General features: G+C 40.4%; 3 protein-coding genes across 6 annotated transcripts; 2 read left to right on the forward strand and 1 right to left on the reverse strand.

Moving 5' to 3' along the window:
• The first annotated feature begins 21,841 nt into the window (after positions 1–21,841).
• Positions 21,842–28,207, forward strand: smim15 (small integral membrane protein 15). 3 transcript variants are annotated; one of them, XM_008102864.2, is made up of 3 exons: positions 21,842–21,967; positions 26,163–26,241; positions 27,624–28,207. In XM_008102864.2, exon 3 carries the CDS (start codon positions 27,672–27,674, stop codon positions 27,897–27,899), a length of 228 nt encoding a protein of 75 aa, XP_008101071.1. In that variant the 5' UTR covers positions 21,842–21,967; positions 26,163–26,241; positions 27,624–27,671; the 3' UTR covers positions 27,900–28,207. The 3 variants fall into 3 exon arrangements, with proteins under 3 accessions (XP_008101071.1, XP_008101070.1, XP_008101069.1); XM_008102863.2 differs by having other exon boundaries at positions 27,645–28,207; XM_008102862.2 differs by having other exon boundaries at positions 21,844–21,967; positions 27,660–28,207.
• A 1,431-nt stretch (positions 28,208–29,638) lies between these two features.
• ndufaf2 (NADH:ubiquinone oxidoreductase complex assembly factor 2) lies at positions 29,639–85,292 on the reverse strand. 2 transcript variants are annotated; one of them, XM_003216240.4, is made up of 4 exons: positions 85,101–85,287; positions 57,216–57,305; positions 49,903–49,943; positions 29,639–31,578 (listed from the first exon to the last, which is right to left on the reverse strand). In XM_003216240.4, exons 1-4 carry the CDS (start codon positions 85,225–85,227, stop codon positions 31,324–31,326), a joined length of 513 nt encoding a protein of 170 aa, XP_003216288.3. In that variant the 5' UTR covers positions 85,228–85,287; the 3' UTR covers positions 29,639–31,323. The 2 variants fall into 2 exon arrangements, with proteins under 2 accessions (XP_003216288.3, XP_008101072.2); XM_008102865.3 differs by lacking the exon at positions 57,216–57,305 and having other exon boundaries at positions 85,101–85,292.
• A 1,021-nt stretch (positions 85,293–86,313) lies between these two features.
• On the forward strand, positions 86,314–112,410 carry ercc8 (ERCC excision repair 8, CSA ubiquitin ligase complex subunit). Its single transcript, XM_062972392.1, has 12 exons — positions 86,314–86,468; positions 88,604–88,699; positions 89,333–89,434; positions 93,807–93,930; positions 94,537–94,618; positions 95,330–95,398; positions 97,032–97,098; positions 98,337–98,440; positions 100,965–101,089; positions 108,818–109,015; positions 110,105–110,191; positions 110,950–112,410. Exons 1-12 carry the CDS (start codon positions 86,392–86,394, stop codon positions 111,019–111,021), a joined length of 1,203 nt encoding a protein of 400 aa, XP_062828462.1. The 5' UTR covers positions 86,314–86,391; the 3' UTR covers positions 111,022–112,410.
• Positions 112,411–144,179: the final 31,769 nt, after the last annotated feature.

Raw genomic sequence — 144,179 nt, forward strand, 5'->3', positions numbered from 1 at the left:
GCTTATCTGCTTTAATGGGAGAGCAATAGTAGTTTGATCTTTTAATGGAATTTTATAGAAAGTAGAAAAGAAAATACCACACCGAGCCAAGAGATACACAGTTTAATACGTTATAGCAATTACAAGAGCTCAGGAAGTGTCACAAAAATGTTCTATAAGTGTGTCAGTTAATCAATAAGCCCGGAAAGCAGAGTTTTGTGGAGTGAAGTGGAGAAGGAGAAAGAGAAGTAGATTTGGATCTACTGGTAGATCTTCAGGTGATTTGCAGCAGATGAGCAAAGTTTTCACCACTCAGTGGAGTAAACAGTAACAAAAAAAAAATCTCCCTTCCTCCAGTTTAAGTGGATGAAATCAAGAAAGCTTGGCTGAAATCAGAAATTGCTCTCTGTGCAAACTCCTGTTCTGATACGGAAAAAAAGTTCTGAGGCGGAGACACTTTGTTCTGTAATTGTCTCAGCCACAATTTTCAGCCACTGTTTAGTACCTGTCAAAATAGAAGACACAGTACATGTATGTCATTTTAGAGAGTTAAAGGCTTGTGAGAGCAATGGATGATCTGCGACTTGCTTTCCCATTGCAAGCCCTGCATTAGCATGTGAACAGCAGTCAATAATATCTGTTGAGAAGTGTCACTAATCTGGGGGAAAAGCCAGCCAAAACTTTAGATAAGTAGTAGATATTTTGCTAGGTTCTGAATCAGAATTTGGAGCCACTACAAACTGCTTGTAATATTGCCAATACCATGTATTGCAAGCTTTTAATTGTCACTGAGACCACAGCATCCCTACAATGTATAGGTAAAGTTAAAGGTTTCCCCTTGATGTTAAGTCTAGTCGTGTCCGACTCTAGAGTGTGGTTCTCATCTTAATTTCTAAGCTGAAGAGCCAGTGTTGTCCGTAGATGCCTCCAAGGTCATGTGGCCAACATGTCTGCATGGAGTGCTGTTACCTTCTCGCCAGAGCGGTACCTATTCATCTACTCACATTTGCATGTTTCTGAACTGCTAGCTTGGCAGAAGCTGGAGCCAACAGTGGGAGCTCACTCCGCTCCCTGAATTCAAACTGCCAACCTTTCAGTCCGCAAGTTCAGCAGCTCAGCAGTTTAACCCACTGTGCCAGCAGGTATAATAGTCTTGAAATTATGTTGGAGCAAATTTGCCTGCATTATCCACATATACAACACATAACAGCTTCATGTAATATCTTCACCTTTTTCTTTTTATGCATTTTAAGATAAAGTACAACATTTTCAAGGTGCCAATAAGGAAAAAATATTGTTTCCCTGGTTCTCTATAAACCACACATCTCACTGTTTTTTTCCAAAATTATTCCCTGAAACAAGCACAATCATTATTCTCCATTGGCCTTTTTGCTGTTTGTCAGTAAACAACAGGAGCCAGCTGAGTATTAGCACCTAGCCCTGTCTCCAATCTTTATGGAAGCCTTCCTTCCATTTGTCTTTGATGAAATTCATTTTGTTAGTTTTTGCCCAGCTCTACAATTTGTTACGGTCAGTTTGAATCCTGATTTCGGCCCACAGGGCATAGGTTATCCCTTCTAACACTGTGTCATCTGCAAATTTGAGATGCATCTCTCTTCCATTATCCAAGTTATTTATAAACATGCTGAACAATATTGAGCCTAGGAAAGACCCCTGAGGCACCCCACGAGTCACTCCTCTCCAGGATGAAGAGGAACCATTGATGAGCATTCTCTGAAATCGTTCCTTCAGCTGACACCATCATATACAATGCAGTGAGAATAAATGTCCATTTTCTTTCCACAGATCATGGACACATGATCAAAACTTGGTTAAACCTAGTCCCTCAGATGAAAAAGGCTCCTGTGGCTTTATTAAGAAGCAGAAGGTAGATGAAAGTTTAAAGGAAGCCAGCAGATGTAAATTTTCCAGAATCCATCTAGATATGGATGGAGGCTTTTAAGCAAAGGCTGGATGGCCATCTGTCAGGGGTGCTTTGAATGCGATTTTCCTGCTTCTTGGCAGAGGGGTGGACTGGATGGCCCATGAGGTCTCTTCCAACTCTATGATTCTAAGTGAGCAAGGCAAATAACATGAAGCCAGAAGTTTAAAGTCTCTTAGGGAACTAGGAGATCAATCCTCCCGAACTTATCCAGATATATGTATGCAAATGGCAAATGAGAATCCCTACAATGTAGATAATATACAGATGTGTGTTGAAAACACCTGCAGTTAAATACGTTAGTATCTTCAGAATATCAGGAAAGACTGATGGGCATGGTTCATTCAAACCCTTCTGGTGGACATTTGGGGTTAATTCTAACCAACTACCAGGTGAATCAAAACTTCTCTTTGCAAAGGGTTGGTAACTTCTGTAGAACAGGTGTGCTTACCAGTGTATAGGAACTGATGGGGACAAATTTAAAGCAGAACTTCATCTTATGTTTGTATTGGAAGCACCTTTTAAAAGAGTAGACATTGATATTGTTATATCAATGTCTACTCTTGTAAATCCACCAAAATGATATTCTAACTTTGGTGGATTATGCTATGCAGTTCTCATAAGCAGTAGACTTGTTAAACATTAAAACCAGTGCTATAGTAGAGGCCTTGGTAACTTTTTCTTTTTTGCAAATTTCCAGTGAAATTGACTAGGGGCCCTTCCACACAGACCTATATCCCAGAATACCAAGGCAGAAAATCCCACATTATCTGAATGTGGACTCAGTTCAACCCAGTTCAAAGCAAATATTGTGGGATTTTCTGCCTTGATATTCAGGGATATAGGGCTGTGTGGAAGGGCTCTTGGATTTGGGAACATAATTTGATGAAGCGGTTGTTGGAACTATGAGGAATCAAACACCTTATTTCTGCACCCCACCATCCTGAAGGCACTATCCTATTAGAGAGATTTAGCAGGACTTTTACTAAAATGCTGAAGGTGTATGTGGGTATTTACCCGAATGTCTGGGATATGAAATTTGAACATCTCCTATTTGTGGATTGAGAAGTTCCATGGGAAAGTGTAGGATTTAATTATTTTGAATTAGTGCATGGACAGGAGCCCCCAGTGGCACAATGTGTTAAACCCTTGTGCTGGCAGGACTGCTGATCCAAAGGTTGGCAGTTCGAATCCAGAGAGCGGGGTGAGCTCCCATCTGTCAGCTCCAGCTTCCCATGTGGGAACATGAGAAAAGCCTCCCATAGGATGGTAAAACATCCAGGCGTTCCCTGGGCAATGCCCTTGCAGACAGCCAATTCTCTCACACCAGAAGCGACTTGCAGTTTCTCAAGTTGCTCCTGACACGAAAAAAAATGTATGGACAGAAATGTGTTGCGCTCTGGACCTAGTTAGAAAAGACTGGGAAGACAAGACAGATCAGCCACCAGAAGCAGTTCCAACTTAGGTGGAGGATTTACAAACCTTGTTGAGAAGGTGCAGGTGTATCGGAATGGGTTTAAATGAGTGGAAAGGGCAGGGTGAGTGACAGCAGCTAACAAGTTGGAACTGTGGGGCCAGACTGGAAAAAGGATTCGTCAAACCATCCTCTTAGCTTCAAAGTGAGTACATTTATTTTCAAGACTTATCACAAAATAATCCTGAGCATCCTTCCTATTCAGCTTGAATGCATCTTCCTAATTGTTATCAACCTTTAAAATTCATTTTTGAAGAAGAGTCCTGTAAAACTTTAATAGTTTTACTGTCCAACCAAGATCCTGAACAACTTTCAAGACATTCCTTTTGCCTGACAAAACAGCAGACCATTTGATTTGTGCAGTACCCTGTTTCCCTGAAAATAAGACATCCCCTAAAAATAAGACCTAGTAGAGGTTTTGCTGAATTGCTAAATATAAGGCCTCCCCCAAAAAGTAAGACCTAGCAAAGTTTGTGTTTGGAAGCATGCTCGCCAAACAGAACACCAGAGCATGCAGGATTGGTAAATGTACGTACCATAGATTGTTGTACATGGAAATAATGGTAGTAACAAGAAATTCTTGATAGGATTCACAGTTTGTCTGGTTATGCTGGTTTGTGATGATAACTACTGTACAATAGATAATAAATGTTCTTTTTTTTTTGTTCAACAATAAATCTGAATTCTTCTTCTTGGAAAAATAATACACCCCCTGAAAATAAGACCTAGCACATCTTTGGGAGCAAAAATTAATATAAGACACTGTCTTATTTTCGGGGAAACACGGTATGTACAAACATCGAATTAAGCATTACTTACTGACCAAATTTTCCTTTTCTTGCATTACAACAGATTTCTCCAAACATAGTGCTATCCAGATGTCTTTAGACTGCATAGTATTTCACCTTGGTATCCTTGATATTTCACCTTGAGTTCAATTGGCATTAATCAACACACCATGCAGGGAATGGAAAGATTCCACTGGATGGGATCTGTAGTTCATTTTGAAGCGGAAAATAGAAATCAAATAAATAGATCTTCTGGAAAATCATCTTGTGTCATCTAAAACATCTGGGAGACCAGGGAAAATTTCTCAGTCCTCCTTAAATAGCCCCACAATATATTGAAGCATAGTAGTTGTCTTAAGATAGTAGCTTACCGGTCTCTGTTAATCCAGATTCTGTGTCTGGATAGTAAGCCCAGAATCTTGTTGGGGCATTATGCTAGCACATGCTGTGGTGACAGGATTTAAAAGGCTGCAGGCTGGGCTCACCTGGCCAGGTCTATCCCAGCTCATGCAACTGCTGGGCCAGAACCTGAGATTTAGGAATGGCCTCTTGGGATGTCACGGGTGGGGAGGGTAAGAGGGTGGTGATATCATAAGAGTCATCTTGCAAGGTGATGCATATTATTTATTTATTTACAGTATTTATATTCCACCCTTCTCACCCTGAAGGGGACTCAGGGCGGATTACATTATGTACATATAGGGCAAACATTCAATGTCCATAAACACATCGAACTGAGACAGAGACAACAGACAGACAGACGCAGAGGCAATTTAACCTTCTCCTGAGGGGATGTTCAATTCTGGCCACAGGGGGGAGCAGCTGCTTCATCATCCACTCTGATGGCACTTCCTCACTTCCTCATTCCAACGTTGTAAATTAGTTAAACTTGCCTCCCCACTTTTATATGTGGTACCTTATTTCCTACTTGATAGATGCAACTATCTTTCGGGTTGCTAGGTCAGCAACGAGCAGGGGCTATATTTTATTTTTAATTGACGGGTGCTCACCCCGCCACAGGCTGGCCTCGAACTCATGACCTTATGGTCAGAGTGATTTATTGCAGCAGCTGTTTACCAGCCTGCGCCACAGCCCGGCCCCACAGAGTCAACCACAGACACTCAGAGTATGCCATTCAAATGGAAAATGTCTAACAAATAAGAAAAGATACATCCACATACATACTTTTCAAGGCACTGCTCTCACCTTGAGATTCCGTCTCCTCACTGAGAACTGGAGAACCATGCCCTGACATTTGGGAACAATAAGTCAGACACAGCAGCCATGAAGAAGTAAAATCTTTGGAAAAATAGCCTACTCAGATGCTGTGTGACTTGGAAAAGGTGCAACTGCTAGCATAGCCAGGCCACAGGGTTTGAATCCTGGAGGGTGTTATTTGTACAAGCCCTTATGATGTTTTGGAACTGAAGAAGAAGCAGAAGGAGAAGAAGCAAGCTTTACCCATGCTTTCTTTAACCTAAAGCCATGACTGGATTTCATTACAAAAGGGAAGATTTGCCACCTTCTTATCTATCTCCACTGTGTGAGTTCCCCATGTGTTCCTACTTGTTCTTTTCTATTTCTTTGTTTGCAATTATTTTTCTGTCACTCAAAAAAAAACCCAACATGAATGTATTCTTCACAATTAAGTAGAACCAGGAATTATTCCTCTGGCTATATTTTTGAAGAGCTAATTTTCTAATTTGAGGGCCATTTTCTCAGAGCTGCAAAATGCCATTCTTTGGACAAGTTAGAATGTGTTCCACATTAAATGTGTTTTGCTAGCAGCCATTCACAGTAAATATTAACAAGCTTTAGTGTTAAAGGCAGCAGAAATGCCAATTCATGCTGTATTTTTGGATTGTATGACTTTTGGAGTCGCAAACCAATCAACCAGGGGAAACAGTCTACATCCATTTTGCTTAATCAACTGCTGAAAATTGCTATCATGTAATCCTTTCTTGAATGTACATGTTCTGAAGCTAAAAGAAACGAGGGAAGTGGCACATTGTATATTCCTGATCTAAGCTCCGAGAAAAGATGCAAATTAAGCTTTGTTCAGCATCAGCAGGTCATGCCTTTTGTTCTCAACAGATCTGCCATAACTACATCTGTACAGTTTTGAATGTAAGCAAGGAGATGATATTAACCTTCAGAATAGAAAAACGAGTGCTGTAAATTGCATGAATCTATTGCTGTATTAAGCTACTGTGAAGTGTTCTTTGGATTTACAAGTAGCTGTGCTCAACATGTGTTCTTCATACCGAGGGCAAGTCTCTTGTAATATCCTGCTTGAGAGCGTCACTTCAATTGTTTGATGGAAAATCATGGCACAAATAAATCAAGAGATAAGATATACATCTCTCTCCAGTATTCCCCTATTTCTTGGTTCATATAGCTCCCTTGCTGGACTACATAACTTAGCCCAGCCTTTGCATGTTGGACTGCAATGCCCTTTATTACTCCATAACTAAACCTTCTGATTAAAGAGAGTTGGAACTTAATACATCTGAAGGGCACCAACTTGTGGAAGGCTGGCACCTGCTTACTGCATTTTACATACCCAGAGGTCCACAAACTCTTGATGCTGTTAAAGCTTGAAATGTCTAACCTGAAACTAAACATTTGTATATCAAATTGTTTATCATGTTGCTTTGATATTCCACACTTTTTCTAAAGAGCTTAGATGGGTATACAAAACATTATATCTCCACTGGGCAACTATTGTACTGGAGAAAAGTTCTGTGGATATATAGTATTTGCAGATACCATGGACTGCTAAAAATGGGTCTGAGAGGAATCAAGCCTGAACTTTCCCTAGAAGCCAAGTACAATCGATTGTTGTACTTGGGCCATATCATGTCAGTTGGAGGGCTCTTCCACACAGTCCTATATCCCGGAATATCAAGGCAGAAAATCCCACAATATCTGCTTTGAACTGGGTTTTCTGAGCCCACACTCTGATAATGTGGGATTTTCTGCCTTGATATTCTGGGATATAGGGCTGTGTGGAAGGGCCCCTGCTTGGCTTCTAGGCCAACAGTGAGGCGAATTAGGTAGTCGCCTGTGGCGCAAAACATACAGGGGCGCAGTCGAGACTGCTTTTTCTGTTGATTTGTTGTAAAACATGATGTTTTAGTGCTTAATTTATAAAATCTTAATGTAATTTGATGTTTAATAGGCTTTTCCTTAATCCCTCCTTATTACCCAACATTTTCGCTTATCCAATGCTTTTATTTTTCAGTGATTGGTTTGGGGGGTGGGGCGCCAAAATTCTGTTCGCTTACACTTGAAAATTACCTAGGGCCGGCTCTGCTTCTACGGAAGCTCCTTCTTCGGAGGCTTTTAAGCAGAGGCTGGATAGCCATCCATTGCAGGTAATTTGGCTGTGCTATTTCTTGCATAGCAGAGGGTTGGACTGGATGGGCCATGTGGTCTCTTCCAACACTATGATTCTATGAGATTACATGACTCGCTACCAAAAAATAATGCTTGGTAAGGTAGAAGGCAGTAGGAAAAGAGGAAGACCACATTCCAGATGAATTGATGCAACCAAGGAAGCCAGGACCCTGAATCATCAAGACCTGCAACTTTTCATGGACTACATTATACAGAATAGCTGTTCAAATGTTGTCTATCTTGGAAAGAACTGCAGAGGTGTGGACAAATGTTCAAGTGTTGTCACTGTGCTTAATCCTATTGCAAAAAGATTTTGAAGTGCGTTAGAAAATATGAACAAAAATGGCTGGGAAGAGCCAGGAATAATAGATTATGGGGCTTTCTGGGGGTCCCACTGGGGGCCCCTGCTCCCATTATCATCTCAAACATGCTACCATTTGGCTTAGGTTTCAAGGTAGCACATTTCCAGTGTGCATGGCAGTGTTCTTCCTTTTGGGACTTCAAAGGAGCAGTCACAGCAGTGTCAAAGATAACCTCTAAGACCTGGATAAAAATTTCCACAACTTGTTCCCTGGAGCCTTCATCAGCTACTTACGACTTTAAAATATTTAAATGACTATCATGTGTAAATCAATATAATGAAAAATTGGTGCCCAGATGTTTGCTTTTTCCTGTTTTTTCACCACCACCACTACCACCCATCCCTGTGTATTATGATTAACAGACTATAAATCTGTTTTTTTTAATTGAAATCTTTAGTTATTCTATAAATTTGAGATGGTAATCCTTCAGCCCTCCAGATGTCTCTGGACTATAAATCCTAGTAGTTTTAGCCAGCATAGCTAATAGTGAAGAATGTTGGGAGATAACAGTTGACTGACACATGTAAGGTTGCATAATTCCACTCCTGTTATAAATAGGAATTTTGTAAATATTAATATTATATGGGCAATATTATCCCCCTTCCCAAGGAAGTTGTGTTCATAATGTTGGCAGCTTTGCTTTGACCCAGTGTTTCAACTTTTTAACTTTATGGATTAGAGTTCTTTTAGGAGCTGTGTATGGCCAAAATCATGCATTTACTTTAGTACGGTTTTAATTGAACAGCTAATGCAGCAGGGAAATCCATCAGTTTTGAATTATTTGGTTAACAAGACATTCAGGATTATCACCCCTGGGTTGCCATGCTGCTAATTAGAAGACCCAGGCACACACGAAATAGGAATATGATTGCCCAGGGCAGGGAGCAACATCATCCATCATGTTTCCTGCTGGTACTAACTAAAACCTCCTGACAAGATTTGGAAAGGGTCAAGAGAGGACCACGAAGAGATATGGGAAAGGAAGCTGCAAAAAAGGCAGCTGCAGTTTGGGCAGAATCTTAGGGTGGACTGTGGCAAACCTTCGCCAGCTGCCTGTCGGATATGGAAGTGTACAACATAACAAGCTACCATTCAAAGAGCCAGCAAGAAGTTGCCGTCTTCCCTTCCTTCAAGTGGCAAATAGGCGGGGTCTCCTCCTTGACTTTACTTTGAATGCTTCTAAAGTGTTTTCATATTTCAAATGTATTCTGAAATAACATAACTCGTTTAAAAAGCACAATTGTGCTACCTAAAGTTAACAGAGAGAAATCTTACTACAGGTGAATTGATTTCATTAAGGAAGACATGGCCCCAAATTTGCACAATCTGAGCAGGGCTGTTAATAAACAGAATCTCCTGACAGTCTATCTTTTTTGGTAGAAGAGTTGCCATAAGTCAAAGTCGACTTGAAAGCAAGCAAAAACAACTTTGGTTTCATCAACACTGCCATATAACGCAATTCAACTGCACTGAACTTCATTATATGAGTCTACACTGACCATATACTGTAGTTTCAAATTTCATTATATGGCAGTGTAGATAGGGCCTTTGACATTAAACAGCACAAAACCCGAGTTCTTTTTTCAGGACATGGGATGAAGGTAGATGCAAATCTCAAAACATGAAAAGATTTGAGTCCCAGTGTTGTTGGTCGCAACCCCCCCCCCCCCCAAAGATTTATAGTTCACCAAGGACACAAAAACAAAAGAAATCTTTTTTCCCTTTTTCCTCTTGGAGACCTCCAGAACTGCACAACGAGCCTGTAACAGCCAATAGCTCAAAAGCTAACTTTCATTTTAATAAATTTTTATTAAAGACTCGTAGAAATGTGCTGATTCATACTAGTGGACATACAAACTGTGTCTGCAGTGGTGGATCTCTTGCACAGCAAAGTTTCCCCATTTGATTAAAATGTATCCTTTCCTCTTCCAATGTGTCAATCTTTGTATACTTTTATCCTCTACTTGGTCTCTTCCCGCATGTCTTCCCCCATATGCCTATACCTATATGCCTACCCATTGAGCATGAATGGAGCAGTAGTCAGAAAATAGAAGCAACGTGTTATTAAACTTTTCAATAAAATATATCTAATATGATCTGCTTTGACTGTCCCCTAACCCTCCCCATATCACTGTTTATGGAATGTATTAATTAAATATGATTTCTGCACAAAGCCAGCCACAGAGGTCATCATCCCTTGCTGAGGAATTTCCTGAGACATCTAGAATGGGCAAGACCAGAGACAAAGGTGACAACCAAGATCCATTGTGTGCGTATACTGGAGAACAGGAGCTTTCCTTTGCAAGATCTGATAACCGCCAGCTGGTACTCGCCCGGCTGATCGCCAATGGCTCATCAAAACAGTGGCCAATGGGGGCACAGATCCAAACCAGCCTTCCTTTTGACCAATCAGGAACAAAAGGTTTGAATAGCTGTCAAGTGTATGAAGTCTTGTGTCTCTTTATTCATGGTTACATGTGTATTTTTGGTACTAGCCTTACATGTATCCCTTTTGTTTGGATTACAAATAAGCCTCTGGTGCTGCTTTCAGCCTTGGTGAGTGTTATTTCAGTTGGGGAAAATTTTGTTTAGCATAATGCTCGCCAGGCAGGAACCTCCATAACTGTAGTTCTTACTCTAAATTCGACCTTGCCAGGAACAGCAAAAGTGATGCACATTTAAGTCAAACCAGCAATAGTCCTAAATGCAAACAGGTGCTGGGTCTGGTAGCAACTAAGATATGGGGAAAGTAACATTTTTGGAATACAGTTTTTAAATTATTTTCCAGGTTTTAGTCTTAAGCCTGTGCCTGTACTACAAACCAAAACAATGTGCTAAAAACAAAACAAAAAAAGCCTAACTTGTTTTCCCCTTAAACCAAAATATAAAGTTCTAATTAAAAAAAAACTAATCACTTTCTTCTCAAAAAAGGCACCATCTACCTCCCATCTCTATTTAAAAACTCCCTGTTGCTCTTTCCAAAGTGATTGCTTCAATATGGAAAATGCCGGATGATTATAAAGTTAATTTTATACACTGCTGTTAATGTAATTTTGTTTGCAATATAGATGGAGAAATTGAGGTGGCAATTCCAATCTTGTTTTCTCCCTATGAATGAATGAGAGTTGAGACATTAAAAGGAAAAGATCATTAGCTGGCAGGCATATTGCCTCATGCTGTGATCTCTTGCAGAGGTGGAAGGGAGGTCAGCGCAAGGCCAGGTGTATTCCGTGTCAGGTAGTCAATGCATAAAGACAGAGTTCAAAACGCCACACAAGAACTCATCTAGCCCTTAACTCCAGAGATAAGAGGAGATTACTGCTTGCAGCAATATGCCTGCAGGCTAATGATTTTTTGGTCTCCCACTTCTCTTTCATATGAATGTCAATGTAACCAGAGAAGGAATTAAAGACTAGCAGCACAATTAACCCATACATGTTGTATCTTAGCATTTCATGATTAAAGGCAATTTATGAAATGAATTTCAGTCACTGCCTCTGGGAAAAACAAAATGCTTAGAGCTCAGGAAGTCTAATGATCAGACCAGCTTACATTAATCTGGATGTACCAATGGGCTGTAAAGACCCTCGGTAATTCCCACTCTGTGTATGTCTCCCATCAAGCCTTTAAGGAGAAAATAGGTTAGTGTGGGGCTCCAGCAAACAAATACGTAACCAAGGTTCATTAAAGTGTGAAATACTAAAATGAACTAGCACTTTTACATACCCTGAATTACTTAGGTCAGTTTCTTCCCAACTTGGAGCAGTATAGGCAGTCCCCAAGTTATGAACAAGATGGTTTCTGTAGGATTGTTCTTCAGTTTGTAAATTGGAACAGGTACATTTTAAGTGTAACTCCAGCCATATATTGAGTTAAATATATATGCTATCTGTGCCCCTGTTCAGAAGATTTTACTTCACTTTTTGTCCCTGTGATAACTGAATTTTGAAAAATGTGGTTTGCCGTGGAAGCAAGGATTGGTGAGAAAGCTTCAATGGAGACACCTCCTCCCCCCCCCCCCCCTGAGAACTCTTTCGGGAGTTAATTTCTGTGAGTTGTTTGTAAGTTGGATGTTTGTAACTCGGGAACTGCCTGTATTACATACGGCTTCTGAAATTAGAAGCCAAAGGAATCTGTAGGGTTGTATTGAGTTTTGGTATATGAAGGAGCAGGGCTTCTTCAAGGCCCATATTTAAAAATATGCCAAATAGTATTAGTTCCAGACTCCATCAATGTAATCATTAAGAAGAGTCATGACATCTGTGATACCAAATTGCATTAGACATAGCTGCAGGCATACACAGAGTTTTTTCAACTCAATGTTAACTACAGAACTGCCATTCCTATAGGCATAGGACTCCAATACAGTCTTCACTCACAGCTATCTCAATGAAACGGATGGACTCCAAACATGGAGAACCATGACTACCATTGACCACAGTTAGCATGGCCATTGTCTTAAATGGCTAGAAATGATGGAGGCACCTGAATGGGTACCAGGCTGAAGAGCTCATCTTGAAAATGGACTTTGATGAAAATAGATAATATTTTTATCAGAAAAAAGAGATGAAAATAATAATAACCATAGTGGTGCATCTGAGGCACATTTCACTTTTCAAAATAGTCTGCTTTACAATGGTAATAAGTGCTAGATGTCATATAACTCATTGGTTTTATCACTGAATGGACATTATCAGACTAAATGCATAGACCAGCATGATGCTTCCTATGTTCTCAGGAAATGTCTATATTAGCAAAAGTCTTCAAATAATGGGAAGAAGGTATTTTCTTCTATTGAATGGAGAATTTCAAGTATACCATGTAAGAATAACAATTTACAGTATCTATATAGCATAGAAAGATGTGCTATATAGCATTAATGTTTGGGTTAGCCACAACACATGAGTTTTGCAGCATGTGTAACAGGTATCAAATGCAGACATCAAAGTAATGAAAAACAGTTATTGTTGTGACTGCGCCTTCGGGGATTATGGTTGATGGTGATGGGATCCGAAGAGGAAGAAAAAACCCTCGTGATGAGGGTTCACTGGAGGAGTTGCGCAGGAAGCGACTTAGAGAGCTATATGGGGGATCTTCTGAGGAAGATTCAGATGGGGAGTTTGGGGAAATGGATGCTGAGGAACAGGTGGTGGCTGGGGAAGTGGGCACTGAATGGGCACAGCCACCAGAGATGTCTGGGGATTTGGGGCCTATGGATACTACTGAACCTGGGGTTTCTGCAGGAGCTGATCCCACTTGGGATGCTTGGAGAAGGGAGGATGGTTCTTTAAGTGTTCATGGGGCTAAGTGTGGGTAGGATGATTGGGACTCCGATGAATTGCTAGGTACTCCGGATCCACGAGCTCTAGCTGTGTGGAGTTCGGACTCTGAGTAGATTTGAGACACCTGGTGTTTGGGTGTGAGTGTTTGGTCACCCAGGAGGAAGGGGAATAAAATGGGAATGTTTGGCCAATGCACTTTGCGTGTGGCAATGTGTTGCTGAGGCGCCATTGGGATCTCTGTGTTTCCATGAAGACTGGACTTGGACTGTGATTCGGATCTGCTGATACCATCTGGCTTGGCTCTCGCTGTGTCTTATCGTGGACCTGGTTTGGATGACTGCACCCTCTTCGGACTTTGGATTGAATTTGACCTGGCTTCTGTCTACGCTCCCTGACTGACGATTACTCCCGGCTTCTGACTTCTGGAATTTGCTACTGCCTCTCGACCTGATCTTGGATTCTCCTGACGACGGCTATTCATCATCCCTTTGAAGCTTCGGCTTTATTCTGCACCGTGGAAACAGTTTACTGCTCTTCTAGTTTGTTTGTTTTTAAGCCAGTTTGCTGTTTTTCTTTTGGGAACTGTCCCTTTAACTCCGCAGAGCCGGCTGTCTGTTTTCAGAAACGGTTTGAAGCTAAAAGAAGCTTTAGCACTTTCTGTTATACTCTGCAGCTTTTGGAAGGTTGCAAGCCTTCGTTTATTTTGCATGTTATCTTGCAGTCAATTCTTTCTCCAAAGCTGAATTGAAGCGTTCTTAGTTTTTATTGAATGCCAGCATGGGAAAATAGCATGGCTTGTTTTTGTGTTATTTTTGGCTTATCTTCAGAATAAACTCTGTTTTGTTTGTTAACTGGCGTCTGACTCTTGACAGTTATATTTTGCCTGTTTACCTCTCGTTATACGTACTAACAAGTAGATGTATAAGATGGGTAAGTGCAGTCCCATATGCACTGAAGAATGGAACCAGCAGTTTCTTGACCTTTGTGGTGGCAATAAAGGTGTTTGCTTGTCTTGGCTTCACATACAGAAGCCGGCTTCTACACACTGAGCGTTTGTTGGACGGGGGCAGATGCCATAAACCTTTTTGCCATCTTAGGCCCCTTCTACACTGCCGTATAATCCAGTTCAAAGCAGATAATCTGGATTTTATATGGCAGTGTAGTAGGGGCCTCAGTGGCTCCTCTGAGGCTGTGCAACGTCCACAGAAAACTAAGGATGAACCTACACTGTAGATTTAATCCATTTTGACACCACTAACTGCCATGGCTCAAAGCTATGGAATCCTGGAAATTGGTAGTTGTACAAGGCCTTTAATCTTCTCTGCCAAAGAGTGCTAATGCCTCACCAAACTACATCTTCTATAATTCCATAGCATTCAACCATGGCAGATAAAGTGGTGCCAAACTGCATTCATTCTACAGTATAGATTTTATTTATTTATTTATTTATTTATTTATTTACAGTATTTATATTCTGCCCTTCTCACCCCGAAGGGGACTCAGGGTGGATCACAATGTGCTTATACATGGCAAACATTCAATGCCATATATATATATAGAGAGAGAGACAGACAGACACATATAGACAGACACATACAGACAGACAGAGAAGCAATTTAATGTTCCAGCTTCTGGCTTCATGAGGGTATGCTTGATTCCGGCCACAGGGGGAGCTACCGCTTCACCATCCACTTGTATACCGAGTCCTTGATGGAATACTTCCTCATTCTTCCGCATGCTGCTGAAGAGTTTATGGCGTTGTAAATTAGTTAAATTTGCCTCCCTGCATAAGTGGTACCTAAATTCCTACTTGACAGATGTGACTGTCTTTGGCAGCATAGGCCAACAGCAAGTTAGACCATTAAATGGCCGGGAGCTTACGCCAACCCGGGCTGACTCGAACTCATGACCTCTCGGTCAGTAGTGATTTATTGCAGCTGGCTACTAACCAGCTGTGCCACAGCCCGGTGTAAGTTGGTCTTCTTCTTGTCCTTTTGCTAGCCAAGTAAGGTCTTTTTATTCAATTTTAGGAAATTGAATGGCTTTTGAGGAAGAGTCTTATAATGAAATGCTCCACGGTATTTTTCATTCCCCCCTTGATATTTAATTGTTTTAAATCCATTTGAGGGAGGTACATTTTCCTTATTTGCAGCGTTTTTAAAATTATTTTAACTCAGTTGGGTTTATATTGTAACTTGTTTGGTTGTATTTTAATATTATCACTTATTACAGCCATAGCAGACTAGGACGCGGAACAATGGCTTCAAACTACAGGAAAGGAGATTCCACCTGAACATCAGGAAGAACTTCCTCACTGTGAGAGCTGTTCGGCAGTGGAACTCTCTCCCCCGGACTGTGGTGGAGGCTCCTTCTTTGGAAGCTTTTAAACAGAGGCTGGATGGCCATCTGTCGGGGGTGCTATGAATGTGATTTCCTGCTTCTTGGCAGGGGGTTGGACTGGATGGCCCATGAGGTCTCTTTCAACTCTACTATTCTATGATTCTATGATTGTCTGCGACCCAATCTCCTCCCAACATAGCATTATGCAATGCTCAGGTAGCACAGCCACATTGTGCAATAGATGTCTATAGCTGTGTTCTCTTGTGTAATGCACAATACAATGCACAATGAGTAATCATAATGTGCAGTGTTGCTGTGTGTGCAACTTTGTTTCTGCTGCTGTCAGCATAATACTTCTGTGCTGCATGCATTGCTCAATTTAGGCATGCGCATCTCACTAACAGAATGCCAGCCACTGTGTTCTTATTTCAATACTGAGATTTTTCAATAAAGAGAGGGGGCATACGATGTGTATGTGTGTGTGTGTGTGTGTGTGTGTGTGTGTGTGTGTGTGTGTATATATATATATATATATATATATATCCATAAAGGTATTCCCAGACCTGCATGTTGTCTTTGCTGTGTGTATTTTGATATATGCATTTTAATGGTGGGGTTGTTGTATGTATTCCGGGCTGTATGGCTATGTTCTAGAAGTATTCTCTCCTGACGTTTTGCCCACATCTATGGCAGGCATCCTCAGAGGTTGTGAGGCATGGAGAAACTAGGCAAGGAAGGTTAATATATATCTGTGGAAAGTCCAGGGTGTGAGAAGAATTGTCAGTTGGAAACCTTCCTTGCCTAGTTTCTCCATGCCTCACAACCTCTGAGGATGCCTGCCATAGATGTGGGCGAAACGTCAGGAGATAATACTTCTAGAACATGGCCATACAGCCCGGAATACATACAACAACCCTGTAATCCCGGCCATGAAAGCCTTCGACAACACATTTTAATGGTGTTTATTTGTCAGCCTGTTTTAACCATTTGGTACTCTGACTCGAGCTGTAGGGAGAGGCAGGTAAATAACAACAACAACAACTATTTTCCATTTAGGTAGCACTTTGCCCTAATCTCCCTTCTTCCTGCAATCAGGACTCAGAGTTGTCTTGTGAGCTCCCTGACATGGCTATTTGGTGACTCATAATAGTAAAGAGGATTTTGATACCTGGAAACAGAATATTATAGCATTCTCCCAGCTGGATGTGTCTTATTTCCTCTGTTCACTAAACATCCATTACAGCAAAATAATGGTAAATTTGGTGTTTAGGGGATTACCGTGCAAGGGAGGTAGTGAATACTCCTTCCTTAAAAACACATATTCAGGCAGATTTGGAATTGAGTATATCACCAAGAGGATGCCAGCCCAACTGGTTTTTAAAAATCTTCGTGTTTTCATTCTGAATTTCAGTTCTGGGAGAAAGGTTGGATGCATATGTATATGTACACATTTGTATATGTGACAAAAGAGAAACTGGAAATCTTTTTCAGAATTAATTTATGCATATATGTTCATATTTTAGAATTATATGTAATGAGAGTGGAGATGTATTTGGGTAAGAAACACGCATGTCATGCAATTGTTTATGTATGCATAAATATATTTGCTTATATTTAGAGATTTAATTCCCAGCATCACAGACGGGCTTGGCTGGCTCTAAGGCGGCTCTAAGGAATGCTACCTAGCGATGTGCGGATGCTGCAGATATGTGACACATGGCTGACAAAGGGCTGATAAAGCACCTCTGCTTTACAAGCTGGAAGGGAGCAGGAGGAGAAATTCAATGCCTTTCAGGGCACGCCAATATGCAATCGGAGAGGAAGCTCACCCACCAAAAAGGGAAGAGATTATTTATCATATGCAATAGGCAGGATTCAGGAGAGGATACAAGCTAAACATAAGAAAGAGTAAAGAAATAAATCTAGCCCTCTATTCTGCCTTGGTCAGACCACACCTGGAATAATGTGTCCAATTTTGGGGACCACAATTTAATGGAGTTGTTGACAAGCAGGAATGTGTCCAGAGGAGGGCGACTAAAATGACCAGAGGTCTGGAGAACAAGCCCTATGAAGAGCGGCTAAAAGATCTGGACATGTTCAGCCTGCAGAAGAGAAGGCTGAGAGGAGACATGATAGCCATGTATAAATATGTGAGGGGAAGTCATAGGGAGGAGGGAGCAGGCTTGTTTTCTGCTGTCCTGGAGTCGAAGACGCGGAACAAGGGCTTTAAACTACAGGAAAGGAGATTCCACCTGAACATCAGGAAGAACTTCCTCACTGTGAGTGGAACTCTCTGCCCCGGAGTGTAGTGGAAGCTCCTTCTTTCGAGGCTTTTAAACAGAGGCTGGATGGTCATCTGCCTGGGGTGCTTTGAATGTGTTTTTCCTGCTTCTTAGCAGAGGGTTGGACTGGATGGCCCGTGAAGTCTCTTCCAACTCTATAATTCTATGAATCACATCAGGGGATGACACTTCATGGTGAAAATTCATTTCTAATCATGACAACCCATTCAAATTAAACTGGGCTACCACCACTAGTAATCTATAGCTAGTAATCAACAAGCTTTGATTTAGAGCTTGTCTGACATAATAAGTAGACTCTCAGATAACCAGAACTTTAAAGCAATCAGAATTCTCAAGCAACCAACAAAAAATTAAAGAAACAATTCTGTAAGTAAACTTTCAGTTAAACTGAACTCTCAAGCAACCAACCAAAAAAATCAAAATAATTTAAATAAAAAATTAAATACATGTATGATAGTACAATAAAACTGTGTTACAATACATTTATCTTTAATTTGCTTTCAATTATAATATTTAAAAGTTAATATCAAGTCAATACAGAGCTTATGGTATAATGATAGGTGTATTTTTAATAGTAACTCTCAAGTAACCAGAAACTACATTTATCTGCCTATCCCCATGAGTGCCGGTTAACTGAGAGTCTGCTGTATTAAGTTTGTCTTTCCTTTCAATTTCAAATTTGTTCTGACACTATGAGCCAGTTTCCTTATATAACACAGCAAATCCCTACTGGAGAATAGGGAAGTTACAGTTAATAATTATGATTATTTTTCTAGAATTTGGGTGATTTGTATTCTAGGCCTGTTCTTTATTATTTTTCTGGAATTTGAGTGATGTGTCTCCTGGGCCTGTTCTTTTCAAGGTCCGCTTCCATTGTGTGTTTACAATGCTTGATACAATGTTGTTGTTTTGAAGTTGTGCACTTTTAAATTTTATTGAATTTTCTCTTTAGATTTATTTTACTTTTTTAATTTTCAAAGGCTGGGATAAAAAAAACACATTCAGTAAAAAATAAATACATATAAGGCTGGAGTCCTGCAAATTCTCCTGGTCCCAGCCAGACCCCACAAACCTGATAGAAACATCATTCAATTGAAAGTGGGCGTGGCTCCAAAGCCCCGCCCACACCATAAAGCCCCGCCCGCCGCGCCTAAGCTCCGCCCACAGAGCGTCCGCTGCTAGCGCTTCCTTGCACTGCGCCTGTTACCCATCTCAGAGAGGCGAGAGGAACTCATAGAGATATAACCTATAGAGATACAACGTTCTGATAGTTTTCCGGGTCCCTTTAAAACTCCTTGGCACCAGAAGAAGCAGAAAATTGCAGAACAGAAAAACAAGCAAGGAATATAATTTGGTTGTTTTTTTGGTGTTGGGAGTTACTGAACCCACTGGGAGGTGTTAGCTGGCCCTGATTGAACTAAATCTGGCTACCAATATTTTTTAAAAAACTAAAATCATGACAGTAAATAAAAAAACAACACTCAGAAAACAGGGGAATTCCAGGCAGGAAACAATCAGGGCCAGCTAACACCTCCCAACAAATAATTCGCCCAGGTAGGAAGCAGCCAGGCTTTGAAGCTGCAATGCCATTCAAGGTGGCCAATTGCAACATTCAGACAAAAGTTTTTTCTCACACCCTGAACATTCCACAGATATAGAAACCCCACTTGCTTAGTTTCACAACCTCTGTGGTTGCCTGCCATAGATGTGGGCAAAACGTCAGGAGAGAATGCTTCTGGGACATGGCCATACAGCCCGGAAAACTCACAGCAATTCCATATTTATTTCTTTATTTATATCCCGCTTTATCTTTCCATACGGGGACTCAAAGCGGCTCACAATCAAAAACATTACAACTTAAAATATATGTTTTACATATATTTAATGTTTTACAATAATAAAACATATTATATGTTATTATATATCACCAGTAGTCATTATATTTAATATATTAGTATTACTATATTACTATATTATTATTGTATGTTATTATATTGTATTATTAGTATTGTATTGTATTACGTTATAATATTATCAATATTATTTGTATATACAATATACTATAGTAGCATAGCACAATATTATATTTCATTATATTATAAAATTATTTTATAATATTAAATATTATATTATCATAGATTCTCATATATTACAATATATTATATTATAATGATTTTTATATTATATAATAATATATTAGCAGTAGTAGTATAATATATCATGATATTGTACTATACTGCAATATTATTAGTAATGATACATGTAATATATAATATACAATAATTATATTATTGGATTGCTGTGAGTTCTCCAGGCTGTATGGCAATGTTCCAGAAGCATTCTCTCCTGACGTTTCACCCACATCTATCGAAGACATCCTCAGAGGTTGTGAGGTCTGTTGGAAACTAGGCAAGTGGGCTGTCCAGGCTGTTAGAGAACGAACTCATGTCTATTTGAGGCAAGTTTGAATGTTACAATTGCCCACCTTGATTAAATGGCCTTGCAGCTTCAAAGCCTGGCTGCTTCCTTCCTGGGGGATCCTTTGCTGAGAGGTGTTAGCTGGCCCTAATTGAACAAAATCTGGCTACCAGTATTTTTAAAAAAACCCTCTAAAATCAGGACAGTAAATAATGAACAACACTCAGAAAACAGGGGAATTCCAGAGAGCAAATAATATATATATATATTATATTGGTGATCATTTTACTCAAAGTGGCGCGACTTATAATTGCAAGGAATTGGAAGATGGTAACCAATCTCGCACTGGAAGCATGGTATAGAGAGGTATGGAACATAACCTTAAATGATACATTATCAATGGAAATGAGGGTATTCAGGGTGGAAACTAATAGATCTGATTTTGATTTATACTGGTCAGTTTTTATAGAGTGATAAAAGGAAACAATACAACTTCGTTGGTCAGGAGTTTTGGAAATGACATTTGTTTACTGGTTGACTCATACATTTATGGCAAAGGAAATTATACTTGTTCAGGCCTTGGTGGTGGGGTTATGCGTTTGTAAAATGTTCATTGTTTCGTGTTTTGTTTACACTATAAGCTGTTAGTAAAGGGTAAAGGTTTTCCCCTGACGTTAACTGCTAGGTTGGCAGAAGCTGGAACAACAGCGGGCGCTCACTCCGCTCCCTGGATTTAAACCTGGGACCTTTCGGTCTGCAAGTTCAGCAGCTCAGTGCTTTAACGCACTTTGCCAACGGGGCTCCTATAAGCTGTTACTGTATGTAAATAAGAATTTATTTAAAAATTATATAATAATGCAATAATAATGTAATATATTAGTATTCGTATATATTACTTTATTGTACTATAACACTATCGTGCAATATTATTAGTACTATTACATGTAATAGGAGCCCGGTGGCAAAGTGCGTTAAAGCACTGAGCTGGAGACCGAAAGGTCCCAGGTTCAAACCCTGGGAGCAGCGTGAGCGGCTGCTGTTAGCTCCAGCTCCTGCCAACCTAGCAGTTCAAAAACATGCCAATGTGAGTAGATCAATAGGTACCTCTCCGGTGGGAAGGTAACGGCGCTCCATGCAGTCATGCCGGCCACATGACCTTGGAGGTGTCTACGGACAACGCCGGCTCTTCGGCTTAGAAATGGAGATGAGCACCAACCCCAGAGTCAGACATGACTGGACTTAACGTCAGGGGAAAACCTTTACCTTTTTACTATAACACTATAGTGCAATATTATTAGTGCTATTACATGTAATATATAAAATACAATTATTATATATTATTATATTGCACTATATTATTATACCACATCATAATATGCGTTACATTAGCAATCTGAAAATCCTTCGACCCCTATTAAGCATAACCTAACCTTCATACTATTATTTTTTAATGATCGATTTTTTAAAAAAACAACCTCCCTGCTGGGAACAAAAGAAAGGTTAAACGGAACCCGGAAGTTTGCAATCATGAAAGTAAGAGTGCTCTACAGGGTTTTTTTTTCTATAGTCTACATTTCTCCTCTGGGAGGTGCCTCCGTAAGGATCCTCTTTCGGCTCCTGAAGCGGAAGAGGGGAAGGCGGGACTTCCTGCACCGCTTGCTTCCTCGTTCCGGTTGGCGGGTGAGTGAGGCTGAGGGTGGGTGGGAGAGGGGCGTTGAGGCCGCTGCTCTGCTGAGACATTGAGGACGAGTGGAGACTTCCTCGCACGATTGCCTTTCGTTTGCGGCTCCCTGCTTTCCCTTCCCTCCAGGCTCTCGCTTCTCCGTCCACGGTTCAGTTATTCGACAGGAAGTCTTTTGAAAACCATGCCCAGGGTGACCGCCATTCCTTTGTCTGGGAAACCCGGAAATGCTCCGGAATGGATGGCTCATAGTCCATGATCTTACAGTTCTGAAGCAGCCTTGTGTGATTTCTCATTAGATGGGACTGGCTGTCACAAGCAATAGGTCAGTGGTTCTCACCTGTGGGTCCCCAGGTGTTTGGGCCTACAACTCCCTGAAATCCCAGCCAGTTTAACAAACGGTTGGATTTCTGGGAGTGGAAGGCCAAAACATTCTGGGGACCCACAGGTTGAGAACCACTGCTATAGGTAACTGATTATAGCAGGCCATTGGTAGGCACTTTCAGGCTAATAGTTCTCATTCCAAGCAAGGGATCATGGATAGCCTAATGCAGGCATGGGCCAACTTGGGCCCTCCAGGTGTTTTGGACTTCAACTCCCACCATTCCTAACAGCCGGTAGGCTGTTAGGAATGGTGGGTGTTGCGTACAAAATAATAATAATAATAATAATAAAACTATCTCCCCAGAGGGACCCCAGGCGGATTCCAAAGATAAAAGGGAAACCTTCAATGCCAAACAACAACAATGCACCCGTAATAACAAAAAATTGATAGACCAAGGAAGGAGTGTCCACCGCACTCTGAGGCAGTGAGTTCCACTGCTGAATAATAATAATAAGCTTTATTTATATCCTTCCCCCTCTCCCCGAAGAGACTCGGAGCAGCTTACAACAAAACAAATGATCTCAATTGAACTAGGGACATGCTGTGAACTGGCCCTGTTGCTTTTCCCCTCTGTCACTGGACTTTAACAATAGCTTGGGAAGCACAAAGGGTCCAAAATAATAATAATAATAAAACTATCTCCCCAGAGGGACTCCAGGTAGATTCCAAAGATAAAAGGGAAACCTTCAGTGCCCAAACACAACAACAATGCACCCATAATAACAAAAAATTGATAGACCAACATATAAGAACAAATTAAGACTTAACAACTAAAATTAAATAAAAATGCAACCTGTTATATCAGACATAAAACAAAACAGCAAACAGAAGCGTCAATATCCCAGTTCCTTGGTGGCAAATAGATTGATCATTGTTCAAGATGTGTATTGAGCTGGTGGGGGCAAACAGGGCATGGATACGGATGGTAGCTATTAATCAGATGTATAATGGTAGTACAGTAGAGTCTCATCCAACATGAGCACTCTGGTGGAGAGCAACTAATTAAGAAATAAAGTGAAGTGAAGATAAATAAGCCGGCAGAATGTTGGATAAGTGAAAATGTTGGATAATATGGAGGGATTAAGGAAAAGCCTATTAAACATCAAATTACGCTATGATTTTACAAATTAAGTACCAAAACATCATGTTTTACAACAAGTCTGCCACTTGTTTGGGAGTGTAGCTGCCCCTGTGTTGTTGTTGGGCATGTTGACCCGCTGGGCATTGCTGCCTAGAGAAACAGCTGTGGATCCGGGCGGGAGGCAGTGTTGGATAATACAGGATGTTGGATAAGCGATGGTTGGATAAGGGACACTCTACTGTATTACCATTTACTCCTCCTCTTTGTAAGCCAGTGAGCAAAAGTGCGTCTTCAGCTGTTTCTTGAAGGCGGGGACAGAGGGTGCCATCTTTAACTCCTTGGGAAGGAATTTTAGAGGTGTTTGTGTGTGTGTGGGGGGGGGGGGGGTGGTGGTGGCCACAGAGAAGGCCCTTTCTCTTGTTTCCACCAGCCATGCTGGGGATGGAATTGGGACCCAGAGCAGGGCCTCCTCCGATGACCGAAGTGTCCAAGTTGGTCTGTAGTGGGACATCTGCTTTGCCAAATAGTCTGGACCCGAGCCGTTTAGGGCTTTTAAGGCAATAACTCACTGAAAAAATGGTAGCTGTATGAGAACCTGCAGTGATGTGGAGAATATTAGCAGCAACATGCAAAGGCATTTCTTCCACACTCAGAGGAAATAATGTCACCCATACTGTCACAGCGCTACTTCATAGAATCATAGAGTTGGAAGAGACCATCTAGTCCAACCTCCTGCTATGCAGGAAAAGCACAAAGTATCCCTGACAGATACTGACCCTGTTTAAAGGAAGGAAGTGTCCACCGCACTCCGAGACAGCGAGTTCCACTGCTGAATAATAATAATAATAATCTTTTTTTAAATCCATCCCCCTCTCCCCAAAGAGACTCGGAGCAGCTTACAACAAAACAATTGTTCTCAATTGAACTAGGGACATGCTGTGAACTGGCCCTGTTGCTTTTCCCCTCTTGTCACTGGACCTTAACAATAGCTTGGGAAGCACAAAGGGAAATGGAAAAGGGAGAGGAACAGCTCATAATCAGGAAGTTCTTCTAAATGTTCAGGTGGAATCTCCTGTAATTTGAACCCATTGCTCTGAGTCCTAGTTTCAAGGGCAGCAGAAACTCCCTCTTCCTGCTCCCTGCTCCCTCTTCCTTATAACACCCTTTCACATATTTATACATGGCTATTGTGCCTCCTCTCAACCATCTCTTTTGCAGGCTAAACACAGCCAGTACTTTAAGATGCTCCTCACAGGGCATGGTCTCCAAACCTTTGATCATTTTAGTCACTCCCCCTCTGTATACCTTCCAGAACATCAGTGTATTCCTTAGAAGTTTCCTGCTTAAAGGCTTACCCTGACCAGGCCTGACCTTATTCAGCGTGAGGTATAACAAGTTCAATGTCTGAGGTGAGCAATGACACAGGAATGGAGGTCATAAACTCAAAGCAAATCCCTTCATCGTCTTCATGCAACATAATACTTCCCTTTCTTTGGCTTTTCCAAGCCCCATGGATGGCTGAGGGAGGGACACCTTTGCTTCCTGGTGGTTCAATATCAACAAACTTTGTTTCATACACAAAACTGTTAAAACAGGCATAGGCACACTTGGACCCACCAGGTGTTTTGAACTTCAACTTCCATGTCTTAATTTAAATGTTGGTTAGCATTATTTTAGTGATTTACTATAGCATAACATGGATTTACACCATAACAACACACTTTTATGGTTATTGCTTATATCAGAATTCTGTCCAATGTCCCAGGGCCCTTCCACACAGCCATATAACCCAGAATATCAAGGCAGAAAATCCCACTTTCTGCATTCAACTGGGTTATCAGTGTACACATTGCCATATATTCCAGTTCAAAGTATAGAATGTGGGATTTTATTTAGCTGTGTAGAAGGAGCCCCAATGACAAAAATCCTCTCCTACTTCACTTTCTAAGCAGCACAGCCTATGGCCATTTCTGTGTTATGGGGTCAGCAGTGACATCCAAATACATAACTCGCTACTGCTCTGTCTACTCTCTGACAACATGGAAATGGCAGTATTGTGGATAGGACTGTCATGCTTATAATGTGAGTTTTCAGGGATAGTATTAGTTACAGTTACATAATACAATTGTCTCAGAATTCGGAATCTTTGCTGTTTCTTGCATCAGCCTCAGTGCATGTGGTTCTCAATGTATGCTTTGCTTTCAAGGTATTCTTTTTTGCAACTTGTAATATGAAACTTTTATATAACTCTTTATCATAGCAGTTTATGGAAATGTGTTGATACTTCTGTTGCGTAAAGACTCTCCACATTCACTTCCAATAACATTTGCAAGTAAAATGAGAGAGAAATCCCAATGTCACTTCCACATTTTTCATATTTTGACTCGTGCTGAGGTCCTATTGGTTCTTTATGTCGCTGCAACAGTAAATTAGATTGTGTGTATTTTGACAAAGGTATGGATATGATGGCAGGGAAAAACAAAGGCATCACTTTGAGGTGAGGAAGGTGCCCTGCTGCTGTGCCTCTAGTCAATTTACTCTTCCTGCCAGTATCTCCCAGACCACCATAGATATGGATCAGCAACCGATGAGATCTTAGGTTGACATTTCAAGTAGACTAACGTAGCTGCACCTTAAACACAAGAGCATGTTGCTTGATACCTTATCTGAACTGTTGTGCAGTGATTTACAATCTTAATCCTCAATATTGTTGTTTTACATTTTCAAGGTTATCTCTTCTTCCTCTTTATGACAACGGTACCTAGTCCTGTTCTACATCATTAAACTGGAGCTTCTTAGCCCCTTGGGTGAGTGTGGAATCATTTGTTATCTTTAATTGGATATTATCTAAATGTCCAGTGGAAGGACTTGAGATGATACTATGGGCCTGGTAGCAGAAGAGGAAGCTGAATTAAACATTGTGATTTTCTGCATGTGCCAAAGGAGGTGGTGGGGAAAAGAAAATTCAAGTAAAGGCAGTGAATTTCATTAAAGGGTATTATTGCATCTTACAGATGAATGGTGATGGGGTGGGGGGAGTTTAAACTCAAAGATGATACAGTTCCAGACTGAAATTTCTCCCTCCTGTAGTTTAAAATAGCAGTGGTATAACAGTGTTTTAATTTTACCCAAGCTAATATAACCAGCATTATGAAGAAGTGTGAAATTTCGTACTTAGCAGCTTTTGTGAAGAAAAACTAAAACCTTTTCTGTGACCTCTGTGTATGAAGAATTTTAGGCACTCAGGTCCCATGACTGTCTTCATCTGCAGGGTGCATAGTAAAGCATTTCTGTGTGCAGTGGAAATGGATCCATTTGGCAAATTTTATACCTAGCAGGAGCAGACTCTTTCTTGAACTTCTTTTTTGTTACTAAAAATGATCACAGGGCTGAGGCAATTCTTTTGTGTCTCAAAAGAACATTGTCTGTTTAGGATGGTGTGGTGAAGGGCCATCATCCATCCATTGCCTCACAACATGCTATAGTGTCAGTCACTATACCTAGAATTAGACTGCCTTGGAAAACTTAGAAACCCCACAAGTCACTAAAAATATTTCCCTCTAGAATCTGTGATGTGAATTTATTAGAGCTGTCACCAGACTTAAATGACTTAGTTGAATAGGTAAATGATTAAACTTGCAAATGATGGTGTGGGGGAGAGGGGATTCAGTTGGAACTAGCCTTTTTGTTCCACCACTGGGAACAGTGCTGGAGCAGTTTCTCTTAATATGCTTACACTGGAGATATGAGAGAGAGAGTAATCTTTTCTGACTACAATCCCAGCCACCTCTTGGGGAGGCAAGGGCATATTACGCTTATGCTGGAGCCAGTCTTATGGCAAAGAAAAATGTCTGCTTTGCTTTTAGATGTTGTATCCATAACAGCAGGTGTCATCCTACAAGAAATGTTTCCTGTTCCTCTTAGACAGGAGCCCTCCCATTTAAAGGGACTTCTGTCGCCTGCATTTCTTCTAAACATTTATTGTTCTCTGGTGGGCAGTAAATTCAGAATATTTAATTGTTTATACCAGAAGTGGGTGCTTAATCAACTAAATGTTCTGGTTCTGGTAACGAGATGCAAAGTTAACTGTCCTATATACCCAAGTTCACAAGTCCAAGCAGTTTTACTTCCCGACCGTCATTCCTCAATAGGTAATTGTTTGAGTAGTTTCTTATTAAACATCTCATAGTTATCCTTCTTTCTTATGGAGGATTTCCCTCCTTAGGTAACAGAAAAGATGCTTGACAATATCAAAGGCTGGGCTGAATATATTGTGGAATGGGCTGCAAAGGATCCATATGGATTTCTGACAACGGTGATCCTGGCTCTTACGCCCCTCTTCTTAGCAAGTGCAGTACTGTCATGGAAACTGGCAAAAATGATAGAAGCCAGGGAGAAAGAACAAAAGAAGAAGCAGAAACGCCAGGAAAATATTGCGAAAGCTAAACGAACGAAGAAGGACTAAAATGGCAACCCAACTGGACAGAACTTTTCTTAACCAAGAATTTTTATGTTTGTATATTTTTGTGTTGTAATCTTTCTAGGACATGGGTATGAGCAAATCAGATAACTCCTGAGATAATTTGTTCTTTTTAATTTGTGTTATTCAAGTCTTGTTAATTTTAATAGCTTTTGAGAAGCATTGTCCTGAGATTTAATTTCTAATTTGGAATGTATTTGTAAACAAGATGTCAGTAACAATACATGTATGTAGTGTGTTATAAAGTATGAACTATAATTTTGTTGACTGATTAAATATCTAGCTCCTTATAATTTTATAGACTGAAGAAGAAATATTTTATTTTTTCTGTTTTTAAAAAATCCTATAGATTTATGAGATAATTGCAGCCTATTTCAAATTATTTCTATATTGCAGAAAATCCTGATTTCATCCTAATGGTCAACATTTTTAGATATATTAGGAAATAACATGAAATATGACAATTTATGCAATCTGCATGAGACCAATAATAGGGAGCAATAGCTTTGATACTAGAAGTGCTGCTTATCATGTGAACAAATAAGAGTAGGTGTTCCTTCATGAACTATTATTTCTATGAACAGATTTATAATGTACTAGATAATTATAACAGCAGTGCTGCGAAAACGTATCTAAAGTGTCTTTCTTAAAGTAAGGATAATTTCCAAAATGAATGGCTCTTATGAATGAAGAACTACTCCAGATGTGAAAATTTATTGTGCTGTGCATTCCGTGATAAACATGCAAAGAGCACCTTTTAACATTGGAAGTATTGTATCTGATCAGCTTCATCCTAGTAACTCTTTATCCATATTATTTTTTAGAAAATTTATTTAATGCTCAAATTTAAAATATACACGATAGCCACTCTGGGGAATAACTGGTCTATAAGATATTTCAAACCACAATTCTAGATGCATTATATAGTAGAGTAATTAACATGTCATATAATTATGAAAGTCCTGCAGTGGTTTGTTTCTGGGCAGAGATGCAAAGTAGTGGCTAGTCTTTAGACTGAATCACCATACAATACTGCTCCCAAATACTTCCATTTCCTTCTGCAGTATGTTGTCATTTAGAGAGGCAATGCTGACAAATAAAAAGTGGGGAGGAGGGAGTGGTCTGTAGCTCACTGGGGAGGAATTGACACAGTGGTCTACAACTGAACCAGATTCTCTAGTAAGGTGATTTCACAGTGTACGATGGCAACAGTAAGAACAGGATTTTATAGTATTTTGAAACCACAAGAGGACAAAGGTGTGTTCTTCCAGGTGACATTGAACTACAAATTCCAGCATTCTTCATCCTTGGGTATTATGGCTACAAATTAGGGCAGTTCATGCCAACTGTGGTTGGTAGGCAGGTGGTTAATTAGCCTATGGTGAGTGAATCCATGAATGACAGGCAAAGCAAGTTGGAGGGAGAGTATTCATATGGGTTTGGCATGTTTGTTGTGTTCATCAAGAAGTTTCTGGTCTATGGCAGCCCTAAGGTGCTGGGGGGGTGGGGTGGGGGGATCTCAGGTTTTTCTTGGCAAAATTTATCCAGAGAAAGTTGCATTTGCTGTAACAGTATGACTTGCCCAATGGGTTTCCACTGCTGTAAAACCCCTGGTCTTGAGAATTGTATTCCGTGGTTCAAACCATTACACCATACTGGCTTTCCTTGTGTTTTAACACAGATTGCCTCAATACTAATTAATGATAAAGTTAATACTCAATGAGTACCTTTAGACCATGCAAGTTTTTTTTATTAACTTTCAAAGCATTACTAGCCTCACAACCTCTGAGGATGCCTGCCATAGATGTGGGCGAAACGTCAGGAAAGAATGCTTCTGGAACATGGCCATACAGCCTGGAAAACACACAACAACAAAAGAGTATTTAGCCTTTTGACCTAAATATCCTAAAGAAATCAGATCCCATTTGATCTTGAAAGCTAAGCAGGATCAGCCCTGGTGAGTACATGGATGAGAGACCACCAATCACTACCAGATGAGACAGGCTAAATTTCAGAGGAAGTAACTGGCAAAACCACCCCTGAGTATTCCTTGCCTAAGAAAACACTATGAAATTTGTGAGGTTGACATAAGTCAACAGGGAACTTGAAGGCACATTCATACACACATAATAAAGATGCTTGCTTCATGTGGGACAAAGTAAAGCCTCCCAAATAGCATTAAGTACAATAGCATCAGATACAGCAGCCTGATTGATACTTTTAGAGACCACATCACTCTCCCCTCTGGACTTGGGCCCCTTCCACACAGCTAAAAAAAATCTCACATCTGCTTTGAACTAAAATATATATAACAGTGTGGACTCAGATAACCCAGTACAAAGCAGATATTGTGAGATTTTCTGCCTTGATATTTTGGGTTATATGGCTGTGTGGAAGGGCCCTTGGAAAGGCATGGGATAATTCACTTGCTGGTGAGAATGAACTTTCAATGATAAATTTGCAGTCTATCTTGAGGTCCCTTGAAAGCACCACACAGTATCAGCTCCTTGTAAAGTGCAATGAGAGGAACCTAAATAGAACTTTGCCCTTTTATTTTATTGCCTTTCTATGACTTGGTTGAGACACAATGGGAATCTAGCTTTCCTGCTAGTAGAGACTCTTTTCCTCTTGACCTCTCAAGGGTGAGAACTAACCAGAGTATCTCAGGAAAACAGGAAATTGCGTAAACAATGGTTTGAGAACAAATGTACTTGAAAAACTACTTTTGCATGTTAAATTTGAAGGATGTCATTGCCTTCAAAGACAATACATTTTACGCACACAGTGATACTTCTAATAAAACTGATTGTTTAATGAAAGGCAGGGATTCTTAGTCAGCCTTTTAACTAACAAGCTATAAGTACGCACAGATGTGATGGTGCTATACTTACCATAGCATTATTTATAAATCAAGTACTACAGATTCTATTCCCTGTGAATTACAAGCCAGTTGTAAATTCATTTAGTACAGTCATTTTATGTATGAAAGAACTAATTTACTCATGGCCGAACAATTATAATTATATTCAGGGCTTCTTTTTATATTCACTGTTGTACTGTATAATATATAATTACATCACCTGGAGTCCTTTTGGGCATTAGATGTTTGGGGCTGCATCTTTCATCATCTGCAGATAATATGGCCAATGGTATAGTATTATGGCAGCTGTAGTTCAAAACATGTAGAAGCCAGACAGATTCTACAGCCCTGATCACCATTTCATACCAAAACTAAGTTGAACGTACATAAATTATGAATTATACAACATGAGCAGTTATTCAATCTTTACATCTTAATTATAAGAGTTTTTCCTCCATTTACTTAAACAATTCTTCAAGTAATGCAAAAGGATAAGCATGTATTAGACAGTTATTTCTTATTATTTCCCTATCTCCAGATATTTCTAACTTATTTCTTACGGCCACTGTCCTTGGGAGGCATCCAAGATCCAGGCTGAAATATATTTGCTGTACTGACTGGCTCTTCAGAAGGTTCATTCTTTCCAAAGTGAGGGGAGGATGCATGGCCTTTAATCTGAGTTTGAAGTGGTTCTGCTACAAGTCCCTCTTTGTATTCTTTGGCCTGCAGAAGCCTCTCCTTTTCATAAACATCTTCAATCCTCCTTTTCATCTCTTCTTGATACTTCTGTGCCTTAAGAATTTCCTGTGGAAAAAGGGAGAAGAACAGGTGAACACTATTGAAAATAAAGCACCATTAAATCAAAACAAAAGTCAGTTTTTCGGCAAGGGTGAGAATCCATTTGCTCAGTTACTGCTTTGCATTGGATGTAGAGTTTGGTAAATGCAAATGGACTGGTAGAAAGAGCATTGCCTGAGCCTCATTTCCCAAAGTAGACCTGTCATAGACAGAACGCCAGCAAGTAAAACAAAACTCAGTTTATTGAGGTTACAGAACTAAAAACGCCCGTAAGGAACAAAGAACAGGGCAAACACTTGACTTCAGTGTGCTAAATAACCAAAAAGCAGCTCAGTTTGAGCTTAAACAGTTCAAAGGGAAAAACCGGGTTAAACAGGAGTATAATCCGGATTAAATCAAAGAGCTTACTTCAGCTTGGCAAACAATGCAAACAAAAGAGAATCAACAGGAGTTGGAATGTAAACAAAAGACTGGCGGCAGATTCCTCTCTGCTACTCAGGAACAGCAGGGGAGTAAACCAGGCTTGTTTACTCCTTCCTGCAGCGAACGAGAGCGTGGTTGTAGTCAAGATTCAGGTTTAGGGTAACGGCAGTCAGCAGGGTCCCAATCCGGTCCAGAAGATCAAAAGCCAAGCGTAGTCGTCAAGGAATCCAAAGGTCACACCGATAGCCAGCAGAAGGGTTAATCCGGAATCGTAGTCAGTCAGTCCAGCGTCAATCCAGTGAAAGTAGATATTGCCCGTCAAAAAGACGACGGAGGTCCAAGCTATCAAGATTAAACACAAGTTGCACAGAGAAAAACCCCACACAGTTCCTCCCGCCGTCAATGCCCCGTCCTTGGTAAACTTACGTATCCAGTAATGAAACACACCCGTCTTCAGGAAATTCCCCAGCAAGAGCCCAAGCGTCCGTCCAGATTACCTTGCCCAACGCAATTAGACATTGGTCCCAAACCCCATTTTATCACAGTTCAAGCTCATCATCGCTGTCAGCTGCCATCCCAATTCCAGACGCCCCAACATCATCATCCTCATCAGAGCTTAAGCACCTTCGACTACGCCCCACAGCATCCCCAGCTGTGGATCCCGCTCCATCCCTCCAACCAGTCCATGGGTCTGATCCTGCAACCCGCCAATCACCTCCCATGCTTTCATTGCCTGTTTCCCCAACACCCAAATCCTCCCTCACACGAGTCCATTCCATATCATCCTCCTCCGAGCTGGCCATCTCTTCCTCCAAACCCTGAGAAAAACCCTCAAATGAGTCCTCATCTGTCGGCTCTGCAAACAAATCCTGGAGCTGTTTCCTTTCACGCTCCTCGAGAGTGTCTGACTCTCGAGGAGTCTTACGACCCCTTCTTTCATTACCGGAGCCCGAAGGCTCAACCATAACACTATCCCCCCTCACAAAGGCCTCATCCTCCGAAGGTGGAGTCACAGCAGAGACCTCCGCGGCCACAGTAGCTCGTTGCCCAGAAGTGTCCAATTTGAACAAAGAACGATGGAATACAGGATGAACCTTAAGAGAGGACGGCAAACGTAATCTAAACGCCACAGAAGAGATCTTCTTAACAATAGGGAATGGCCCCAAATACCGTGGTGCAAACTTTCCCCCAGAATGTTTGATATACTTAGAGGATAACCAAACCAAATCCCCCTCTTCTAACTCCTCCCCTGCCTGCCGATGTCTATCTGCTTGAGTTTTCTGAGCTGCCTTGGCTTCTAACAACAACTTACGAGCGATATCATGTAAGGCAGCCATTTCAGATGAGCGATATACAGGGTCAGAGGAAACCACATTGGTCGACAGTGCCACTCCCCCCCGCGGATGGAAACCATAAGTCAACTCAAATGGCGTGTGTCGACTGGACGTATGCGTAGCGTTATTATAAGCAAACTCGGCTACCGACAACCACTTCACCCAATCACCAGGTTGTTCTAGGCAAAAGCAGCGCAAATACTGCTCCAACAGCCCATTAACTCTCTCAGATTGTCCATCCGTTTGCGGATGAAAAGCAGAGGACACATTCAACTTGGTTCCTAAACACTCATGGAAATGCTTCCAAAAACGAGATACGAACTGAGGAGCCCTATCAGATACAATAATCTCAGGAGCCCCATGCAAACGGAAAATATGCGTAGTAAAAAGTAAAGCCAACGTAGGAGCCGCCGGAACCGTTGAACATGGTATAAAATGAGCCATTTTAGAAAACAAATCCACCACCACCCAGATACACGTGTAACCCCCAGACCTAGGTAAATCAGAAATGAAATCCATAGAAATAATCTGCCAGGGCCTTTCAGGAACAGGCAGGGAAGACAGTAATCCCCTAGGGCGCCCGACAGGCGTCTTGCTCTGTTGACATACTGCACAACTATCACAGTAACGAAGAATGTCCTGTCGCATTTTAGGCCACCAATAATTCCTGGTAATAAGTTGTACAGTCTTAAACCTGCCAAAATGCCCAGCCATCGGCTCATCATGATGTGCCCTAATTACTTCCAACCGGAGTGAACCCGCCGGTACATAAACTTGCCCATTACGCACCAAAACCCCCTCTTGGTCCTGTAGATGTGGTAGCACAGTACGAGTCCCTACCGAAAGCAATATGAGTTGTTCTTGAGTCCAGTTATCATTCTTTTGAGCCTCTAGAATCTGAGTGTGTAGCCCAGACTCATTCTCTACCACACACAGAGAAGCAGTTGGTAATATTGTCTGACGCACTGTTTGCTTGCAGGTTTTAAACTCTGGCTTACGAGACAAAGCATCCGCCCTTAAATTAACCTTCCCTTCCACAAACTGAACCTTAAAGTTGAACCTAGAGAAAAACAAGGCCCATCGAATCTGACGTTGATTCAATTTCTTGGCAGTCTGTAAATGTTCTAAATTCTTGTGGTCAGATCTGACCACAATTTGATGACGTGCGCCTTCTAACCAGTGCCGCCACACCTCAAACGCCACCTTTATTGCCAACAATTCCTTTTCCCAGATGGTATAATTTTGTTCAAAAGGTGTTAGTTGTCTGGAATAGAATCCACAGGGACGCAAGGTCCCTGATGAATCCCTTTGAGATAACACAGCTCCCAACGCATAGCTAGAAGCATCTGCTTCTACTATGAATGGTTTATCAATGTCTGGATGTATTAGTATATTATCATCTTGAAAACTAGATTTCAACTGTTCAAACGCATCTTGAGCCTCCCTTCCCCACACACACGGTTGCTTCTTGCGTAATAGCTGTGTTAAAGGTACAGTAAGCTTAGCAAAGTTTGGAATAAATTCACGATAGTAATTAGCAAAACCCAAAAAACGCTGTACATCTTTTTTAGACTTAAGTTCCTGCCAGGAGTTGACAGCGTCAACTTTGTGCGGGTCCATTTTTAGTTCTTTTCCGGAAACTACATGTCCCAAGAATTCCCCCTCTGACACATGAAACACACATTTGGAGGCCTTAGCAAAGAGCCCATTTTCCCGTAAACGTTGCAACACCTGCCTCACATGTTGCTGATGTTCCTTCACATCTTTTGAAAAAATTAATATATCATCCAAATAAACCACCAAAAACTGATCAATCAAATCTCTAAACACATCATTTATGAACCTTTGGAAGACGGCGGGCGCATTACACAGTCCGAAAGGCATCACACGAAATTCGTGACATCTGAAGCACGTATTGAATGCCGTCTTCCATTCGTCACCTTCCCGTATCCTAATCAAATTGTATGCCCCCCGTAGATCAAGTTTAGAAAAGATCTTAGCCCCTTGAACCCTTGAGAGAAGTTCCGAAATCAAAGGTAGCGGATACCTATCACGAATTGTATGCTTATTAAGAACCCGATAATCACATACTAGCCTAAGCTCCCCTGTCTTTTTAGCCACAAAAAACACAGGTGCAGCAGTTGGAGAGCTCGATGGACGGATAAACCCTTTGGCTAGATTTTCATCAAGGAATTCTCTCAAGGCTTGTCTCTCAGGTACCGTTAGAGCATACAACCTTCCTGCTGGTAATTTAGCGCCTTCCACCAGTCTAATTGCACAATCATATGATCTATGAGGCGGTAATTTATCTGCTTCCTTCTTACAGAAAACATCTTGAAATTCCCTGTATTCAATAGGCACACCCTCCATATCAAGCTGGGAAGAATTTAAAATAAAACATCCCTGCCTTTTAAAATCTATAGTACGCTTCACCCAATCCACTTGAGGATTCACCAACGTTAACCAATCCATACCCAGAATTACATTGTATCTTGGTAACCGTGTGATGTCCCATACAAATTCTCCAGTTATCCCTTGCACCTCCCATGTTATCCCTGAGGTTTCACGATTAACCACCCCAGATTCCAGTAATCTCCCATCCACTCCTTCCACCCATATATCACACGCTTTGCGTTTTGTAGGGAGCCTATATTTTCTAGCAAACCCAACATCCACATACGAGACCGTAGCCCCTGAGTCCAGCAGTGCCAGAGTTGAAACAAGTTCCTTTCCCCCAACAGACAGAGAAATGGGTACAAAAACATGTTTCTTTCCCTCTAGTGACTGCCTTGTAAGCCCTAGTGCGTTGGACTCACATCGCACTAGGGCTGGCCTTTTCCCGAAAACTGAGAAGGCTTGATGTTACAGTTCCTAGCAAAGTGCCCAGCAGTCCCACAATACAGGCATAATCCTAATTGCCTTCTACGATCTTTTTCCGCCGTCAACAACTTTCTAAACACCCCGAGCTCCATAGGCTCCTCCCCCTTAGCCACAGGTGCCCTAGATACAGATACAGGTGGCGCATACATAGCCCGAGATTGTTTACGAGAGTCTAACCGGGCGTCCAAACGCAAAACCTTAGCCACCAAAGCGTCCCAATTATCTGCTGGCTCTAACCGCGCCAGTTCATCTTGAAGATGGTCACTTAAACCATCTATAAACAAAAGCATAAATGCGTTCTCCCCCCAGTCCAGTTGATGGCGAAGAGAATTAAACTTATTCAAATAGTCCAAAACAGACCCTTTTCCCTGTTTTAACCGGTAAAGAGCCCAGCTAGCATTTTCCTTACGGAGGGGATCCCCAAAAGTGTCCGATAATAATCTTTTGAAATTAACCAAATTGTCCTTGACTGGGTCATTACCCAAAATTAAATTAGTTGCCCACTGTCCCGCTGAACCGGTCAATAAACTCAAAATAAATGCCACCTTGCTGGTGTCCGTAGGAAAAGCTTGTGGGCTAATCTGAGAAAAGTAAAGTTCAATTTGAGCCAAAAAAGTAGGCAACTTGTCCCGGGACCCATCAAAACGTTCAGGAGTCATTACATGTCCCTTAGCTGGCTGTGCTGCTTGTGCAGCATTAAAAGCAGCCTGCAGCTGATCCAAACGAGTCTTGAGTTCCTCCATCGTCTTCTTGACGTTGGTACCTCACTGAAAAACTGTTTTTTAGGGCGTTGGGCAATCTGTCATAGACAGAACGCCAGCAAGTAAAACAAAACTCAGTTTATTGAGGTTACAGAACTAAAAACGCCCGTAAGGAACAAAGAACAGGGCAAACACTTGACTTCAGTGTGCTAAATAACCAAAAAGCAGCTCAGTTTGAGCTTAAACAGTTCAAAGGGAAAAACCGGGTTAAACAGGAGTATAATCCGGATTAAATCAAAGTGCTTACTTCAGCCTGGCAAACAATGCAAACAAAAGAGAATCAACAGGAGTTGGAATGTAAACAAAAGACTGGCGGCAGATTCCTCTCTGCTACTCAGGAACAGCAGGGGAGTAAACCAGGCTTGTTTACTCCTTCCTGCAGCGAACGAGAGCGTGGTTGTAGTCAAGATTCAGGTTTAGGGTAACGGCAGTCAGCAGGGTCCCAATCCGTTCCAGAAGATCAAAAGCCAAGCGTAGTCGTCAAGGAATCCAAAGGTCACACCGATAGCCAGCAGAAGGGTTAATCCGGAATCGTAGTCAGTCAGTCCAGCGTCAATCCAGTGAAAGTAGATATTGCCCGTCAAAAAGACGACGGAGGTCCAAGCTATCAAGATTAAACACAAGTTGCACAGAGAAAAACCCCACACAGTTCCTCCCGCCGTCAATGCCCCGTCCTTGGTAAACTTACGTATCCAGTAATGAAACACACCCGTCTTCAGGAAATTCCCCAGCAAGAGCCCAAGCGTCCGTCCAGATTACCTTGCCCAACGCAATTAGACATTGGTCCCAAACCCCATTTTATCACAGTTCAAGCTCATCATCGCTGTCAGCTGCCATCCCAATTCCAGATGCCCCAACATCATCATCCTCATCAGAGCTTAAGCACCTTCGACTACGCCCCACAGCATCCCCAGCTGTGGATCCCGCTCCATCCCTCCAACCAGTCCATGGGTCTGATCCTGCAACCCGCCAATCACCTCCCATGCTTTCATTGCCTGTTTCCCCAACACCCAAATCCTCCCTCACACGAGTCCATTCCATATCATCCTCCTCCGAGCTGGCCATCTCTTCCTCCAAACCCTGAGAAAAACCCTCAAATGAGTCCTCATCTGTCGGCTCTGCAAACAAATGTGTCTGACTCTCGAGGAGTCTTACGACCCCTTCTTTCATTACCGGAGCCCGAAGGCTCAACCATAACAAGACCCTTCAGCCCATCAAATAGTATATGGATGGTCTGGGAACCCAGCTGAATTTATCAGGTTGGCTATGGTGCTTCACCTGCTTTGTCCCACAACCTGCCTTATTCAACTTGCCTCCGCATAGTGTTTCTGAGGTATTGTCATGGTAGACAGGATAGCCTGCTTCCCTCGGGCACAATGTAAATGCCGAAATCTCTATCCAATCCATTAGACTGCATCCAGTTGGTGTTACTTCATTGACAAAACAGTACAAGGAGGGGATGGTTTTTAACAGATCCAAAGGGGTGTGTGGGGATTGCCAAAGTTGCTCCTCATTCTACAGATAAACCAATGAACCAAACAGGATACCATCAGGGAATCTGACACAATGCATTATTTTAACAGTATCTTTCAAAGCCTGTCTTGTGCCTGTACACTAATTAAAATGCTTTTTCAAATTAATACGCCTAATAATTGATCAGAAACCTTAACAAATGAAAAGCTTCAGAATATGTGAGGACATTTTATAATTATCAAAACAACACTTTCAATTTGAGAAATCAAATCCACTATCTTCCATCTGCAAGAGGAGACGGATAGTATGTTGAGGCAATAATGAGTTCCTAGCTACGTTAACATTTGAACAGGGAACGACATGGTAAATAATGAAGAGGCAAACTAGCATTTCTGAACTAGTCACCAGTTCCGCATGCTGCTGTTAGGTTACTAATGTCTTCTTTAGAGAGAAAGATTTTGTTTATTGTCTTTTTTTTTTTTGGTGACTCCAGGTGAAAAACTTAGTATGCTGTTGCCAAGTGCATGCAAGGTAACACAAAAATAAAACTAACATGACTAATTGATGTATACACAAACATTATTGAATTGTTCTAAAATAGGTGTTGTTCATTTCCTCCATTTCACTTTATTGTCCAAAATGCCTCAATAAAGGAAGTGTGTGTGTGTGTGTGTGTATGTGTGTGTGTAAGAGGTTGCCTAAAGAATGATAATTTTACAAGTGATACAATGCGGAAAAAACACACTGACCGTGGATAATCAAGTGACTGTTTGCCAAATGCAAGCTCAAAGAGAAACTAAATTCCCATATCAAAACGAAATTGAGATTGCAGGGTAATGAATCTCCATTATCAAAATGTAATAAACCTACTGTGCCTCTAATGCTAGTTGAAAACAATTCAACTGACTTCAATTAACTCTCTAATTTTTCTAGTGTACAAAGGTCAGGCCCAAAAGGAATACAGATATGTGCTGAAGCCCCTCCTCTTCAACATTAAGACTCCAGGGAAAAGATGACATTGACCAAATAGTTATAATAGCGGGGTAGTGCATACCCATAGTAACAAGCTCTCCAATCAAGTTTCACTACATTTTCTCTCTGCAGTTACAAAAGTCTATTCCTAATGAGACTTCTCTTTTTACTGGAAAGGAGAAAAGACCTCCAGAGGCTAATGGGAAAAGTTTGCTTGTAGGTAGCCTTCCTCTGAATAAGCTTTCCTAAACAGGGATAGGATCTGGATTACAGAAATGCTTAATTAACTAATAATTCTTCTTGATCTATTGGTCCAGAATCCGAGATTGACCTCATCAATTAACATCCTTCAAATGCACATACCTCAAGTGTGCTCCAAGAAGCATACCCAATGTGAGGAATAAGGAAGGTTGAAAACTGGCTACTTCAAAATGCATTACAGTCAATGTGATTGGAGGGGATCCCTCCATAATATACATTGTTCTCATTTAGTGGTGAACATGCTAGGGAACAGACAATGGCTAGATAGTATTGCAATAAGGTGAGAGTATCCTCCAGTCAGTCATGACTATAGGCACTGTGAGAGACACCCATGCCAAAGAATTCCCCCAATGCTCTGACAATGAGTTGAGTTTCTTTTTAGTGAAAGAGTGGTGGTGGAGGAGAAACTGTTCTCCAAATACACTTTTCTCTGTGTATCAGATTTCTTCTCTTTTGGATTGAGTGTGGATCTGCATTTTGTTCAAAACATTTAACTTCTCTTTGAATTCCAAGACCCTATGGAGATACCAAACAGCTGCTCATTAGCTTCAATATAAAGTGTGTGCCCTTGTGTAGATGCACAAATATATGAACTTCAGCTCTATGTTAATGCCATATGTGAACATGTGTAGACATACACGCAAAGGCATACCTACGAGATCAATTTGCAACACATTCCCAAAATAATATCTAAGCTCCCATCTAGCTTCTAAAGACTCTATCTTTAAAGTAGAAGTTGGGAAATAACCATGCATACTGGGAGCTCCTTATTGAAACGGCTTTCACATAAAATACACTAATGGCTTTTTAAAATCAAGAGCCAGTGTGACAGTTTTGTGGGAACAACTAACTGGAGGGAAAGCAAAAACACTTCCATTTGCTACATGCCCTTCTTCATCATCATAGCAAATAGCATCACTTTGTCACAAGCCAATGGCATCTGAAATTCCTTCACAGATATAGAAGTCTATAGATCCCAACAGATGTTAAAAAGCTGATGCTTTCAGAGAAAATGTACGACTTCCTTGTAAACGTTGTAAAGAGCTACTGGGAATTATTTGAACTTCAGCTCTATGTGTATAGAGGTTAACAACTACTTTTAGGTATCTCTCGACAAAAATACTACAGGTTAAAAGCTCTATGAAAGTGGCTTTTAAAGGAGGAGGTTTTTAAGATCAGGTCAGGGGTGCTGTAGTTTTTACTCAGTTTTAAGGATTTTAATTGTTTTTAATACCATTAATATTAAATTCTATTTCAATGTTTGTATATTTTAGTTTTAAAATTGTATTGGATTGGTTTTATTGTAAGTTGCTTTGAGTATCTTTTATAGATAGAGGTGTCAAACTTGTGGCCCTCTAAATGTTTAGGCCTCCAACTCCCAGAAGCTCAAGCCAGCTCATCCAAGAATTTCTGGGAGCTAAAGTCCAAAACATCTGGAGAGCCACAACTTTGACACCACTGACCTAAATGCACCCAAGCTCATCTGATTCAGAAGCTGAGCAGGACTGAATCTGATTAGTAACAGTTGCTGAGGAAAACGCCTACTGCTCAACTTCCGAAAGGCCTCTGCTTGGCTGCTCTGAAAAAGCTTATGGTGAACAGGAGAAGCAATGCCTCTAATCTAGGATGGCTCTTCTTGTGTTGTACCCATATAAAAACATTGGAAGGTAGCTTCTATCTTCTATCTTCCAGAGCTAATCTTATGATATAGTGATGAACATATCAGAGAAGACTTTTTTAAAATAAAAAAGATATAAGAGTGCAACATCCCTTTATTTGAGATAGCTAGAAAGCAGAAGGAAGGCATCCTCAAACTGCGGCTCTCCAGCTGCTTGGACCTCCAACTCCCAGCATTCCTGACTACTACGAACAAGCTGGTTAGGGTTTCTGGGAGTTGGAGACCCAAGCAGTGGGAAGACTGCAGTTTGGGGTGCATGGCATAAGGCTTCACATAAAACTCTTCCAAGAAAGCTTGAGATTAAAAGGATGAAAAAAAAGTTAGAAAAGAAGATAAAGAAAGAAGGGCATGACCGAAACCTCTGAGGTCTTCTGTATCCAGATTTACAGACTACGCAGGTTAGTTCTCAGCATAATGCAAAAGGCCCAGTCAAAAGACTTATTCAAAGATGCATAGAGGAAATATGTGCATTAACCACGCAGTGCAACCCTAGTGTGTTCTGCACAACTCAATTTCCACAATTGTGAACATAAGGCAGATCTTCAGAAAGTCCAATTGCCACCATAGGGAAAAAATAGGCAAGCATAAGACACCCATAGCATTCCAGCATGCATATTACATCAAGGAATTCTAACAGAAACAATACAATTTAGGTTTGTTTAGTTTACTCTGATATAAGCAAGAGTAACTGGACAGTATCAGTGCTTCATATGTAAGATCGTACAATGACAGCATGCATAACTAAATCAATGACTTCGATCAAAGAATAAGGGACACCTGCTTTTAATATTAACCAGTTCTATATGAATTTTACATTCTCTTTTGCACTGATCAGTATCTCCTAATTCATACCCATACCTTACAATGAAGCTTTGTTTTCTGTGAATGGATGGACGCTAAACTATTACTAGATCCTCACAGCTAGAGAAATATTGAACAGACACCAGCATCTTTTTGCTGAATTAGGAAAGTTGCTGGAAATGCATGGAGTACTTTCATATCAGCCCCCAACATTAAATTAGTAGTGTGTTTGAACCAAAACTGCTTAGGAATGCATAAGATGTCTTTGTACAGGCAATTTTCTTTAATATTTGGCAAACTACAGAGGACACACTGAAAGTATTTTAAAACATTAATGGAGTTCAGCATTAATTTCCCACTGTCAGTGCTTCTAACACAGGACAGATAATTAAAAAGCTAATAATATGATAGAAGTTAAAACCAGTAGGGCAAGCTTTTATTGACCAGTATGGCCATTTTTTCTGGACCAGATATTCAGACAGGAATAATAAGACTTAAATGCCATTAGGTTGCATCTTCTAAAGAGAACTGTCCTGGCCTCTATCAGATTTGGACTGCTTCAAATTGAGACAGTTCCTGCAAGTCCAAGAGGTAAACTTGAACTCAGCTATGATAAATGAGAACAAGCATCTGAAGAGATAAATGCAGAAATGCCCAGAGCACAAACACAAGAGCAGCCCAAAACAAAGCTGGGTTTGTGAAAGTGGATATTTAACCTAATGCTGTCAGCCAAGTGGTGCTTTTGTGCAATATTTGTTTTGGGTTGCTCAGGCCAGAAAAAAAGTATTTTTCAAACCCACCACTTACTCAGTTTATTTAAATTCTGCCTTAATTAAAGAGTGTTGGATTAATTGCAATAATTGAGATATGCGCCATTGATTAAAAATTAGTTTTCTGAAATCCAAGTAACATTTATAAATAGACTGTGAATGTGGTTTGAATTGAGGGTTATTTTGGTGTGGATTTTTTTTAACGACAGTAGGTTCTTTGATGGGAAAAAACCCCAAAACAAACTCGGACAAGAGTCACCAGTTTGAAACAAACATGTCATTTTATAAAGCAACAACTGGATACTGTATCTATAAATCAAACTGAATCCTAAACTTATATACAATAGCATGGAAAAATAGACATTTAGTTTCACTATGGGTTCATTTCTTAAAGGGGAAACCATTTTCCAATAAGAAAAACTAAGTAATTTGATATTTCTGGTTAGTTTATTAATAGCAATACGGTCCCTGTGTCATTACGAAGAAGGTGCTTATGTTATCCTCCCCATCCTTTCAAAATGAGATGACTACTGCTATTTCAATACAGAAATTGTTTGTAAATTGTACTTTGTCTAGAAGCATTGAAATTTGATGTGGAATTAGTTGTCTAAGAATCAGGCCTATAAAAGGACCAGTCAATTAACAACCCATCTTCTATTATAAATGAAAGCCAGGTCCTTCTTTTTGAAGATTTGGTAGATTTGGTGCTATATATCTTTATCATTCCAAACACTTGGAAAGAGAGATTATAGAATTTTGACATGTGCTTCTAATAAAGCAGTTATGTTGGTGTTTTCATGTAATCCTGCCAGAGAGGAGACCATCACCCCTATCCTATCTCAGACAACAAGATCATGTTGTCTGACTGTCATCAACATTTCACATCAGAGGAACCAAAATAGAATAAACCAGAGTATCATCTGACAAAGAAGGAAGCAGTGATGCAAGGTTTGGGACTGCTACAGTGTTAATCGACCAGAGCCCCTGATGGCGCAGCGGATTAAACCGCTGAACTGCTGATCGAAAGGTTGGCGGTTAGAATCCGGTGAGCCGGGTGAGCTCCCGCTGTTAGCCCCAGTTTTTGCCAACCTAGCAGTTAAAAAACATGCAAATGTAGCGCTCGGGCAGGAAGGTAACGGCACTCCATGCAGTCATGCCTGCCACATGACCTTGGAGCACCAACCCCCAGAGTTGGACATGACTAGACTTAATGTCAGGGGAAAACCTTTACCTTAGTGTTAATCGATCTGATGTTATGGAAAACTCTCCCAACCAGGACATATCCTTCTTCTTGAGAAAGTTCCAAAAAAGCATCAGCATCATTCATATACTGTGTTTTTCTCTTACAGAGTCTCAAAACAATAAAACATAAAACTATAAACATTAAAATAGACTTAAAACTTGTACCAACTAAAAATGAATAATTAAAACCATTAGAAGCATTAAAACCAATTTAAAATACATAATACACCACACAACCTTGATTCAGTCTTTAAAATTTTCTTTTTAAAAGCATTATGCTACACTGCCATCCAATCCTGTCTAGTTGTTAGCGAGGTTCTAAGTTCTTCCCCATTCAGCCCACCTCTAAGAACACAACACAACGTGGAAAACACTTTTGATTTATTTGACCAAAGACTAGAAAACTGTGTGAAGAATATAAGAAGCAGCCTAGCAAGCATGCAGTCTGATGCACGCAGGGGTTTTGGTGGGATTTTATCTTTCTAAATAATGCAATGAAATTTATAAAAGTAGTTTATTTAAAAAATGAGTAAAAGGAAAGAGAGAGAATAACAAGAGAAGATATCACACATAAAAAAGTCCAAATGTAATTTTTTAAAGGCAATCTGGTTGAACGAGTATATTTTACCTACTTAAGTAGAATCCAAGATTTCAGGGCATGTGTACTGGGATTCCATACATGGTGAAAAGGCCATCCACATTCCCAGAGATCATTTTATTCTGCGATCCCCGCCCCGCCCCACCCCCAAAAAAACAAATGTCTCCTGGAGCCCCTGGGACCACAAGAACAGTCCTGGGGGCTGCATGCAGCCTATGTGCTGCACTTTGCCCACTTCTGCCTCAAAGAATCCATATAAAATCAGTTTTAGAGGAACTGCACTTGTTACCAATATGCTTTTTCCCTAAATGGAAGGTAGTAGTTTCAGACATCAATTTGTGAAGGCGCACCTCTCCCTATATATCTTCGAGTTCCTCCTCTGTGTCTCAACAATAAGAAAATGACACTATGGTAGGACATGGGTCTTCGCTGCTACAGTACTCTAGTTATATAAAAGCAGGCAGGCAAAATCAAGCCTTACTCAAACATATCATCAAGCAAATATTTCTAAATCATGGCACAGTTTGGTAATGGGGAATAGGAATACTATGAAAATGAATCTTCATGACTGAAGTTAGTTTTCATCATGCCATTTCTTGAAATAAATAATATTTTTATAATCAAATGAAGAAAGTGAAGGACGCAGAATATGAAATGTGGTAACAAAACATAACGTAATTTTCAGTGTAATTATTCTCTTCTGGGTGGAGGGGGGAGAATAATTGAAACTTTATGCTTATTACTGCTCACTAAAGTACATTTTCCTCCCTTGACAAGGAGGCTGTCAAAACAGATAATTATGGAAATGCTAGAAATAGTTTGAAAGAAGACAGGAGCTGTCACAAAAAGTTTCTTCTTCTTAACATTTCACCTTGTATCCAACTGTGCAATTCAGAAGCCATTTCATTTTTATTACTGCACAGCAAACACACAGTGCATTAGAAATGAAAAGCAGTTATTTACCACATTCTTTATTCCAAGTCACTTTCAGACTTTCCCATCCATACAAATGAATTTTTATTAAGGATTTTTTTTTATAAAAGTGAACTATTTTCAGTCTCAAAGAACCAAGATTTCTTTTAATAAAATAACTTTACAAGTAACTCACTGAATGGCATTTGGCTTATTCCAATGAGAAAACACAGAATCTAACTGAATATTATAAATAAACATATTTCAGAAAATTCTGTTGTTTATGACGGAGTGGTATACATAATCCAAAACAGAAATATGGAAGGGGAGGTGCTCAAGCTCTTACCTGCCTGCCACTTCCTCATTCCAAATCATGTCTCCATGCTAAGGATTAAATGCAATCTTGGATTCCTATGGGCAAATGTGGCCAAGAGATAATCTACCAGGCTACATCAATAGTGGTATAATGGCTTGATAAAAACAATTAATAACCTCACTCTGTTCTGCTATGGTCAGATCTCACCTTGAAAGCTGTGTCTAGTTCTAGGCAACACAATAAAAGAAGGATATTGACAAACTGGAATGTGTCCAGAGGCAGATGACCAAAATGATCAACTTTCTGGAAACAAGCCCTATAGGAGCGACTTAAGAAGTTGGGCATGCTTAGCCTGCAGAAGAGAAAGTCAAGAGGAGACATGATCACCATGTTTAAATATCTGAAAGGATGTTGCCTTGATGAAGGGACAAGCTTGTTTCTGTTGGTCTAGACTAGAGACAATGGATCCAAATTGCAATAAAAGAGATTCCATTTAAACATTAGAAAGAACATTCTGATAGTAAGAGATGTTTGACAATGGAATATGCTGCCTTGGAGTGTAGTGGAGTCTCCTCTGGAGGTTTTTAAGCAGAGGCTGAATGGCCATCGCTCAGGAGTGCTTTGAGTGTGTGCTCCTGTATGACAGAGGGTTGGACTGGATGGTCCTTGGGGTTTCTATGGCTCTATGATTCTATAACCCTGATATAATCAGGAAAATGGTTCTAGATACATAGGGCATCTGTGTTTTGCTATGTTTATCTACCCTATAATCCCTACCACAACAATAGAATGCAATTTGGCTGAGCACTTTTACAAAGTGCTTAGAGATCTGGAGCTGCTTTGAGTCTCCTTGTCGAGAGAAAAAGGAGGGAATAATAATAATAATAATAATAATAATAATAATAATAATCATCATCATCATCATCATCATCTAGTTAGGAATGAAACCCTAATGCTATAAGTTAGTAAAAGATCCAACATGAAAAAAGCAGTGTAATTTTCAATAACCTCCCCTGTCCCCCACAGGAAAATAAGAAGATGAGTCTTTGTCTACTTGGAGAGAAAGAGAGAGATGAGAGAAATAGACAGGAAGATTTGCTATATAACAACTTCAGCATGAAATATGGTCAAAACCATTCCCCAGTTCAAAAGCTGTCAAAGAACATGTACCATATCAACACTGTTGTCAGAAGCTGTCTAATACAGAAACCAAATCAATCTATCTTGAGAGTGATTTCAGATAAATACGATGCCCTTGGAATAATATGGAGAAACAGAAAACCTGCCACATATCAAACCATGTGCTAAGAAAGAAGGAATTGTTATTTTACTTGAGATAGCTTTAATTTAGAACAATTATTCATTATTTAAATACCATATACTATGTGTTATAATAATAATAATAATAATAATAATAATAATAATAATAATAATAATAATAACTTTATTTTTATACCCTGCCCCATCTCCCCGAAGGGACTCAGGGCGGCTTACATGGGGCCTGGCCCGATAAAACAAACAAATAACAGTAACAAAGCAATAAAACAATTATCCCAGTAAAAAACACCAACATCAATAAAAACAATCATTAAAATCAACAAGCAGAATACAGTGTTAAAAACAGGAGACTAATTCGTAGATCCCAGGCGAAATGCAGAGTGTTACGAAATGGGAAAAGGAAATTTCACAGTTGAATGGACAATAAAGTGCGATATAAAATGGGAAGACAACAACAATGGGACTATTATGGAATGGACAGATAGATCAATCCAGCAACAACTAAACATCAAAGGCCTTTGGAAGAGCCAGGTTTTTAAGCTCTTCCGGAAGGAGAGGAGGGTAGGGGCCTGCCTGATCTCTCTAGGTAGAGAGTTCCAAAGCCGGGGGGCCACGACGGAGAAGGCCCTCTCTCTCGTCCCCACCAACCGTGACTGTGAGGGTGGTGGGAGCGAGAGAAGGGCCTCCCCCGACGAGCGAAGAGAACGTGTGGGTTCATAGAGGGAGATGCGGTCTCTAAGGTAGGTGGGTCCCAAACCGTTTAGGGCTTTGTAGGTGATAACCTGCACCTTGAATTGGGCCCGGAAAGTAAACGGCAGCCAGTGAAGCTCCTTAAACAGAGGCATTGAACGCGCCCTGTAATTCGCTCCGGTTAGAAGCTTGGCTGCCGAACGCTGTACTAGTTGTAATTTCCGGGCCGTCTTCAAAGGCAGCCCCACGTAGAGCGCATTGCAATAGTCCAGTCTAGAGGTAACTAAGGCATGGACCACCATGGTCAGATCAGACTTCTCGAGGTATGGTCGCAGCTGGCGCACAAGTTTTAGTTGTGCAAAGGCCCTCCCGGCCACAATAAAATACAATAACAATACAATAAAATACGTAACAATGAGAAAAACAGGTGTATTTACCAAACATTCAGTATACTGTCTCCTGTGAGGCCACTAAGCTGTTCAGGACTAATTCACCTGTCCAAGGGAAGAGCCACTTTAAAGGTCTAGGAGAGGAAGGCCGGGGGAATCCTACTAAGATTTCCCCAAAATCAGACAGAAATAGCAGGGGCTGATATATCCAGCCCTACAGGTTCAGAAAGAGTTGAGAAGCCCTGTAGTGCTTGTTTTTATTGCAAGAAAATAGCATTGGGGTGACAGGTGTGGACAAGAGAAGCAGACAGTAGGAGGAGGACTAAGAAATGAAGCCAATCTTGTATTTGTACCAGGAAAGCAGACAGGTGAATCTTACTTCACAAATCTAAGCACTTATCTGAGTTTGAGGCCTTGTACCAAATCTTTTTCCCGGTAGATCAAACAATGCTTTCATCATATATTTGTGAATGCATACACATTTCAGTTTAATACCAACTGAAACAATGTGCAAACAGCATGACAAGACTGTGAAAAGCGTGTTTCATTAGCACTATGAAATATTAATGTAATTTCCTTTGCTGTCCTGGAAAATATATTGGCGACTGGTTTGGACAATAGTACCTTAATGGCAGCTATCATAAATGGGTGGCTATTATAGTTTTATTTCCAGAATATTTCTTACACTGATTGCCGGAATGTCCAATCTCCTTTTAAAATGATTAAACAAACAACAAGGCCATCATTTATCCCACTGTGGTGGGAAATTTAAATTTAAAGTGAATTTTCAAATAATGTTCTGGCTAGGAATACAATTCTCATTTCTACCAATGAATTAAATATTCTCAATAAGGTTTATATAAACGAACAGATGCGTTTAAAACAAAGTTCAAAGAACTACTTTCTGACCAAGGTCATTGGTTATTATTATTGTTGTTGGTGTTGTTGTTGTTGTTGTTGTTATTATTATTATTATTATTACAGTAGAGTCTCACTTATCCAACATAAACGGGCCGGCAGAACATTGAATAAGCAAAAATCTTGGATAATAAGGAGGGATTAAGAAAAAAGCCTATTAAACAAAAAAGTACATCAAGATTTTACAAATTAAGCGCCAAAACATAATGTTTTACAACAAATTGACAGAAAAAGCAGTTCAATACACAGTAATGTTATATAGTAATTACTGTATTTACGAATTTAGCAGCAAAACATTGCAACATTTACTACAAAAACATTGACTACTAAAAGGCAGACTGCCTTGGATAATACAGAACATTGGATAAGTGAAGCTTGGATAAGTGAGACTCTACTGTATTTTCATTATTGTTGTTGTTGTTATTATTGTGTTTATTTATACCCTGCTTTATCTCTCCCGAAGGAGACTCGAAGAAATTTATATTAAATGTATGACCATACAATTTAAAATATACAAATATGCAAACATTAAACAGATTTAAACATAACAGTATTGAAATTTCACAGTTAAAATCCACTAAAACATATTCAAAACTAAAAATCAAGAGTAAATATGAAAGCAGAAGTCTCTTACTTCAATTGTAGGTGGATCGTTCCTTTTCTTCCTAATCCAGGCTGCAAAGACATTTTTAAGAGGTTAACATTTTCAAACACCTCAAATTTGCATCAGTAATATTAAATAACCTTAAATAACATTATAAATTTACAATAGGAATTTTCCAAGCCTGAAAAAAGACAAGAAAAATTAATTGAAACCATTTCAGCATTGGGATTACACAAAGCAGACAGCAAAAACAGTAAACAAGAAATAGTAATTTTGTTTTGATTTAGTTAGCCATTTTAATATGAATTTTAAAACAGCAGCAAGCAACAGAACAAAGGCCTGAACTATTTCTTAATTAACTGTCTGAAGGATAAACACTTTAGGATATGCATAAATGTATTTCTCAAGTTGTATAAATCTGGGACCACTTCCAAAAAGGTTCTCTATCTTATGCCCATTCTTCCTTGGAGCCACTTAAGCAAGCAGCTGGTGGTTACTAAAGATGTGGACATGTGGTAAGACAATTGTTTTAAAAAGATGTCTCTTGTTTTCATGAAAACATAATCAAGTGAATGGTGCTGAGGAAGGGGATATTGCATGTGTCCACTAAACTTGTACTGCCAGTGACAAAAAGTCAGCAACTGCAACCACACTGAAGTGCTTCTGACAAGCAGCAGCAGCAGCACCAAGGTGGAAATCTACAGCCTAGAAATAGCTTAAGGACTCACAGTCACAAAACAATGAGCAAGAGAAATCAAAGCATCTCCCTAGGAAGCCATGCCCTTACTTTTGGAAAAAGAAAGTGTTTTACAAATGGGAAATCCTGACTCTTTCCAAAGATAAGAGAGTGTCAATTCTTCTGACCAGTTGTACCTGTTGGTTAACTCCTTGACATAGCCTCAGAGTTCACCCCAGTTTAAGGTTCTTCCCATGACCTTGTAGCACCTTAACTTCCTTCTTGTTTACAAGTTTCACTCAGTGCACTTTGCCCAGCTCATTTTATGTTTTTATTGCTGTGTTTTTCATCTGTTTTACAATGATTGCAATTTTTTATGCCTTTTAAATTTGTGTGTTTTTGTATTTGATATTTGTATTTGATATCACTGTATGCTTGTTTTATATCTGTGAGCCGCACTGAGTCCCTCTGGGGAGATGGTGGCGGGGTACCAAAGAAAATTATTATTATTATTATTATTGAAAGACATGGACCCAATCCTAACCAGTCATTTACTTCCGAAAAGTAAACCTCTTCCTCCCTCAGTTAAGCAGGGAAAAAAGAATCTTTGCCTTTCCATAAGTTATTATATAATATTATATTTTTATATATAAGGAAGAGGGAGAAGGCCTGTTTTCTGTTGCCCTGACAACTAGGGCTCAGAGCAATTGGTTCAGATTACAGGAAAGAACATTAGGAATAACTTCCTGACTGTAAGAGCTGTTCAGTAGTGGAACTCTCTGCCTTGTAGTATGGTGGAAGCTCCTTCCTTGTAAGCTTTTAAACAGAGGCTGGATGACTATCTGTTGGGGGTGTTTTGATTGTGCTTTTCCTGTGTGGCAGGGGTTGGACTAGATGGCCCATGTGGTGTCTTCCAACTCTGTTATTCTATGATTCTATACTGATGTGGGAAGACTTTGTCACTCTGATCACAGTTATAACCAAGGCTAAAGCAATAGAGATATGTATATTTACTGCATATAAGAATTAGACAATGATGTTCTTAAAAGGAAGTTCCTTTCCAGTGTTTAACATGTTCCTTAAACATTTGCCTTTCACTCTGTTGTCCTCCTTTGACTTTTCAGTGTAGCCATAGCCATTTGAAAATCAACTGACCTGAAGCAGCTTTCCTTTTTGCTTTCACCCAGCACTAAGAATACCATTTATGCAAATCTAATACACAGTACACACCCTAATTTTAGCGAAATAATTTAGCCAGTAAATATAATACAAGTCTAACAACAAAACAAGTGCAACTAAACAGCATTATAAAATTGCATTTCTCACCCTGTCTAATACAACCTAAGACAGGTTGGGACCCCACTCCAATTCCTCACATATCAACTTCATTGTTTTCTTGATGTCTTTAAATCTCAATATCTAGGAAACTGTTGTTTCATGCAGGCTTTATAGCTAGGATGTGAAACTATCTTTCTTCATTGGTTCATGCTAATCATTGTTTTAAGTTCACAGATAATTAGACACTGTGGCTAAGAGAGAAGTACTGGACCTGGAGCAACTGGAAAGATGTGTTTACAGGGAATAGTGCATAGTATGATGCTCGGTTCTGGTTTAATAAGTGTGGTTTATTAATCTTGTGCTGATTGCATCTGAACGGGTCTGAACAGGGGGGAAAGCCAGTCAGAATAAATGATGTATTTAAAACAGGCACGGGCAACTTCAGCCCTCCAGGTATTTTGGACGTCAACTTCCACAATTCTTAACAGCTACCGGGTTTTAGGAATTGTGAGAGTTGAAGTCTAAAACCCCTGCTCCAACTTTGCCCATGCCTGATTTAAAAGCAACCAATAGCAGTCAGATGAATATTTCCTGAATACTATATCAGAGTAGAGGCACCTCTGCTGGCATTGCCTTCTCTATAGTCCCTATAACCATGTCTGTTGGTGACAATAATATTCAGCATCATCTCCATAAAATGACATAACGAAGCCATCACACAATCTGGTTTTCATATTAGACAGAAAACCTGAGAGATAAAGTGAATGCATTTTTATTATTTGTTTCTCTAATATCCACACATATACACCCCTCTCAGCCAGTTCTGAGCCATCATAAAAGATAGCTAATGCAATTTTATACTTATTTTCCTAAGCCTTTTGGGAATGGCAGTTTATGACAGGAATTTCCAGGATTATTTATCTTCCATTAAAGCCTATCTCTACAGGACTGAAGAGAGGAGAGTTATAATGTTAAATTCCAGTTTTTCACTCTAGATTGCTTTGAAACAGACTTAGTACTGTTCCAAATTACAATTCCTATACATCCATATATTTATTTATTTTCAAATCAAATGTTCAAATCATTTCAAATCATTCCACAAAACTATTCCTTTATTTAATCCAATCTCAAATCTAAAACAGTAGGACTTGATTGCTGTTTAGAAAAATTGTGGATGCCATGAAAGCAGGGAAAAACCTTAAAAATCATTAGAATTATAGTTTGTCCTTGAAGCTCAAAAATGTAGTGAGGGCACACTAATTTTAAAGAAGCATTTGCATGTTCCATTCCAAAGAAATGTACTTTCATGTAGATTCCTTCAAAGCAGCTTCTATGTGGAATAGTACAAAAGGAAAAGAAAACATACATATACATGGATGGAATCCAACTTTACCAGATTCTCCTCAAAGCCTTTGTAAATCCACTAACAGACTGCAATTCAAATTGCCTAATTACATAGTCATCATTAATTATATAAATACGGCTCTATCTACAGTCTGTGCTTGTGATAACGCTACATTTGTCTGAGTGGAATTTAGCAAGATAAACTGGACATTTCATACCTTGAGACCTTGGCATTCTTTCATCAGTGCTCATTTGCATCCTCATTAGTATGCATGAGATTTTCATTGAACTTTAAGACTCCTACTGGCATATAACGCATTGTAATGAGCGTAAAAGTGAGCATGCAAATTAAAACTACCATTAATCACTAAATGTTACCCATTAAAAGAGAGAGGGGGAAGGAAGAAACCATGCCAGCTAGAATAGGCAAACTGTAAAATGCAGCAGGAGAGACGCAAAATCCTAAATCTCCACAGACATTGAAAAATTACTTTTCATGAGTACCACTGACAGGTGTTGCAGGGTTAAATGACCAGATACAAACTGTAACTAGATACCTGTGACTATTTATAAGAAAAATGAGGAAAGGTTATCTGTGGTCCACATCCTCCAGATAATGCCCCTGGCAAAGGAAATTGCTTCCTTCCCTAAAAGGGAAACTTTACAGAACAAAAATGTTACCTGGATATATTAGACAATTTCAAGTATTTTACTAATTCTACTTCTCATTATATTGTTGGTTTGGACACAGGGCACTTACATTCAAACTTCTGTCCCGCTTACTACATGGGGCCTTGGAGAAAAGTCAGAGAGGCAACTTAAACTGGGAGGAATAGAAATAATAGAAGGCCCATGTCCTAAACTTTTAGGACAGAGGCAAACAACCTAAATGCAGTTGGACCTCCATATCCATGGACACTGGAAATATATATTTTAATTGAATATATTTATTTTAAAAATCCAAACAGTAAACTTTAATTTTGCCATTTTATATAAAATCATCATTTTACTACACCATGGTATTAATATGGGACTTACACTTTGGCATTAATATGGAACTTGACTATCTATGGATTCTGGTATCTACTGGGGATCCTGGAACCAAACCACAGCATATAAGAAGGAATCACTGAATGTTTTTTAGGCTTGTGGCTGGCTCCCCTCTTTCTCTCTCTAGTTTACAAAAGTGACAGTGTGTAATAAATAACCACTAGGTGTAGTGGTTTGAGTGTTGGACTAGGACTCTGGGATACCAGATTTCAAATCTCTGCTGGGCCATGGAAACCCAATGGGTAGCCTTGGGCAATTCATACTCTCTCTGTCTCAGAGGAAGGTAATGACAAAACCCCTCTGAACCAATCTTGCCAAGAAACTAGCTGGCAGTCATCAAAATAAATCTATCTATGCACTAGCAGCACAGTGATAGAGAAATACTGTTCAGATGTATTATTTGTTTATACTAATCAATCCTAATACACGAAAAAAAGAGGAAATTGTTTGATATATGGTAGTATTCATTGGGGATTCACTGGACAAAGTGAAGAAAAATATTAAGTAACATAAAACAAGACAAAACACAGGCTTTTAAAGAAGAAGGTTTTTAAGATCAGTTCAAGAGGTGCTGTGGGTGGGATTGGGGGGAATATGAGTTTTAAATGCCATTTTAGTATATCTACTGTAATTTAATTTTGTTTTTACCACTCTGCTATTATTTAATTGCTTTTTAACTTTTGTATTGTGGAGTGTTAGCTGCCTTGAGTTCCCATGTGGAGAAAGGCAGGATATAAAGATGATGATGATGATACACTAGAAGCACATCGTCAGTAGTTCATTCTGACAAAGGAATGAGCTAATGCATCCTCTACCACGAGCTTGTAGGCCGAAGTGGTCAGCATATGGCCTACTAGCAGGGGGCAATCCACATTTTGCAGGCTTTCTTTCTCTATAACGATCAAATTTCAAAAGGGCTTCAATTTTCATAAATGCAAGATTTTTTAAAAGATTAAACTGCAACACTAAAAGTCAACTTTAGGTAAGGTAAAGGTTTCCCCTGACGTTAAGTCCAGTCATGTCTGACTCTGGGGATTGGTGCTCATCTCCATTTCTAAGCCGAAGAGCTGGCGTTGTCCGTAGACACCTCCAAGGTCATGTGGCCGGCATGACTTGCATGGAGCGCCGTTACCTTCCCGCCGAAGCGGTACCTATTGATCTACTCACATTGGCATGTTTTCGAACTGCTAGGTTGGCAGAAGCTGGAGCTAACAGCGGGCGCTCATTCCGCTCCCGGGGTTTGAACCTGCGACCTTTCGGTCTGCAAGTTCAGCAGATCAGTGCTTTAACACACTTCGCCACCGTGGCTCCTCCAACTTTAGTGGGAGGTAATTAAACTTTCAAAAATATTAAATTAGGGCTACAGCTCCCATAATCCTCCAAATGACTTGCCTGCTGGGGAAGTCTGGAGGTTACTGTCTAAAAGAGGCCTTCTTCCAAACTCTGGGACTAACTTGCCCATTTCTAACACAGTATCCCACTATCTGACCCTGATGCAAAAAAGCACCTGAGCAGCAAATGTATCTGTATCTATTGTGTGGCCATCTCTGTATAAAATGCGTGTTCATCCCACCTACCTTCTCATTCCAAATTAGAAGTTGGAACATAAATGTTGACATATGTAAAAAGTAATTTGTTGCATATTCATTGTAAAAAATAACTTATCATGTTAATAACAGAATACAATACTACAAACACAAAAATACTCTTTAAAATGGTCCCAATCCTTCCCATACTTCTCTAAAAATGATATTTTTGGAACAGATAAGCATTCTTCATTGCATTTTTTAAAAAATTATAGTCATGGTATCATCTACAAAATTATCACATACTTTTTCAATATCCAGCCCAGATCTACACAATGATGTCTAGGATTGGAAAATGATGAAATCCCACATGATCATTCAGGATGATAAATAATAATTTTGATTGGAATCATTAGAAGGACTGGTATAGTGTTTTGAACATAAGAAAAGGTTATACAAATTCTAACAAAATCAAAGCCCACTTCTTTATCTTGTTATGGAAACAACACAAATAAAAAGGAATTGTACTTTTCATTTTCAATAATCCACTCAGCAGCTAGAATGTTAACTGAAAAATCCAGTTAATGTTGTTCTTTGTACTTAAGCGCCTACATTTTCCCCTGCTCTGCGTGTCATAAACAAGAATACACTGCACACCTCTCCTGCCCAAATAATGGATGGGGAAACAAAGCAGTCTGAATATTTTCTTTCCATTCCCTGAAAGGAAATGTGCTTAAAGAGAGAAAGAGACGATTGCCTATTCAAAACGCTTTTAATTTCCCTCTCTACACAAATCCTTCCAATTCAGTGCGACTATAATCACAAAGAAAAAATGTTATGGTAATTATAAGGGTGAGCAAGTGCTGTGTTAAAAATGCAAATGCAGCTAATAAAAGTGTGCCTTGCCACACATGGTTTATTTCTGTGTTGGAAAGCCAAATAAGCTGTGTAGATGTACAAAGACATTCCCCTTCAATAAACCACCAGAAAAAGGATTTCTTTGTCAACAATGGTGTCTTCTTATTCATGGCCATTATGTCACAGCTACTTTCTCCATCCAAATGCTATTAAAGCTAGTAAATACTGTACATCTTTATTTCTCATAATCTGACATCAAATTTTATAATTCAGTTTTTTAAAGGAACGTGTCTATTTTCTCCATCTTGAAACTCACTTTCAGAACTGGGCCCAGATGGATAATTTCAAGATGGCGGGTTAATGTGACACAGCAGTCAACTACAACTGGTGATTAGTCCAGCTATCACAAAGAAACTTTGATGTACGAATGAAAAATGGATGAAATAATATCTGAATAAGTGAGAAGGGTAAATGACACTCATCGAGAAAATTCTAGTGACTTCAGGAATCTTAAAGTAAGAGTGAAGCTTTCATGCACTCATAAATGAGTATGAATTATAAATCACTTCATCACATACTGTACTTCTCAAGTACCCTTTAAAATGCATTACCTTCCCATTCTACTGGAATGTCTCCTGTTTGATACTCGTATTCCTTAACACCTGCAGCTTCCACAAATCTTCTCTCTTTAATAATTTGTCCTATTTTAAAAGAAAAAAAAATATTTGATAAGGATAATTCCATATATATTACTTATGTATACAGATGGATTCTTAAGCTGAAAACTGCTTGCTAATGGTGGCTAGAGCAGATCCTCTGAATCCATGGGTTTTATTGCAAGTATTTACAGTTCAGCATTGATTCAATGAGTCTACCTTTGCTGCATTAGGAACTGGATTTTGGTCTACCTTCCTCCCCCAGCACCCAAATACTGAATAGTTATACCCAAATACTTATACTGAATTCCTTTTTTTCCTCACCACTGAAGATTAGACTACAATTATCACCTGCATTTGTAGTTTTGTCTTTTGTGGATTTGATTATTCATAGATTTAATTAAAAATGTGCTCTGTAGAAACCTCTAGGTCACACCCGTCAAATGCAAGGCCCACAAGCCAAATCTGGCCTACCACATCATTTTATGTGGCCCACAAGGCTTTCAATGCCAGGGCAAGTTACATTTATAGTTTTAAAATTACAAATGGCTCTTTGAAAGCAACCATAAGGCTGATATGGTCCTCAGTGAAAATGAGTTTAACACCCTTGCTCTTGGGCAGTAGTTCTCAACCTGGGGTCCCCAGATATTTCTGGGCTACAACTCCCAGAAATCCCAGCCAGTTTACCAGCTGTTAGGATTTCTGGGAGTTGAAGGCCAAAAACATCTGGGACCCTAGGTTGAGAACCACTGTTCTAGGAGGTCCTCCAGTGTTACTCCCAATTTCCTCCAATTATGCTGGGAGACCTAAGACTTCATCAAATTATGCTGGAAAGTGTTCAGAAGAAGTAGTTCAGTCTAATTCCATTTTGTAATAAAATGGAGTTTTCCCCTACGTTTTAATCTGACTGTTTAGTGCACTCAGTTGTCTTGGGTATTTTTTCAATGAAGAGTTTTCCACACTGCAGATATTTGGCCCCACCCACCATCTCTCTTGGTGCTTTTTGATACTTCAACTCCCACAATTCCCAACAGGAGGGAGGGAGGGAGAGAGAGAAAAGGGATGGGAAGGAAACCCATTTGGAACGGCAGCAGCAGAGGCACTGGTGGTGTTTTGGACTGCAACTTCCACAATTCCCAACAGCTGGGAGGGAGAGAGAGAAAAGGGATGGGAGGGAAACCCATTTGGAAAGGCAACAGCCTCCCAACACAGGACACACACAAATCATGGAAGGAAGGAATAAAGGTACCCTAAAATGCTATTTTGTTTTTGTTTTTTTTGCAAAATAGAAGCATTATGACGTAGTTTACAACCAAACCTTCCTGCTTGGGAAGCAAAAGGAAATTTCCCAAAAAAGTTTACTTTGACTCCACCCCCAATTTCTCCTCCCACAAATTGGGTGATTCTAACCTCAGAGCAATGAGTGCTACTTCATTAGAAATTTGGCAAAACATCCGGAGTTTTGAGAAAAATCCATTTCCTCAGCTCTTCCTGATACGTTGGAAAAAATGCTGCCCTCAACATTTAAAAGACTCAAAAACTGCACTTTAACCAAAATGAACGTAGTGAACCCAGTGGAATACCAGATTTTAAGTGTAGAACTCAGTGGAATTTAAATTATGTGATGAAGTGGCTAGAGATTTCTAGAGAGAACATCTTTCTAGAAATCTCTAGGTCCTCCAATGTGATTCTATGACCACCTTCCAGTGGAGATTGACCATAAAGTCATGTTGGAAGACCTAGACATTCCTAGAGAAGTTTTCTCTCAGATAAAAAAAATCACATTTTTGTTCACAGTTTGACACTTCCATAAGGGTCCTGTGTCCTGAACTCCAGCAAATATGGAGGGTTGATTGTAGATGTTTATTTAACACAGATTTACTTTAGCCACACATTGAGGGTTTCCTTTGCTATGGATGAACCTTGGCTGGGGGGAAATGCTAAAGAAGGATAAAGAGCAAGTACAGTCAGGGTCCAATATGCCTCCTTCTCCATATTCCCCTTTTGCTCTTAAAATTGAATCCTGCACTTTTATTTTTGCATATAAACACAGGTCTCTCGCAGTGAAGCAAAGGACACGGATGTCATCACAGCTATTCAGACTATGGCCCTCAGAACCAACCCTATCATTTCATGGAGTTAGATCTAAAAATGCAGAATTGTGGTACATAAAAATAATAGGTGACAGATTCAATTCAGAGAAAGGTTTAAAGGACACTTTAAGAGTACAATCCATTGCATGTTCATCTGGAAGAGAGTCCAATTGTGTTCAATGGCACTTACAGGTAAAATGGGCATAGGATAGATTGTTCTTTGGCCCAGTGACATTTCAATCTCCTTGCAATGAATGAAAAAACTAGACAGATGTTAACTCTTCCACTTTACCCATTCAAATATCTGCAGCCAGGGTAGACTTGCTCTCAATGTCTACAGATGTGGTGCAACATCGAAAAAAAGAGTCACAATATATAGAAGGAAGATAAATGAATGATACTGTGGAATATTTGGCTCACATTAATCCTCAAACCTAGCAATATTCTCATAGCCCTCTTACAGTATAACTAATGTACTATAAAATGCTGTTTGAAGTGCTTAGGTTGCATTTTAGCCATCTATGCATACGTGCCCATTTCCCTCTCTTATAGTTTCTCCATTTGTGACAATACCATATGGAGTAAAAAAAGAAAGGTAATACAGTACTGTGGGATAACAAAAAGCATTCTGGAGAGATCAGACAGAAAGACCTCCTGGGAGTTACTCTCTGAAACACATTTCAAGTCTCATCTATTATGAAAACTGTCCTTTGCTCAGCATACCTTTGAAAACCATATGACTCACTGCATACAATTGAACATAATTCTTAATTTGAGAAAAAAGTGTTGTTGTTGTTGTTGTTGTTTTGCTTTTAAATTAACTACGTTGTGCCTCTCTCTCCCCTTTTAAATGACTGCCATCTTATTTCTAATGTATAGATACAGACTGAGTATCTCTGATCTTAACTGCTTGGGAACAGAAATCTTTTTGACTTCTGAATATTTACGTATACATAATCTTGCAGTTAGGACTCCAAGTCTAAACACAACATTTATATTCCATATGCACCCTACACAATATTTTATATGCAGGGTGTTTGAAAAAGAACTCCCTATTCACCATTTAATTTAAATGATGAATACGGAGTTCTTTTTCAAACACCCTGTACAATACTTTTGTGTACACTGAACTATCAAAAAGCAAAAGTGTTGCTATCTCAGCCACCTATGTGAATGGTTTTGGCAAGTGTTTAATTTCTGGATAAGGAATACCCAATTTATTTTTATAACTGAGAAACAATAAAAATCTGGTTTAAGTTTCAGGCAGCATTACTTTTTAGACACAATGTCAAATTCCACCTACTTGTTTCTCCAAAATGCTGGTTTTGGTGGAGGACATTTGGAATACTCCTATATTTTAAGGCTTTAAATAGTAACCAAATAATTTAAAAGTAACAGGTTACTTATAAAGCAATGCATTATGCTTTAAAAATAAAATGTCAAACCCTGGTGCAAATGGGGTTGCATATTTCTCCTGTTTCATATTTACTGACACTTTCTCCATACTCCCAGTTTTCAGTTGTCAGATCCATTTATCCACTCAAAAACTTCCTTTTAGGAACAAGGTTTGGGAAAATGAAGTGAATAGGAAGTGAACATAACTTCAACTAGAGGTCAAGACATATACATACTCTCATGCTGGGTGATGTGTCTGTAGGGAGTAGCAACATTTGCAGAATGACATGGACGGTTCTACTTATACCTCTCAAAGTATTCCTAAAAAGATGTGAGAAACCTAAAATCTGCAAGCTTTTAAAAGTCTAATTGGCTATTGGGCTTGAGTGCATAATGACGGGAAATTTTTGTAACCTTCTTCACTTTAAAAAAAAAGTCTGCCTGTTAATTAGTGCTAAAATGCCTTTCCAATGTATTTTTCAATGCAAAATTCCATTTAATACAATATTTTAAAAATATTTTCTAGCCACTACCATATTTACCAGCTCGTATTTTTAACAATAAAAATATTTCATAGACAACAACAATAGGCAATCTCTCCCATAGGAATATGTACTTCTACCTATATTAATATTTTCATTTTTTTAAAAAAAAACTTGGAATATATATTTCAAAAAATTATTTAAGTGAGCTGGGCCTTCCCCTTCTCCACCCACAACCACTGTCTCATTCCCACCAGCAATTGAAACACAGCAAGATGAAAAATAGTGGAAAACTACAACATCCCAAAAGTGTAGAAAATCAATTCCAATTCCACTTGCAGTTTACAGAAAAAGACCAATGAGTTATTTGCACTGAGAACTAACCATGTGGGGGCAGAATTTTCAGTCTGCCTCATATCTTCTGGACAAGGTGGGACCAATTCAAACAAGCTGTCTGAAGTCCTGAGACTATACATTTGTGAGTAGAATCTTATTATGCACAAATATACATGCAAATCCCAGAACAATGAAATGAAATGGCTATAGTCCTAAAATGTTTAACTTTCCACGAGTCTTGAGATATGCAATTTGGTGGGGGAACTAGGACATTAAGGGAATTCAACTCTCTCTCAAGGATAATAACGACAATATTATACACATAAAAGCCAATACCTAATAAAACATTTAACTTCTTCCCTTTCCAGCTGTGAAAACAACACATTAAAATAGCACATTCAACATCTTAAAGCAAGAATAAATCTGTACAATTAGTTTTAATTCACTAATTGTTTTATTAGTATTTGAAGGCAATAGCAGCCTCTTCTTAGTTTATAGCTTTAAGATAAGCATTGCATTTCTACCTCAGAAAGAAACAATTTCAGAGCCGAAAGGGGAGGAGGTGGGGAGGAGGGTTCTTACAATCTAATGAAGATGACCTACTTCTGCATATGCCTAACATTCATCTTCTCACTTGGGAAGATATTACAAAATAAGACTACCTGTATGATAAATCCTCTATAATGACCTGTAAGTGTCTGATTTTTTTTTAGGGTGAAAGCATTTCGGATTTGGAGTTACATTTAGCATATTCCTTAGATAACAAAACATATATTCAGATATCAACATTAGACATTTTTAGTTTAAATCAATTAGACTGGTTGGGGGAGGGAACCATTTCCTCCTGGCTGCCTATATTTTTTGTTTAATCCTGGTCAGTGTACGACCTTATTACAAGTAATTTGTCATTATAAGTCTGAAGAAAAATGCTAGCCTCACAATTTTTGTCATTTCTTCCCCTCACACTTCCCTTCAGGCTGCAACTGTTGATGGGCTTTATGGAAATATAAATTCAATCAGCAGCTGCAAATTTCATGAGACGTCCATCTTCATGCTGAATTTGTAACTGAGTGTCAAAACAATCTGTGGATACCTCCCTGATGAAACACACATTGAATTGTAAATTTCTGCAATTTCCCCATGTTTGAATTTAAGGGGCACTAAAAACAGGACCAGTGCATACAAAGCATCTAGCAGCTCAAGAAACATAATTTCTTTCATTACCGTTCCCCAGAATTTGCAGAGTTAAATCATAAAAACTGATGAACATGACCTGGCCCTTTAAATAACCGCATAAAATTAAACTACATTGCATTTTCATTCTACTTAGAAATATAAGAAAGCATAAAAGAACCCCAGTGTACTTTAGAAGCTTTTCAGATAAGCTACTTCTTTCATCTATTGTTGTCACTGTTCATTTTACAGAGTCTTGCAATGATTAAAATTCAGAAATTAGCTTTGGTAAAATTAAAAAAAGATTCAGTAGTGTCAAAACAGTCAAACATTTCAGTAGAAAATGTTCAGTTCTAAGAATACTGGCTGCTGCTGCCTCCTCCTCTTTGATATGAATCTTATTTTTAATTAAATGTTGCTAGAATACAAAAATATAAAATTAATTTAAATTGCTTTTTTAAAAGGGGCTGCAAGCTCATGGGTCTGACTGTTCACTTGTTCTCCTGGGTGCATCTAAAAACGACAGTTTTTGATTCAAGCTCCTATTTCTAACAATGGCTTAAAGAAAATCTGTAAGAGACAGAGTATATTATGTCAAGTGAAATATTTTATTTAAGAATAAAATAAAATGTCTTTCTTTCTTGAAGGATATTAAATTCAAAATATGCAAACTGCTGTCTTCTTTCTTGTTATTACCTTCTTTCTCCAACAGCTATGCAAGACTTTAAATAGCCTGTCAATAATGCTGTTACCGCCCCCTACACCTTCACTTGTTCTTAAGTTTTAAATTTTCTTTTACAGTGCAAAAATAGAAAATTGCCAAGATGACATAATGCACAGGCCCTATTATTTTATGGGATGGTTCCTTAGTAGTGTACAAAAAACTACTGTATATACTTATGAATAAGCTGATTTTGTCTCTAAGTTGAAAGCAGGTTGGGCGGGGGCGCAAAATTAGGGATTTTTATATGACCTGTGGATAAGTCGAGGGCCATTCTATAGAAAGGGGAAAGCATGAATGCCGTATACAGGCCAGAAGTAGCATCATAGCAGAGAGTAGAGTTACTTGGTATACCTTTTAGGTTCTCCAGGATGCACTGAGCCCTTACCACTCATCACTCTACTCAGAAAACGGGATGACCCTTTTTTGGTAAAGTATAGTACACATTGACCCATGAGTAAGTTGACCCAGGTTTTTGGGACTAAATTTTTTTACTAAAATGTTTAGGCTTATACACAAGTGTCTATAGCACACATGGGCAAACTTTGGCCCTCCAGGTGTTTTGGACTAACCGGCTGTTAGGAATTGTGGGAGTTAAAGTCCAAAACACCTGGAGGGTGAAAGTTTGTCCATGCCTGGTCTATAGCGTACTACTCAAGTGATGGCTTGTATAGCACACCATTTCTGTGATCTAGTAAAATGTACTTTATCACCAGTCTTTTAAATGGCAACAGCTCAAAAAGTTACTAATTTCAGAGATATTAGTATGTCTAGGGCTGAGCTTAAAATACTACTGGTAAATGATCACGCAAATTCTGGTATAATTACAGTTGGCCCTCCTAATTTGTGCATTTAATTCATGCAAATTTGATTATTCAAGGATGTGATTAATATCTTCACAGTAGGAATCTCTGGGTCCCTTAGCATGACTCAGTCCATTTTCCACCAGAGGGAACATAGATAAACTTCTTTTTAGAGAGGACCTATACATTCCTAAAACAGAATACTTCTCTTGATAGTCTCCCAGCATGATTCTATGGTCAATGTCTGTTGGAAGTTGATCATAGAATTGTGATCGAGGACCTAGAAATTCTTAGTGGTGATACTTCAGAATTTTTTTTAAAAATTTTTTTTGGAATGTGAAGAGATTTTAGTGATTTGAGAGGTGCACCAGCTTGTCCTGGGACATCTCGAGGGGAGAAGAGAAGCATAGCTGATGCATCCACTAGGGCAATGAGTATACAGACCACATAGTCCACTTGCAGTTTGGAAACACCCAATTGCAAAGAGAAACCAGTAGAGATGCATTGAGTAAGCAATGGATCCCGGCAGAAGAAAGCACCCCTTAAACAGCCCTGTGCTTGGTTTAGGGGCTGACACACACAGAACAAAAAGGGGGCATTTGGCGATGTCCTCTGTCGTACTAGATCTATCTCCAAGTTGCTTCACAGTCTGAATACAGACCACACTCCATCAGGACAGAGGGATTACTCGTGACAGGTAACTGGTATTTTGCCCCGGCAGTCGGCTAACTATTTTCGTCTACAGGAAGATGTACCGCCATAAGGTGGATCTGCCTGTCGATGCACCAGTCCCATAGATGAAGGTTTAACGACAGAAGTGGAAAGGGTATGTCTCACCTTGCTTGTTTATAAAAAAATGGTGGTGGTGTTAAGGAATGACAGTTGAGCCTTGAGTCTGTTTGAGTAAAGAAGCCAGTGTTAGGAGTTAGAAGTCAGTCGAGGCTTGAGTCTGTTTGAGTACAGAAGCCAGTTGAGGCTTGAGTCCTTTGGAAGTAGACTGTTATGAAAGAGAGCTTTACACAGCAATACAGTTTTAAAGAGACTGTTAAAGACTATAAGTTAAAGATACAAACTGAAACATTTTAAAGTTTAACCTGACAAGAAATGTACCTGTATATACATGAAGTTATGAGTAAAACAACATGTTATTTTAAAGAGATCTACTTGAATCTTTGTCTGCTAAGAGCATCGAATAGAAACAAGATTTTTACACACCCAGTGATCTTCCATTACCCAATAAACTAAAAGAAACTCCTGAAACTTTGCTACTCAATAAGTTATGAGCCTAACAGATCATAATCCTCAATAGGTTATGATCCTAACAGATCATAATCCAATAGTCCAATAAGCAGATCTTAAGAGTTCAAGCAGGCTCACAATGAGAAGACACGGTTTTTCAGTGAGCCTGGACCTGAGCCATATAGAACTTTACAAGTCAAAAGCACCACCTTGATTTGTACCTGGAAACAAATTGGTAACCAGTGTTCTAAAAAAGAAGAAGCAATTGCATGCTCCCTGTAACCAATCCCAGTTAACAATATGGTTGCAACTCTTTGGTTCAGTAGAGATTTCCAACCATTTCTAGAACTTCCTTCATGGCCATCTATGGACGCTGCCTCTCTCCTTTCCTTCAAATGCCTCTGCAAGATTTATCTGTTACTTAGATTTTTGATTTAGCTCCTTAAACTTTACTCTGGCTAAAACAAGCTTTAATCACACATAACGCTATCTGTCCAGTCTTCCCTCTTCCTCCATTGCTCTATTGTTTTTCACACATGCTTTACGATTTTTGGTGAAGGAAACCTGCCTATCAATGCGGAATAACTGTGTGGTTTCATGAATAAGATTATTCAATCTTAAAGCATATTGTTAGGGTCTGAACCCACTCACTTTACCAAAAACCTCACAACCAGTGAGAATCACAGCAAGCTTCTTCATATTCTTCTCATTCCATTAGTGCTGCTTATAACAACCACCTGAGAAAGGCCTCAGGAGATTCTGTTCCACTTCTAGCTCTGCTAATAGCTGTATCTGAAACCAAGGATTAGTTACTTTTCTGTACTTTCATTTTAAAAGGTGAAAAGCCTTCCAAGCTCCACTGGGACTGTGAGATGTTATACCAGCTATCACCTGCAAGATACTCAGTTCTTCCTCCCACACAGAGATACACTTAAAACAAGATGTGAAGTCTAAAAATCTATGAAGAACAGATTCAGATAAGCTATTTTGCACAGCAATTCGACTTTATTTTACCTTTGGCATGTCAAGCAAAGACATCATCATCATTATTATTATTATTATTATTATTTCTATCACATTTTTCTCCCAGATCAGGACTCAAAGCAGCTAACAACATGCAAACAAAACTTATTCAGCCATTTAGGATGCATGTGAATCAACACAGACAGGAAAACATGCCATATCACCTCATCTTCATTTCCATAACTCTCCATAATGGATCACTTCTGCATCACATGGGGTGCATCTACACCATAGAATTAATAGAGTTTGACAATTACTTTTAATGCCATGGCTCAATGCTATGGAATCCTGGGATTTGTAGTTTAGTGAAACAGCAGGATTCTTTGGCAGAGAAGACTTGTAAAACAACAATTCCTGTGATTCTATAGAACTGACTCATGGTAGTTAAAGCGGTTATATAGTGCGGATGCATTGATTGAGGCCCTCAACTGCATGGAAAGGCTCCCAATAATATGGAGAACCTTCACATGAAGAGAATCTTGACATTTGTAGCAGTCTATCTACATAATATATATGTCAGTGAGAAATGTTCATTTTGGAGTTGCCATTTTTCAAGATGGTTGACATGCACATTTAAAGAACATTCTAGAAAGTTCATTTTGATGGCAAAGGGTTTTTAAGAATTGAAAATGGATAAAAACTTTTATTAGCCACTATCTACTATGGTAGATATGTGGAAGTCAAAATGCTTTCTTGAATTTGTCCATTATTGTATGACATGTCTTGAGAACTTGCATATTGTCATGAATTCTCCTCATATAGGCACAAAACACTTAAGTTGAATTGTGGGTGCCAGGACTGTAGAGGTATTACTGTATCTCAGATCAGCAGCCAGGAAGCAAGCATCAAATATCTTCACAAAGAACTTCAAAAGTACATTTCATCCAAGCTCAGACTAGAGAGACTTCTGCTGCTATAAAACTTTACATTTGAAATAAAAATCTGAGGGAATCCTATGAATTCCTAAATATGGTAGATTTAATGTGGAGTCACTCTTCCCTTGAATGTTATTTCAGGCATCCTCTGTCTGGTGAAGTCGCACATCCCAGACGTCTAAGAATGACCTCCTCCCACCTTCAGGGCAATTTGATTCTTGTCATACAAATTAATCTGAAATTAATGTGACAAAAATACCTACAACCCACTTAGCAATTCAGAAAATACTGGAAAGCAGAAAGAATAAAAATTAAGCATCTCACTCCACTCATAAAATTTAGAAGGTGGATTAGAATTCATTTAAGCACACTTCATTCAATGAAGCCTGGGATGCACTCTTTTTACAACTTTGCTGATATAGCTGAAGAATATATTGTCCAGTTATTTCTTAACAAGCTTTGGAATTTTTTATCTCCATGTGATTTTTCCTCTTTCATTTATGTTTTAATTTCGGTAAGATGTCTTAAGTCCTAATTCTGTAAAAAAAAAAAAAAAGGATGTAAAGAAACTAAAAAGTAATAAGCTTTGATGGATTCAACAGAATTTACTTTGACTAGGGTTGTGTTTATTACTGGGCATAAACACAACTTCTTCAACAAGATTTCAAATCCACCTACCTAATTTGTGTGTGTGTGTGTGTGTGTGTGTGTGTGTGATTTCTTCCTTTAAAATTTCTTCTTTGGGGGTGCACTTGCTTATTGGTAACCACACTTACAGGATGGGAGAGCATGTGACAGGAAAAAAATATATTAAATATATCACTCAGTGATCTTAGTATTTTGTTATTTCTTTTTTGAAAACAAATCAATATCTACATTTCATTCATGCAACTGCTTTCACTTTCTGCTTAAACTGCAGCAAGTGACTTCCTGTGCTATTTCATATATTTTTGAGCCACATCCTATAAATCTTAATTTATACTTCATAGTCAATTCTTTACAAGGTGTACCTTGTCAAGATTAATAATCTCCCATTTCTGCAAAAATGGTAACCAAAATCCTGGACACTTCTTTTTACCATGAAGTAGATGCAAGGTCATACCACAATTTGTATCTGTAGAAAAGAACTGATGAGTTTTAAAGTACCCATGACCAATATTTGTGTAAAATATTTTAAACAGAAACAATGCAGATGTAACTGCTATTCTGCAGACCACCATAGATGCATTAATTAAATGGGATTTTTAAATTGGGAATAACCAACAGGAAGCCAGCTATTACCTCCCAAGTTCAATTTGAAATTTTCCTAGTATTTACACAATTCTTTATCTTGAACTCTATAATCCAATGCCATTATTTTCTTCTGTTACCCTGTTTCCCCTAAAATAAAACATCCCTAGAAAATAAGACCTAGTAGAGGTTTTGCTGAATGGCTAAATATAAAGACTCCCCCAAAAGTAAGACCTAGCAAAGTTTGTGTTTGAAAGCATGCCCGCTGAACAGAACACCAGAGCATGCAGGATCGGTAAATGTACCTACCATAGAGTGTTGTACATGGAAATAATGGTAGTAACAAGAAATTCCTAATAGGATTCACAGTTTGTAATGACAACTACTGAACAGTATATAATAAATGTTCATTTAATTTTCATGTTTTGTTCAGTATACAGCACCTGTTCTGCTTTGTGTATACCATGTCTTTGCAAAAGTTCCATAGATTTCTAGTTGCTGGCTGTACGTACAGACATTTTTTTGTTTGTTTTTTAAAAAAACAGACAAGGATGGTTCGTGAGAAAGAAATTTGGTGTGCCATTTGAAATGGGAATCCCAATCAAATTAAAATTCACCAGTTGAGAATACATTCTATTTATTGTATTTTCTAGTTTTTGATATGCACCAGATAACATGCAAAGTTAACTTCTAGTTAGGTTTGCGGCACACAGCTCTTTACAATAGGCAAGAATTCTCTGAAAATCCATTGTGTGCAAACATGATCACCATGTAGTACATCTACTAGAGATTATCTTTCAGAAAGGCCTCAAAATGGAACTGTTTCTCTGTACCCAATTTTAGGGTAGGGAAGAAAATTTCCTTGATCTCTCAATTTATACTTTTTGCAGGATATATTATCTATTACAGTCTTAATCTAACCCACTGCAGTACCTTGCCAGCTTTTGTAAATTCTTGAGTAATCATATTCTCTCAGTGTATAATTCTATTTTTGCTATGCAATGAAAGAAGATATAGGTATACAGAGTAGCATGGCTTTAAAAAAATCAAATTTAGATACATTTCATCTCAAACTTGTGGTAAAAGATTTCTTCGAGAGCAAGTAGGAGCTGGGGCATTATCAGCAGGAAATGAAAATTGCCCTGAATCAACTCGGAAATAGATTGTGGATCAAGCTCTGTAAATGCCTTTTCTTCAAAATAAAATTAACCACAGTAGGTGTATTTATCCAAAGCATAAATAATCTAATAATATAGCTTGATTCAAACACAAATAACAAACAACAGTAGTTCCCTCTTGTAACATTATATTGTCCTCTAAAAAGCTCATTTCAATCGATTTCACATTTACTATGCAGTTTCTTATCCATGTCACTGTGGAAACATGCATACTCCATGGTCCTCTTTTCATCCTAACAACAAGGCATACACTCTCCTCTTTGTCTAGTATTATTGAGCACCTATTTCTGTTTTGTACAGTCAGATCAGTACCATGTATTAACAAGGAGTAGGTTTCAAAACTCTTGGGGGGGGGGGGGGGAGACATGTTTAAGTAGAAAAGAAAGTGGGAACTCTTTCTAAGCAATGGGTTTCCATCTTCCTTCCTCTCAAGAGTTCTCATGTTCCCCCTCAGACAGACACTGAAAGAATCCACTAAATCACTCACATTTTCCTTTCAATTCCGTATTAGCTCCCTTTAACTACCACTACCCGCCTCACTCACATTTTCATTTCTAATGTCATTTTCTGATTTTTTCTTTTGAATTATTGTTAAAGAATCTGCAACCTTATCCCCTTAATGTATAGAACAACAACCTCTTTACATTATTACCCATTTCCATTTACAATACTACTGCACATTTCTTGACATTACATGTCATTTTCAAGAGTTCTCCATAGCTCTCAGTCATCTTTCACAATACATTACATATCTCCCCTGAATGAGTCCAAGGCTCAGTGTTACATATCTTCTTTCACCAACTTATTCTCTTTTTATACATGAGCTCAAGGCACAATGAAGGAAAGGGGGCTCATCAACATTCCTGGGGCCACTTCACAAAATCATTTTATGATGGGTATTTGCCAAGTAAATGCTTTTGCACAAACACAGATGGGTGAAACTACTGTTTGAACCAGTATTTCATAGATGGATTCTTAGCCTTCTTAGTACAAAGAAATACCTGCTAATTTGAAACTCTTTTATACATCACTTTCATCAGGATTTTCTGTTTTCAAGATGGCTTTTTCAACCAACTCTTTATAATAAATATTCTTCGCACTATGGCAAAATCAGTGCACATGGTCAGAATTTAATTTAAAATGTGTTAAGCTACATACACAAAAAATCAAGAAGAATATAATAGGTTCCAGTACAAGAGAAGAGGAATTTTATATCTGTTTGTCCCAAGTGTATTTTAATCTAAAAGCATGTTTTACAACATGCCTTTGTGTATGTGCCTTCAAGTCACCTGTCAACTTATGGCAATCTCATGAATTTCACAGACAAGGAATGCTCAGAGGCAATCATGCCAGTTCCTCCCTCTGAAATATAGCCTACAGTGTCTGCTATTCATTGGCAATCTCCCATCCAAACCCTAAGCAGGGCTGACCTTGCTTAGCTTCTAAGATCATGTATTGCAAATATAAATGCGTGAATTAAAGGATTCTGCTTGGGTCAATTATAAAATCAACACCAAAGAAAAACAATAACCAACTGGCATACATATTATGCGAGTTTGTGTTACACAGTTTCAGTTATATATGAAGCCCCCATCCATGAACAAAGGCGAGGGATAGCAGGCTTTCCACAGAGGAAAGAACACACTTCTTTCTTGGTGGTGACAACTATTTATTTATTTATTTATTTATTTATTTATTATTTTATTTATATACCGCTCTTCTCCCCCAGGTGGACTCAGTAGTAGCTATACTTCATATAGCTACTCTCCCCTCCACAGAACATGAGCTGGGGGGGGGGGGGGTGTCTGGATTTTGATGGTGTACTATACAGTACTTTCATGCTAATTGGGGAGGGGAAGGCTCCAGATATTACACAAAAATCATATTATACAAAAGATACCAAAACAAAATCCTTATGTAATATGCAGGCCTACTATATTCACATAAGGAGATATTTCCGCCTTTAAATATTCAGTCTCACCAGCAAGTTAATAAGTATGCTTAGTTGTTATTCTGTTTAAAACTGCAGAAGAAAGGATATGTAGCCTGTCGAAAGAACACTGGGCAGCTTTCCAGGCTTTGCTGGGCCACTGATAAGTTACAAAAAAATTGAGGCAATAAAGGGACAACACAGAGCATCAGAGGGTAAAGCTGTTTTCGTGGGCACAGAACATGAGGGTAAAGCTGCTTTCCCTCTCCTCTCCTGGATTTGTTCTTTCTGGTTAAGTTGGGTGTCAGTACCTCTTCTCCTGAAGCAGCTATTCACCCTCTGAAATAAGTGGCAGATTCCCTTCCCCTATTGTTTAAAGGGGGCCTTCGGCCACTTTTGGTTTCTTTTATTCTTTTCTGAAATCTGTGCAACATCCAGAAAGGGCACAGAAAATTGGCCCCCAGACCTGGTGAAGTTGTCGACTCTGCATAAAAAGATGCTAAATAGGACTGAAAACACTGTCATTTTAGACAAGATTTTCCCTTGCTGCTAATAAAAATTGCACCAAAAAAACCAGGCTGGAAGATGAGGGAGAGAAACAGATAGATTAAGCTGTCAATTTAAGATGCGATAATGCACTTCACAGCTAAAACATTCATCTATGTGACAGCTAAGCAGATGGAATTTTTCCTTTTTAAAAAAATGAACCAACATCTAACTATCCCTTACTCTAAGAAAGCAAATGCTTCATTCTAGAAACAAATGTGAACTGCTTAATATGTCAGTGATTAAAAATAATGACCATTCCTGTACAATGTACAAATGGCTGATACAGTAATAGGCAATTGGTTTACACTAGGCACAAATATAATTGCAGATGTATGCAAGGCTTGCTGAAAACAAACTGCTGGACTATTGTGAATCCAATCATCTCAGCAATCTAATAAAACCCATATATAGTATAGCAACACTTTTAAGATTCAACTGCATTAACGCCTCATACATTCACATACTATTTTGCTAAATCTGGCCATTTCTATCTTCCCAGTTTCCCTAGAACAGTATTCATCAGGGCTGACTTGGCTTAGCTTCCAAAATCAGAAATGATCTGGCAACTTTAGAATATTTATCTGGTTTATGTAGCATAAAACATTCCGGTAGTATACCTGCAAAGTACTGGCAGAAAAGCATTCAAAATATTTTCCTGCACCAGTTATTAACTGGATCCCTGAAAATTTCACCAAAACACCATACATATACTTACATTCAAAAGTACCCTTTTAATCTATAAATGGTCTCCAGAGTCATCATCATCATTATAGGTGATCCCTCGTGGCCGAGTAGAATTGCCTTCCAAGTGCATGGTCTTGGCGGTGGGCCCATAGGCGACTATAAAGACCTTTTCTTGATCTGCATGTTCTTTCACAGTGAGGACATTGATTTCCAGATGGAAGGTGTCCTGACAAGTGTTGGCCTTCCTCCTGACGTGTTTCTCCCATTTAAAGCTTATCTCCAGTTAGAACGCTCAAGGGCCAGGGTTTCCCAGTTCTCAGTATCTATGCCACAGTTTTTAAGGTTAGTTTTAAATCCATCTAAAAATCTTTTCTCCTGTCCACCAACATTCCGTTTTCCGTTCCTGAGTTGAGAGTATAGTAACTGCTTTGGGAGATGCTGTTTGGGCATTCGGACAACGTGGCGAGTCCAGCAAAGTTGATGGCAAAGGATCATTGCTTCAATGCTGGTGATCTTCGCTTCTCTTACCACACAACATTTGTCTGCCTGTCTTCCCAAGAGATTTGCAGGATTTTTCAGAGACAATGATGATGGAATCGTTCTAGAAGTTGAGTGTGTAGATGGTCCACATTTCGTAGGCGTATAACAGGGTTGGGAGAACAATAGCTTTACAAATAATCATCTTGGTATCCCTAAATGTCCTGATCCTCAAACACTGCTTCATTTGGAAAAATACTGCATCCGCAAAGCTCAGAAGATGTTGTATTGATGCTGTCTTTTGTGGAGAGGTGTATACGAAGGTAACAGAAATGGTCAACATTTTCTAATGTTACACCGTTAAGCTGTATTTCTGGCATTGCTGAGGGATTGGCTGGTGCCTGCTGAAAGAACACTTTGGTTTTCTCAACGTTCAGCGAGAGGCCAAGCTTTTCGTATGCTTTTGCAAAGGTGTTTAGAGTGGCTTGTAGGTCTTCTTCTGAAAATGGACAGACTACATTATCATCAGCATACTGGAGTTCTATAACAGATGTTGTTGTGACCTTAGTTTTGGCTTTCAGTCTGCCGAAGTCATAGTCCACCACTCAAACCACTTCTCCCCCCCAGCTCTCTATTGTATACAATATCTATGCTAAAATATCTTCAGGAACTGGAATACAGAATCAGAAGTTTAGCACTAAACAAGCTACCAAGTTGGAAATGGGTAAACCAAAAAGAAATGGATAAATCAAAATGACATGCCATTCTTTACAGCATGATCTAGTGCTCTCTGTCCTGCTAGGGTCCTCGATACTGTCGGGAGAACTTTTTTAAAAAACTCTTGTGGAAATGTAGCCTAAAGCACACACACTATCTAGTTCTTTTTCTTGCTCTATTATTTCATACAACAGTAACTGAAGCAGGTATTCTTATAATTTATGTTTAAAGAAGGACCAGGAAGCTAGAAAGTATATCACAAAAGTAATGCTCTTCAAAAATTCAATTACTTATTTAGGATCCTAATATTATCCTAATCTATTAAATCAAATGATAAAGAAGCAGATTACATCACTCTTCCAGAATGAAAAAAACATGCTTATTGCATTACACCACTGCAATAAAGTTTCAGAAACTAGTGTTACAGTAATGAAACAGTGACATTAGTTGGGAACAAAGTGAAAGCCAAACGTTTGAATTACAGGCATGTACACACACACTATACCTTTTTAGAAATACACATGATTCAAAATTTTAAGTCTTGTGTCACAAAGTAATTGACCAGCAATAAATACCAGTAGGTTATATTTCAGAGGAAAGATCACCTCTGGGTATCCCTTTTCTGAGAAAACCCTATGAAATTCATGAGGTCGCCACAAGTTGACAGGTGACTTTAAGGTGTGCATGCACCCACAACTAAGGAAACAGTCAGATTCTAATCTAACACACCGATTGATGGGGGCCCCATATTTTGGTAACTCTTTTTTATTGGACACGTAATATGTGATCTTATTAGAGGTGATCCTGTTTTGACAATTCTTAAAATTGAAGATACTATTTTTATCAGACTTTTCAAACTAACCAAAGCTGCCATTCAATGAGGAACTCTCCAGAAGCCAAAGACATTCCTCATATAGCCACTATTAGCATAGCTTGCTCATTTTAGGGAGGGGGGATGACAAAGGACACAACAGAACATGACACACACAACAAAACTTAAAAGAGATCTTTAAACAAAAGGATTAAAACAAATAGAGGAGCACTCAGAAATATTGGAATATTTCCATCAAGCAGAATCCAACAAAACTGTCAGCTTGTTTTGACCCAGGAATAAGTTATCAAAAATTTGTTAGGCATCAGAGTTAACAGTATATCAAAATGAGTGGCAGCAGCTCATACTCTAAGAGCTATTTTTAAGACTCTGTGTGCGCTCCTGTGAGAGTGATATGAGGCAGTTTTCGTCCCCAATTTTGAATTTTAATAGCTGCCATGACTACACCAATAAAAGAAATCAAACTGAAGACAAAGAACCTTGCATGCAATGTGACATCCTGGCAGTAACTGTTACCATAAATGCATTGTGCGTTCACAAACACTGGACTAATCAATGGCAAGGATGCAGAATTAATGCACAGTGCCATTACAGATTTCCACTACAGCAGAGTTCTTAATTTTTTATTTTTTTTGAGAATATTCCTAAATCAAGAAGAGAGAAAAATCTGAGGAGTGCTTAAGTGCTGAATAGAAAGAAATTTCCATAGGGAACAAAATCAGGAACAGGAAAGAAGCAGAGATTTGGATTATAAAAATCATCATACCTTAAGAAATATGGAGTGTTTTTAAACTTCATGAAAATATCACCAGGAGTGTGTTTCAGCAGAACTGATTGGCTGCCTGTCCATTTTCAGGCAGAATTCACAGTGATGTTTATGCCCTATATAGTTCAGATTTAGGTCCAGGATATACAAAGTATTGTATTCTCCCATATAAACTTGGCCATGTATTGACATCTTGTTGAAATTGCATATATACTTTTAATTGTCATAGATTGGTAAATTAGTCAAATTCAACCACTCTTCAGTTTAATCTACTTTTACCCATAACTAATAACAAATGATTGGTTCACATTTTACTCATATACACCAATCATCTCCCCTTCTCTCTATCTCACACACTGCCCACTTTGTTAAAAAAATCACAAAGAAAAAATAGTGGTGCTGGTGAGCCAAACCTTGGGGTTTAAGCCACCAAAGGCAGACCAAAAAGTTATAGTATAAGTTAATAACCACAAATAGAGACACATTCAACTACTAAAATCCACCTCCCACAAAAGGTGCATAAAAGGGGTTGTTTCTGTGGAAAGGAATCAGATGAAGTATTTGCTTGCCTCAGGAAGATCAACAGATTTGACTTACTTGTTTAGGCTGGTTACATGGATCATTATTCTCACACATTTTAAATTAACATCTGCATACCAATATATAAATATTGAAACAAATCTATTCAGATATGTAAAACTTTTTCTTTCAAAAGAGCTGCTTCCCTCAAGGCACAAAAATATAAGTAAAACATCAGTATATGTAGCTAGTTCCAAATCTAGAAATTCTCTCCGTAAATTGGGATAAGGCAAAATGTAAAATTTCTTTTGCTTAAAGGACATCAGAGTATACAACAAAGCCACGAACCTAAAACATTCTGAAGCAATGCTGCCCCCTTCTGTACATTCTCACAATGTGCGAGTATGTTTTATTTTTAAACCAAGAATCTAGAAAAGTTTCCCACAGGAAGGCTACTACTAATATTTATAAATTTATGATTCACTTTTACCTACTCAATGTAAGCCACCTTGAGTCCCGCCAGAGATTGAGAAAGACAGGATATAAATATGGTAAATAAAATAAATAAATAAAATTTAGCAATCAGAAGTACCTTATTAAATATCATTTACAATACATATATTAAAACAAGTTCAGTCCATATAATAACATCCTAATAAGCAGAAGGAAGAGATATAAAGGGGAAACAGGAAATTAAAGGTAATTTAAACATATTCCACTGGAATTACACTGGAACAGCTCTTACTATCTGGAAGATCTTAGGTGGCATATTTTTTCTGCATTCTAGAAATAAGTCTACAGACATCACTATAGAATGATGCAAGCCAAAATCCAGTCTCTACAATCTTTTAGCCATCTCACTCAATAGCCACCCAGCCGCATTCATACTATCATCCTATACAAACATGACTGCTTTCAGTATGGCATCACAAGCACCACAAAAGCTATATTCAACTCCCAGGTTAATATCTAATTGAGACCAAGCTCAGCACGAAGACAAGCAAACATCATAGCATGGCAGTCTAGATACTGCTGGACGAGAATTGATATAATTCCTGACCTCTGACTAGGGCAGATGAGATTTAGATGCAAGCAATACTTAAAGACAGTGCTTGCCCTACTTTTAGGCAGAATTAGGCAACCTCACTCAGGCAGCAGATAGGAGGAACAGCAATGCTGATGTCCCTACCTGTTTCTTCAGAGTCATCAGCCCTTACCCATCCCAAAGGCACAGAGTTGTGCAGACCACAATGTCTCCCCTGCACATCTTAAATAATCCTGTTGCCCTTAGAAATGCCAGTCTATCCCCAAATCCATTAAATAACAAAAAAGTACATGAAAAATGGCTGCTACAGACACCCTCAGAATATCAGGATGATTGCCCAAGCTTGGTTTTGTGGGCTTGACATGGGTTCTTTCTTCTATGGCTGACAGTGGGTGGCCATGAGAACAGACTGGTGTTGCTTCTGACCTGCGGAACCTGATTGTGTAGGGAGAGGAAATATAAAGCTTTCTCTTTCAACATTCTATTGTTTTCACACTAGTGTCACAGAACTGCAATTATCATTGAAAAACCAAGTAACACGCAGTGAGACTTTGTATCTCATGGTCTGACAGAACTGGAATCATGTAGACCAAATCCAAAATATCTGAGAAACATTCTTCAGCTTACATACTGCATATACGCATGTATAAGTCAACCTCACGTATAAGTCAAGGGCAGGTTCTGGGGGCCAAAAGTATGGATTTTGATATGACCCATGGATAAGTCATTCTGGGGATAAAGAAAATCACAAATGGCCACCTTCAACATTATTGCTCAAAACATTTTGGTTAGGTGCACATAGTATTCCCATTTCCTTCTGAAAGAAATTAAGACAAAACTAAGGCACTCTAAAGCAATCTACAGTGCTAAGTGTTTAGAACTCCCTCTGCTGGTTGTAGTGCCATTCTTCCAGGTGAACACTACTAACAAAGGAAATAGGACACAATTTCATTTTACTGACTGCTATGATAAATAAAGAATGATACGCAAGCAGACAAAATATTTGAAATCGTAATTGCTGTCATATTATATATTATAAAATACAACAAGTATATTATTATAAATACAAACCACAAAAATCTACATAATATGAAGGCCTAAATCTTAATTTCAGATCATACAATAATAACTTGAGTTTTTCAATTAAATGTATTTTAAAAAGCGATAAAGCATTCAGCAAAGCCCTGTCCGCCAGCTGCTATGCCCGATCCTGTGCCGCTCCTCAATTAAGTCCAACAAATAATAATAATAATTAATAATGTTATTTTTTTTATACCCCGCCACCATCTCCCCTGAGGGACTTGGGGCGGCTCACAGATATAAAACAAGCATACAGTGGTATCAAATACAAAAAACACACAAATAAAATTAAAAGGCATAGAATAAAATCACAGTCATTATAAAACACATGATAAAACACAGCAATAAAATCATACAATGGACTGGGCAAAGTGCACTGAGTAAAACTTGTAAACATGAAGGAAGTTAAGGTGCTATAAGATCATGGGGAGAACCTTAAACTGGGATGAACTCTGTGGCTATGTCGAGGAGTTAACCAACAGGTACAACCGGTCAGAAGTAACCGCTAATATAAGGGTTTAGCGTACAGTGGGCGGTACTTATTCAAAAGCCTGTGTGAAGATCCAGGTTTTCAGGCTCTTCCTGAACACTTCCAAGGTGGCAGCTTGCCTAATTTCCCTGGGGAGCGCGTTCCAGAGCTGGGCGGCCACCACTGAGAAGGCCCTCTCTCTCGTCCCCACCAACCGCACTTGTGACAGAGGCGGAAGCCAAACAAACAGCCAATAAATAAAACTTAATGTGAAATTGAGCTTGTCACACGTGGTCCTTTAAAAAGAAAAAGTTCAATATATATATATAAAGTTCATAATGTACAATTATTTAGATGTGATTTTTTTTGCTTTCCACCTGACATGGATACAATTTCAATTTAGGAAATATGCAATTATTGACTATATTAACATCTCACAAAATAAAGAAAGCAAGCAACCTTTACATACAGGGGTCCAGAAAGACAGTTGGTTCTCAAGAGCCTCTAAAATCCAAATTTGTGAATTACTGGGTGCAATATAGCCCTCTTAAATAGTCTAAAGGCACCAGATTTTGCCTAACCTCAGACACTAAGCAAGGTCAGTCCTGCCTAGTACTTGGATGGCTGACCAACTAATACCAGGTGCTGGGAGCTGTATTTCAGAAGAAGGAACTAGCAAAACCAAAGTAGATTCAACCGCTTAGAGATTTTTAGCCATTGTACACCAACACTCACATATACTCAAAATCTTTTCCAAATTATTGGCAACCACTCTAGTGCAGGTGTTTTGGCCACTGTTCAGTATTGGAGGAGGAAAGAGGGAGAAGTGCCACTGAAGAATTGGAGATATACTAGCACAAAGTTAAACTCTAATGGTCACAATATTCATCAAAATGGATGCACTACAGGTCTACCATGGTTTATACTTTAACAAATTCATTATTACTATGACCAATTATTTTATATTTAAAATCCTTATAGCATTATTTGTACCAAATATATTTTTCAATAAAATGCATAAACTGCACAAGGAACTTGTTTTGCAATCATCAAAATATGAAAATCAATATAGGCTGGCATAGCAAGACCAATTCATCAAACAGCAAGGCCGTGGCGATACTCTGACAGTATGTTATACAATAAAAATAAATAAATGCACTATATAGATAAATCTATCCTTTTTAGTGAAATACTTGACCCAGATAGTAAAAATTACTCATCAATCATGGCTGCTTAAGTGTCCAATCCCACCTTCTGCCTCATCCAGTTTTAAGAATAGCAACTCAGAAGTCATCTCAGAGTAAACGACTAAGGTTGGATCTTTCTCTGGGGATGAGCATGATGGAATTGTACTATTTAATCACTGTCAAGCTAATCTCTTAACAAGTTCAAATTGCTGGGGGGGGGGGGAATCAAAGGATATGCAATATTATAAATATAATTTGAGAATGGAAATCACTGATATAAGGAGTAATCTGCTCATTCACATATTATCCTGAGATAAACTCAGGCTCTCAAGAGATCATAGGTGGACATCTCAAACATTCCTGAGGTTTGAGTCCAACCTTCTGGCCCCCACATTTTGCTATTTCTGAACTTTCTTAGAGGACAATTAAAATGTCCCTCTTTATGGTCAGCTGCTAGCAATAATAATAATAATAATAATAATAATAATAATAATATAATAAAAATAAAAAATTATTCTTACAACCCACCTCTATCTCCCCGAAGGGATTCGGGGTAGCTTAAATGGGGACCAAGTCCAGAAAACCCAAAACAGATATAAAAATTAAAACACAGAACAATATAATTAAAACAATAAACAATAGATTAAAGGCATCATAAAATACATCAATGAGCCTCAAACTGAAAAGTAGGACTATTAAAATTTGCAGGGACCAGCAGGGCATGTGCGAGGCGCAGGTCAATAGGGTTAGGAGTGGGAGTAAAGTGCTAGAAATTAGGGCAGTAACAATTTGGTCTGGACAATGATAAAATTACAAGATGACCTATTGTTTGAAGGCATATTGAAACATCCATGTCTTCAAATCTTTATGGAATGTGGACAGGGTGGGGACTAATCTGATCTCCCTGGGGAGAGAGTTCCAGAGCCAGGGGGCCACCACCGAGAAGGCCCTCTCCCTCATCCCAACCAACCATGTTTGTGATGGAGGCGGGAGCGAGAGAAGGGCCTCCCTGGAAGATCTAAGAGCCCACACTGCTTCATAGGGAGATATGATTGCGAAGATAAACAGGTCCCAAACCAGTAAGAGGTCAAGCTAAAATACTGTGACGTTTTTGGTCTCATTATTTTGGTACTGGCCCAATAGCTAGTAAAAGTTTAATTCTGCCCTCGAAATGAAAGGATTTTTCTACTCTTACAACAGATAAGATTTCGAGATGAAGAGCTCATAAAGGTACTAATAAAAAAACATTGCATAGCTATTTTGTCTTTCCTTCCAGTTTTTCCTGGCGAGGAAAAAAACAGCTTGAATAAGCAGTGGGGAGAAAAATGGGAGGGTTCTAACTGACCCAGGCCCCTTCCACACAGCCATATAACCCAGAATATCAAGGCAGATAATCCACAAATCTGCTTTGAACTGGATTGTCTATGGCTCCTTCCACACGGCTGTATAAAATCCAAATTGATTGGATTATTTGGCAGTGTGGAAAGACCCTGAGTCCACACTTCCATATAATGCAATTCAATGTGGATGTTATAGAGCTGTGTGGAAGGGGTCCCCCAAAATACACAAATCCAGAAAGAGGACTGAGATACTATACCACTCCTGAAACTCTAATGTGTTTGGCACAACATTTTATACCAATGTCTAGTGCAGTGGTTCTCAATCTGGGGTCCCCAGATGTTTTTGGCCTTCAACTCCCAGAAATCCTAACAGCTGGTACACTGGCTGGGATTTCTAGGAGTTGTAGGTCAAAAACATCTGGGGATCCCAGGTCGAGAACCACTGGTCTAGTGCCATAATCCCAAGAAGGCAGAGCATCTTGGAATGAATATCATGTATGTTCTGTCTTATCTTCTCATACAGAAGTCACATAAACATAAAGTGTAAGAAAAATAAGTTTATACCAAGTTAATCGCAAGCTCCTGAAAAAAACTTTCTTATAATTACTGAAGACATGCAGAGAATGACTAGAAATGAAATAAGCTATTTATACTTTTTAAAGTGCAGTCTTGAGAGTCCTTCATAATCTACCAATTACTCAAAAGAACAGGTGAGTATACGCAAGGTCATTTAAAGGATTAGATATTTAGCAGTTTTGGGATGAGAGAAAGTGGCAACAGGAAATGCTGCTAAAGAGTAAAAAAAAATGTATTTATCTCAACAAAGTGGAATTCAGTCTATATATGTAATGCCTTCAGAAAGATCTCTGGCAAAGCTGAAATCGGAACACTCCTGCCAGCAGATCTTAACCTGGATATGGCAAATAATAGAAGAAAAAGTCCATTTTGGGGGGGCATTACACTCCTTCCTTATTTGAAGAAAAAAGAAAGAGAATCTACCAAATAAAGACCACTCTCTGATCAAGTGAGAATTTGAATAAATGGCTAGAGGGAGATATGGTTATTATTAATAAAATAATAGAGGCTAATTCGTTAGTAAGAAGATTGACAGGGAAGTAGTTTGTAAATGTCTGTGACTCTGGGAAGAAGGGTGGATTGAATAAAGCAAGATTTTAGATTGTACTTTGTTAATATATATGACATTGTATATATATTGTGGAAAATTTATTTTAAAAAATAAAAATTCATCCCAGTAGAATGAGGGAAGGAAACGAACTTCATGGATTTGTGTTTTCTCTGCATCTCCCAGCATTGGCTCTTATATTATGCTAAAATGTCTCCAAATCCTCTGCATCAGAAACTGAAGGTAGATTATTCTTCCATTGGATCAGAAGTCTCCCTTCCATTCGCAAGAAAGATACGTTAGATCCAGTCTGCAGGACTCATTCATCAGCCTAACTACATTCTTCCTCAGGTTTGCACTATATACTACTATCTCAGTCCATTATTTTGAAGGGAGATAAGTTTATGCAGAATGTTGCATTTCATAGGCCTGAAATTATACTGCCACACTTTTTGCAACATACAGTACATTGATAACAGGATAGGTAAATTGGAGATTTCAACTAGTATCCTCGAAGTGCAGTGAGAGGCGGGTAAGAAACAAAATTATTATTATTATTATTATTCTGTGCTCAGAATGGGAATGTCAAATAGCATTCTATGCTCATACATTATCAGCGATCCTACATAAAATCAAAGGCAACTTTCCAAAGATGTCCAATTGAAAATAAGGCAACTTCTTAAACAGTTTATAATTTTAATTGCTTCCTTCAAATCTGAAAAACTACAAAAAGAATATAATTATATCGAAGCTTCAATTGAGACCTACTGTGTGTTACTGTGAAAAATATACCATCTCAAGGTCCAAAGCAGATAATAGCATGAAAGATCTGTGTTTTCTCATTTTTAAGCATTAAGACATACTATCTACAGGTCAAAAACAGATAATAGTATGAAAAATATGTATTTTCTAATTTAAAGTATAAAAACGTACCATCTCGGGATCCAAAATAGTACTGGAGATCTGTGTCTATTAATTTTTTAAAAACTGCTTAAAATTGCAGACATATAAATTCCTCATGCGGCTCCCTTCACCTACTGACCAAATATGGATAGTACTACGTACTATTAAATATGAAATAAATCGCATCAGAATTATTTGATACCACATTCCTCCTAAAGCAGCTCCACTGGCTTCCAATGAGTTTCTGGGTCCAATTCAAAATGCAGCCCTATACGCTTTGGGTCCAACCTATCTTCGAGACTGCATCTCCTTCTATGAACCAGCATTGAGATCTGCTGGGGAGGCCCTTCTCTCGGTCCCACTACCGTCTCAAATAAGGTTGGTGGAGAGGAGAGAGAGGGCCTTTTCGGTGGTGGCAACACGGCTCTGGAATGCCCTTCCAAGAGAGATCAGGCTAGCCCCCCTTGCTTCAAGCTTTCCATTCCAGTTTAAAAACATGGGTTTTAAAACAAGCCTTTGATCTTACATAGATTTTTAGGGTTAGTCCGAGGACTTACTGTTGGTGTTATGTCGGCACTGGGTAGGTATGTGTCAACTGGAAACAACTTTTTATCTATAACTGCATTTTATGAATTGTAATGTTTTACATTTTGTATGTGCGTGATCGTAATTTTATCATTTTATTGTTGTAGATTTATGTATTGTCTATATGAGGCACTTCACAGTATTTTGTTAGCCACCCCGAGTCCCTTTGGGGAAGATGGTGGCAGGGTAGAAATAAAATTTATTATTATTTATTATACAGCCGAATAATAGACAAATACGGGGTACGAAGGTAGTGTCACTTCTGCACCTCAATCCGGGTGGGCTGTTTCAGCACTTCACCAATGTGTTAGAAGTGATATGGTGACACTTCCTTTTTGTCTGTTTGCTTCAGATGGTGGCAGGGTAGAAATAAAATTTATTATTATTTATTATACAGCCGAAAAATAGACAAACACGGGGCATGAAGGTAGTGTCACTTCTGCACCTCAATCCGGGTGGGCTGTTTCAGCACTTCACCAATGTGTTAGAAGTGATATGGTGACACTTCCTTTTTGTCTGTTTGCTTCAGCTGATTTCCAGAGGTTGGTAAATGCTACATCAAGCTGAAATGGCATGTTTTCAGGCAGTTTGGGCCATCCTGGGTAAATTGGGGATAGAAAATACCGCCTGCCCAACAGCATTTAAGAATTCGAGTGAATGGTAGAGTATGTTATACTTATTTGGCACAAGTTGCCATTTGAATACAGATCTAGACACATTTCATTATTTTTGAATGTATATTTTCTGATTGTATATTAGATTGTGTCAAATAATAAAATGATTTTTTTTAAAGGGGGTTGTCCGAGAGCAGAGCAGGTCTGGGCCAACTTGAGCCCTCCAGGGGTTTTGGACTTCAACTCCCACAATTCCTAGCAGCCTACCCTGGAGGGCTCAAGTTGGCCCAGACTTGGTATAGAGCCAACCTCAGGTACAACCTTTCCTGATTCGAGTGTTTTTCCATCACTCTTTGTCATATCGAACACGCTCTGACCTGTTTTGGTTTTCATCTGTGACATTATTGAGGGATTTTTGTCTCAACTGTGAGGGGAAAAACCAGTGGTGCAAACAAGGCCCGCCTCGCCTCACCTGCCCAGGTTTCGTGCTTTGGGATGCGGTAGTATTGGTTCCCGAAGGGGTCGCTGCCTACATACTCTTTCGCCGGACCCGAAGCGCGGAGCCATGCGGAACGCAACAGCCGCCAAACGCCGCTCATGGCGCCGAAGCTCTGGCAGGCCGCAGGAAGGACACGCCCCCTCAGAGAGGCCCCGCCCTCCACGTACATCACGCCCCTAACTCACAGAAGCCCCGCCCACAAGGAAGGAACCGCCGGGATACAAGCCACGCCCCAAACTCAAAGAAGCCCCGCCCATAGGGAAAGTAAATCGTTCGGCTATAAGCCACGCCCCCAAACTCGAAGAAGCTCCGCCTACTAAAGGAAAAACAACGTTGGTCGACAAGCAACGCCCCATATTCAATGAAGCCACACCCACTAATAAAAGACACCGTTGGGCGACAAGCCTCGCCCCCAAATTCGACGAAGCCCCGCCCACTAAAAGACAACCTTGGGCAAAACGTCACGCCCCCATTCTATGAAGCCACGCCCAGTAAAGGGAAGATAATGTTGGGCTAAACGCCATGCCTCCGAACTCGAAGGAGCTCCGCCCACTGGGGAGACAACGTTGGGCTAAACGCCACGCCCCCGCCCACAAGGAAAGAAACCTTTAGGTTTACAAGCCACGCCCCCGAGCTCCATGAAGCCCCGCCCACTAGAGAATATACCTTTGGACGAACTCGACCAAGCCCCGCCCACTAAGGAGAAGGCACAGTTGGGCGAAACGCCACGCCCACTACAGAAGACATTGTTGGGCTACAAGCCACGCCCCTGAACTCGACGAAGCCCCGCCCACTAAGGCGAAGACACTGTTGGGTCACCTCTCCATCTTCCTTATGGCAGAAACCCCGCCCCTAAATTAGGTGTAGACCGAGCCGTCGTTTTTGTACTTCAGCTCCCAGAATACCTTTTCATTGGCCAACGCAGCTGAGGCTCTTGGGAGTTGAAGTCCCAAAGCCCGTAGGTCTGATTTTTTATTATGGCTCACTAGTTCACTTTGTGGAATTCTGGGATTTGTAGTCCAAGGAGGGGCATTGCTAATCCTCAACCACGGAGATTTGAGGCTCGTTGAACTACAAGCCCCAGATTTCTAGAGAGAGAAACGAAGGCAGCTAAACTGGGTCAGAATTCCTGTCAGGTGATCCGTGTCGACGTCGAAGCAACAACGTTCCCCATTGGCCGAGAGACAGCTCTCGCAGCCAATGGGGATCCGAGCGCACTTTGGCATGGCGGCGCCGGGGAGGCAGGAGTTCCTGGGTCCTTGCCATGCTGGGCTTTCTCTCCGCCCGCCAGGCGGGACTGGACGATCCGCTAAGGCTTCGCCGGGCTGAGTCGACCAGGAGGTATTCCTTCCCCTTTGCCTGGTCAGGCACTGGCCCTCCTTGCCAGAGACATCTACACCAGACATAGGCCAACTTGGGCCCTCCAGGTATTTTGGACTTCAACTCCCACAATTCCTAACAGCCTCAGGCCCTTTCCTTTTCCCCCTTAGCCGCTGAGGCTGTTAGGAATTGTGGGAGTTGAAGTCCAAAACACATAGAAGGCCCAAGCTGGCCCGTAACTTCCTGCAGTGTGTTTTGTACCCTTGCTTTTTTACAAGACCACCACACGTGGAAGAATGTTCCTTCTGGTTCCTTAAATTTACAAAATATATTGCTTCCACCCTTCTACCTTTTAGCAAGTTTTCCTCGGGTCAGTTTCCGCCTATTCACCATCTTATAAATGCTTTCTCTAAGGTCATAACACAAGATTTTCTTTAAGCCAATACCCCACATTTCCCCTATTTGTATGTCATTTGACTGTAGCCTTTGACTGTATGGATCATAATAAATTGTGGCAGGTTCATGGTGGTATGGGGATATCAAGTCACCTTGTCTGTCTCCTGTGGAATCTATAATGACCAAATAGCAACAGTAAGAACAGATCACGGAACAACAGACTGTTTCAAGATTGGGAAAGGAGTTTGGCAGGGCTGTATACTCTCCCCCTACCTATTCAACTTATATGCAGAACACATCGTGCGACATGCAGGGCTTGATGAATCCAAGGCTGGAGTTAAAATTGCTGGAAGAAACATTAACAATCTTAGATATGCATATGATACCACTCTGATGGCTGAAAGTGAGGTGGAACTGAGGAGTCTTCTCACCAAGGTGGAAGAAAGTGCAAAAACATCAAGAAAACCAAGATTATGGCACCCAGACTGATTGATAACTGGCAAATACAGGGAGAAAATATGGAGGCAGTGACAGACTTTGTATTTATAGGCATGACAATTACTGCAGACACAGACTGCAGCCAGGAAATTAGAAGATGTTTACTTTTTGGGAGGAGAGCAATGACCAATCTCCATAAAATAGTTAAGAGTAGAGACATCACACTGACAACAAAGATCTGCATAGTTAAAGCAAAGGTATTCCCCATGGTAACCTATGGATGCGAGAGCTGGACCATAAGGAAGGCTGAGCGAAGGAAGATAGATGCCTTTGAACTGTGGTGCTGGAGGAAAATTCTGAGAGTGCCTTGGACCGCAAAAAGATCCAACCAGTCCATCCTCCAGGAAATAATGCCCGGCTGCTCACTGGAGGGAAGGATATTAGAGGCAAAGATAAAGTACTTTGGCCACATAATGAGAAGACAGGAAAGCTTAGAGAAGAGAATGATGCTGGGGAAAATAGAAGGAAAAAGGAAAAAGGGGCTGACCAAGGGCAAGATGGATGGATGTTATGCTTGAAGTGACTGGCTTTACCTTGAAGGAGCTGGGGGTGGCGACAGCCGACAGAGAGCTCTGGGGTGGCCTGGTCCAAGAGGTCACGAAGAGTCGGAAGCCACTGAACGAATAAACCACAAAATGTCATTTGATTATACGTTCCTTTATCAAGCTTGGTTTCACTTCCATCTTTAGTTATACTCTATATCTTTGAGATAATATGTTCTTTACTAGTATATAATTCCTTCTCAAATTCCTATATTTTTCTCTTTAAAATCCGATGTTTTTACTGTCTAATATAAGTCTATATCTGTACCACTGCATGTGATGTTCTGCATCCATCCATTTGTCTTGAGTTTTATACTCTTCATGTGTTATAAATCTCCATATGTGCTCCATTGCTCTCCTGCTTCATCCATTGGAATTAATAATAGGTTTTTTGGACATAAATTAATTTTGCACATACAGTATTCCATGACCATAGTATGACTCGTAAAGTGGTGATTGAAGTCTGCATGCCCTTTTACTTTTTGATACCTTTTCATTTTAACAAACCCTCTTTTTTAGGGTTATTCAGTCTTTCACCCAAATTAATGTGCATGATTCAAAATACAACTGTAATTCTGGTAATATTCTCCCTTTTGCTTTTCATTTTGTATAACTTTAATTTTAACTCTGGACCTCTTGCATTGTGTTTAGTTAAGTCTTTCCCCCCGTTGTTTAAAAGGAGTATCACTAATTACAATTGAAATATCTTATGTTTTTAAGGGTGCTGAGCTTGGAAATAAACAAGGACAAGTATGTAGATAGGAGCCATGAAAGTGGCGTCAATACCTTGGATATTGAACCTATTGAAAATCGATAGTACGTATACTCTTGATTTGTTTTATTATAAAGCATATCTTAAAATATACTTACTTTTTAGGTTCCCTAAGTGAATATGGTAATGAAATGCAGTCTTTCTCTTGTTTCATATACATAAGATGTATATGGAGTATAAATAAATATTGTTTTTAGACTTGGGTCCCATCTCCAAGATATCTCGTTATGTAGATATATGCCAATACAGCTGTTCCAAAATATTAAAAAATCTGGTCCATAGTACTTCTGGCCTATCTGGTTTTTCAGAGAAGGAATATTCAGTCTATATGTTATCTTAGCTTATAAAATTATAATTGCATATTTTAAAATTTTGTTAACTAAACATAAAATGTGCGCAATCGGGTCCTAATCAGTTTAACAAAGGACTTGGGCCAGTCTAAGTGAGGCATTCCAAATATTGTTCAAAGGTAACTTCCAGCATACTTCACCATTGGTTATGCTAACTAAAGGAGAGGGGAATTATAGCCCATCAACACTTAGAGGTTTTGTGAGAAAAAATATTTGAATTTACCATCTCTATTTTTAATTTTAACATTTTAGTAGATTTAAGATTGTGCTTTTTTTAAAGGCAGGATGTATTGTTTCAGAATGGATTTGTAATTTGTTTTCTTACAGTATGTTATCAGGTGGTTCAGATGGTGTAATTGTATTATATGACCTTCAGAACTTGAGCAGAAATTCATGCTATACCTGTAAAGCAGTTTGCACTGTGGGAAGGTATGTATTCTTTACAAGATCAATTGTTATAAATATATTTTCATTTGTGTTCTCTTTTTCAGTTTATAGCCAATTAGTGGTTTTCCCCCTATACAAAGATCCAAGCAAATGAGGGCCATAGTATCTAAAAGTCTGCCTCACCTATAAAAGACTGTCTGAAATGTGAAATTCTCAGTAGAGTCACTTTACATGCTTTACCACACAAGTGGGCAGATGGATGAAAAGTTTCCCTTTTATCAAATAATTCTCATTTGTGGAAATCATTTCCAAGTGGCATCAGGCTGTCCCATAACTGTATTATTCCATGTGCTCCTTGATCCTTAGATCAAGTTTTAAGGCTGCCTCTTGGGGAATGTCTTAATGTTATTTTTAAAGTGTGCAGATAGGTTTTCACTTGGAAACCCACTGTGGGATCTTGGGCAAGTCATATCCCATAACTTGAGGGTGTACAACACCAATAGCAAATGTGATGATTATCTTGAGAGATGAGAGCAGATAAGTAATTGCATTTACTATAATATTATAACCTAATTCTAGTGAAGCACCTGTTACAGTACTAACTAGAATATGACTGGCCAGAGTAACTGGGGCACAGATTCTTTTTAAGTAACCAAGTTGCTATCTGAAGCCAAAAAAATTAAATTTATGAAACTTTGCACTTCCTGCATGAAAGGGGTGGGAAGAATACAACCCTTGGGATATTGCTGGAGTTCAGCTCTCATCAGCCCTAGTCAACATACCCAATTGGGTGGAATGCTGGGAATTGCAATCCAGTAACATCAGAGGGGCTTCATTTGCCAATTCATAGGACCTCATCCCATGAGCGGCAGGAAAGCAGTGGAAAGCTTAAACACCCTAACCCTTTAGGATATTTAGTTCCTTTATTTAGGTCATGATATGTCCTTAAAGTAAGGCAAAAAAGAGAGCAAAGATTGGCTCTTTACCTGGAAAGTGTCTGTGTTTATCCAATAATCAACAGGAACACGGGGAATATGCAAGTAGAAAGTCTTGGTGTTTTTCCTTCTTCAGTTTCTCCTAATAATCTTCTTTGAAGAGGAGGAAGTGACTTCAACAGAGAGAATCATAGAATAGTAGAGTTGGAAGAGACCTCATGGGCCATCCAGTCCAACCCCCTGCCAAGAAGCAGGAAATCGCATTCAAAGCACCCCCGACAGATGGCCATCCAGCCTCTGTTTAAAAGCTTCCAAAGAAGGAGCCTCCACCACAGTCTGGGGGAGAGAGTTCCACTGCCGAACAGCCCTCACAGTGAGGAAGTTCTTCCTGATGTTCAGGTGGAATCTCCTTTCCTGTAGTTTGAAGCCATTGTTCCTAGTCTGCAGGGCAGCAGAAAACAAGCTTGCTCCCTCCTCCCTATGACTTCCCCTCACATATTTGTACATGGCTATCATGTCTCCTCTTAGCCTTCTCTTCTGCAGGCTAAACATGCCCAGTTCTTTAAGCCGTTCCTCATAGGGCTTGTTCTCCAGACCTTTGATTATTTGATAGGAAAGAATCAAGAGGATGACCTATAGAGAAATTAATCTTTTGAGATCACTTCTTCCTTCTTCAATAAACATAATCTTTTTCTTTCCTTTCTGTAAGAAAGAGTCAGCTTTGTGAAGTCCCATCCTCAGCAACGACTTCTAATCCTCCCCCTGGGGGAGAAGAGCGGTATATAAATTAAATAAATAAATAAATAATCTGCCTCTGTATACATAAAAGCCAGATTTCAGGGATCTTGTTATCAGTATTGCTTTAATTCTTTTGCCTCTCTACTTTCCTGTATTGGAATGGGTTTTCTAAGAAAACAAATCTTGACATTTTCATTTTACTTTACTACAGGCATCCTTCTGTCTCTTTCTTAAGTCTCCATTCCATTTTGTTATTGTAAACACAAAAAAATATTTCAAGAAGCTTTCTGCCTCCACTGCTCTGGATCTACATTCTCAACTTATGATGTTCCAAATGTTGTGGAGCTTAACTCCCAGAATGCCTAATGTTTGGGCTGTGCTGACTGAGGCTTCTGAGCCTTGGGGTGCAGCTTCACTGTAGAATTAATTCAGTTTAACACCACTTTAATGTCCCTGGCTCAATTGAGTCATGGGATTTGTAGCTCAGTGAGGCAGTTCTCTTGCAGGGAAAGCTAACAACCTTGTAAAAATGCTACTCCCATGGTTCCATAGCAAAAGCTATGACAGTTAAAGTGGTGTCAAACTTTATTAATCCAACAATGTAAATTCACCTTGAAATCCAAAACATCTGAAAGACCAGAGACTAAGGGCCCTTCCATACTGCACTTTATCTCATGATCCAATCCCAGGTTATCTGTTTTAAACTGCCAGATAACCCAGGATAAACAGATAATCTGGGATCAGATCCTGAGATAAAGGGCAATGTAGAATGGCCCTTAGAAACCTGATGTAGTGATCATGGTTGGGGGAAATGTGACGATCCAGATGAAACGTGGACTACAGTTCCTTTAGTCCTGCTGAGCACAGGCAGAGGTGAAGGATAATAATAATAATAATAAAACTTTATTTATACCCCGCCACCATCTCCCCAACGGGGACTCGGGGCGGCTTACATGGGGCCATGCCCAGACACCATACAATATAACAAAATAAAACAACATATCATAACACAATATAACAGTGCAAAAATAATCATATACATTACAGCACAAATCAGAGAAAACAGTAAAAAACAGGGCGGGCCACATGAACACTTAATTAAAAACTCGGGAGAGAGAGACATAGGAATAGGGGGAAACAGGGAAATAAAATGGTGGAGCAGTCTAAAGGATAAAAACCAAGGGGAATGGCCAGAGCAATATATTACATTTACTCCCCAAAGGCACATTGGAAAAGCCATGTTTTTAGATCTTTCTTAAAGGCTAACAAGGTGGGGGCTTGCCTAATCTCAGTGGGCAATGAATTCCACAGTCGGGGGGCCACAGCAGAAAAAGCCCTCTCCCTCGTTCCCACAAGACGGGCCTGGGACAGAGGCAGTGGCGAAAGGAAGGCCTCCCCGGATGAACGAAGGGAACGAGCAGGTTTATGGTAGGAGATACGGTCCCTAAGGTAGGTGGGTCCCAAACTGTTTAGGGCTTTATAGATGATGGTCTGCACCTTGAATTGGGACCGGAAAGTGAACGGCAGCCAGTGGAGCTCTTTAAACAGGGGAGTAGATCGTTCCCTGTAGCTCGCCCCTGTTATTAATCTGGCTGCCGAGCGCTGGACCAATTGTAATTTCCGGGCCGTCTTCAAGGGAAGCCCCACGTAGAGCGCATTACAGTAGTCCAGTCTAGAGGTAACTAAGGCATGCACCACCGTTGTCAAGTCAGACTTCACGAGGTATGGTCGCAGTTGGCGCACAAGTTTGAGTTGTGCGAAAGCCCTCCCGGCCACCACCGACACCTGAGCCTCAAGCGTCAGCGCTGAATCCAGGAGGACCCCCAAACTGCGGACCTGTGATTTCAGGGGGAGTGCAACCCCGTCCAGCACAGGTTGCCACCCAATACCCCGATCAGATGGGCGACTGACCAGGAGGGCCTCTGTCTTGTCAGGATTGATCCTCAGCTTGTTCCTCCTCATCCAGTCCGCCACAGCGGCCAGGCACTGGTTCAGAATCCGAGGGGCTTCCTTGGAGTTAGATGGAAATGAGTAGTGGATTTGCGTGTCATCTGCGTAGAGATGGCAACACCCTCCAAAACTCCGGATGACCTCTCCCAACGGTTTCATGTAGATGTTAAATAGCATGGGGGATAAAATAGACCCTTGCGGGACCCCACAGGTCAATGGCCAGGGGTCCGAGCAGGTGTCCCCCAGCTTCACCATCTGGGAACGACCCTCCAGGAAGGACCGGAGCCACTGCAGAACCGTGCCACCGAGCCCCATCCCGGCGAGCCTCCCCAGAAGGATACCATGGTCAATGGTATCGAAAGCCGCTGAGATGTCCAAGAGAACCAGCAGGGTCACACTCCCCCTGTCCAGCTCCCTGCGGAGGTCATCCACCAAGGCGACCAAAGCCGTCTCGGTACTGTACCCAGGCCTGAAGCCAGACTGCGAGCGGTCCAGAAAATCAGTGTCATCGAGAAATTCCTGGAGCTGCGTGGCAACCACCCGCTCCAGAACCTTGCCCAAAAACGGGAGGTTGGAGATTGGTCTGTAGTTGTTACAAATAGATGGGTCAAGCGAAGGCTTTTTTAGTAGTGGTTTTACTACCGCCTGCTTAAAGTAGGATGGCACCGAGGATGATGGGAGGTGTGATAACTGAAAGGCCACAGAAATCCCTCTTTCAAGATTATTGCATAGAAGTATTGCAAGTTGTTACTGCCTCTTTTCTACTTTGTCTTTTTATGGTTATGTTGCAGAAGCCACCCTGATGTTCACAAATTCAGCGTTGAGACAGTTCAGTGGTACCCCCATGACACTGGCATGTTTACATCAAGTTCATTTGATAAAACGCTAAAAATCTGGGACACAAATACATTACAAGTAAGTAAAATGTTATGTCAAAATGTTTCCCAGCTCAATGAAGTATTAGCATTCTAGCACACCCCTGTTTTCACAAGCGGGTGTGTACATTTGGAGGATTGCTCAGGCAGCACTTTCAGCAGGATCAAGCTGATCTGTGGAATGAAGCCATTTGTAAAGATGACTTCTTGGTAATATTAAGTGAGTTGACTATAATACAGGCAGATAGCAGAAATACTAGAGAATGCCTCCCTGCATTTCCATTTTTAGTCCAAATGATTGTTTCATTCATAATTAACTTAGCACAGTTTTCCTGCTGCTTTTACTTTTTCTGTCCATAATGAATGTTTTAATTCATACTGAATGTTACTCATACTTGAAGATAATTATGCTGCTCCTTTAGTTAGTAGGATTGGATTAACTGTTGCAGCAAAATCCTCAAATGAGAATGTACCAATATGTGTGTGACTCCTTACTTTACTTTGATGGCACTTGCAGAACTGTGGCTCAATACTACATTTTGATTTGTTCATTTGTAATTATTATGTGGGCAAGAACTCTTAATGTCTTGTTATGATTTAAGTTTCAAGTAGGAGCTTAACCAACATGTTGTCTTTCAACTGACAGCCTGCAGATGTGTTTAATTTTGAGGAAACTGTATACAGTCACCATATGTCTCCTATTGCTACCAGGCATTGCTTAATTGCAGGTTTGTATTCATTTCTGTTTCTTCTTTTGAATGCCACATTTATTTAAAGTGGTAGTAGGTAAGCAGCTTATGCAAAGGCTCCCTTACAGTTTGATCCAGATATGTCATCCCACATTATCATTAACATAATATGAATGTTCTAACATTTGGTTTCTCAGTAACCATTGATTATTACAAAATATTGTCTTTTAAGCAAGGAATATTATGAGTCTGTGGATTTTAAAGATTTCTTCATTGGGTGTTGCTGTTGTGTCTTATCTAAAATCACACAATGTGGTGACTGGAATAAAGTTTTGTGGATACCCTGGAAAAAAGATAAATAAATTGGTTCTAATGCAAATGAAGTTTGAATTTTTCCAAGAAACCAAGATGACTAAACTGATTCTGTTGTACTCGGGACATACCATGAAAAGGGAGGACTCACTAGAACACACAATCATTCTTGGAAAGGTAGAAGGCTGTAGGAAGAGAGGAAGACTACATTACAAGTTGATAGATTCAATTAAGGAAGCCATCTCTCTGAATTTGCAAAACCTGAGGCAGGACTGTTAATGACAGAATGACTTGGAATTTTTTTCATTATGGGGTCACCATAAGCTGAGACTGACTTGATGGCAATTAGCAACTTGCATGAAATTGACATTCTTTTTAAAACCAATTTTTAAATGTGTTTCTGTTCTTTAATGAACTCTCATCTTTTTTCTGTTACAGTTGGTACCAAAAGCCCCAAAGTACAGCTTTGCGATTTGAAGTCTGGAGCTTGTTCTCACATCCTGCAGGGTATTTCTTTATTAGAAACATAAAAATTCAACAATTTTTGACTAAAACTTTGACTAAATTGCACTGTGTAAACAACTGCTCTGAATACTGTGTTATTTGTAAGAAACATGACTGATGTGTTTAGTGCCAGTTTCCAAAATGACTCCATAGATTAAGGTCCTCTTCCATATATGATTGGGACACTGTGGCTTGTAAAAATGGAAATGTTGCCATTATGAAAACGGTTGGCTCTTTTTTCAGTTTTACTTTATTAAAATGCATAGTGTGGAGTTTTCTTTCCAGTTAGAGAAAATGAGTTAGCTTTTTGTAGTAACTAGTGATATTAGAAATTGTAGTCCACTACATCTAGAGTGCTCCAGATGCAAAATCTTGTGTTTGTTATTTTTGTTAAAGCACATTGGACTATAGCTTGTGTATCTCACATATAAAAGTCATGAAATTAATGTTTTCATTGCAAAAAATGAGTATTTGTAGGGGGATATTTTAAATTGCTAACTTGAAGCGTGTAGTATAGGAGAGTGGGACCTGATTTGCTGATTTACCCCATAATCAACCTGCTCTTTGTCCTGATATAAATTTGAAAAATAAAGTATACAGGAGATGGAAAACAAAGAAGTATAAAGAATTAAAGATTTGCTTGTGGAAGTGATTTTAGAGCATGTTCTGTTAAAGTCAGTGAGACCAAATCAGTTTACAGTAGTTGATGGATAACAAACTATCTGGACGCAAAATACTTGTAGAGGTTTTATTAGGGAATTGATTAAATATTCTGAAATAACTCATTTGTAAATTGAAAGATTTTCCTTTTATATTCAGTATAATTTGTTTGAATAGCATAACTAAAACGGGGTTAATAGTTGAACAATCCATCTAAGGCAGACAATGCATGAAGCTTTTTTTTTCTGTGCATGCAGGAAGTCTTAACCTCAATCATTATAAATTAAAAGGACCCCAAAAAAAGAGAGCTGCCAAGAAGTTCAGATGAGAGCTCATATTCCTGCTGCCAGCAGAATGAGCATTACTAAGCTGTGTCAGCAAGTGACCTTTCTAATTATAAGGCTTTTTATGTTGTTCTTTGCAAATAATAAGATAGATATTGCAAGCTTTTGAAACACTTTTCATCCCCCTCAGCCAGTTTAGAATATATCTCTCAATCAGTCTGACCCATAGCCGTGGATTATGGGAATAATCTAAAATATCCGAATGACAGTGTGTTTATCCTTGTAATTGTACATCCGGTTTAATTTTCAAGTGTACAATTACTATGAAACATAATTCCTTCCTATGTGGACACAGTGCCAATATATAATAGAAGCCCTGTCAGGCAAAATAAAACTTTATCTCTTTCCTTGGTGTGCACATTGAGACACATACTGAACACATAACAACCAAAGGAATGTTAAGCCTATGTATTTATCTTTGGCTAGCTTTCTTCTGCTTTGCTTGGTCTGATGTGAGAAAAGTTTATACTGTGAATATCAGGATTGCGTAAAGGAGATATGCATTGTCCTGGTGTTTTGTGTCCTTTATGCAAATAGGGAGAAATAGCTCTGTTAAGGCTCTATACCAAAACTGATGCAGTGTAAATGATCCAGTGCACACATCTCAGGTTCACATGTTTTCATATTTTTAGGTCACAAAAAGGAGGTTCTAGCAGTATCTTGGTCACCACGTTACGAATACATTTTAGCAAGTGCAAGGTAAAAGAGAGAAAAAAAGTACAGGTGGAGTATCCTTTATCTGAAGATCCAAACTGCTCCTAAATTCAAAATTGTTTATAAGGGTGGCTGGGATAGTGACAACTTTGCTCCCTGCCTCAAGCCGTGAAGAGAGGCAGGCAATCAATATAATGCATTATTATTATTTCTTTGTACAGAATTTTTCTTTCATACACAAAATCATTAAAATATGTATTAAATTATCTTCAGACTATGTGTATAGGTATATATAAAACATACATTAATTTTCTGTTTTGATTTGAGTTCCATATCCAAGAGATCTCATTATGCATATGCAAATATCCCAAAATACAAAACCCTTCTGGTCATAAGCATTTCAGAGAAGGGGTCCTCAACCTGTAGTAATTAAAATTGAAGATACCTATTTTTTCTACATTTGTTAGTAGTTTTGTAATCCTCAATTGAAACATGACTAATTTCTCTTAGTTTATGTTTGATATGCCTTTCCTCTGGAATGTGAATGTAGTTTTACAATTTGAATGTGCAGTATTTATGTAAGGAACAGGAAAGTAAATGCTAAGATTAGGATCATAACTTGCAGATTTGTTCAAAGAAGAAGAAAGGGTTTTAACTTATCACAAAACTAATTTTGAACCAAATATATGTGTTTGGTTCTCATAGCTAGACAAAAAGGGATTGTATATATTGAATCATTAAACATCATAGAACATGTAGTTGTTCTCTGAGTTTATGGATGTGATTTACCTTGGTTCTGTGGTAGTTGTTTTATTTTTATGTTCACTGTTTTAAATTTTAAAAAAACTTTCAGGATTAAGGTCAGACATGTAGCTGGTCAATCAACAAAGATATAGCTAGCTATCAAATTGTTACATCTCAGAGCAAGGAGGTATTTGTGTTTCATGTTTTGTTGTTGTCCCCTCAATTTAGAACTTGTGCTAAGAAATGGATCATTGCTGAGATCCAGAACATTTTGAAGGTTTTCTCCTATTATATGAACATAATATAGTTAGGGGCTTTCTTTAAATTTTGGTAAATTAGCAGCTGATTTGCACAGTAAATAGGGAGGCCCATTTGTTGTATTTGGGTAACAGAAGAAAACTAAGAAACAAATTTGAATCCAAAATAAACGCATCAGTTGTGACTTTGTCAGAATGCACTGAAATAATTGCTCTTTCTTGTAAATTAATATAGGCATTTTCTTTCTCTCTCTCTCTCTCCCCCCCCCCCCCCCTTTTTAGTGCTGACAGTAGAGTGAAGTTGTGGGATGTGAGGAAGGCTTCTGCTTGTCTGCTTACTCTTGATCAACATAATGGTGAGAAGTCAAAAGCATCTTCTGAAACAGGTAATTACATTTCGGAGCCTCCGGGGCCTAGGGGATAAAAGCCTTGTGACTTGAAGGTTGGGTTGCTGACCTGAAGGCTGCCAGGTTCGAATCCCACCCGGGGAGAGCGCGGATGAGCTCCCTCTATCAGCTCCAGCTCCATGCGGGGACATGAGAGAAGCCTCCCACAAGGATGGTAAAACATCAAAAACATCCGGGTGTCCCCTGGGCAACGTCCTTGCAGACTGCCAATTCTCTCACTCCAGAAGCAACTCAGGTTGCTCCTGACATGAAAATAAATAAATAAATAAAAATTCAGCAATAGACTTCATATCAGTGTGATGGGATTAGTATCGTGCATTTTCACACCATGTCAAAAGGGGTTAGCCAGCTCAGAATAGGTAACTTGGCCAGTGCTGTCATCCCTCCACATTTCCTAGTGTTAGGGGTTCAAGACCTCCGTGAACGTGGGGGGAGTCTTTTTTTACATAAGAGAACATCACTACAAATCCCAGCATGACTTTATGAGTAGCTTCAAATAGAATAGAATGTTTTGTTTTAGTTTTGGAGAAACTTTAGATAACGGGAGATTTGTTCTCTCTAGGAATCCCTATATTCTCCATAATTACTAAATAGGTAACTTCCATTGGAATTTGATAATTAGAACTGCACTGAAGGGCCTAGAGATTTCTCCTGAGACCATATTAATCAAACCTGTGAATAATCAAACCTGCAAAAGTGAAATATCTACAAATGTGGACAGCCAACTACACTGAGAACTACATGCAAATCAGTCTATCTCTATCCACACACACACACAGAGACATATACATGCATAAACACACACATATATAAAACTATCTTTTAGTTTTAAAAAAAGCAATTTTCAGCCTTCATTCTATTCCATGTAGTCATCCAGCTACTTTCCAGAGCTTTCTGTGAGGTGGAAAGAGTCTCTACTGGAAACCCCATCTGGGTCAAGAGCAAAGGGAGTAAGAGGGAGCGAGCAGCAGCAAAGAAAAGAGGGGTCTACACTCACTTTGGGCCGTATCTCATCCTACCACTGGGTTGCAGCTCTGCTCACAGCCTGGAAATGTCCCTTAATGGATTACTCCCATTAAAATGTGGTTGACAGAAAAAAGTGTCCCAAACCTGTTTTAAATCTCTGTGGTTATTATTGAAACTATTATTTCAATTTGATAATTGAGGAAGTGTCAAATTATGTCTCAGTGAAACTAAAGGAAGATGATCCTGATAAACTTTGACTGGATTATACTCTTTTGCTGTCCCTGCTCCTACTCCGACTCCACAAAACCTGGGATTACCAGAATCCTGTTATGAATCCTTATGTGTATTTATAGTATTTATTTCCATTGTGATTCAGATTGCTTGTCATTGCCTCGTTTGTTAATTGTGATTGGGAATCATAAGAATTATAAGTGAAGAAAACTTGAATTAATTACAGCAATAGTCTTCAGCCTTTTTGGACTACTTTTCACCAAATCTCTGCTTTCTCTTCTTACTCTATACGCCTTGTCTTCTTGCTTTTCTTTCTCTCTTAGGATTAGAATGCTAGTCAATTGATAAGTCATAATTGAATAAATAAGGAGTTTTTGTAACATATCCCTCCTCCTATATCTGTATTTGGGCCAGTGTTTTAAAACTGTATGTAACTTGGAATTAGTGAAGAAAGCAGGTGACCAAGTTCACTGCTGATACCAAATTATTTAGAGTGGTTAAAACAAAAAGAAACAGCTAAAATTCAAATAAAACTGAAGACTTGTCTCTAAAATTATCAATTCATTTCAGTGAAAGTAAATAGGTAGTAGGGCAAAAAGAATCCCAACATACATTTAAAATTTAAATACAAATAATATATATGCTGATTGGATCTAAATTGGTAATGACTAAGAAATTGGTTTTGGTATTGCAATAGAATATAGATCATGCAGTGAAAATGTCAATTTGCTATGCCACTTAACAAATTATATAATTAGAAAAGCAATGGCAAGTAAAACTGGCAAAGCAGATCTGAAATGTTTGGCACCAGAAGTGTTTTGGAGTTCGATCATTTTTTAAAAAAGAATTTTGGAATATTTGTTTATATATAATAAGATAGCTTGAAGAATGGACCCAAGTCTAAACACAAAACTCATTAATGTTTCCCATACACCTTATAGACATAATCATGCATGGAATACTGTGTATAGTTCTATTCACATTTCAAAAAGGGTCATATTATAAAGCAATAATGGACAACTTAGCTATGGAAAAATGACTATTTCTGGAATTGTTAGTTCAGAAACAAGTTGAGTAAGGAGAAATCATGCCATATAATATGTTTCCTGGAAAATGGAATTGTGTTGCATTTGGTCTCAGTCTTGGCAAAAAGCACTGCTATGTACATAACACAAATTGGAGGCTTGTCCCTTCAAATACTGCAGGATTTTTCTTGAAACATAGCAATGATATATTGCTGAGTTGAATTTAGTTTCCTACTTCCTTGAACTTTATATGAGCTAAATTGTTCACATTTTGTTGACAGTAAATACTGCTCACAATGGAAGAGTTAACGGCTTGTGTTTTACAAATGATGGGCTTCACCTTCTGACAACTGGTACAGATGACCGCATGAGGCTCTGGAACAGCTCCAGTGGGAAGAATACATTGGTAAGATGCTGTAGTTTTATTTATAATGCAGAATTTGTTTATTTGTATACTCAAAGAAGGTGGTGGAGAGACAAGTGTATTGGGGGGGGGGGGGGCGTTTGCAACTTATGGCCTGTACAGAAGAAATTCACGTTTAGTACAGTTAGTTGATGATGTGTTCAAGTATGTTTAGGGGTTAAGTGGCATGTTTAATACTACTTTGTTGTGTTTGTTTTTGTAGCTGTGTGTAGAATTTGTTTTTAAAAGGTACCAAATCCAAAAAAAAATAAAAATGATCTTTAGGTAGCAGCACATTGTTGGCTGGGAGTCTAATATTATGCGTAGATCAAAACAGTAAAACTGTATCCAATTACTTTGGTACAGGGCTTGGAAAATTGCATTTTATAGTAAAAGAATGTACATTCTCAGATTTTGTTAATTCTTGTAACCTTTGTTCAGATGGATGAACTCCCATTCATCATTAACTCCCTTCCCTTTTAGTATTCCTGTCCATGGAATCACACTCAGCATTTCCGTAAATTTCCTGAAGTCAGCTCTCCTAAAGTGTGCATGTTTGACTTCTCTTAGTTTCACCCTTCCTTTATATTATAAATTCTAGGAGCACATGGTCACTCCCATCAAAGGATCCCACCACTTCCACCCCATTGACCAGATCCTCAATATTGATTAGGATCGGATCCAGAATAGCTGATCCCCTTGTTGCTTCTTCTACCTTCTGGACAATAAAATTGTCTGCAAGGCAAGAGGAATTTGTTGGACTTTGTACTCTTGGCAAAGTTTGTTTTCCAACAAATATTAGAGTAGTTGAAGTCCCCCATTACTACTATGTTTACTCCTCATGGTGTCTGTGGAATGCACACATAATGGTAATTCCCTGCACCTGTGCAGCTTGTCCGGAACTTCAAACAGCTGAGTCTAGTTTGGCTACAGCCCCACCCACCTTCCCCTGAAGGTATATAGCCTCAGGTGGGGATGTAGCCCACGTTCCTTTTTTTGCCGCCGCAGCAGCGTTGAGGAACTTAGTTTAGTTTGGCTTCTGACTTGGACATTGTGGCTCAGGCCCAGCTAGCCGTTATGGCTCTTAGATTTAAAAAGTGTTCGGGGTGCGGAGGGAATCTCCCGGACTCGGATGGCCATGAGAAATGCCTCCTTTGTCTGGGAGAGACGCACTCCACGAAGACCTGCGGGGTATGCCGGGCGTTTACACCTCAGGCCCGGAAAAACAGAGAGGCTCGGTTGAAGGCGCTCTTATATGAGCGCGCGCTATTCCCGGCGCAGCCAGAGAAGCGGCTGCTGCCTTCAGCCTCCCAACCCGTCTCCCAGCCATGCCAGCCGCTCACCTCTCCAAGGGCTTCCTCCTCCAAGCGGCCACGCTCTTCATCCCCGCAGCGGCCGCGTTCTCCCCAGGCCTCGGGGGAGGAGCGTGGCCGCAAAAAGAAGAAGAGACGCAGGGACGCTGAGAGCTCAGCGTCAGCGACCATGCGGCCGGCGCCAGAGGGAGGAACATCCGGGTCTTCACAGGCCCCGCCCACCGCGGCGCAGAGGCCGCGTGAGGCCGGCTGGGCCACGCCAGGGACTTCTGGCCTTCAGACGGGTGCGGCCCCCCTCCCCGAAGCGGAGGCGGGCCCCCGTGATGGAGCTCAGGCCGCGGAACCGGGGCCCCGGATCCAGCGGCACTCGGCCGCCGCCGCGGGATCGGAGGCCTGGGGTGAGCAGCAGCTATCCCCCTTTCGAAAAGGCCCGGGCGCGGCCCACGTGGCGTGTAGGCCATCGCCTCCGCCTTCCCTCTTCCATTCAAGGAGCCCGTCCCAAGCCGGGCTCCCACGGTCTGCTTCCTCCCCGGGGCGCAGGACAGGCTCTGGCAGCCTGGTAACATGGCACGGCGACTCCCTGTACCGGGGCTACTCGGGCCGTGAAGATTTTGTACACCGCTCACAGGGAGGCCGTGCCTATGTTTTTGGGCCTGTCCTCGTTCCGGAGGACCATACTGCCCAGCCGCCAGTCCCATCCCTTCAGGGCGACTCGACACCGCTGCAAGCCCCCCGTGCCGAGGCAAGCATGGATGCTCCAGCCTTGGACTATATGTCTGCTTCTGGATCCCATACGTCCTACTCTCTAAGGGAGCAGGATGAGGGAGCACAGGTGGAAACGCCTGTAACGGCGGATGCGGCTTCTCTTGCAGCATTGTTGTCACGGCTTACAAAAGCCCTGAAAGTCCCGGTCGCCCCCCCCTCAAAAGCCTGTGGAAGATTTTTTTGTTCCCTTCTGAGCAGCAGCAGCAGGCCCCGCTCCCAGCCACGGTGCTGCCGGCCATTCCGTACATTCTACAACTTACCAAAATCCCGGAGGTGGCGCCCCCATCCGTAGCCCCGGTATCCAGAAGGAATGAGCTGCTTTACAGGGTTGACTTGACATCAGCTCCCTGGATTGCCAAACCGCCGCAACCCAACACTATTGTGGCGGATATGACTCGGGGAAGAGGGTCTAGGTCTCAAACTTCACCCGCAGACAAGGAGGGAAGGAAGCTGGAGAGTCTTGGTAGGAAGGTTCACACCGGCGCGGCCTTCGTTACGCGCCTGGCTCATTACGGCGCATATATGTCAGCATACCAAGAATACCTATGGAAACGTATGGGTACCTATGTGGCTTCTCTCCCTCAGGAGCATCAAGCCTATGCTTCAGCGATACATCAGGAAGCCCTGCTACTGTCTAGAGCGCAGAAGGACATGGCTAAACATACGGCAGACACGGCCGGCCGGATGTTTGCCACCTCCACTTCAATCCGACGCCACGCTTGGCTACGGGCGTCAACCTTGTCGGAAGAGGGCAGAGCTCTTGCGGAAAATCTTCCCGCGCACGACACCTGTCTTTTCAATCCGGAGACGGACGAGAAGTTGAAGCATAAACGGGAAGTTCGGCAGGCAGCTAACAGATATGGCTACACCACCCAGAGATACCAAGGCCGCGGTAGGTGGCCGCCCTCGAGCACCTACGCTCGTAGGCCCTACAATGTCGGCGCCAGGCCCTTTCCGCAGGCGCCGTCGCCTCAAACAGCCCGCCAGCCTCCGCAGTCCCGGCTTCGGCAACAGGGTAGGGGCCGTTTTCAATCCCAGTCTAGACGCCGCGTTTAGCGCCACCGGGCCACCCTCTCAGGCGCCCGCCCCACACGATTATTCATTTTTATCTTCATTTCCGTCTTCCTTTACTAACCTTACGACGCTGGAAAGACGTCAGGCCCTACCAGGGGTGCACTTTAAGTTTGGGTCACGCCTGCAGCAGTTTTTCGCGGCGTGGGCCGCCATTACCACGGATAGGTGGGTTTTGGATGTAGTCCGGAATGGCTACTCAATTGATTTCCATACACGGCCCGTTGTAGGTCGCCTTAGGGCCACCCTGCCATCGGAAGTCTTATGGCAGGAGGTGCGCACTTTGTTAGATAAAGGGGCCGTAGTCCCCTTGCACCCGAGTTCCTTTTCAAGGGCATTTTTTTCTAAGTACTTTTTAGTTTCAAAGAAGGGCGGAGGTCAGCGCCCTATTTTGGATTTAAGAGCCCTCAACACTTATATCTGGGCACCCACCTTTCGGATGGTCACGCTTGCAACCATTCTCCCTCTCCTCCCGGAGGGGGCGTGGTTCGCGACAATTGACCTCCGGGACGCTTATTTTCACATCGCGATAGCTTCGCGACATCATCGTTTTTTATCTTTTATGATTGGCAGTAGCGCATTTTCTTTTCGCGTCCTCCCCTTTGGGATCTCCACGGCTCCCCGGGTATTTACAAAAGTGATGGCGGCGGTGGCGGCACACCTGAGGACCCAGGCGGTCACGGTGTTCCCGTACATCGATGACTGGCTGCTGGTTGCGGGGTCCCGCCACCGCCTCCTACGCGATATTAGTTTCACTCTTTCACTCCTCCAGAGCCTGGGGCTGGTTGTGAATCACACAAAATCCAACCTCCAGCCGTCGCAGAGAACCAAATTCATCGGGGCTCTCCTCGACTCGACCTCCCGGAGGGCATACTTACCAGAGGAGCGCTTTCTCGCGCTTCGCTCATCACTGTTGTGGATAAGACACCAGCCCTTGGTGCGGGCAGACCACATCCAGTCCGCGCTGGGCTATATGGCATCAACAACGGCGGTCACCCCGTTGGCCCGCCTTCGGATGCGGCCCCTTCAGTCGTGGTTCCTTCGAAGCTTCAAGCCATTGCGAGACGAACCCCCCACTCTGCTCGCTCCGCCTCCGCACGTCCGCCACTCCCTGCTCTGGTGGCTGTCCAGGACAAACGCCTGCAAGGGCATGCCCTTCCGTGTTCGGGACCCATCCCGTACCATCACGACAGACGCCTCTCCCCTCGGGTGGGGCGCCCATACCGGACGCCTCACTGTGCGCGGCCAGTGGACACCAGCCGAGCGCAGACGACACATCAATCTCCTAGAACTCCTTGCTCTATACAAGGCCCTACAGGCCTTTCAGGACGTCCTGCGGGGGCATGCAGTACAAGTTTGTACAGACAACACCACGGTGGTCTGGTATGTGAACAAACAGGGGGGCACGAGGTCCCGTGCCCTACTGGCCCTCACCATCACGATCTGGAACTGGTGCGTGGAGAACGCCATCCTGCTGTCTGCAGTACATCTGCCAGGACACTCCAACATCTGGGCCGATCACCTCAGCAGGACCCCGTCCAGCGGTCACGAATGGTCCCTACACCGCGACGAGGTAGTGGCGGTGTTTCGCCGCTGGGGCCGCCCAGCCATAGACTTGTTCGCATCCCAGGACAATGCCAAGTGCGACCTGTTCTGCGCCTGGGGGGCAAAGCCGGAGGGCACGCGGTGCCTCGGGGACGCGTTTCTTTTCCGTTGGACAGGCCCTCTCCTATATGTGTTCCCGCCCACTCCGCTCCTATCCAGGGTTGTTTCCAAGCTGTATCACGACAGGGCGGACGCCATCGTGATAGCACCCTGGTGGCCTCGCCAGCCCTGGTTTCCCCTTTTGGCAGCCATGACAGACGGATGTCATCACGACCTTCCCCGTCGACCAGATCTTCTGACGAGCGAAGACGGCACAATTCGCCACCCGGATATCCACTGGCTTCATCTGGTGGCATGGAGAGTACGCCCCAGCCGTTCTCCAAAGCCGTGCTCGACATACTGGCAGCAGCGCACAGACCGTCCACCCAGCGGTCATACGCCTATAAGTGGGGGAAGTTCGCAGAATTCGTAAAACAGCGAGGGGCTGACCCGCTAGCTGCGCCAATACCCCTCTTGTTGGACTTCCTCGCCTCCTTGGCGCAGAGGGGCATGGCGCTCTCTTCTGTCAAATGCTATCTAGCAGCGATCTCTGCCTATCGGAAGCGCCGTGGCCTCACATCTTGCTTCCAGGACCCCATGGTCCAGATTTTCCTGCAGGGCTATAAAAACACCTATCCACCTTCCGCCCTCCCGCCGCCCGCTTGGCAACTACGTCTGGTACTCTCGGCGCTCACGAAGCCCCCGTTCGAGCCTCTCGCCACGATTGACCTTGCCCACCTGTCATGGAAGACAGCCTTCCTAGTGGCTATTACGACGGCGCAACGCGCCAGTGAACTCTGCGCCCTGCGCGTCGACGACCCCTATATGAGGTTCCATAAGGACAAAGTGGTGATGAGGACTGACATTGCCTTCCTCCCCAAGGTCGTTACCCTATTCCAATCAGCACAGGACATCGTGCTCCCGGCCTTTTTCCAGGAGCCTGCTACTCCATTAGAGCAGGCCCTCCACCTGCTAGATGTCCGCAGGGCATTAGCATTCTATGTTGAGCGAACAAAGGAATTCAGGAAGTCTCCCCGCCTCTTCTTAAAGTATAGGGCGGACGCCAGAGGGACCCCAGTGTCCCCGCAGCGGCTGTCGGCGTGGGTGATCGCCACGATTAAGCTCGCCTATCAGTTGGCAGGACAGGAGCCGCCTTCGGGGCTGAGGGGCCACTCCACGCGGGCCGTTGCGGCCTCCACAGCCTTTGGCCGCGGTGTACCCTTGGAGGAAGTCTGCAGGGCAGCAACCTGGTCTACACCACTTACCTTCGTGTCACACTACAAGGTGGATCTGCTGTCCAAGCGCCAGGCGTCCTTCGGGAGAGCGGTGCTGTTTTCAGCAGTGGCATGATGCCCTCCGTCCTCGGTAAGTGGCTTGGTAATCTACCATTATGTGTGCATTCCACAGACACCATGAGGAGTAAAGTATGGTTGCTTACCTGTAACCGTGTTTCTCCGAATGGTGATCTGTGGAATCCACACATCCCCACCCATCCTCCCCGCTAACATCATGCCTCTCTCAACTGCCGCTACGGCGGTAGGGAACGTGGGCTACATCCCCACCTGAGGCTATATACCTTCAGGGGAAGGTGGGTGGGGCTGTAGCCAAACTAGACTCAGCTGTTTGAAGTTCCGGACAAGCTGCACAGGTGCAGGGAATTACCATTATGTGTGGATTCCACAGATCACCATTCGGAGAAACACGGTTACAGGTAAGCAACCATACTTTCTTCTTTCTGCAACATGAACGAGACACAGTGATAGTTGTGTACTTTGATGACATTTGTGGATGAATTACATAGTTTTGCAACTTAGGAAAGCTTTCCCATGACCACACCTAGTAAGTTACAAACAGGTTTTTAATTTCTTATATTTTATTACAAGTAGAGAGACAACAGCTGATATTCAGAAAGATAGTCTTAGCCAGTCTTGGAAAATTACCTCTGATCTAACTTGCACAGTGGTTCTTGTACATGACTAAATTCACAATAATTTGCTAGTACGTTCTATGTGATTTTGAGTTATCTTGAAGATCCTGCTGGACATAAGGAAGGCATATCCTTTTAACTATATTCATGCAAATCCTAGATATGATCCCTGGCTTCTCTGGCAGGATGCGTGGGAATGATCACTTTTTGAAACCCTAGTGAGACAGTAGCAGTCAGCGAGAACCAAAGTGGACAGCTTCAGAAGGCCTGAGGAAATAGCATAATGAACCTTGAAAATAAACATGATAAAAGGAAAGAAAGTTACCAAAGTCCATTGCATTGTATTTTTCACTTTAGAATCGAGGGATTCGACTTGTATTCTAGAATCTCCTCAGAGCTTCTGGAATGAGTGGGGGGGGGGGGGGGGTAAAGACATTTCTTGCCATCTTTTTTCTGGCAGGAGTCATAATACTCATAAAAATAAGCTTTGCGGTCTCATAGTGTCTATGAGATGCACTTTCCCCATAACTGTTACAAATCATTTTAAGCTTAAATGGAACAGTTCAATACAAGGCAGCTTCACATCCATTTGTTACATTGAATACCAAGATTCAAAGTATCAGTGACAGCAAGAGGTCAATAAGAAGTTTGGAATCCCATCTGTCCTGTGTATTCTATAACATTGTTGCCAAATCTCTAAAGTCAGACTTTTTACCTTGATTGAATTTTTTTGAGTTCTGTTCTTAAATAATAAAAATCAGCTTGTGTTTTCTTTAAATGAGAGAACTATATTTTTCGGTATCTTTTTTAACTGCTTAGTCATGTATGTTATTTTTCTAAATTCTGGTAACAATTGAGAAGGCTACTGTGGAGTAATGGCAGAACAACAAAATAATATATTTGACACTTCAGTTGTAGAGGTTAAGTTCCAGTTTTAGAAAGTAATTAACTATCAACAGACAGACATTACGTCATATTAGGGGCTAATTTTGTCATCTTTCATACTTACAGGTAAATTATGGGAAGGTGTGCAACGAAAGTAGAAAAGGACTCAAATTCACTGTCTCTCATGGCTGCAGTCCAGAATTTGCATTTGTGCCATATAATAGTACTATTGCCATTTATACAATTTATTCAGGAGACCTAATGACTATACTTAGAGGACATTTTAGTTCAGTTGACTGCTGTGTATTCCAGCCTTATCTTCAGGTAAGCACTTGCATGATTTGAGTGTTATGCATGTTACAGCAAGATTCTGTATGTGGAGAACCTTTCTCCGGGATTTCTTTCACTGTTTCTCCAAGCTATAAATGATTGGAGTTGTTAGGTCACTAGTTCTTCTGATTCATATTGTCTCATCTGATAAGCAGTAGGTTTCCAAGAGGAAAGGGTTTTCTTTATCTGCTGTCACTTCAGTTGGATTTGCTAGCATTCAAACTTGGGACCTTCCTTTAGGCAAAATATTTGCTCTATCACTGTGGGCAGGTTTTATCCTAATGATGAATAGAGCTATTTGGCACCTTTCTGGCTTAATCCGAAATACAAGCAGTCCCCGGGTTACGAACAAGATAGGTTCTCTCACTTCATGTTGTCTTGCCTCTGTTCTTAACTGAGTCAGATGTTTATAACTCGGGGACCAGCTGTACAGTTGTATGTCAAATGTTTGCTAGGAAAGCATATTTAAATTATCTGGAAGAAGTTGGGATGTAGCTTTGTTTTTGATGCAATTAACGTCAAATCTAACTTGATGAAAATTACCCAGTTACGAGATAACACGATTTTTGTTCCTGGGTTATAAACATTGTTTCCTAATCAGTTCTACCATAAAAACATGGGAAAAGTTTATTACACTGTAAAAACTTTGTTTTTGTGAATTTTATTAAACTGTGAATTTATGATGTTGTATTGACTGTTTATAGCCTATGTTTTGTTTTGCACTTGTTGTATTTTGTATCACATCTTGAGTGTTTTGTGAGCTGCCCCGTGTCCCTCTGAGAGATGATGGCGGGATATAAAGTTTTATTATTATTTATTTATCATTTTGCGGGACATTCTGCAGCACATTTTACTATAATTTTTTCAAATTTTTTATTTGACATTGGACTAAGTGACCATTGAAGTCTCTTATTTTCTGTGCCGCCTTATACTTTAGGTGTAAGATGGTTCCCCTCATAATGCAAAGTTTCCAAATCAAATTCAATAATATTTATATTTTGATGAGGTATATTTCCAATTCATTTTTATCTTAATCGACATTTTCCCTTCAACAGTCCACATTTCTTCATTTTTTAATGGCAGGAGCTGTATAGCAGTGGCAGAGATGGCAATATCCTTGCCTGGGTGCCGTCTTTGAGAGAGCCGGAGCCTGATGATACCTCTGAAGAGGTAAATAGCAAGACTAGGTTTAGAGCATTTATATGAATGCTAGTGTGTTTCTTCACTGAGCACTTGGAAACAATGTAAGAAAAGATTTGCACTGAATGAAGTGACAGGTGTCACAGCTCTACAAATTTGAACATGATCTTGGATCTCAGTTTGTTCTTCTGTGACACAATATAATATAATAGTTGTGTTATTTAGTGTGCAGATTAAGTAATATGGTCTTAGGTTTCAGGATAGGTTTCAGACCATATTCAGGATGTAATATGGTCTTAGGTTTCAAGGGAAAAAGGTTTTAGGATAGCGTGTAGCCACTGCTATGTGTACAAAATAAGATACATTGTCTGCATGGCCAAAACTAATATTTCTGGCTCTTAGTTTTGCTGGCTGTTCTAAACCCAAATTTTCTGCTCACCATTCCATTCTTCACTCAGCCATTTTGCCAGAAACACTATAACATTTTAAGAATGAACCACAGAATAAAGTGGGTTGCAGAACTGAAAATTAATTGGCTGAAATATCATCTTTGTTTTTAGCTGTTTAAAGTGCTTGAGAAAAGAAGCTGATGCTTTGTAGGGATTTTTTCAAAAAAGATTTGTATCCATTGATCCAATATTACCTAATCTAGGACAGGCACTTGTTTTTATTTTGTATGAATACACAAAAACCCTTAAAAATGGAAATGACAGAGATACAGGCCAAAAAAGTTCCCATTGTGAAAAATCTTTTCATTGTAAGATTGTGGTTCTTCCTTTTTCTTTTAGTTATCCCAACAGCATCAACAGAATCCTGCATATAAAGATGCTTGGAGCAGCAGTGATGACGATGATGGATGAATTCCTAACAAACTGTTGACAGTTGTGCACTATTTCCTGAAAGAACTGCTGAAGGCAAGGATGAGAGACCTCCCACTCATGGGCCAAAATCAGACTGCCTCATTCAATCTGCAGGGCTTCAGACAAAGAGAGAGGACAGGGCAGGAGAGCCAATCCTTAAGATGTGTTCCTCAAGGCTACAGCTTGATTCTGTTTGGTTTGTCCTTCATCTTCCCCAGTTGGAAAAAACCTACGGGAAAATCCAGGATGGCTCAGGATTCATCTGATCTCTGAGGAGCAGCTCACATGTCCAGTAGGTATGGTCAGTACGTACTTGAGTCCTGGAACTGAGGGAGGTGCTTTTAACGGACATCAAGCAGCCCTCTGAACCGTCCATGAAAAGTCTGAGATGGAAAAGGACTTAGATATGAACTTAATTGTCTCCACTGATGTCCCGAGTCCTAAATTGTAAAACATACAATTTTATAAAACATTTACTTTTATGTTTGTGTTTTCTGCTGTTTTTTAAATCACTGTTTATGTTCTTTTTATGCCTTTCTGCTTTATCCTTCTCAAATTTTAGCTAAAACCCATGTTTATTACTCAGTTTAAAATAAACTGGGTTGTCCTGCTCTTCTTTTTTGTTTGTCCAAAGGGCACTCCTTCTGTCTTTCTATATTTTATTTTAGGAGAACATACACCATTGTTACATGTTCACTGCCAGTCTGTATCATATTATGGGTGATATTCCAAAATTATGCCTTTCCTTCTTTGTTGAGACTGGGAACTGCTGTATGAGACTGGCATGTCATTTCTATATTCTCAGCACATAGAGCTCAATTGTTTTTCTTCAGATTGTCTTATCTTGGAATATTTTTGAATAGTATAACAGCTGAAATGCTGCTTTGCACACTACCCTTGTAGCAAATCTGCATGATTAAATCACCAAATATTACAAAACCCACATTAAATAATAGTACAGTAGAGTCTCACTTATCCAAGCTAAACGGGCTGGCAGAAGCTTGGATAAGCGAATATGTTGGATAATAAGAAGAGATTAAGGAAAAGCCTATTAAACATCAAATTAGGTTATGATTTTACAAATTAAGCACCAAAACATCATGTTTTACAACAAATTTGACAGAAAAAGCAGTTCAATACGCAGTAAGTAATGTTATGTTGTAATTACTGTATTTATGAATTTAGCACCAAAATATCATGTTATATTGAAAACATTGACTACAAAAATGTCTTGGATAATCCAGAATGTTGGATAAGTGAGTGTTGGATAAGTGACTCTACTGTACTTGGTTACAGTAAATATGTCTCCTTAGATCTGTGTTAATGTCAATTCTAAAGCAGCCTATTTTGTAATTAGCTCACATATTAAAATAAATGTTGATCCATGAACTTGCATTCCTTTCATCTGCAGGGCAATTCTATTTGTGAGAATGTGCAGCTGAGTCCAAGCAGATTTCTTCATCGCTGATTCAAAGGTTTTCCCAGTAAAAAAAGATCAGCTAACAAGAACTTAGCATTCATTTTAGCCCAGGTCCTTTCTAGTTCTCTTTCAGGCTTAGATTGTGACACAGTTCAGAATCCAAAATACAGTAGAGTCTCACTTATCCAACATTCACTTATCCAACGTTCTGGATTATCCAACGCATTTTTGTAGTCAATATTTTCAATACATCATGATATTTTGGTGCTAAATTTGTAAATACAGTAATTACTATGTAGCATTACTGCACATTGAACTACTTTTTCTGTCAAATTTGTTGTATAACATGATGTTTTGGTGCTTAATTTGTAAAATCATAACCTAATTTGATGTTTAATAGGCTTCTCCTTAATCTGTCCTTATTATCCAACATATTCGTTTATCCAACATTCTGCCGGCCCGTTTATGTTGGATAAGTGAGACTCTACTGTAATTAAGAATCTCACAATGTTCTGTATAGTAGGAGGGCAGGAAGATGAGCTCTGAAGCTTTGGGTTCTTTTTTTTAACGTGGATACGGCCACGTTAAACAGCCTTCTACGTTAAAGTGAATAGACTCTGCATGTCATATGAGTTTTGCAGAGTCCATTCAATTCCAAGTTGACTCATATGGCCTTTAGATGGGCCCCAAGAAGATTTTTCAGTCTCCAGTTCTGAGATTGGAGACGATTCAGTAGCCTCAAGTGAGGACAGTGTTAATTTCTCAGACCCAGCAACAATAACAGTGGGTGGCAAAACCAGACTCTGTGAAGTTGGTTATCTTAAAATTGTCTTAAGAAAATTCTGTTGACCTTACCTTTAGATGCAGGTAAAAATTTAGGTGATCTAGAAAAAACAGAGCCACAAAGGAATACTAAATGTAACCCACCTCGAACCACGAGAAATATGGAATAATAATAATAATATAACACTATATAACAAAATTTGAAAAAAATCTGTTCCTAATTTGAAAGTATTATTTCTTGTTTAATTATGTGGTACTTACTTTAAAAGTAGTTGTTATACTCCAGAAACTTCATTTTTATGGCTGCTATAAACTATGTTGAATTGGTTCAGATTCTATGAGGTATTCATTGAAAAACTATAGTAAAATGTGCTGCAGGATGTCCCACAAAAACCAAGTTTTTGCAGTGCAATAAACTTCCATGTTTTTATGATAGAACCAATTAGGAAATGACATTTATAACCCAGGGACAAAAATTGTGTTACATAGTGTAATTAGTTGCTGTTGTTCAGAAAATGCCAACTCAATCAATTCAGCTTGCAGTGTTGAAAAGGTTTAAGGACTTGATTGAGATAGAATGGTGGAGTTCTCTAAATCCCAAGCTGTTTGTTGGCTTCAGAAAAAATGGAAAATATATCACAAACCATTTGTTAATTCCATTGGTTGATGATCCTGTCTCTGTTTTATTGTCTTATGCTGCTTCTCCCCTGGGAATGTGATATAGCACTGAAGCATGTAGATAAAAATTAATAGATGCTGCATTCAGAAAAGGAAATGAGGCTGCAGTGTTGTCCATCATGCCTTTAGTAACTCCATTGCTGTTTGTAAGAGCTGGAATGTTATGGGCTCAAGGGATGGTATTTCTGCTCAGATACTACTGTGTGCACTGGACAAATTAGAGAAAGTACTGCAGTCTGTGGCTGATGCCAATGATGATCTTACGGTTTTTGCAGCCAGATCAGTAATGGCCAGATCAATCATGGCAACCATGAGAAGCAGGAGACCGTTTTGGTTAAAGCATTGGGATGCAGATGAAAAGTAAAGGACCAATCTGATAACCACCTTTTTTGGTTTGGAGAGGAGGCCTCAAAAAACGTTTTAGTAGAAGGGAAAGATAAAAGGTACATGTTGCCAATGGTTCAAAGGACAGAAAAGAATTTTGTGTCAAAAAAAGGGAGGAATAAAGATGGCAGTGAGGGTTACTTCAAGAGGGGGAAACAGACTCAATGTCTGTCTCTCCAATATTAGAATAGGGACATCAACAATTCAAATAATGTCTTAGGCTTGGTTACACACCAAAGTATTGCAGCTGTTCCCAAGACTTTATTAAAGGGACATAATGAGAAAACAACATTACTATGTCATTTGAAGTGGTCTTCCAGGAAAGCATTAGACAAGGGCAATACTTTTGTGCTGCAAAGAAAATAACAATCACAGTAGATGCCAATATGTTGGCATGGGGAGCCATGGCCAGGCTGCCCAGAAAGAGTGGTCAGAGTTGGAGGCAGCTGTTCATTTATAAGGAACTGGAAAACAGGAAGTGGATTTCCTAAACAGGCACACAGTTAGGCCTGGAAAGTGGAATTTGAACCAGCAAATTTTCAGCGGGCTGCAAAGGCAATTTGAGAAGTTGTCAGTAAATCTGTTTTGTCTCTGGAGATCATTTCAAATTACAAAATTTGATTTCAATAGATGGACATAGAAGAACAGAAACTGATGATGTATTAGCAGTGATGTGGCCAAAAGGCTGAGTGTATGCTATGCCAATAACACAAAAAGTTCTTATTAAAATAAGGTTTCAGGAGTTCAGGATGTGTTGTCTGCTCCGCATTGGCCTTGAAGGCTGTGGTTGCCCTTTCTGAAAAGCATGTTTTCAGAGAACACATTCCAGTCTCAGGATATGTTCCAGAGAGTAACAGCGCTGAGTGGGGTCAACCTGCAGGAGCACAGTCAGTCTGCAAGGGGTTGTCTTTAAAAAAGTCTTGTTTTTCTAAAAAAAAACCAAGCTATTCAAAACTATTGTTTTAAAAGCATCCACACTTTAAAACAATTAAAAAGAACAAAAGTATAGCAGACTCGCCCCATTAAAATATCTTTCTGCAGCAACCAGGTAATTACCAAACACCAAATAAAAAGAGAGCCAACTAGAATTCCACAGCCTGGAAGCATCTAAAAATACTCTTTTCTACATCCTTACCAGACAATCTGTGACAGTGGTGAGAATGAGGGCAGGAAATCCCTCTCCTAAGATGTTAAAATAGTTTTGTTTTTTTTTCAGATTATCTGGACCCAAGTTTCCCATTCATTGCTGAGGCTTTTCTCAATGTACAGTGTTCAACCAACAGATCACACCATTTCACTTCTAGGACTTCGGGTGAAGTAGGGTGCATTTACACTGTAAACTTAATGCACTTTGATGGTATTTTAACTGTTGTGGCTCAGTACTATGGAGTCAGGAATTCTAGTTTTACAAAGTCTTTAGCCTTCTATGGCAAGGAGTACTGGTGCCTCACCAAACTAACCCCTCCAAGGATTCCATTACATTCAACCATAGCAGTTAAGGTGAATGCATTAATTCTGCAGTGTACCTGCACCTGTGGTTCCTATTTGTCTCTGGATGTCACTTTCCTATAGACTTTAAGTAGAAAAGATGGAGAATTGAGATGCTGTGAGTCTCCTAGAGAGAATACTGCTGCAACATGGCATATAGCCTGAAAAACTCACAACAACCCAATATTTCCAGCCATTAAAGCCTTCGACAATACATGGAGAACTGAACTTCATTTTTCTACTGAAAAGAAAAAGCAGTATGAACCAACACATTGAAATCCTCTAATGCTGCAAGGCCATAGAATAGTCTGCCTCCACCACCTTTTTGGGAGTATCTACAATGTAGAATTTATTCAGCTTGGCACCACAGCAACTGCCATGTATCAATCCTGTGGAATCATGGGAGTTGTAGTTTTACAGCATTCTCTGTCCAAAAGTTCTGATGTCTCACCAAACTCCAGCTCCCAAGAATATAGCATTGAACTATGGCAGTTAAAAATTATGTCAAACTGCATTCATTTTACAGTGCACTGTAGATTCAAACTTTGAAGTGGGGCTAAGTGACAGAAAAGCAACAGTTGGATCCTAATACTGAAGCTTATCTTGTGGAAGCGCTGTTGACATACACAAGAGTTCTACTCTGCGCTCATTACAGCTGCAACAGCAATGTTGAGCGCACGGTTTTTACTACTTTTCCCACAGAAAAGCGTCATGCCCTGTGGAGGTGCAAAAAGTGCCAACCCTGCACTTGTTTCCATGCTAGCTCAAACCGCTTTTTGTTTACATTGGGTATTTCATTGTATTTGCTTTTATTTATGACTGTTCTATGTTTTAAATGTGTTCTTTTTTCATTAAAGTACACACTGGCTTGGCTGTCTGCACTCATAGAATCATGGAGTTGGAAGATCCTAAAGTGCCATACAATCTAATTCCCTGCCATACAGGAACACACAATCAAAGCACTCCTGACAGATGGTCATCTTGCTTCTGCTTAAAAACCTCCAGAGATGGAGACTCCACTACACTCCTAGGCAGCATATTTCACTGTCAAAATAACTTTAATTGTCCTGAAGTTCTTCCCAGTGTTTAGGTGGCATCTCTTTTCTTGCAATTTGAATCCATTGCTTCATGCCCTCAACACCAGAGCAGCAAACCTGCCCCCTCCTCAATGTGACAACCTTTCAAAAACGTGTATCATGTCCCCTCTTGGCCTTCTTTCCTCCAAGCTAAATATATTCAGCTCCCTGAATTAATTATTGACAGTGCCAAATGAAATAATTGCCTACCCAAAGAAAGATTTAATACATGAATAAATGGTTTTAGATCTGCTGATATTGCACACATCAACAATTTAAATGGTTACTAGTCAGATATAAAATATGTTATGTAGCAACAAAGCATTAGCTACATAATTTGCATTTTCTTGCAAATGTAACAAATGGTAATTTTCTTGCAAACCTAGCAAATAGCTGTGCGATATCACCATATAATTTAGAAACTATTGTAATGGAGCATTGAATTCAGTTCCAAATATTTCCCATTTTTCTTCACCCATCTCTCCTGCTGCCTCCAAGGAAGTAAGAAATTAAGGTAATCTAATGTTACCAGCCTCAAATGTTTCTTGGTTTGGGCGGAGGGAAGGCACGGCAAAATTATTTCACTGCAATTATATATTGATGTGAAACATTTGAATACATCCAGTTTATTTTAATATTAATTTTAAGCAAAATAGATGGAAAGTCATTTCTGCTTCTTCACACATTTGCATCTAATATTTGTTCTTTGAATTGCATCAGAGCCTCTGAAATGGCTGAGCCAAGCGAATATTGACTGCTTGTGTATCACTCCACAAACCACCTGATCTCTTGAGTGTTTTCACCCTCATTTTATATGATGTGTCATTGGGGGGGGGGGGGGATGAAAACATTAGATAGAGCCCAAGTTCTTCCAAAGGGGATGCACAGAATGAGTACACACTAGACATGGAAACATTGTTTTCCAGTTACATGCAAAATAGAAAAGCTCTCATACCTTAGAATTAACTCAGGGTGTGCCTTAGTTTTCTCAACAGTAATTAATATTGCTTTATCTTCCCAAGCTTTAAATTGCCATTCCTATTTATTTATTATTTATTATTTACAGTATTTATATTCCGCCCTTCTCACCCCGAAGGGGACTCAGGGCGGATTACATTATAACACACATAGGGCAAACATTCAATGCCCATAAACATTCCTAAGCAGATCAATCTGATTCAATTTGTAATGACATAGTTATGAGAGGATTTGGGTAATTTCCTAATGACAAGAATGGTCAGGGCATCTCAAAGCAGGTCTAACACTCAGCAAATTTGAGAGGTATTGCAAGAGCGCAATCACATCGCTCCTAATTTTCTTGTTACTGAGCTAAACATTGCCAAATGCCTCAAGCTTTTCTCATGTATTTTGAATCCATATTTCTTATCATCCTTGATCTTTCTGTGACTTTCTTCATTTTGTATATGAAAATGTCTTAGTTTTCTGTTACAGTAGACTCTCAGCTAACCAGAGCTCAAGCAACAGGCAAAAAATGCATACTGCATCCACAAAGCTGTTTTTATAATATAACTAGTTTAGGTACCTGGCATTGCCCAGGTTATTTGAAAAAATCATTTTTTTTTCCAAATGCATAAGGTTGTGGGTGAACTACATTTCACATCATGCCAGTTTAAGCCCCTGAAACAGTATTTAAAGTTTGTCATGGTGGGCAAGTTTGCACTAGATGCATCATTGGTGGGGTTCTGTGTGCTCTTTGGCTGCAGGATGAACTACAGCTCCCACCATGATGGGTCAGGCCCCCTCAATTCCCTCCAGTAGGTTCAGTTGGTCATGGGGGTTCTGTGTGCCAAGTTTGGTCCAAATCCATCATCAGTGATGATCACAGTGTCTCTGGATGTCAGTCAACTACAACTCCCAGAAATGAAGGTCTATCCCTCCCAGACCCTTCCAGTATTCAAATTTGGGCAGATCAGGCTGCGTGCATTGTCATTTGAGTTCATGGTGCTCTCTGGATGCAGGAGAACTACAACTCCTCCAAATCAAGGTGAATCCCCCCCCCCGCGCGCAAAGCCCGCCAGTATTTTTTGTTGGTCATGGGGGTTCTGTGTGCCAAGTTAGGTAGGGGTCCATCTTTGGTGGGGTTCAGAGTGCTCTTCGATTGCAGGTGAACTTTAAATCCCAGTACCTACAACTCCCAAATGTCAATGGCAATTCCCCCCAAAACCCGCCAGTATTCAAATTCGGGTATATCGAGTATACGTGCCAAGTTTGGTGCAGATCCATTGTTCTTTGGGTTCATAGTGCTCTCTGGATGTGAGCTACAACTCCTATAAATCAAAGTCATCCCCCCCCCCTCAACTTCTAGAGTATTTTTTGTTGATCATGGGGGTTCTGTGTGCCAGATTTGATGGTGGGGGTCACAGTGCTCTGTCTTAATATAGGGTGAACTACAACTTCCATCATGTTGGGTCAGCCCCCAAACCCTTCCAGTTTGTTCAGTTGCTGATCAATTCCACTCTGTTTTCTGTGCACCATAGAAAAGAGTAGGAAAGAGTTATGGGAGAGGCAGTGGGCAGGATCATGCAAATTCCACGCCAATGGAGAGACTAAGAAACACTGGGATGTCTGTGGAAGAAAAACAGAAAATCTAGGATGAAATTTCCCCATATGAAAGCTTTCACTTGATTGGCGGGGGGGGGGGGGGAGCAGTATGGTATTTGTGAAGGACATTGGCAAGGCTCTTGGACATGCTCATGGTGCTCACTATAACCTGCAATGCCATTGGAGGGAGGGCCATTGATGTCTCCTGCATAGTGGGAGCTCTAGCTATTTGTGGATGTGAGAGGCTGCCTGTGTAAGTGGACACCCCAGCCACATACACACATACATATTTTCACTTTTATTATGTGTACAGATAAAACTGTATTGCATTAACTTAAGTTTGTCCTTATTTGCTTTTAGTTACTGTATTTCAATATTGATATTGATTCAATAGAGTTTTATGCCTATTTTTAAAAGTAACTCCCAGGCAACCAGAAACGACATATATCCCATGGGTGCCGGTTACCTGAGAGTCTCCTGTACTTGCTTAAACGCTATCTACAAAGCATGAACAGAAGTCTCCTATTAATTAGAAGGACTCATGTTTGGCTTGGGATATGTGTGAAAGGAGTAGTTCCGCATTTGCTACAGACAAATGGAAGATCACTAGGCCTGGTTCCTTTCTGTGTTTGCCTAGAAAGGTTGAATGAGTTTATGAGCTGATTATTGAACATAATAAAGTGGACTTGAACTTCAATTTGAACTTGAATGAATTTAGTGAAAGTAGGCCTTTCAGATTTGCACAAGAGATGGGCCAACTGGCTTCACCAAAATGATATATAAGAGGTATACACAAGATCAGCATTCCAGATTATCACAGTGATCACTTCCATCTTCAAAGCAGGAGTATTAAAGTAATAAGGGATGTACCTATTATTATTTATATGGCAGTTTTTATCTTTTAAAGAGACACATTCCTTTCCCGTCATCAGCACTGGAAGCCATTGCTGTAGGAAGAGGACACAGCTGAGAGTTACAATTTGCTATTGCAGCAGAAGACAAAAGCACAGAATGGGTAGAATGTAAGGAATCCCAGCCCACATGATGACTGTGAACTACTGGAATCAGCAATTTCTATCCTTGCAGTAAATAGACAAAGCACTTCATTGCATGCTAATCCCTGGTCTGCCTGCTTCGGAGGCCAAAGAGCCAAAGGGCATCCTGCGACAGTTCTCACACACAAACATGCCACAAACGTAACAACTGAGAATGTGCTACATTCAGGGGCAATCCAAAGTCTGCCACCAGAGTTGAGCCCCTTCATCCTAACAACAGAACTCAGAAATAACTATTTGCAAAGAACTAGATACTTGTAATTTATTTATTTTCCACATAACAAAGATGTAACAACATTAGATCATATCTGTGACTTAGGCACCTTCTACACTGCCATATAATCCAGATCACCAAAGCCAATAATCCACATTTACTTTGAATTGGATTATGTGAGTCCACACTGCCATAGAATCCAGTTCAAATCAGATAAACTAGATCAGTGTTTCTCAACCTGGGGTTCCCTGATGTTTTTGACCTACAACTCTCAGAAATCCCAGGCAATTTACTAGCTGTTAGGATTTCTGGGAGTTGGAGGCCAAAAACATCTGGGGACCCCAGATTGAGAACAACTGATCTCGATTTTATATGGCAATATACAAGGGGCCTAAGACCTCATCTACACTGCCATATAAAATCCAGATTATCTGCTTTGATAAACTAGATTATATGGAGGTGTAGACCCAGCCATAATGAGGGATACTGAGCCCTTCCAGACAGGCCCTGTATCTCAGGATCTGATCCCAGGTTTTCTGCTTTAAACTGGATTATATGAGTGTGCACTGCCAAATAATCCGGGATAAACAGAAAACCTGGGATATAGGGCCTGTCTAGAAGGGCTCACTTTTTCTCATCGCCTTTCTATTTATTTTCCCCCACTTTTTTCAGAATTGAGATTCAAAGTGGCTTATACTTAAAAGAAAGAAAAAAGAAAATGTACCAAAGATAAATATTAAATTAAACTTTTACAAGTATTTAAATGGACCAGTTAAAATACAATTACGATGGTAGTTAAGGAGTGCGGTAGAGACTCCACCACACTCCAAGGCATCATAGTTCATGGTGAAAATAGCTTTAACCATCATAAAGTTCTTCCTAATGTTTAGATGGAATCTGCTGTTCTGCTGATGATCTCAGAGCCAGGGCCAACTTATAAGGGGGGGGGGGATATGATCTGCCAAACAGCCCAGACCTGAACCATGTAGTGCTTTATAGGTTATAAGCAGCCTTCCTTACTCCTTTTGTGGTGTAGAGTTGCAGAAAAGTGTCTATGAATGAAAGGGTAGGATTATCACATACAATATTTCTACCTAAAATATTCTGTCATACTTCCAAAATTCTAAATCAGCAATAGAGTTCAAACAAACACATGCACAATGCATAGTGCTCTATCCATAACTGATTCAGCAGTCAATATCTATGTAAGAAAAGGCATGTGAACCTTTAGAACAGTGGTTCTCAACCTGTGGGTCCCCAGATGTTTTGGCCTTCAACTCCCAGAAATCCTAACACCTGGTAAATTAGATGGGAATTTTGGGAGTTGTATGCCAAAACACCTGGGGCCCCACAGGTTGAGAATCACTGCTTTAGAATTAATACTTAGTAACAATTTCTTGAGCAACTGTGACTTCCAAGGATTTAGTCTCTATCTATCTATCTATCAGTGATATTTAAGGGCCTCTGACATTAGCAACTTTTTCAGGCCCTGCCATAACATTTCAGTGAGGTTCAGGGATTTAACTAACCTCCAGTCTAACCTCCGGTACCTCAATGATTTTAGTATAGTTCCCCTCACCTTAGCATATAGCACTTTAACACCTGGAAAATCAGAAGGGAGAAAGCTACAAAGCCTTTTGTCATATAAAATCTGGGCTACTCCCAAGGTGAGGGAGAAGGGGAAGGAGAACTTTATTTAATTTTAAAGGAGGGGGAAGTATGACGCAGGAAAAACAAGACCTGTGCCCTTTTACGTGCTGGCGTGAACATAATGATGGACCATGTGGGGGGAGGGTGGTCGTCTAACAGCCGAGGGGTACCCATAGAAGTAATTCAGGGGAGGGGGAGATACGGGAAAGGGAGGCATAAATTAATTCAGCCTAGGGAAAGAAAAGGAGTTCTTGTAGATTTAAAACGGCCTCCCAACATGGTAAACTTGGGTACCCAGGTTGGCGGTCCCTCCGGATTAAAGGTGGTGCCGTTGAATGGCAGGTCTGTCAATGGACAAACAGCGATCATCCAGGATCTTATCCTGGATGAGCAGGCAGACCTGGTGTGCATAACGGAGACCTGGCTGGACGAGGCTGGGGGAGCTAATCTCACCCAGCTTTGTCCGCCAGGTTATACCGTGCAGCACCAACCAAAATCTGGAGGGTGGGGAGGTGGTGTCGCAGTAATCTATAAGGAGTCCATCCCCCTGACCAGGTGCCCCATCCCACAGTCACCCTTGTTGAATGTGTCCACCTGAGGGTGGGTGACCGGGACAGAGTGGGGATTCTATTAGTGTACTGACCACCCCGCTGCACTACAGTCTCCCTGCCTGAGCTAATCAGGGTGGTCTCTGGCCTGGCATTGGAGTCCCAGCGGCTTATAGTGCTGGGGGACTTCAATGTCCATGCTGAGACTGCCCTTACTGGGGCAGCTCAGGACTTCATGGCCTCCATGGCAACCATGAGGCTGTCCCAATTAGTTTCTGGCCCACCCACAGAGCTGGGCACATGCTTGACTTGGTTTTCTGTCAAGGATGGGAGGAAAATGGCGGTGTGGAGGAGAGTACTATTGCTCCATTGCCATGGACTGACCATCACCTGATCAGGTTTAGACTTGCTGCGCTCTCTAACCTCCGCAGGGGTGGAGGACCCATTAAGATGGTCCACTCCAGGAGGCTCATGGATCCAGACGGTTTCCTGATGACTCTTGGGGAATTTCCCGCCACCTCGGTTGGTGATTCTGTCGATGTCCTGGTCGCTCTCTGGAATGGAGAGACGACTAGGACAATAGACACGATCACCCCAGAACGTCCCCTCTTGAGCTAAACCATCTCCTTGGTTTACCAAGGAGCTGGCAGTGATGAAGCAAAAGAAGTGCATGTGGACTAGAGTGAGTGTGGCGTTCAGAACCGAGCGAGTCAAACCGAACATGGCTATGTTCCTATCTTAGGGCATACGCCGCAGCAATAGATGCTGCAAAGGACTCTTTCTTTGCAACTAATATTGTGTCTGCAAAGAACCATCCAGCAGAGCTGTTCCGAGTTGTCAGAGGTTTGTTATATCCCGTCCCTCAAGACGGAATCCCTGACAACTTGGCAGCCCGCTGTGAAGCGTTTGCTCGGTTCTTTGAGGACAAAGTCGCTTTGATCTGCTCTGGCTTTGACACCATATTAACGGCAGCTTCCGATGATGTAGCAAGAGCACTTGCTTATCCTATTTTGATGGATTCGTTTCAGTTGGTTCAGCCTGAGGATGTGGACAAGGTGCTTGGAGAGGTGAGGGCTACCACATGCATCCTAGACCCCTACCCATCCTGGCTGGTAAGGAAAACCAGAGGGGGATTGGCCAAGTGGGTGAAGGTGGTGGTGAATGCCTTCCTTCGGGAAGGCATTGTTCCAGCAAGTCTGAAATTGGCTGTAATCAAACTGCTGTTGAAAAAGCCATCACTGGACCCCACTCAATTGGACAACTATTGGCCTAGTTCCAATCTCCCCTTTTAGGGCAAGGTCGTGGAACGTGTGGTGGCCACACAACTCCAGGCATTCTTGGTAGACACTGATTTTCTAGATCTGGCGCAGTCTGGCTTCAGGCCAGGGCATGGTACCAAGATAGCCTTGGTCGCCTTAGTCGATGATCTTCGCTGGGCGCTGGACAGGGGGAGTGTGTCCCTGCTGGTTCTGCTGGACCTCTCAGCGGCCTTCGATACCATCTATCATGGTATCCTTCTGGGACGCCTTACTGGGATGGGGCTCGGAAGTACTGTTTTATAGTGGCTCCGATCCTTTCTGGAGGGTCATTCCCAGATGGTGTCACTGGGGGACACCTGCTCAGCCCCACAGCCATTGACTTGTGGGGTCCTGCAGGGTTCAGTACTGTCCCTCATGTTGTTCAACATATACAAGAATCTGCTGGGAGAGATCATCCAGAGTTTCGGGGTGCCATGTCATCTGTACGCAGATGATATCCAGCTCTGTCAATCCTTCCCACCTGTCACTAAGGAGGCTGTTCAGGTCCTGAACCAGTGTCTGGCCACTGTATTAGACTGGATGAGGGTGAACAAATTGAAATTGAATCCAGCCAAGACAGAGGTCAGTCATAGGGCCAAACAAGGTATAGGGTTACAGCCTGTGTTGGATGGGGTCACACTCCCCCTGAAAACAGGTTCACAGTCTGGGTGTTCTCCTGGACTCATCGCTGAGCCTGGAGCCCCAGGTCTCGGCAGTGGCCAGGGGAGCATTCGCACAACTCAGACTTGTGCGCCAGCTGCGCTCGTATCTTGGGAAGTCTGACTTGGCCAGGGTGATCCACGCTCTGGTTACATCCCGTTTGGATTACTGCAATGAGCTCTACGTGGAGCTGCCTTTGAGGACGGCCTGGAAGCTCCAACTAGTACAACGGGCGGCAGCCAGATTAATAACTGGAGCGGCATTCAGGGAGCGCACTACTCCCTTGTTAAGCCACTGGCTGCTGATATGCTACTGAGCCCAATTCAAAGTCCTGGTCTTGACCTACAAAACCCTAAACGGTTCTGGCCCATCTTACTTGTCCAAACGTATCTCCTCCTATGAGCCTTCTAGAACCATTAGATCATCTGGGGAGACCCTGTTCTCGGTCCCACCAGCCTTGCAGGCACGGCTGGTGGGAACAAGGGACAGGGCCTTCTCAGTGGTAGCTCCTTGGCTGTGGAATGCCCTCCCCAGCAACATTTGGCAGATTCCAACTCTCCTGGGCTTTAGAAAAGACTTAAAGGCATGGTTGTGCACGCAAGCATTTAATGAATGAGAACATTGATTTCACATGGTCTGGATTAAGATTTACGTATGAGGATTTTGGATGAATGGATTTTAACTTGGATATGTTTTAAATTTTGTATAATGTGTTTTTATTCTGTAATGTTATGTTGTTTTTATATGAACTGTTCTTTAGTGTATTGTTTGCAGGCATTGAATTTTTGCCTATTTATTGTAAGCCGCCTTGAGTCCCCTCGGGTGAGAAAGGCAGGATAAAAGTGCTATAAACAAACAAACAAACAAACAAACTAAATCATTCCAAAGCAGAATTTCTTCCATGCTCATTCTTTGATGCATCTGCTAGTATAGTATTGCTGTCATGTAGAATGAATGACTTTTTTCCAGCACTCAGACGGATGGTCTGGCATTCTCTCCTCTGGAATCTTCTGATGTGCTGCAGAATTCATTGTTCTCTCAATGATAGCAAACCATCCTTGCTTCTGAAGCAATAAAGCATAAGCTGTCACATTCCTACCACCATATTTGGTGGCTGGCATGATATCCTGTTCAACTCAATGTTTGTTTTTCACCAGACATAAGTTTCTCATTGAGGCTGAAAAGTTCTACCTTGGACTTGCATGTCCAAAGAACTTAATTCCAGGAGTCTTGGAGAATTAGCTATGTATTGTCAAAGGCTTTCATGGCTAGAATCACTGGGATGCTGTGAGTTTTCTTGGCTGTATGACCATGTTTCATAAGCATTTTCTCCTGCCGTTTCACTCACATCTATGGCAGGTATCCTCAGAGGTTGTGAGGTATATTGGAAAAAAGGCAAGGGAGGTTTATATATCTGTGGAAGGTCCAGGGTGGGAGAAAGAACTCTTCTCTGTTGGAGGAATGTTGCAACATTCACACTTGCCTCCAATAGACAAAGAGTTCTTTCTCCCACACTGGACCTCCCACAGATATATAAACCTCCCTTGTTTCCAATATACCTCACAACCTCTGAGGATGCCTGCCATAGATGTGGATGAGAAGAAAATGCTTATGGAACATGGCCATATAGCCAATAAAACTCACAGCAACCCAATAGCTATGTCCTCTTTAGCGAACATCAAATAGGCACATTTGTTTATAGAAAAAGTGATTTCCTCATGGCAGCGTCTCCACGAACATCCTCCTCCTTCATTCTTTATCTGATGGTTACATGATTAACATGGATAATATTCAAGGCAAGAATGGCCTTCAGATCCCTAGATATCATTCTGGGGTTCTGTGTAGCTTTCAAGGTAATGCATTCATTTATTCTTGCAAAGAAGGTGGTAGAGCAACTAAACCGTTAATTAAACCTTCATTTCTACACTGACAATGGATGAGATGAGCCTCAAATTCTTTTAAATAGTTTTGCAACCAATTCTAGACTGGCGAGTAGCAATAACTGCATTTCTGAAGTCCTCAAAGATGTCTTCTGATTGCAGCATGCCATGTTTCCACACAACTCTTCGGTGAACACCAAACTCAGAAAGATTCTGATCTTTCTACAGGGTGAGGCCTCCCAAACATGTCTCTGCAGATCTATCTAATTGCTAGAGCACCTGGTTCTTATTCTTTGCTTTAACTGAACCGATGTAACCAGGGGTTCACTTGCTCGTGCACCTAACCTGACACCTACATACTCTTTGTTTGCCTAATTTATATGTTGTTCTATTTCACAAGAGATGGAATTGGTAATTATAAAGTCAAGTTTTGTGTTATGAAAGCTATCATAGTAAAGCTATGGAATTTTTGTGATTACTATTAGGAATGGTATTTTTTTCCTCTGTGCTCTACTTTCATACTTCTGGAGATGTGGCCTCATTAAAGAGGAGAAATACAGCATGGTTCAAGTGCTGGCATGTGCCGCTGTCTTCTGCCTTGTTGTGGGTGGCGAGGCAACAAGATTGGTAGGAGGAAAGTGTCTTTTCACACACAGTTATGTCATCATATGGCTTTAAAAATACCGTGTTTCCCCGAAAATAAGACAGTGTCTTATATTAATTTTTGCTCCCAAAGATGCTCTAGGTCTTATTTTCAGGGGATGTCTTATTTTTCCATGAAGAAGAATTCACATTTATTGTTGAACAAAAAAAAATGAACATTGATTATATACTGTACAGTAGTTGTCATCATTAACCAGCATAACCAGACAAACTGTGAATCCTATCAAGAATTTCTTGTTACTACAAATATTTCCATGTACAACAATCTATGGCATGTACACTTACCGATCCTGCATGCTTCCAAACACTAACTTTTCTAGGTCTTACTTTCGGGGGAGGCCTTATATTTAGCAATTCAGCAAAACCTCTACTAGGTCTTATTTTCTGGGGATGTCTTATTTTAGGGGAAACAGGGTAGCTAAAATGTAATGCTTCACTACTTAGTAGAATGTAACTATAATAATAACAGATTGTTTGGAATTTTGTTGTTGTATTTTAATATATGCATTGTAATAGTGTTGTATATTTTATTTGTTTGTTTTAATCATGTTGTACCCCACCTCAAGGAGCCCACAGTTGTGAAGCAGTTTAAACCACGGAGCAGCTGAACTTGCTGACCAAAAGGTCAGCAGTTCGAATTCGGGAAGCAGGGTGAGCTCCTGCTGTTAGCCCCAGCTTCAGCCAATCTAGCAGTTCAAAAACATGCAAACGTGAGTAGAGCAATAGGTACTGCTCCGGCAGGAAGGTAACAGCGCTCCATGCAGTCATGCCGGCCACATTACTTTGAAGGCGTCTATGGACAGCTTAGAAACGGAAATGAGCACCAACCCCCAGAGTCGGACACAACTAGACTTAATGTCAGGGGAAAACCTTTACTTTTACTACCCCACCTCAAGCCATGAATAGAAGTGAGTAACAAATAAAATTATTATTATTATTATTATTATTATTATTATTATTATTATTATTATTATTGTCGTCGTCGTCGTCGTCGTCATCATCCCTTCAAATGATTTTTTTAAAAATAGCTTTTCTATCTCTGCCTAATAGTAACATGGGCCTGGTTCACAGGCCATGCAGAGTAACACATTTACATTGTTCCTGTTCTATCAGTAGTACAGTACAACACCTAACTGGCATCTTCCTCCTCAGCTTCATATTATGCCTTTGCAGCTGAAACAACATATGATGGTGGCAGATTGTTGTAAAACCTGACTCAAACATACTCGTAAACATTTTGCAGATGAAAACTGGGACGCATGTGGCCTCAGTTTTCACATCAGATCATTGTCAAGAGAGCAAATGTTATTAAGTACTGTCAAGCAAGGAGTGGCTGCAGCAATTTTATTTTGCCTAAATCTACATGGAAATGCAAGATTGAGTTAACTGGGTGAAAACTACGTATCTATTTTGAATTCATTTTATAGCCATTCAAGAAAGCTCAGGATGAAGAGGGAAAAGTGTCATGAGGATAGAGAAACTGGGACATTTTTAAAGTAGCTAAAAAAAAATGGGATGGCAAAGGATCAATCAGTTTGTTCCAGACAAATCAGGAGGGCATGTTCAACCCATTATGTAATCTATAGAGGAACAGTATGCTCAGTTTAAAGCAGCAGAGTTACACATCAGTCTTGTTTAACCATTAGCCATACTGGCTGGAGATTATAGGATTTGTAGGATACCGTTTCCCACAATGGATTGTCGGAGAGTGTCTCAGGTGGAGGAAGATTGGCATGTCCAGACTACATGTGCAGCTACACTGTACAATCAATGCAGTTCAACACCATTTAATAAGAAATCCATGATGTAGAGACACATAGAAGAAAACCTCTCTATGTAGAAAATAAGGGAGGGACAAGGTCAGATTATAAATGGTTCCACTGGGAAAACAGCTCTACTGTTGCACCCCAAGGCAGCATGAGCACTCGAAAACCAGACCAGAGCCAATATAACACACTATATCTTTATTAAAACAATTATAAATCCAAAAGAAATTAGGTATAAAGTCTGAGTAAGGAATAGTTCTTTTTAGAAAGTTGATGACGGTTTCAAATGGGTGAAGGAAAAGGTCCGATATTATAATTCACAATGAGAACTCCAAAGCTCTCAAGTGACTTGAAGACACATGCAAACACACTCTTCATGAAGGTCTTGCTGTTTCCTAAATTCCACAGATGAAAACTAGGATATATGATGCCAAGCTGGAACAGAGCGTGATCAAGATTGCAAAACAGATTAATGAGGAGTAACATGCAAAGTAGGAGAGGCGGCAGACTGTTAGGAAAGGCAAGTTAGGAGCCTGTTGGGAAAGGCAAGATTCTAACCCTCCTGTCTTCCTGTCCTGCTAATATAGTGCAAGGTACTTTTGCACTTTGAAGTCAATTTGCAGAAATTGGGAACAACAGGGGAATGTAGGAGGAGGCGAAAGTAATGACAGCAATAATCAATCAGGACATTCTCCATCAAATGAGGGCAGCAGGAAGATATGCTGATAATATTTTAATTATATGTGAACAAAGGCACACAGGTCAAGCTATAGGTCTAGATAATGGGTTCACATAGGAACATCTCTAAAATCTGTTGTACTCTGTGGTTCATTTCACATTTATATGCCCCACTTCTACAACAGTTCAAGCACTGGCATGCAATGTAATTCCACCGGCTCTAGAATAGTTCAAAGGAGTGGACAAAAATTACTATTTTTTAGGTTTGATTCAATCACCCTAATCCAGCTGTGGGGGACAAAAGAGGCAACAAGAGCATGAACATATGAGAGAGCTACTTTCTACTGCCTGCTTTCTCCATAGTATACATGATTTTATAGGCTTCTATCTTGTCACCCTTTACTCACCTTTCTTCTTGGCTAAACATCTACAGATGCCATATTATTTCCTCATATGGCTCCTAGATTCTTGGGGTGCATCTACACTGCAGAAGTATTGCAATTTGACACAGGTGAACTGTCAAATATAAGAGCCCATATAAAATAAGAAAAATGTTAACATATTTATTGATCTATTCCTTGTACCGATACATTGCTTGCAGTTAAACAAAGTTGTACAGATACATTGCTTGCAGGTACACAAAGACCCCTGTAACTGTAGAACCCACATCTCTGGTTTCACATACTTGCACCTGGAAGAAAATGGTCTCTTTAGGAATTATTCTCTAGTCAGTATTTCTCAAACTCTGCTCCTCCAGTTGTTTTGGACTTCAGCTCTCACAATACCTAACAGCTGGTAATCTGGCTGGTATTTCTGGGAGCTGAAGTCCAAAACACCTGGAGGAGCAGAGTTTGAGAAACACTGAGATTATTCTATGGAATGATTCCTCCAATAGTTGTGCTGGAGGATCTAGTAAATTCTTCTCCAATGCAATTTCAGTTAACTATGTTCTGCCCAGGAACATTTCCTCCATGGATGCAAGGCTCTTACTGATTAGTTATTTGTGGGTAAATCCATTTGCATTCCATCAGATTTAAAAGCGAATCTCTTTAAAAAAAAACTTAAAAAAAACGGCTTCAGCCATTTTATGACATTAGAAAAGCTAACAGTCTGAATGAGGTTTCATCCACAGTAGTAAAGTTGTGGTAGTGCCAGTAACAATAATTCTTTAGGAATATGATTTTTAAAGAATCGTATCTATATATCAAAATCAAAGCATGTATGTATTTAAGTTCTCTGTCTGTACCACAAAGGTTGTTGCTAAAGTGGCTCTCTGTGATGTCAGAAAGCTTGCACACCATTGTCATGTTGACATTGTGAGGTAAGTCCTCTCAGAGCTGAAGAAGGGAGGATGACAACAACTACAATGCATGTATTACCCACCTCTCCTTGTAACTTGAGGTGATGTGCAACCTGCTTCCTCTTGGGTTTTAGTTTAGTGTAGAAGGGCCCATAGTGCAGTGTTGAGAGGAAGAAAGAAGGAAGACAGTAATAGTTAAGAAGTAGCCTATAATGAGTTACTTGTGGAAGTAGAGTGGCATTAAAAAAATTATGATTCAAAAATTACAGAGCAAGTGAAACAAAGAGGCTTTATTGATGTCATGAGTGCCTTCTATTAATTACTTTTACAAAGTGTCTTTAAAGAACTTTTTATATTTTCTGATTGAATGCAATTCTGTTGTCAATCTTTCATGGGTATGTTTAAAAATTAATTACTTTTCATAACAAGTAATAGGAACAAATAATACTTTAAAAATTAACGCCCTAAACTCTGCTTTTCACATGGTTGTTGTATGCCTTTGAGTTGTTTCCAGTTTATGGTAACCCTCAGGTAAATCAATCATGGGTGGGTTTTTTTTTTTTTTTTGCAAGATTGATTCAGATGGATTTTTGTTTGTCGTCTTCTGAGGCTGAGGCCCCTTCTATACTGCTATATAAAATCCTGATTATCTGCTTTGAACTGGATTATATAGCAGTATGAACTCAGGCCCTTTCTACACTGCCATACAGTTGAGATTATCAAAGCAGGAATCCAAAGAACCGGGATGGCTGTGGGGATTGACCCCCGGGGCTGTAGAAGCAGTCCCAGGAGTCAGTCCCCACAGGGCCCACACCTGGAAAGATTTGGACCTTAGCTTAATGTTCAGATCTTTCCAAGTGTTTAATTAATATGGAGTTGCTTTTACCTAAGGTGTCATTTGGGCACCTCAGGTAAAGGTGAGACAGGTCCCGCATTTTGGGCCTGTCTGGAAGGGCTCTGAGACCACTATACCATGCTGGTTCACAAATATATAGAGCAAAAACAAAGCTTGAACTATACTTAACTAACTATACTAGTGAATGTACTTTGCCTATAAATTTTATTTGTTTGTTTAATATGTCATCTTTCTCCCAACATGAATCCCGTGACCTATTCCATATCTATCTATGTCTGTCGATAGTAATAAAAGTGAATGTTTACATATACAGTAGAGTCTCGCTTATCCAACGTAAACGGGCCGGCAGAACGTTGGATGAGTGAATATGTTGGATAATAAGGAGGCATTAAGGAAAAGCCTATTAAACATCAAACTATGTTATGATTTTACAAATTAAGCACTAAAACATCATGTTAGACAACAAATTTGACAGAAAAAATAGTTCAATACACAGTAATGCTATGTAGTAATTACTGTATTTACGAATTTAGCACCAAAATATCATGATGTATTGAAAACACTGACTACAAAAATGCGTTGGATAATCCGGAACGTTGGATAAGCAAGTGTTGGATAAGTGAGACTCTACTGTATATATGTATGTATGCATGTATGTGTGAGGTGGTGCGGCGATGTATTTTTCTGGTTGGGGCTCTGACTTCCACAGATCACTGCGACCCCCACGAAGGATGGACTTGGACAAAACTTGGAGCACAGACCCCCATGACCCACTTTACATCCTGGTGTAGTTTTTTGTGGGGAGGGAGGTTGATCACAGATGTTGAGATTTGCAGTACCTTCACTCAATTCCAGAGACCACTGAGACCCCCACAAATGACGGACCTGGACCAAACTTGGGACACAGATCCCCAATGATGCACTTTACATCCTGGTGAAGTTTGGAGGAGGATGGATCTCAGATGATGGGATTTGCAGTACATTCACCTGCTTCCAGAAACCACTTCACCCCCTACCAATGATGAATCTGAACCAAACTTGGCACACGGACCCAACGTGGACTAGTTTGAATACTGGTGGGGTTTGGGGAAGATTGACCCATAATTTTGGGAATTGTAGTTGACCCACATCTTTATGCATTTCCTAATGAGAGCATTCATAAAAAAACAAAGGAAAAACTGATTTTTTCTAATAAATAGCATTACAAATTACCAAACTGATATTACCTAACATCCAAAAACAAACAATGCCTTTTCATCGCTGGGTACCTATGCTAGTGGGTAATAAATATGAGTTAAAATGAAGTAAAGTTAAAGATATGAACAATGCAAAGGTTAGAGGAATAAGAAAGTGAACCATCCCATAGTTTTCAAAAGCCACATTGGTTTGACTTGAAACCCTAATCTCCTCTCTGTAATTTAACACACAGTGAAGCAAATAGTATACTAACATGACTGACAGCCTATGTAGACAAATGTTTCGGCTGTAAAAATATTAAGGGCAATGAACATTTTCCTAGTGAATTTGGTATTCAATTTTAATTTTAAATATAAGTATATTTAAATTCTCCCCCAGAAATTTAAAGCATTTCAATATATAATACTTCCTCTTACAGATTTCAAAACTTCCTCCCTTCCTTCCTTTTGCTCTCAGCCTCTCTCTCTCCTCTGCACAAAGCTTTAAACAGATTTCCAACCAAACTAATTGAAAATTTCATTTAGTGAAGATTTCCCCTCACCCAATGGAAAAACACACATCAAATACTTTGGTCCAACTAGTCATTGTATTCTAAAAATAATGTCATGAAACAGACCCACCTGAAGAATGGAATTTCCAGTGGGGAAAGATAATTATTTCAATTTTGGACCTAAGAAACTGAAACCAGTTAAGTTTGCTAACTAACACACCTATTCTCACTCAAGTGACTAATGATTTATTGGATTTTTCAAGTTAGCAAACTGAACCTGAGCTCCACAGCAGACATTTACACATATAGGATGTGGCCACAAATCTGAGGCTCCTTCTACACTGCCATATAATCCAGAATATCAAAGCAGATATTTCACATTATCTACTTTGAACAGTAGCACCATAAATAACAACAACAACAACAGATAGATGAAACTATGGACCTCATTACATGTGGAACCTTTTGATGGCATCAGGGCCGGTTTAACCTATAAGGCCGCTGAAGCGCCCGCCTCGGGCGCACGCCGCTAGGGGCGCTGTCGAGGCGTCGACAGCGCCCCCGTAGCGCCGCCGATGCTGCCGCTGCGCCGCCGCCGTTTGGCTCAACGGCCTTGCAGCCTGGGCTCAACACAGGCGCAGATCGCCAGCCGATCTGTGCCTGCGTTGAGCAGGCACCATGGAAATGGGCGATCTGTCCTGTGCGCACGCGCGCGGGACAGATCGCCCATTTCCATGGTGCCTGCTCAACGCAGGCACAGATTGCCAGCCGATCTGTGCCTGCGTTGAGCAGGCAGGGCGGAAATGGGCGATCTGTCCTGTGCGCATGCGCGCGGGGCAGATCGCCCATTTCCATGGTGCCTGCTCAACGCAGGCACAGATCGCCAGCTGATCTGTGCCTGCGTTGAGCAGGCAGGGCGGAAATGGGCGATCTGTCCTGTGCGCACGCGCGCGGGGCAGATCGCCCATTTCCATGGTGCCTGCTCAACGCAGGCACAGATCGGCTGGCGATCTGTGCCTGCGTTGAGCAGGCAGGGCGGAAATGGGCGATCTGTCCTGTGCGCACGCGCGCGGGGCAGATCGCCCATTTCCATGGTGCCTGCTCAACGCAGGCACAGATCGCCAGCCGATCTGTGCCTGCGTTGAGCAGGCAGGGCGGAAATGGGCGATCTGTCCTGTGCGCACGCCAGCCGATCTGTGCCTGCATTGAGCAGGCAGGGCGGAAATGGGCGATCTGTCCTGTGCGCATTTCCATGGTGCCTGCTCAACGCAGGCACAGATCGCCAGCCGATGTGTGCCTGCGTTGAGCAGGCAGGGCGGAAATGGGCGATCTGTCCTGTGCGCACGCGCGCGGGGCAGATCGCCCATTTCCATGGTGCCTGCTCAACGCAGGCACAGATCGCCAGCCGATCTGTGCCTGCGTTGAGCAGGCAGGGCGGAAATGGGCAATCTGTCCTGTGCGCACGCGCGCGGGGCAGATCGCCCATTTCCATGGTGCCTGCTCAACGCAGGCACAGATCGCCAGCCGATCTGTGCCTGCGTTGAGCAGGCAGGGCGGAAATGGGCGATCTGTCCTGTGCGCACGCGCGCGGGGCAGATCGCCCATTTCCATGGTGCCTGCTCAACGCAGGCACAGATCGCCAGCCGATCTGTGCCTGCGTTGAGCAGGCAGGGCAGAAATGGGCGATCTGTCCTGTGCACACACGCGCAGGACAGATTGCCCATTTCTGCGCACAGGGTAGATTTCCACGGAGCCTGCTTTCTCGGTGATTGGGGTTTTTTTTGGGGGGGGGGCACCAAAATCCTTTTTCGCTTACACTTGAAAATTTCCTTGGGCCGGCTCTGGATGGCATGCATGATGTAGAGCAACTTCCAACGAGGCTCTGTCGTAAAAGTATAGGTGAACCAACACATGCCACCTCTGCAACAACACAAGAGACTTTTCGTGTTGAATAGAAGTCAGTGGAGGGAAGCTGGGCAACTGGTGCTTTCCCAAAGGGTGATTTGGGCAATGCGGGATTTGGGGCAACGAGTTGCCCATGCCCCCAATAGGAACTGCTGGATTTGTCACGATGTGTGGTGATTCTGACAGCCCATCTGAGGTTGTATGTTGCTCTGGTATTGAAAGCCTAAAACATCTCCCACATGAAAGCCATCCACCTTACCAAGGTCAATTTAAGCCTCGTGAATCCCATTATCTTAAGACACTCTGTGAGGAAGAGCTCACTGAAGGGAGACCCTGTGATCGAGGTGACCCCCCCCCCCAGGACTTTGTAAAAGATAGTTCAAAAATCAAGACTTTATGTTCTATATTCCATATAGTTATAGTAGAAGGTGATTGAGACTTTTTACTGGAGTTTACTGTGGATTATCCCTGCACTCTGAGGCAAGAGATAACAACTTCATGAATTGTAAAATCATGCTGCTAAAACTCCACTTTTATGAATTTCCATATTGGGTTCTCCAGATGTTATGAACTTCGTTCTTATCAAATATTTTCAATTGTTTATATCACTCATGATTCCCCTTTATGCAATGTAACTCACTTTTATGGATTCTCCCTTATTTCCATGAAATCTATCTGTCTGCCTATATGTATTTGTACTCTTTGGGATCCCCGGAAAATATGTATTTTTCCCAGCAGGGTTTATATTCCAACTTTGTTTTATTTTTCATTTTATTTCATATACTTGTCAAGTCATGAAATCAAATAGGAAATATTCTGAACTCAACCTGAACCCTAGAACCCATCCCAGCTCCTATGACCCAGGCTTCCCCTTCCCAAAAACAAAAGGTGATTCGCCCCCAAGGCAAACATTGTCATATCTCACCCAAAGGAAAAACCAGGACACCTCAGGAAGGCACCCTGCAGAGCCTGTAAATATGGCTCATTACCACCCATCCTTACTTCCACCTCTGACACCCCAAGGCATATCTAAAATCTGTATACGTGACAGGAACCCTTGATTGCTGTCATTAATCCCTTTAGAAATCGGTCTAGCAGGAATTAATATGATATTTCCTGCCCTGTCACTTCATTGTTTCAATAACTCCCGCCTTCTCCTCCCTGATTGGCTCGAGTGGGGACAAAAAGCAGCTCCCTATTGGGCCAACAGAGCAAGGCGGGAAACGAAAGCCCGCCTCGTTCAACCCTCTAGCCTATCCGCGATCAGATGGGCGGGGGAGCGGGGCGGGAAATTCAAGGGGCTGTCAGACTGAAACATTGTATAAATATGGCTTTATTTTGATTATATGGTACCCTAGTAGATTGAATGATCACTACTAGAGTCCTTTTCAGCTGAATCGCTCAATAAAGACTCCTTGGCGGATTTTCCTTCAACTTTGGCTTTCCTTCTTCATTTCGGCTTCAGGTTGTATTGCGGCTCATATTTTCCTATCGGCTCCGCCAAGGTCCGTTCTCTCAGGACCGGATCGGGACTCTCCTTAAGGGCCCGATCCCCTAAAAGCGCGGTCGACAACAACCCCTTTCTTCAAAATCGCCTTTCTAATTTGTGCCATGGAATGAAGGTCATTGTATTCTGGCTCAGCTGGGAGGAAAATGGACCAGACATGGGCAAGCCTTTTCTATAACCTTTCCGGCCCGGCCCCTTCAGGGAGAGGGCTGTTTTGCAAATAATTCAATTTATGCAAGCTCCTGAAACCAAAAACAAGGTTTGGCACTCATAAGTACATCTTCCCTTGGCAGAATATACTCAATATGAAAATGCTGGGAATTGTAAAATGCATCTTTATTTTTGTATATATATATATGATGTGTTTGGAAGGACAGTGCTTACGTACTTGGGAAATACAAAAGGGATTTATAATGCAATTGCAAACTCACTCAGAGGCAAAGTCATGAAATGGGGAAGTATCGTGAAAACTATTTACATTTTGGAGTGATGCTATCATTCAGATAAACTAACAGACATGGATAGCAAGGGGCAACGTACAGGTAGGGAGGAGTTAAGGTTGAGGTGATGTGCTAGACTGAAAATACAATCAGCTTATTTAAAGCATTTTCATCCAGATTGTGCAATGGGAGGAGTGACTATCCTTCCAGGTTCCAGCTTTCTACTACAATGAATTTGCAACGCCAAAACATGCATTTAGGGTCTTGTGTAGTAAAGTCCTTTATTATTGAAACAATAAAAATAAAGACCATATCATATTTATTTATAGATAGTAGTCCTGCATTACCTTCCAGTCCACAAAAGATCTTGAGGCAATGAACAAATAAATCCAATAAAACTACACATACATACATTACTTTATTGCATTCAAGAGATCATTGGAACAACATGTTAAATACATTTTAAAACAGCACCAATAAGAATTCTGTAAAAACAAGAGATTTATAACATTTTAAAACATGTTAAATAGCACTCTTTAAAAACTTCTAAGAGTAGTCTAAAATACAATCCTATAATTCCTTTTAAAAATAGTTGAGAAAAGTAATTTTAAGCATTGTGTGCCATCTAGAGCAGCACTGTTTTGGCTGTCCACTGGGACCAACCTAAACATATTTGGGTTGGGAGTGTCAACCAAGGAGCCAATTCAGAAAAAGCCCTGTTATTTGTAATCACCAAGCTAGCTTCACAAGGTAATGGGACATGCAACAAGGCCTTCTTTGAAGATTACAGCTTCCTGGCAGGCTTGTATGAGAGAAGGCAGGCTTCCAGATGTGTTGGCCCCAATTCATTTAGGGCTTTTCAGGTCAAAACCAGCATCTGAACTGAGCTAGGAAGCAAATTGGAAGCCAGTGCAGTTCTTGGAAGTCAGTAATGTATGTTCATTTGCCAGTCCTGTGAGATAACATACATATTATATAAAAGCACTGTAAAGCATAATCTTAAACTCAACTTACCTTCACAAAGCTTCCGTACTTTTCTTGGAGGAAAAAAATAGATGACTTTTTATTGGCAAATTATATAAACTAATTCCTACCCCTCATCTTTGATTGCTATAAGGTTATGGATCAAGTTCTCCAACAATGCCAAAGTCCATCTTCTCTCCATCAAGTTGTATGACTTTAGTCCATCAATATTATCTCTTTTTCTAAGCATGTTGATACCAGTGTTATTAACTCTATTCATCAATTGTGTATTGCCAATATCGACAAAAGTAGGGGATTCTGTAATCTGTGTATTTTGCCAAGTAATTAGTGTGTTTCTGCTTATTATTTGGTTCTAGTGAGCTACTGATATGTGAACTATATATATGGATCATAATTTTCATAACCACTCCAGAGGCAATGAGTGTTTTTCAAGACATTTTCAATTGCGGCAATGAATATGGATTTGTATTGATTTATATGGAGAGGATGGACCAATCCCATTCCCAACATAATTTAGCAATCAGCAATATGAACGTCAATCATTAGATTTCTCATGGTCAAAGGCTTTTAATACATCCAGGGAATAAATAATGACTAGGTTTGATTTATTAGCATTCAATAGTCTTCTGATTGCATTGGCTAATTGTCAGTTAGGAAAAAAGACTGTGTGATGTGTAAATACATAATAGGTAAAAGATTTGTTGATGTGTGTGGTTAGGATTGCAGACAGGGTTTTTGGCACACTGGAAGAGCCCTATGCTACTGAACATTTTCTTCTGGCTTTGGAATGGTAATAAGGTATGTTGTGTTCCACCTTTTCAGATTCTCCAATCAGTGTCCATTATAACTGTAAAGTGACTTAAGATGTGGAAGCAATGCCTTAGCAAATGTTTTATAGAATTGATGGGAAAATCCATCTATACTGGGAGATTTTCCAGATTTATGTTTATTACATTTTTTATTTCCTCGCCTGTAACTGATTAATTTATTAACAACTTGTACAACTCAGTACTTAACTCTGCTTCTCTCACCTTTTTGGTAAACATAAAATTTCCCTCCTATGTAGCATGTCAGGGGAGATATCCCCATGAATGGAGACTTTTGCACTTCTGTATAGTGTTTGGTGGAAGCTGTTCAACACCCAGATAACTTGTGCTTTTAGGGGGCAATTGATGAAACACACTATTACATATCTTGCTTATATTGGGCTTTGGGAACCATCATATATTGAAATGGGCACATAAGGAACATGTGTATTTATATGTAGTGTACAATATGTCCTCTAACTGCTTAATGTGCATTTTCACACTGTTCTCTGAATATGCATGGGTTCTGTATGTAAAAACTCACAGCATCAGATTAATATGACTATTGCACATGATACAAAAACCTTCACTCTGCATGCGTATTACAATACAATTTTAAGAAACACTAACTGTTCTATTCCTGTTATTTAATTAAAACATTTAATATCACCACCCTCACTAAAACTCAGCAACGTTTTTTTTTTTTTAAAAAAGAATAGAATGCTTCAATTGGGTTTCAGTACGTAACGTTGTAATCCTTATGCACACAGTAAACCCCAATGAATACAATGAGGCTTACCATCAAGTACATATGCATAGAATTGCTCTTCCAGTTGTTGAAATATAACATGAGGAGGGAGAAAATTAATCTTATGCTTATGATGCTTGTGAATGTTCATTATTGTGTGTTTACTTTCTAAAATCCGCCTTTCTATTGTTAATGTTAATCACAACATAAAAACATAAAACCTGATATTTCAGTTCTAGACAGGAATTGCTCTGGGATGTATATAAAATGTTATTTGTAACTAGCCTGTTGATCATGCTGATATTCTGATGACAGTTTATATCAAATACTTTTTTGCAAGAATACAGTGGTCCCAACCTGTCTAGTTCTGCTTTTCTTGGCAGAAAATTCTTATCACTGATCAAATCAAGACATTCATCTGGAACATAAGCAGCATTATTTATTGAACCACTTGCTATTTATGGAACTAAGAGACCTTTTAAGTGTAAGAAAGTTATATTTTTCCTTGTTGAAATGAGCAACTTGAGGGGAACATATTTGAAATCCAGATATCAATTTCTATGATAAAGGCAAAAAGAAACATGCTGCTCTAGATACATTAATATCTTCTCTGAAACTCTGTGTTCCAAAGTCATTATTGCAAATCGTCATTGTAATTTTTCTGAAAGGGATTACCTTTTAACAAGGGAATTTCAAGGGAAAACTGTAGAATTCTGTTGATGAATCTTCTATATCAATAAAATAAAATGTAACCTCTGTGCATCTTTTTACATTATATCTTCAGCTCCATGAAATCACACACATATAAAACATGGCATATACACTTTAGAGTTATTTTGTCTTTAATAAGATAGTGATTTTAGTTCATCCTGCAGTGCCATTTCCAGGTACTAGGTGGCAGACTTCCCAAACAACCAGAAACAAAGCTATAAGATGTTCATTTCTCCAGACTATCTCTGGGCCAGTGGTTGTCAACCTGTGAGTCCCCTCATATTTTGGCCTTCAACTCCCAGAAATCCTAACAGCTGGTAAACTGGCTGGGATTTCTGGGAGTTGTAGGCCAAAACACCTGAGGACCCACAAGTTGAGAGCCATTGCTCTAGACTTTGCCTTCCTGCTGAGGTTGAGAGTGTTACTTGCCCAAGTTTACCCAGTGGGTTTCCGTGGCTAAATGGGGATTTGAGCCTTGTTCTTCCAGTCCTAGTCCAGTACTCAAACCATTGACTCATGACTTTATATAGCAGTTACTAAGAAATGCAATACAGAGGATGAACATAGACTTGTGTCTCACTGACAGACTTCCCTTGGGCATTTTTAAAGAGAATATATAAACAAAATGTTGGACTAGATAGCTTTTTGGTCTGACCCAATATGACTGTTCCTCCAGCTGTGTCTGTATTTGGGCTTGATGAGAGACAATTCTTTCTTGTTTTGATGCAGGTGTTAACTACATTTGGACTACTTCTACTGGGATGAGCACTGAACTAGGACTGTGGAAGAACAAGGCTCAAATCCCCATTTAGCCACGGAAACTCACTGGGTAAACTTGAGGAAGTAACATCTCGGCCTCAGCAGGAATTGGTACAACAGTTAATTTCATCTACCATTGCGCCAACTTGTTTTGCTATTATCTCCAAACAACCTTGTTGACTTCTTAATCCTTTTATAAGCCAAACACATTTCTTCATCCTTCCATCATAAATGATATTATTAGAAGTATAAAGGACATCTGATATTAGCTGAAGTACAATTTATAATAAAAGGCTATTTCATACATGTATGTGTAACAATACATTGTAATACCAATGACCCACCCTTACAATGCAGATCCCAACTATCTAATTGCTTTTCTAGTAAATTGCTATTTGTATCTTAAGATTAATTTGATAAATATGTTTCTCCCTATGCTTATGAACCATCATGGTGTATACTTTCAGCTGATCATAGCATTAACCACCAGTATTGACATGAGATACCAAGAAAGGTAGTGAAGGTGGCCATGGTAGCAAAGATGATAAGCATGTCAATGTGTGATGTTGCAATGGTGCAGTTTCATGGTGTCTTCTTATAATAGTTTTTCCCTATAGAGTGACCTATAAGGTATACTTTTCTGAGTGCTGGAGATTATATATAAGGTTATTTCGGCCACTAGGTCAACAAAAATCTTGCATCAGAGCAAATGACTATTTATCTTGTTTCTACAGAGTCAAACAAAAAGCTAGATGATCATCAGTGGCATGTCCACCCACAAAAAGCTTTTCCGATCATCATTATTTTTCTCCTCCACACTTTCTTAATTTTTAAAAGATTTGGTATTAGCAGGGTGGTGACTCTAACCTGAGATCATGTCGTGAAGAAAGAGACAAATCAGTTTTGAGTACCAAAGAGCCTGACTTTTACGCCACATCACTTCTCTTATGGAGTAGACTTTAAATGCCACAAGAAAGCAGAAAACTTTCTTGTTTCTGTACCATTGAATAATAATTGCTTAGCCTACACATAGGAATGTCATACAGCTATATTTCCATGTGGTTAAGAATAAGGATGTTGTGGATTATGGCCCAACCAGTAAAGCTAATGACCAGGGATAATGAGAACTGAAGTCTACCACCACACAGATGATCACAGGTTGTACCTTTGATTTTTGACCTAAGTGGCTGAGAAGAATGGCGATGCACCAAGTGGAATCATTAGATTTGTGCAAGATTTACTTAGGTGAGAAGAAGACACTGTCTACAATGAGTAGGTTATCTTCAAATGTGCTCTTAATAATGTAATAGTTATGCAGCTTGATCCTCCATAATGCAAAATTCCAGAATCCTCCAAAATTCAAAATTGGCAAAGTGAATGGCTGAGATAGTGACATCTCTGCTTTCTGGTGGTTTAGAATCACAAACTTTTGTTTCATGCACAAATTAATTAAAATATTATTCATAGAATTACCTTCAGGCTACATGTATAAGATGCATATAAAACATAAAATTAATTTTGTGTTTAGATGTGTGACCCTTTCCCATTTCCATCCTCAAGGTATTTCATTATGAACCTGAAAGTATTCCAAAATCCAAAGAAATCTGTAATACAGAACACTTCTGGTCCCAAGAATTTTGGATAAGGGATATCCAACTCGTACCTCACATGAAGATTTGCACACAGTATGAACTAAGAATGTTTACATGTAAGAGGCAGTGCAGTAAGTGATAATACTTTTTTCCTGTAATCCTTTGATACACTCCATTTCCCAACAAAGGTTAAAACATGATCTCTAGTGCCTCTTCCTTATTTAGACAGCTGGCATTTCCTTCCTCCATATTTCACCTTGCTTGCATGGGGGAGTAGTACAAAGGTCCTACAGCAGTGGTTCTCAATCTGTGGGTCCCCAGGTGTTTGGCCCTACAATTCTCAGAAATCCCACCCAGTTTACCCGCTATTAGGATTTCTGGGAGTTGAAGGCCAAAACATCTGGGACCCCAGGTTGAGAACCATTGTCCTACAGGCTCTGGTGTGTTTAAAACAAAAGAGTTGAGGACAGAACCTGTTAAGCTAACATGTATTTCAACATAATAATTCAATCCAGCTCATCAATCTCTTTCTTAGGCTGAAAAACGCTAACACAGCTATCTCTGTGAAAATTGTTGCACTCACTGTTATATTGACTACCTTTCCAATAAATACATATTGGATTGCACTCTGCCTAACCAATCAGGCAAGTTACAAGTTATATTGTTCACACTTAATATAGCAGACATTTTGATGCCCTATTAAAAATTGTCTCCTGTGTTGCTTATCCCCTTACCATGCTTTTTTATAACAAGAAAAATCAACTTTGGTGGAAAGAATAACAGGCTGTATTTAGGTAAAAAAGTAAACCCTTGAACTTGACTTAGAGCATACAATTTTTTGGTATTACTTATTATGGACACTTACATCTTGCTTTGTGGTAGCTTGCATGGCTGTTTTCTTTAATTTATCATCACATTGATGACCGTCACCCCGGTTTTAAAATTAATTTAAAAGCGTAGCGGAGAGTTCCGCAGATCACTCACCAAAGGAACGGAGCGGGACCGCAGCAGACTATTATTAAAAGATTTTTTTCTTTCTTCACTTTCCCCTTCCCTGAAC

Source organism: Anolis carolinensis, chromosome 2, assembly GCF_035594765.1.
Source record: "Anolis carolinensis isolate JA03-04 chromosome 2, rAnoCar3.1.pri, whole genome shotgun sequence".
NCBI lineage: Eukaryota > Metazoa > Chordata > Lepidosauria > Squamata > Dactyloidae > Anolis > Anolis carolinensis.

Bases quoted from the DNA above. Each gene is read 5' to 3' on its own strand.
- smim15 (XM_008102864.2), top strand. From the start codon at position 27,672: ATGCTTGACAATATCAAAGGCTGGGCTGAATATATTGTGGAATGGGCT.
- ndufaf2 (XM_003216240.4), bottom strand. From the start codon at position 85,227: ATGAGCGGCGTTTGGCGGCTGTTGCGTTCCGCATGGCTCCGCGCTTCG. The intron at 57,306-85,100 runs GTGAGGCGAGGC...CTTTTAAAATAG, and splicing joins AAAGCACGAAACCTGGGCAG to GACAAATTATTAAAGAGAGA. The intron at 49,944-57,215 runs GTAATGCATTTT...ATGTCTTTGCAG, and splicing joins CATTCCAGTAGAATGGGAAG to CCTGGATTAGGAAGAAAAGG.
- ercc8 (XM_062972392.1), top strand. From the start codon at position 86,392: ATGCTGGGCTTTCTCTCCGCCCGCCAGGCGGGACTGGACGATCCGCTA. The intron at 89,435-93,806 runs GTATGTATTCTT...GTTATGTTGCAG, and splicing joins GCAGTTTGCACTGTGGGAAG to AAGCCACCCTGATGTTCACA. The intron at 110,192-110,949 runs GTAAATAGCAAG...TTTTTCTTTTAG, and splicing joins CTGATGATACCTCTGAAGAG to TTATCCCAACAGCATCAACA.